At 55.9% G+C, this 113543-nt stretch overlaps 5 protein-coding genes across 5 annotated transcripts; 4 read left to right on the plus strand and 1 right to left on the minus strand.

The window, feature by feature from the left end:
• The first annotated feature begins 7796 nt into the window (after positions 1 to 7796).
• Positions 7797 to 36018, plus strand: DNAI2 (dynein axonemal intermediate chain 2). Its single transcript, XM_043585161.1, has 13 exons — positions 7797 to 7919; positions 13618 to 13811; positions 15800 to 15961; positions 16911 to 17032; positions 20030 to 20172; positions 21137 to 21250; positions 24687 to 24826; positions 25925 to 26047; positions 28069 to 28292; positions 31862 to 31997; positions 32515 to 32661; positions 33417 to 33641; positions 35304 to 36018. Exons 2-13 carry the CDS (start codon positions 13629 to 13631, stop codon positions 35388 to 35390), a joined length of 1806 nt encoding a protein of 601 aa, XP_043441096.1. The 5' UTR covers positions 7797 to 7919; positions 13618 to 13628; the 3' UTR covers positions 35391 to 36018.
• A 3079-nt stretch (positions 36019 to 39097) lies between these two features.
• On the plus strand, positions 39098 to 41728 carry LOC122484688 (translation initiation factor IF-2-like). Its single transcript, XM_043582647.1, has 2 exons — positions 39098 to 39131; positions 40917 to 41728. The coding sequence occupies exons 1-2, from the start codon at positions 39098 to 39100 to the stop codon at positions 41726 to 41728; spliced, it is 846 nt and encodes a 281-aa protein (XP_043438582.1).
• Positions 41636 to 67930, plus strand: KIF19 (kinesin family member 19). Its single transcript, XM_043585165.1, has 20 exons — positions 41636 to 41788; positions 43468 to 43548; positions 54585 to 54695; positions 55319 to 55406; positions 55681 to 55817; positions 57085 to 57210; positions 57557 to 57751; positions 58947 to 59093; positions 60297 to 60419; positions 62076 to 62241; positions 62962 to 63136; positions 63271 to 63469; positions 64097 to 64367; positions 64467 to 64588; positions 65064 to 65197; positions 65439 to 65544; positions 65735 to 65831; positions 66327 to 66721; positions 66906 to 67065; positions 67302 to 67930. Exons 1-20 carry the CDS (start codon positions 41750 to 41752, stop codon positions 67430 to 67432), a joined length of 3003 nt encoding a protein of 1000 aa, XP_043441100.1. The 5' UTR covers positions 41636 to 41749; the 3' UTR covers positions 67433 to 67930.
• A 555-nt stretch (positions 67931 to 68485) lies between these two features.
• On the minus strand, positions 68486 to 73038 carry BTBD17 (BTB domain containing 17). The gene is made up of 3 exons (XM_043585166.1): positions 72881 to 73038; positions 71167 to 71443; positions 68486 to 69812 (listed from the first exon to the last, which is right to left on the minus strand). The coding sequence occupies exons 1-3, from the start codon at positions 72963 to 72965 to the stop codon at positions 68738 to 68740; spliced, it is 1437 nt and encodes a 478-aa protein (XP_043441101.1). The 5' UTR covers positions 72966 to 73038; the 3' UTR covers positions 68486 to 68737.
• Positions 73039 to 73625: 587 nt separating this feature from the next.
• On the plus strand, positions 73626 to 82140 carry GPR142 (G protein-coupled receptor 142). Its single transcript, XM_043582648.1, is given in 4 exon segments — positions 73626 to 73680; positions 77855 to 78073; positions 78920 to 79078; positions 79997 to 82140. Coding segments are annotated over 4 exon segments (1305 nt in total). The 3' UTR covers positions 80869 to 82140.
• Positions 82141 to 113543: the final 31403 nt, after the last annotated feature.

The raw sequence follows: 113543 nt of genomic DNA on the forward strand, positions 1-113543 counted from the left end.
TGACCCTTGTGTTCGGCAGCTAGGCTCCCAGAAGTGACTGCCTTGCAAGGAACTTCCTGAAGGGAGTAGGTTATGCATCCTTTGGGAGCACTTGAGGTGTGATACAGAGGGCTGTGTACCACAGAACATGCCAGACTCAGAACTCTGCATCCCTCAAAGCTGAGCATCAGGACTAGGGCATTTCTCAAATAGTAATGTTTCCCCCACCCCGTGTAGAGTCACCTTTCTCCCTCATCTCAGGAAACCAAGAGCACTGGGGAAAAGGCTTGAAGCAGTGGAGAAACCAATCTGATTTCTTTTAAATGTTTCTTTAGTTTTGAGAGAGAGAGAAGCACACAAGAGCGAGCATGGGAGGGGCAGAGAAAGGGGGAGACAGGATCCCAAGTAGCCTCTGTGCTGCCCGCGCAGAGCCCAATGCAGGGCTCGATCCCACAGACCTTGAGATCCTGACCTGAGCTGAAATCAAAGAGTCAGACGCTCAACCGACTGAGCCACCCAGGCGCCCCCGCCCCCCATCTGATTCTTTCTTTAAAGGTAACTGCAGTTCAATGCTCAGATGAGATTCACTTTGGGGGCTTTCGTTGTCTCTGGGAGCTGCAGAGAGACCCGCGCTGCAGGCAGGCCCTGCATGAAGTGGGAACGAGGCCACGTGGGGATGCAGAGCTGAGGGTGGTTTGGGTCCCCACGTGTGTCACCCGCTAACCCCCGCATTCCTGCCTTGGCCTGCACCAATCTCTCACCAAGGGAAAGGGGTGGGGTGAGAGGGCCTCGGTGCCCAGCACGCCCGTGTTCTGCCTGCCTGGCCCACCGGCGCAGCCTTTAGCGTTTCTAAACACCTCTGAACAGCACTGACCCCAGACCCAGGAACCTGCTCCCCGAGAGGAAGTAATGAACATCCGGCCCTCTGTAAGGGGAGGCTCTGCCGGGAACAGGTGTGCGTTTGAGTCTGTCGTTCAGGGCCAACTCCCCCGTGTGGAGCGGCGACCGCGTGGTCCTTTCTCCAAAGCTGACTCCTCTCCAGGAGCCCTGAACTGTGCTGTGCCGTGCTTTCGCCCCCTCTAACGTTTCGGGGTCTCGTGTTTCAAAGAACCGGGGGCAATATCACTGCCTCTGGGCTCTACAGTGTTGGGGGAGCCGTCAGCATTCAAGAGGCCTCGGGTGCCCCCTGATGAATGTACCCAGGTCAGCAGAACTTACTTTCCTTTCTTTTCCCTTTCAAATTTCAATTTCCCTCCTTCAAAAATGCATTGATTGCTTATCACAGGAGCCAGCAAACTACCTCCCGTGAGCTTAGTCTGACCTGTTGCCATGTGTGGCCTCTGTGAGCGCAGTTTTTGTATTTTTTAATGGTTTTTTTTTTTTAAATCAAATACTTGCAACTGATTTTTGACAGTAGAGAATACTAATCCTGAGTCTCAGTGAAACAAGGTGTTGTCCCCCCTCCAGAGAATTTCGTTCTCATCAACAGTCCTGTCCTACAAAAAAAAAGTATACTCAGCATAATATTTTGAATTTCGCTAATCAACAATGGGGATGTTTTTCTCTTGTCGTATAAGTATCTACGAAATGTCTTTGATTTTTCTCCTTAACCTGCAGCCTAAAATATTTACTCTCTCTTAGTTTGCAGGTTGCTCGCCCCTGGCCTAAGCACATCACCTTCTCTAAATCCTGGGACTACAGACGTCTCTAAGGCAATCGTGGCCTTGACTTCATAGAGTTTACAAATAGACAAGGCTTCCTGACTCCTAGATGGTGCCTCTTCTCTGTTCTCACATGTAGAAAGGGCTAGGGAGTTCCGTGGGGTCTCTTTTATAAGGACAGGAATCCCATTTACGACAGTTCCACCTTCCTCATGACTAATCACTTCCCAAAGGCCTCACCTCTGAATACCATCACACTGAGCATTAGGATGTCAACATATAAATTCAGGGAGGACATAACCATTCCAACCATAGCAGGGGTGTATGGGAACTCTTTGTATCATCTTCACAACTTTTCTGTAAATCAAAACTGACAGTGGACAATCTGAAAAGGAAATTTAAAAAATAATTATGTTTACAATAGTATCCCCCCCAAAAGCCCTTAAGAATTAGCCAAAGAAATGAAAGTCTTGTATAATGAAATCTATAAAACATTGCTGAAAAAAATTAAAGGAATAAATAAATGGAAAGACATGCCATGTTCACAGATTGGAAAACTTAATATTGTTGAGACGTCAATACTACCCAAAGTGATCTACAGACTCAACAAAACCCCTATTGAAAAATGACATTTTTTTTTTGCAGAAATAGAAAAACCCATCCTAAAAATCCATATGGAATCTCCTCAAGCCCCAAATAGGCAAAAGATCTTGAAAAAGAAGAACACAGCTGAAGGACTCACACTTCTGATTTCAAAACTTACTGCAAAACCACAATAATTAAGAGAGTAATGCTAGCATGATGTCAGACATAGAGACCAACAGAGTAAAACAGAGTCCAGAAATTAACTCTCACATGTGTGGTCAAATGATTTTCAATAAGGTCAAGGTCAAGGTAATTCAATAGGGGAAAGGACAATCTTTTCAACAAAAGGTGCTGGAAAAACTGGATATCTGGGTCACCTGGGTCATTCAGTTGGTTGAGCAACCAACTCTTGATTTTGGCTCAGGTCATGATCTCACAGTTTACGAGATCAAGCCCCACATTGGGCTCTGTGCACTGAGGGCACACAGCCTATTTGGGATTCTCTCTCTCTCTCTCTCTCTCTCTCTCTGTCCCTTCCCCTGTTCTCTCTCTCTCTTTCAAAATAAATAAATAAACTTAAAAAGAAAAAACTGGATATCTACACGGAAAAGAATTAGGTTGGTCTCTTAACCAAAAAGCAAATACAGCAAAAATTAGCTAAAAATGGATCAAAGACCTCAAAATAAGACCTAAAGTTATAAAACTCTTAGAAGAAAGCATAAGGTAAAAACTTCACAACGTCAGATTTGGCAGTGATTTCTGGAGCATGACCCTAAAGGCACGGACAATGAAAGAAAAAATAGACAAGTTGGATTCATGAAAAAAATTTTTTAATTTTTTTTGTAATGTTTATTTTTGAGAGAGAGTGCAAGCAGGGGAGGGGCAGAGAGAAGAGGGAGACACAGAACCTGAAGCAGGCTCCAGGCTCTGAGCTGTCAGCACAGACCCGGATGGGGGGTTGAAGTCACAAACCGTAACATCATGACCTGAGCTGAAGTCAGACATTTAACCGACTGAGCCACCCAGGTGCCCCTAATTCATGAAAAAGTTTTAATTGGAGGCATCAGAAGACACTATCAACAGAGCAAAAAGACAACCCATAAAATGGGGGAAAATATTTGCAGATCGTGTACCTGATAAGGGATTAATATCCAGAATATATAAAGAGCTCCTACAATAACAAAACCTGATTCAAAACTGACAAAGGACTTGTGTAGACATTTCTCCAAAGAAGACACACAAACAGCCAAGAAGCACATGAAAACATGTTCCCCATCACTAATCGCTGGGGAAATGCAAAGCAAAGCTATGGTAAAGTCCTGCCTCCCATCCATTAGGATGGCGACTGTCAAGAAACAGGAAGGAGGGGCACCTGGGTGGCGCAGTCGGTTAAGCGTCCAACTTCAGCCAAGTCACGATCTCGTGGTCCGTGAGTTCGAGCCCCGCGTCGGGCTCTGGGCTGATGGCTCAGAGCCTGGAGCCTGTTTCCGATTCTGTTTCTCCCTCTCTCTCTGCCCCTCCTCCGTTCATGCTCTGTCTCTCTCTGTCCCAAAAATAAATAAACGTTGAAAAAAAAAATTAAAAAAAAAAAAAAAAGAAACAGGAAGGAAAAACTGTTGGAAAGGACGTGGAGAAACCGGAACCCTTGTGCTCTATCAATGGGAATGCAAAATGGCACAGCTGTTGTAGAAAACAGTATGGTGGCTCTTGGAAAAATTAATAAATTCTATTAAGCAGATAAAGTTGCCATAGAATCCAGCCATTCTCCTTCCCAAAGATTTGAAAGCACCGTTTCTTTTTAAGATTTTATTTTATTTTTTAATATTTATTTATCTTTTTTTTTTTATTTAAAAAAAATTTTTTTTTCAACGTTTATTTATTTTTGGGACAGAGAGAGACAGAGCATCAACGGGGGAGGGGCAGAGAGAGAGGGAGACACAGAATCAGAAACAGGCTCCAGGCTCTGAGCCATCAGCCCAGAGCCCGACACGGGGCTCGAACTCACGGACCGCGAGATCATGACCTGGCTGAAGTCGGACGCTTAACCGACTGCGCCACCCAGGCGCCCCTATTTATTTATCTTTGAGAGACAGAGAGAGAGAGACAGAGCACGAGCAGGGGAGGGGCATTAAGATTTTATTTTTAAGTAATCTCTACACCTCACGTGGGGCTCAAACTCACAACCCCGAGACCAAGAGTCACAAGCTCCACCGACTGAGCCAGTCAGACACCCCAAAGCACACTTTTGAAGAGAGGTTTGTGCATCCACGTTCACAACACCATTATTCAGAGTAATAAAAAGCGGAAGCAATCCTAGTGTCCATCTGTGGATATAAACAAAATGCAATGCATACATGCAATGGAATATTATTCAGTCTTTAAAAAGGAAGAAAATTCTTTTAAAAATTTTGTTTTAATGTTTATTTATTTTTGAGACAGAGAGAGACACAGCATGAATGGGGAAGGGTCAGAGAGAGGGAGACACAGAGTCTGAAACAGGCTCCAGGCTCTGAGCTGTCAGCACAGAGCCCGACGCGGGGCTCGAACTCCCGAACCTGAGATCATGACCTGAGTTGAAGTCGGACGCTTACAGACTGAGCCGCCCAGGCACCCTGAAAATTCTTTTTTTTTTTAAGTTTATGTATTTATTTTGAGAGAGAGCACGAGTGAGGGAGAGGCAGAGAGAAAGAGAGAATTCCAAGCAGGCTCTGCACTGTCAGCCCAATGCGGGGTTCGATCTCAAACTAAGATCATGACCTGAGCCAAAGTCAGATGCCTAACTGACTGAGCCACCCAGGCGCCCCAAAAGGAAGAGAATTCTGACACCAGCTACAAACTGGCTGAACCTTGAAGACATTATGCTGAATGAAATAAGCCAATCACAAAAAGACAACGTGTGATTCCACTTCTGAGGTGCTGAGAGTAGTCAAAATCATAGGGACGGAAGGTAGAACTGTTGGGTGGCAGGAGGTGGGGGAGGGGGAAATGGGGAGTTAGGGTTTCATGGCTACAGAGTTTCAGTTATGCAAGATGAAAAAGTTCTGGAGATGGTCGGTGGCCCAACGTTGTAAGTGCACTTAATGCTGCTGAACTGAACTCTTAAATATGGTTAAGGTGATACATTTTGTGTTCTGCGTATTTTACCATGATAGAAAAAAATTGGAAAAAGAACAGGTGGGGGAAGACGGCAGTGCAATGGATCGTGGACTGGCCTGGGGGGGGGGGACATGGGGGGGGCGCCTTCAGCCAAGGATTCCAGGAGTCCCTTGCCCTGTGATTGGGCAGAGATCAGAGAGAATTGAAAATTGTTTTTAACGGGATCCCTGTGCAAACTCCTAATGATACGACCTCATGCTGGCTTTCCCGGCCGGCGCGGCTGAGACAGACCTGCCAAGGGGTGACGGCTGTTCTGCCAGAGAACAGAGGTGCCCAAGGCTGTTGGAAGCACTGGAGGCCTTCTGAGTGCAGGGAAGGATGGGGGGAGGGAACCTGTAATAAATCACTGCGATCCCAAGAGAAAGGTGGCTGCAGGTACGCTGCTCCCACTTCCCCACCCAGGGAATAATGTGTGCACAAAGGGTCTCCTCTTTGCAGGGCTGGGGGTGGGGGAGGGGGAGGAGGATGCCTATGTTTCCAGCCCCAACCAGCCAGTGCTCCATTGTGGAGCCAATCTGTTTCCTCTGGACGTTTTGTCTGGGTCTGATTTGCCTCCGAGCACACAAAGCCAGTTCGGTGGGGCTTTTAGACACTCCTGCACCCAGCCGCCAGCAACACCCTCAGCGCCCACCCCGAGGAAACCCTTTGCTTAGAGACGCTGGTGGGAGCAAGGGCCGGGGGGAGGGGAGGGGGGGTTGGTGGCAGCCGTCACTGTGGGGCTTGTTAGTATGTTTGGGCAAAGTGCCATCGTGCTGGGAATTCTGTTGCACCTGCCCAGTTAAAGGCAGGTGACTAGTGGCGAAGACACACTATGGAGAAGTTGGGGAGCCAGAGTCGGGGACATTTGCTTTCTTCCTGTAATCTGACAGCTCCAAAAACCCACAGGGAGCTGTCCAGATGCCTCAGCCTTCCTCTCAGGACACCCCACAAACTGGCCCCAGCTGGCCTTTGCAAATTCTTCTCTCTGATTTTCTCCCCTACAGGGACTGTCAACTCCTGCCACAATGATGCGTCAACCTCCCCCAAGTGTCTTTCTTCCATCACAAATGCCCCTCCCTTGCATACACCATGCCCTCCCCCCAATCTGGAATGCTCTCCCCACGCCTTCCCCTGCGACTTATCACCATTTTGTCAAGACCAGTTCCAACCCCAAATCCCACTTTGGGGGCTGACACATCCCCTGTCTACCCCCGTCCGGATCTCCAGCACCCATCCCTACACTTGGTTAGCCTGAATCCCCGAGATGGGAAGTCCAGAGCTGACAGCCATGGGCACCCTGCTGTGTTGTCTTAGTTGTGTCTCCCAATTCTGTCACTGTCCACCCCACGTTGAGTCTCAGGGCGCCTGGGTGGCTCAGTTGGTTGAGTGTCCAACTTCATCTCAGGTCACAATCTCACAGTTCTTGAGTTTGACCCCCACACGGGCTGTCTGCTGTTATCTCCCCTGTCCCGCCCCCCCCGCCCCTCCCCCACTCGTGCACCCTCTCTCTCTCTCTTTCAAAAATAAACAAACATTAAAAAAAATTTTTTTTTTAATTTTTTTTTTTCTACGTTCATTTATTTTTGGGACAGAGAGAGACAGAGCATGAACGGGGGAGGGGCAGAGAGAGAGGGAGACACAGAATCTGAAACAGGCTCCAGGCTCTGAGCCATCAGCCAGAGCCTGACGCGGGGCTCGAACTCACGGACCGTGAGATCGTGACCTGGCTGAAGTCGGATGCTTAACCGACTGCGCCACCCAGGCGCCCCAAAAAAAAATTTTTTAAAGAAGGTTGAGTCTTAGAAAGTAACTCTCCCAAGGTCATACGATCAGTAAATGGCCCAGCTGGGATTCAAACCCAAGTGTGCTAGCCGCCCCCCCATCCATACCCCGCTCCCCGTTTACATGATCTTGCTTCATTGCCTTAACCCCAGGAGAAACTTCATCGTATTCATTCATGCATTCCGTGAACACTTACTGCCTGTTTACAACCAGCAGCTAAGCTGTGGAAACACCCCGCCCCACTTTCCGGGGCTTGGTTATTGCACGAGGTGCCCGGGATAAGGCAGCACAGGGGCGACTGGGGGATTTTAATTCCCAGTGAGTGGTTGAGGGACCCGACGGAAGGGACAGGAAGACAACCTGCCAGGCGACAGGGAAATAAGTAGCAGAGCCCGGCATCACCAACCAGGGCGCATGACTTCCGAGGCGCTGTCTACAATAGTTTGCATCGTCTCAGGATCTTGCCCGGTGCGTTTTTTGTAGACTTGGATAAGCACCTTCGCAGAGATGACACAAACGTCTACTCTTGCCTGTGTTTGATTGGCTTGGTTAATTTTTCTCCCGACTCTGGAGACTTCCACAAGAGGGAGTGCTTCCGATACAGCGGGATGGGCAGTCACGTGCTCTGGGGAGCCCTCCGCCCCCGCGTCCAGGCCCAGCCCGGGGGTTGCTAGGCAACGGGTAAACGCCGTACCTCGGAGCCGTTGGAGAAGCCCGGTGGCGGGGTCTCAAGTGCTTCCCCTGCGGCCAGGCGGCCACGCGAGCGAGCTGACGAGGGTAAGGGCGCGGGGCGGGAGGAGGCCGAGGCTGAGGAGGAGAGGAGAGTGAAGCAGGGAGCCCCTGAGGGTAATAATCAGCGACAGTGCCAGAGACTCTCCGTGGGGCAGCCTCCTGGGACAGCTCTGCCGGGAGGGTGGGGGGCCAGGTGTCCGCGCCCCATTCCTCCCGGCTGCCCTCAGTCCTCGCGACTCACCGGACCACGCAGGTTCTGGTCACCTTGCCTCCTACACCCCCTGCTCCCAGTCGGTCTGGCCCTGATCCCCCCGGGTCTCTTGGAGGGAGGGAGACCTCTAAAGGGTTCACAGCTGGCTGGCGGGAAAGTAGAGTCTGGGCTGAACTGGAGGGAGGTGGGCTTTCTCATAAGAAAGGAGGGAAGGGACTTCAAAATTACTGAGCACAGACTAGGCAGCAGGTCCCCTAAAATGCATGATTTTATTTACTCCCCAACCTGAGGGGGACATTTTTTTTTTAGTTTATTTTTATTTTGAGAGAGAGAAAACGAGCAGGGGAGGGGCAGAGAGAGAGAGGGAGACAGAATCCCAAGCAGGCCCCGTGCTGTCAGCACAGAGCTGGATGCAGGGTTCGAGTCCACAAACCGTGAGATCACGACCTGAGCCGAAATCAAGAGTCGGATGCTTTTAAAGGACTGGGCCACCCAGGCGCCCCTTATGCCCACTGGGATACCACGTTCAAGGTCACACGCTTAGTTTCACCTTCCTGCAACACGTTCAAAGTTGATCACACTCTTGAACCACAGAAGTGCATTCTCGGGCGTTCAGACCCTGTGATCCCCCCTCTCACCTCTAGCTCTGCTTTGTTTTTCCAATCAGAAAAGGAAGAGGAGGGGAGAGAAAGTTCTAGGAGAGAGCCCTGGGACCCTGCTGGCCCTCAGCATGCTCACAGTGGGAGTGTTGGGCTCCTTCTTACACCAGGCACTGGGGATGACGATGGATGAAAAGACCACAGTCTGCCCTCAAGGAGAAGGTGTTGTAGTGGGGAGAGCAGGTTACCACCAACACAGCACCCTTTGGTTCTGGGGACCTCCTCCCACCTCTGCCTGTCCTCCCCCTCCACCTGGAGCTCACCCCAGGTGGACCTCAGTGTGCCTAGCATTGCCCTGGTGGGATGCCCTGGTGAGGGAGGGCAGGATGGATTCCTAGCGAGGTCTGTCTCATTTGAAGGACCCCGTATTCCAGAGGGTGCACAAGGACATAAGAAAGAGGGAAGGAAGCTCTCCACCTGTGATCCTCTGCCCAGCCAGGGGCACATAGAGGCCACATAGAGGCCACATAGAGGCCATCAGTCCCAGGCACAAAGACTAAGGGCTGCCCCAGGGACCACAAGGAAGAGGAAAATGTTCTCGCGTCTATACCGCGTGGAGTCCAGCGCGGAGGGAAGGCCAGCCACCTTCCTCTTGCCTCTACACTAAGCTCCCAAACGGAGCCCCTCCGCCCCGCGGCTCCCTCAGCCCCACCCAAGCTTGGAAAACACACTTTCTCTTAAGTTGAGGGAAGTTCTTTCCAGGAATCACGGTGCGCCTTATCACTACGCGAGAGGAGTTTTTGTAACTGCTGGAGGTCCCAGTCTGACCGTCCTGGCACACTGGAGACGGTTGCAGTTTTGATGTTCACGCCAGCACGTCCCCAGCCAGACGTGTTCTTATGTTTAGGACTTGCTGCAGAGTCCCGCTTGCCCCTGGGTCTCTAGGTTCCCACGGGTGGGGGACCCCCCTCCCCAAACTCCCAAAGAGCAGCAGTACTGCCCCCGCCTCCCTTGGAAGCCCCCCCTGCCATCCCCCCCCACAGGCAGACAGCTCTGCAGCCGGCGGCCTCTGTCTCACCAGGGCGGGGAGAGACCTCCTGAGACCCCCGCTCTGACCTCGCTATTCATCTTCGGGCCCTGCCGGCTTGGGAGAAAGAGCTCACTCTGGGTCCCTGAATGAGCCGTCTTCCCGTCACCGGGCCAGCCTTTAAATGTCCCTTCTGTCTGCCACCAGATAGAAAACAATGCCTCCGTTCTCGCCCCTGGCTTGGCCTTGGGAGGCACCAAGGAGGAAAGCGAAGCTGTTTCACATATGATCTGGGCTAAAGAGGCTATTTTTGCACCTCACGTTCTTTTTTTTTTTTCTTTTTCTTTTTTTTTTTTAATTTATTTTTGGGACAGAGAGAGACAGAGCATGAACGGGCGAGGGGCAGAGAGAGAGGGAGACACAGAATCGGAAACAGGCTCCAGGCTCCGAGCCATCAGCCCAGAGCCCGACGCGGGGCTCGAACTCACAGACCGCGAGATCGTGACCTGGCCGAAGTCGGACGCTTAACCGACTGCGCCACCCAGGCGCCCCAGCGCCTCACGTTCTTAAGCCTCCTTGTGTCCCCAGAGAACTGGCTTTTGCAGCAAGTGTCTTTTACCAGAAGGAGAGACAGGCAGCCCGTCGTCACTGTGGGGGCCCAGGAGCAGCGCTGTGGCCCCTCCGCAGGGCACTGGTGAAGGCGAGAACTGACCATCTTCTTCACAAGGCCTTACCCTTGCCCATGTAGAATGGACACGCTGGGGCAACTTCTGCCACTTGTGTTTCTGTTCCCATCCTCTGCTGTCCGAGCCATGGCCTCTACCTTTCCCGGGTTACAAGAGAGTTTCCAGACCAGGAGAAAGAGCGGGAGATCTTGTTTCCTGTGAGTCTGACTCAGGTCAAGCAGTTCTGGGGCTGGAAGTGGGCTGGGATGACACTGCCTTCGAGGAACATCGTACGTGGATGCAAAGGGACCTAGGATAACCCTCACTCCCTCACTCCTACCCCAGCGGCTCCAAGGCCCAAGGCCACTCCAGGCAAGTGCTTCTGGGCTGTGACAATAGCTCTTGGCCTTGCATCTCAGGCGCCAGTGGCCAGGGCCCACTGGTCTGGCACCTTGTAGCCTTGGAGGTAAGAGGAGGCAGCTTACACACACGTCTGGTCATAATATTCACCCAGATTGTGAAAAGCACAAATTGCCAGGCCCCGCCCCAGACATAACAGTCCACATTTGCAAGAGGGGCCTGGGAACCTCCATAGTTTGAACAAACATCCCAGGTTTGGAGCATGCTGGCTGAGAAATTAAGAACCCTCACTTTAAATCAGTGCTCCTCAACCCTGGCTGTACGCTAGGATTCACCCGGGAGTTTAACTACTGCTGAGAGATTCTGATTTCGTTTGTCTGAGTTTAACCTGAGGGTTGTGATTTTGTAAAGCCCTCTGGGAGTTTCTGTGTAGCCAAGGCTAAGAATCACTCTGCCGTAGAGCCAGACGTGTCTGGGCCCCAGCTCTGCCTCAACTTAAGACACACCGCCTTTGACAAGGTGTTTGAACTCTCCGGGTATTGTTTCTTCATATGTAGAATGAGAATTGTGAGTTTGGGGGGAGGGGTTGTGGGGAGCATGCAGTGAGGGAACCTCTAAACCGAAGTCCACGGCGCCTGGGACCCCGCAAGTCTCTGTGTATCCTGGATGCAAGTCCTTTATCAGACCCAATATGCTGATATTTTCTCCAAGTCTGTGGCTTGTCTTTTCATTTTCTTGATATTATCTTTTGAGGTGCAGAGCTTTTAATTCAAAAGAAGTCCAATTTATCATTGTTTTTGCTTCTATGGACCATACTTCTGATGCCATGTCTAAAGAATCTGATGCCATGTCTAAAGAGTCAGCGTCACGGAGATTTCCCTCTACGTTTCTCTCCTTAGTTTTCGCTCTTATGCTGGTGCCTGAGATCCATTGTGCGTTAATTTGTGTGTGTGGCGTGAGGTAGGGGGTCCACGGTCATTCTTTCGCATGGGAACATCTAGTTGGCCCAGCACCATTTGTTGAAGAGACCGTCATTTCTCTGATAAGGTGCCTTAGTGCCTTTTTCAAAAGTCAGTTGGCCATAAGGATCAAAGTCTATTTCTAAACTCTCAGTGCCATTCAATCGATACATATGTCTATTCTGATGCCAGTACCACGCTTTCTTGATTATTCAGCTTTGAGTGACTGTTTGCCAAATGAGTAGGTGAAATAAGGGAAACTATGAGAACAAATGTAAAGCATGAAGTCTGGCATTCACAAAACCTATGCATTCCTAGAAAAGTCTATGTAATTTGGGGGGCCTGGGTGGCTCAGTCGGTGAAGCATCTGACTTTAGCTCAGGTCATGATCTCGCGGTTCGTGGGTTCGAGCCCCACGTCGGGCTCTGTGCTGACAGCTCAGAGCCTGGAGCCTGCTTCGGATTCAGTCTCCCTCTCTCTGCCCCTCCCCGGCTTTCACTCTGTCTCTGTCTCTCTCTCACACATACACACACACACACACACACACACACAAATAAACATCAAAAAAAAATTTTTTAAAGAGAAGTCTATGTAATTAGTTTTTTTAATTTATTTTGAGAGAGAGAGAGAGAGAGAGAGAGAGAGAGCACAAGCCAGAGAGGGGCAGAGAGAGTGGCCTAACCATGGTCAAGCAGCTGGCAAGTGGCAGGGCCAGCACTTGAAGTCAGTGCCCAGCCCAGCCTGCTTTCCAGTTCCACACTGTGCCCTGCCCAACCAGTCTTTCAAAGGCCCACTATTCTGTCTGTGGAGGAAGTGGTCTGGCAGTCTCTCCCCTTCTCAGGCAGACTCCCAGCCCCATCGCGGTCGGAGTGATGTAGAGGGGAGTCTCCGGAAGGGCCCCCTAGGAGCGGTGAAGGGTAGCGCCCAATAACCCTGAACTCTGGGAAGGGGTGGGTGGCGTTTTGGACAATCGGGTGGTTGGGTGGGAGAGTTTCCAGAGAGGCCTGGGGCTCTCCGATCTGTGCGCTGTAGGGTCAGATCCAGAGCGTGGCTGGAGATGTAGTTCAACATAATCACCATGAGTGTTTCTCCCTGCCTCCCAGTAAACATGTTAGCTCGGTAAAAACTGCATCATTTGGTGAGTAAGAGCTTTGGAGTCAGGCAGAGCAGCTGAACTGCTTACTAGCTACGTACGTGGTCCTGGGCAAGACACCCAGGGTATCGCTAAGTATGAGATTCCTGAAAGGTAGAATGGTGATTTTATTGTCTACCTCAAAGGGCAGTTGCAAGAACTGAACACGATAATGCACAGCAGGTACTCAGTACTCAATAAATGATCTTTTATTATTTAAGTTTATTTGTGTATTATGAGAGAGAGAGAGCACGAGCAAGGGCGGGTCAGAGAGGAGAGACAGGATCCCAAGCAGCCTCCATACCATCAGCACATGGCCCCATGCAGGGCTTGAACTCACGAACCGTGAGATCATGACCTGGGCAGAGATCAAGAGTCGGATGCTTAACCGACTGTGCCACCCAGGCGCCCTTCCGTAAATGATTTTTTAAGTTTATTTATTTATTTTGAGAGAGAGTGCACCCAATAGGGGCAGAGAGAAAAGGAGAGAGAGAAAATCCTAAGCAGTCTCCGCACTGTCGGCACGGAGCCCGATGCGGGGCTTGAACTCACAAAACTGTGAGATCATGACCAGCTCAAATCAAGAGTCGGACGCTCAACCGAATGAGCCACCCGAGCGCCCCAATAAATGATTTTTTAAAAGTGCAGACGCAGCTTCTGAACAAATCTCCTAGGACCCTTCCCCCCCAACCAGACTAGGAACCTGGAAGCCGCCCCCGGTGAGGCCCGGGGGGACAGGGAAGCAGCCAGGTGGGGCCCCTTCCCTCACACCCTCCCTCTGCCCCTGCAGCAGCCGGGACCATGGAGATCGTGTACGTGTATGTCAAGAAGCGAAGCGAGTTCGGGAAGCAATGCAACTTCTCCGACCGCCAGGCCGAGCTGAACATCAACATCCCGCCCAACCCTGAGCTGGCCGAGCAGTTCGTGGAGCGGAACCCCGTGGACACGGGCATCCAGTGCTCCGCCAGCATGTCAGAACATGAGGTGGGTCCCTGGCCCCGGGGCCTGGGCCAGCGAAGGTGGGGTCTGGCAGGGTGGCCAGCCAGGGTGGTCAGTGGGACTGGGTGGCTCCATCTGGGTGACTGGAAGCCAGTTAGAATGGCCCAGGGCGGATGCTGGAAGTATGGGGACAGAGACGCCCCCACGACCCACCACGGTGCCTGGGGCGGGAAAAGACCCAGCACCAGCCACTCCCTGGGCCAGGTGAATGGGAATCAAGATGTTCTCTCTCCCTTGGGCTCTGGTCTCACCTCTAAGTCGTCTTAGGCATGTGGTACAGCTGGGAGAGGTATCCTGAGGGGGCAAGGATTCAGATCGGCAGGCGCCTGCCCAGCTGGTGGAAAGGAAAGGGTGCCATGGAAAGTTCTGGTCAGAGGGGCTGATGATGTGATGAGAGAACCGGGCGTCACACTGCAGTTGGAGCTCCCTGCCTGTGTAGAGCCTGCGATCCGCCTTGGACTATGCCAGGCACTGCGGAGACAAAACTAGTTTGGAGGAGAGAAGAACCCGCTTTGTCATGTCCCAAATCATCCGGGTGAAAATCACACTTGATTCGGCCAAAACACGTTGTGGGAGGTTCCAATAACTCATGGTTCAAACACACTGAGTCTCTTGCTCTCCCAGGGCTAATTGCTGTCACGGGGACCGGGGCGATTTTGTCCACAGCGTGGCTGACTCAACAGGATGGCCACTGCAAAGGCCACATGTGCTGGGGTCTCCTGCCACATCTCCATCCTGGGACGACTTAGAGCTTTCGTGAGCGCTGGCTTAGAAAGGAAAAGAGGAGGGGGGCTCTTTTAATGGCTTTGGGGGCTCCACTTAGGGTGATGAAAAAGTTCTGGAACTAGACAGTGTTGGTGGTTGCTTATCAGTATGAATTGTCCTTCATGCCACAGAATCGTACATTTTTAAATGGTTAAAATGGGGGGGCGCCTGGGTGGCTCAGTCGGTTAAGCGTCTGACTTCGGCTCAGGTCATGATCTCACAGCTCGTGAGTTCAAGCCCCACGTCGGGCTCTGTGCTGACAGCTCAGAGCCTGGAGTCTGCTTGGGATTCTGTGTCTCCCTCTCTCTCTGCCCCTCCTCTGCTCATGCTCTGTCTCTCTTTGTCTCAAAAATAAATAAACATTAAAAAAAAATTTTAATGGTTAAAATGGGAGGTTTTATATTGTATGTCTTTTACCACAATCTTTTATTTTATTTTTAAAAATTTTTTTTAACGTTTATTTATTTTTGAGATAGAGCGAGAGACAGAGCATGAACAGGGGAGGAGCAGAAAGAGAGGGAGACACAGAATCCGAAGCAGGCTCCAGGCTCTGAGATGTCAGCACAGAGCCCGACGCGGGGCTCGAACTCACGGACCGCGAGGTCATGACCTGAGCCGAAGTCGGACGCTTAACCGACTGAGCCACCCAGGCGCCCCTACCACAATCTTTTAAATGGGGGAATAAATGGAAAGGAAGCAAAGTGGCAAGTTTAAGGGGTAAACGTCCATCTGCACATACTATCCTCCCTACTACTGAGAACGGGCAAACTAATCGCCAACTTTTAATCATTTCTGTGTTTCGAATCCTATGACATTGCAAATGGTAAGGCAGAGCAGGACTAGTCACTTCTTTTTCTTTGGGATCGCACAGAATGGACGGCAGGGGGTGGGGTGGGGGCTCCTCTGGTGCATTAGGGTTTCGATAAAGTCAGAACTGGATTTTCCACGGCCAGAGGCATCAGCTTCGAAGCTGCTAGCTCCATAGGGTGGCACTTCCGTGGCTACCCGGGACCCCCCCCCCCCCCCCCCGAGAACCACAAAGTTCCTTGCTGGAACCTGAAAGTGGCTTTGGCCAGGGGCACCTCGCTGATCCCTCCCTGTGTGCTCAGGGCCCATGAGCAGGCAGCCCCAGGATCCTTGTTTGCGGACATGGCCTAATGTTTACACCCGGGGCAGGCAGATATCTTCTCACCTGGGGCTTTGTGTAGGTCAACACAGAGCGGTTTGAGATGGAGTCCCGGGGGATTAACCACGTGGAGGGGGGCTGGCCCAAGGATGTGAACCCCCTGGAGCTGGAGCAGACGATCCGGTTCCGGAAGAAGGTGGAGAAGGATGAGAGCTACATCAACACCATCACGCAGCTTGGCTCGGTAAGGCTTCCATCACTGCGGTGCCCCACCTGCCTGGCCCCGGGCTCCGCTCCTGCCACTACGCGGACAAACATCGCTAGGTACCTTAAGGAACCTTCTGTCTGGGAGCAGGCAGACCAGTCCACAACAACAGACCAAAGGGGAAGATGGGAAGGTACCAGGGCTGAACAGGCTTGAGGAGGAGTCTGACAGGTGCTCCCCTTGAGCAAGAAGGACTCCAAAGCACCCCACCCAGGAGCTGCGTGCCGGCAGGGATCATTCATTCATTCGGCACATTTGGACTGAGCCTGTAGTCTCTGCCAGGCACAGGAGAGATGGCAAAAAATAAAATTCACATGCACCCTGCCCCAAAGAGTTTATCATAATCCATTGGCGGTCAGAGACAAATACAGAGATATCACTGTGTAATGTAGAAAGACATGCTATGAGGGATGACTCTTGCCATTTTGCTCCGTAAAGAGGGAGATTCAGTTTCCCACTGAAGGGATCAGGGAAGGCTTCCTGGAAGAGGAGACACCTGAGCTTGACGTTTTTCCTTGGTGGGCATTTGGAAAAATGGAGAGGGCCTTCTGGGTGGCGGAAGCAGAAGATTGGTGCTGTATATGGAGCGATTACCAGTTCTGCGCGACTGGAGGCGTGTTTCTTCACCTTTTTTTCATTGTTGTCCCCCAACGAGTCTTTTCATGTTTTTCCTAATTGCCTCCGCCATGAAATTTTAATCCCATTGGCATATTTCTTTATGTACTATGTGTATATCTGTGCTTTATGCATGAAAAGTAATATTTCACCCTCCAAGACCAATTTTCCCTTGGAAGCAATGCTGCCCCCACTGAAAATGCAACGGGCTGGAAGGTTGGGAAAGACCGTTAGATATTTCTTGCCATCTCAGCCTGGTCAGGCTGCAGGTACCTCTGTTTCCTGCTAAGAACTCCTGATGTTTTCTCCTCAGATCATGGAGCACTGCATCAAGCAGAATAATGCCATTGACATCTACCAGGAGTATTTTGATGACGAGGATGCGGTGGAGGTGACAGATGAGGCCCCTTCAGCTAAAACCATCAATGTTTTAAGGTACCTCCCTAGCTAGGCAGGTGTCGGGATGCTCTCTGCCACCCCTGTGGCTGTGTGCTTCCCAAGGTCACTCTTTGCCGATCACTCCATGCCGTGGGTGCAATGCCCTCTGTGCTCTGACCTTTGTAGGGAGCAGAGCAACAGAGCACCCAGCAACCAACTGGTCCCCACCCTGGGGGGAGGTCTGGTTGATGGAAAGAGAGGACAGAGTCCAGGGAAAGACTAAGCGAATTTGCAAAGCCGTGTGCAAGCCGGGTTGAGTCACGCAGGGCACAATGAGTCCAAAGTATGGACCATCAGTGACCCAGCAGCACTGTGGGCACACAGGACCCTCATCCCACACTCGTGGGAGTGTACCTGGTGATGACCTCCAAGGACAGAAGCTTGACAACAGGACTTGATCCCACAGATACATGTGTGTGAAGTCACCGTGTGTGTGGACGCTCACTGCAGCAGAAGGCACTCTAGCCAGAGGCTGGAACCAAGCTAAGCCCATCGGTAGGGGAGTGCTTCTAGCAATTCTGGCACGCCTACCCGGGGGATGGCACGCACATGTCAGGATGAAGGAGGCAGCATGCTGGGGAGTGTTTCCAAGATTTACTTTGTGAAGCAAAACAAGCAAGGTGCAGAACAGCGTGTAGCGTAGCACTATTTTTTTTGTTTGTTTGTTTAAAATACGTTTATATACCTGTGATTTTGGAGGGGACTAGTCTCAAATGCCAACTCTGGGGGGATTCCTTTTGCTACCATGGCTCACTGAGGGTCCTGGGAAGTACTTGACCCAGTCCCAGCACAACTAGGAAGGACCCTTTTGTGATCCAGGGCTGAGTTGTGGTGTGCAGAGTAGGAGCAAGCACTTCTGGGAGAGGGGCCAGGGGGGAGGGGGGAGGGCTGTCCTCCCTGCTGCCCCAGCCCTACTGGGGTCTGACCTCACATATGGATACCTTAGCAGGATGATGGATTAGAAATCATCTCACAGGGGTGCCTGGGTGGCTTGGTCGGTTAAGCGTCCGACTCTTGATTTCAGCTCAGGTCATGACCTCATGGTGGTGAGATGTGGCCCAACGTTGGGCTCTGTGCTGAGCTTGGAGCCTGCTTGGGATTCTCTCTCCCCCTCTCTCTGCCCCTCCCCTGCGTGTGTGCATGTTCTCTCTCAAAATAAATAAACACTTAAAAAAGAAAAAAGAAATTATCCCATTCAACCTGTATGTTTGACAGATGAGGGGACTGACTTCAGGGAGGGGCGGGTGCCCAGGGCACACGGGAGGGGGAAGGGGTGACCCAACCAGGGACGGAACTAAGGTCTCCTGGATCCCAGCCTTCTAACCGTGCTCCTGGGGAGGAGTGAAGTGGAGAAATCACAGGGCAAGAAGGTTATCTTGCTTTCCACTTTCCTTCATCCCTTCTGATTACTTCGTGGGCAAAGTCTCAGTTTGGGCCATTAAGTGCTTAATTCTTTTTTACTTCTTGCTCATTCTCCTTCTTCCCCTCTTTTTTTGAAGTAAGAGTTGATGTTTCAGAGCAGTTTTAGGCTCACAGCGAAACTGATCAGAAAGTACAAAGAGTTCCCACACGCCCCCTCTGCCCTGAGCCCACACAGCCTTCCTGACCATCAACACCCTGCCCCAGGGTGGGGCCTTTGTCACCGTCAGGAACCAGCATTCTGGTACTGTCTTAGTACCATAACTTGGGTAGTTTATAATCAACAGAAGCTTACTTCTCATAGTTCTGGAGGCTGGAAGTCCCAGATCAAGGTGGTTGGGTTCTGTGTCTGGTGAAGACCAACTTCCTGGTTTATAGGCGACCATTTTTTCACTGCCGGAACTCACATGGCGGAAGGGATGAGAGGGCTCTCTGGAGCCCCTTTATCGAGGACTAATCACTTCCCACAGCCACCCCCCTAACACCATCACATTGGACATTAGGTTTCAACATATGAATCTGGGGGACACAACAGTCAACCTGTGGCACCCCAAAGTCCATTGTTTCCATTAGGGCTCACTCTTTGTGTTGCATACTCTGTGGGGTGTTTTTTTTTTAATTTTCAATATTTGTTTATTTTTGAGACAGAGAGAGAAACAGAGCACAGCCGGGGAGGGACAGAGAGAGAGGGAGACATAGAATCTGAAGCAGGCTCCGTGCTGTCAACCCAGAGCCGACGCAGGGCTCGAACCCATGAACCGTGAGATCATGACCTGAGCCAAAGTCGAATGCTTAACCGACTGAGCCACTCAGGCGCCCCACTCAGTGGGTTTTGCATCATATAGAATAGTTTCACTGCCCTAAAATCCCACGTTCCTTTTAGTCATCCCTCCCTACCCCCAAGCCCTTGGCTAACGCTTGATCTTTTTACTGTCTCCATGGTTTTGCCTTTTCCAGAATGTCACATAGTTGGAATCATACAGTATATGGCCTTTTACCGACTGGTCGCCTTCACTTAGTGACATGCATTATGTTTCCACTGTGTCTTTTCATGGCTTGATAGCTCGTTTCTTTTTAATGCTGAATAATATTCCCCTGTCTGGATGGACCACAGCTTATCTATCCATCCACCTCCTGAAAGATGTCTTGGTTGGTTCCAAGTCTGGGCAGCTATCAACAAAGCTGCTGGAAACATTCACCTGCAATGTTTTGTTAGACAAAAGTTTTCAACTCTTTTGGGCAAATACCAAGGAGGAGGATTGCTGGATTCTCCTCTTCCCCTTTCGTTGTAATAGCAATGGGAAATCAGGCCTCAGGCTCAAAACTTTCAGCAAGTGGAAATATCGGACTGGAATTTGATATTTTGTTCCCACTGGTTTAGTTTTTATTATTACCTTCTATTTATGGCTGGTGAGATCCGGGTTTGGATTAAGGGCTCTTCTAAACTTTGTTCTTAAAAATAAACCCGAGTGAATGTGATTGCTTAAATACGTTTGAATTTTTTTAGACATATAGCTGAGTAAATAAGAGGTGTGGGGAGCCTTCCATGCCAGTGTTCTGCCCTCTCCTGTAAAGGGATCCCCAGGAAATCAAGCGGTCAGCCACGCACCTCTCTTGGCACCCTGATGGCAACAGAAAGTTGGCAGTGGCATATTCTTGCTTGAATTTTCAACGTGCGCCCGAGGGCATGAGCCATGAATCGTACATCTGGGACCTGGGTGAGAAGCGGAAGGGTCCGGGGGTCCAGGAAAACTGAGGGGGCAGGGGAGAGGCCAGCAAAGCACAAGAGTGGAAGGTAGAAGCCACAGGCAGGGGACTCTCACAAGGCCAGTCCCTTCTAGGGAGGGACCAGGGACCCCAGGAAGCTGCCCATCCCTTCCTTGTCTGGGTTCAGGAGCAGCCAAACCAGAGCCATATCAGAAGCAAGAAACTCCCTTCATTTCCAGATCCTTGATCAGGGCATTCAAGACCAAACCCCATGGAATCCCAATCCCAGACTCCACAGACTCACATAGAGTCCCCAGCGGACTGAGAAGGGGACTCACCTCTGTCCCACTTTCCTGGCATTGGTCCTTAATTCATGGCCAGTAGGGGCAATGCGCCCACTTGGGAGCAGGGACCGTTGTTGACAGAAGCACTCACTCTAAGGGCACGAGCCTTGTCAGGTGGCCAGCGATGGTGGACGATACGCTGTAGGACATCCCGTCACTGTGGCCATTGTGAAAATAAACGTTAGCCGTTATTAGTAGGTGTGAGTGCCAAGCTCAGAACTGAGCACATTATGCTTTTGAACAGCCCTAGGGGGCAAGGGGGGGGTGGACTCCTTCATTAGCCCCACTATACAGACAAAGAAACTGGTTTGGAGAAGTCAGGGAGAGTTGGATTTATGGAAAAACCTTGGGGTCAAAACCCGGTTTCCTACCGAATCTCCAAAACGGGTGCGCGTGCACACGCACACACACACACGCTGCTGATTACCAAAAATAAAACCACTAAAAGAGCCCCTAGGGCCAAGAGTGCCAGATTCTGGCCCCCAGGACCTAGAGGTTGCAGCCTGGGGAAGGACAGGAGGGACTTCCAGACATCCCCCTACCATCACCCATCTCAGGAAGGGTTAAACTGTTTGACCCTGTTCTTTTCTTTCCAGACTTGGTGGGATCAATTTGTTTGTTTGTTTCATAGAAAATCCCAACAAGCCTGAAATCGTCCTGAAGCCATCGTCACCTCTTGTCACCTTGGAGTACAACCCCAAAGATTCCCACGTGCTTCTGGGAGGCTGCTACAATGGGCAGCTGGGTAAGGAGGGACCCAGGTGCTTAACCGGGAGCAAGCCCAGCCCCCCGCTGCTGTCTGCCAGGGCCCAAGTACCTGGCCGGGCTTCCCAGGGAGCACAGAGTGAGGTGGGGACTTCCCACAGAGGATGAACTCCAGACATCCGGATAGTCAGGCTTTGCTGATAGCTCAGCAGTGTCTCCAATTGTAACAGTTCAAGTAAGTTTAAGACCAGTTCAGAATAACAAGTTTTAAGAAAACTACAGGTCAAGGGACGCCTGGGTGGCTCAGTCGGTTAAGGGTCTGACTTCAGCTCAGGTCATGATCTCGCAGTTTGTGATTTCAAGCCCCTCATCGGGCTCTGTGCTGACAGTTCGGAGCCTGGAGCCTGCTTCCGATTCTGTGTCTCCCTCTCTCTCTGCCCCTCCCCCACTCATGCTCTGTCTTTGTCTCTCTCAAAAATAAACATTAAAAAAATTAAAAAAAAAAATAAAGAGATCCTGATGTAATAAGAATTAAAAAAAACCACAATGATTTAAAGTCTTTGTCTAGTAAGTCCAACAGCAGGGCTCCCTTGGGGACAGTCTCTATTTATTGCCTTTTTTCCTGTGTATAGGCCACACTTTTTCATTTCGTTATATATCTTGTAACTTTTTTGTTGAAAATTTCCCTCTTTACACAATATAAAGTGACAGCTTTGGAAATCAGGTACTTGTACCACTGTAGGCTTTGTGTTCGTGGCTATTTGCTGCTGTTTGTTTCTTCAGTGAATTGTCTGATCTAATTCTGTGAAGTCTGCACTCTGTCATGTGTGCCCGCCATGCTCTCTGCTTGGTTAGCTTAGTGGCAGGACAGAGATTTCCTCAAGCACCTGTAGGCAACCAGTGTTTGCCGAGAGCCTCTGTGTGCTTGTTTGAGCATGGCCGCGACACTCCGCGGGGCAGCTGCCGGCCCCACCCGTGCCTCTGCACAAAGCCTCAGGGTCAGCAGAGGCGACAGCTTAGGGCCTCCTCAGTTCTTTCCTGAGCGAGTGCACAGCTCTGGGCATGCACACAGCCCTACCCGGGCATGTGGCCTTTCAGATCTCCAGGCAAATGGTGGAGCTTTTCAAAGCCCCAGTGGACATCCCAATGGACACCTTGTTCTCCAAGCCTGTCCTTTTTTTTTTTTTTTTAGTTTACTTATTTGTTTTGAAAGAGAGAGTGAGTACAGGGGAGGGGCAGAGAGAGAGGGAGAATCCCAAGCAGGCTCCACATTGCCAGTACGGAGCTTGACACAGGGCTCAAACCCACGAACCGTGAGATCATGACGTGAGCTGAAGCTAAGAGTCAGACGCTCAACCAACCAGCCACCCAGGTGCCCCTCCGGGCTTGCCTTTTAAGCCTTTTGGATAGTTTGCTGTTACCTACCACTTCAGGAAACTGCAAAGTTAACCAATTGCCTATAATTATCATTATTTTTAACAGTTGCCTCTTTTTTTCCCACGGAGCAAGCTCTAAGTCAGGTTAAATACAGATAACTTGCAGGGGGTGGGGAGGGACATGGTCATCCAGGGATCCACCGGACAGTTCATATAGTCACTGTTCTTTGGTTGGAAGACTGTGAATGAACTTCAGCCGGATTACCCCTCCTGCTGCTGTGAGGCAGCCGGTTTTCACCGGGAAGGCAGAATGTTATTTTTCAAGGTTACCATGGGACTCAGAGAGTGTGGGGTCTTAACTAGGGCAAGTTAAAAACGCTACAAAACTCAGTGTCCTTACCGACGTTCAGCTGGTTCTCCTGAACAAGCATCCTCTGGATGGCTGCAAGCCTTTGACTAAGTTGTCCTGAAAAAGTTGACTCACTTTGTTGCCCGTTTTCTCATTGCTTTTATGGAAAAGATTTTCAGAGGTCCTTGCTCAGCTGATTTTGCTGATGGAACACCTAGAAAACTGGGATTTGGATCCCCAGGGAGCTTGGAAGGAAACTGCCCCCATGGGCCCTGTCTGCCTGCCTGCCACATTGGCCCCCAAGCAGTGGACGCTCAGCCTGACTGCATCCCAGGCCTGACTTGACCTTGGGCATGAAAAGAGCCCCCTCCCGTCTTACCCTCACATTTTGGTTTATTTACCCTTCTTCCTCCCAGAGTAGGAGCTGGATGGCTGGGAAACTTCTTAGACACTCTTCTGAGGCCTCTGACCCCCCTCTCAGACCTGCCATCTCCTCCCTGGGAATAGATGTGGGCTCCCACACATCTCCCTGCCAAATTACCTGGGTGCCAGGGCTCTAGAAGACTGGAGCCGAGCCATTGTGCCATGATTTATTCAGAAGGCTTGCCTCGCTCATTATTCATAACCCCTTTCAGGGTTCTTCGTGCCAGCACAGAGCAGCCAGGGCTCCGGGGCTGTGCCACCTTTGAGAGGGGCTGCCAGGGGGCCCACCCCCAAGCGATGCTCTGTCCCTAGCCGAGCAAACTTGGCCAAGAAAGCTTATCTCTGGGCCAGTCCTGTCCAGGGGCAAAGGTCTCGGACTTGGAGTCCATAAATCAAAACTTATGGATTGAGTTATTTTGTTGCTCTCTTTCAAAACTAGCTTCTCCGGGGCGCCTGGGTGTCTCAGTTGGTTAAGCATCCAACTCTTGATTTTGGCTCAGGTCATGATCTCACAGTTGTGAGTTTGAGCCCTGCATCGGGCTCTGCACTGACAGTGCAGAGCCTGCTTGGGATTCTTTCTCCCCATCTCTGTCTGCTCCTCCCCTGCTCTCTCTCTCTCTCTCCCCACCCCCAAATAAAAAATCTGTCAGGACAAAAACGAGAGAAGCTTCAAGGTTTTCTTGGTAAAGCGGAAGAGGTGAAGTCCTTGTAACGGATCTGAATAAAGGGTCTGTGATCTGCATTCCCATCCAGGGCAGCCAAAGTGCAGAGGGTAAAAGGGAGTTTATGTAGCAGAAGAGATTTGCTGCAGTGTTTTTACCTTTTACTTTTTACTTTCAGGAACCTTTCTTTGGGGGTAGAGACACTCTTCTCTCTGGCCACCCCCCCCCCAACTGCCATCCCAGGCTTCTCCTCAGTCTGTGATCCTTCTCACTCCTTCCAAGAAGCTCTCCCTGACCACCCCCACGTGTTCCCCACCAGGAAAATCACAGCAGGTCCCCCTTCCTGCCTCTCAGGGACAGGGATGGTCTTATTTCCAGTGGCTTCCCGAGGTAGTGTGGTGCTCAACACATGGTAGGAACTCAATGGAATGAGTGAAGCTTGCACTCTGGGAGTCTTTCCATAGAGATTGTGTGGGAACTTCAGGGGTTGGGAGGAAACTCAGGCAGGTTAAGACCGAGCACTGCTTCTGAAAAAAAAAAGAAAACAAAAAAAAAACTACATACCTGCCAAACCAAGAGAAGCAGCATCCCTCCATCCCCTGCTTCCTGCGCGGAGGAAGAAGCCTGGGCTTCCGTTCACCTTGCCCTCACTCTCCTCCCTGCCAGCCTGTTGGGACACCCGGAAGGGCAGCCTGGTGGCAGAGCTGTCCACTATTGAGTTCAGCCATCGAGACCCCGTGTACGGCAGCATCTGGCTACAGTCGAAGACGGGCACTGAGTGCTTCTCAGCATCCACGGACGGGCAGGTAGCCAGCCGGCCACAGTGTGGGGAGCAGTGATACTTCCCCAGTTCCCCTCCAGAAGCCCCTGGGGGAGCGTTTCCTTTTGCATTTTATTTTTAAATTGAGGAGTAGGTAATACATGCACATGGAACAAAGTCCAGAAGGCAAAAAGGGCAGACGGGGAAATGCCTTCCTCCCACCTCTGCCCACAAACCTCCCAGCCCCCCTCCCTGTAGGCACCCACCTTCATCTGTTTCTCATGGCCGCCTTCAGGGACTGCCGCTGGAGACAGAAGCAAATACATCTGTCTTCCTCACTCTTTCTGCACACTTCGTGCATTGGTCTGCACTTGACGTTTTTCATTTAGTGTATCTTGAAGATGATGTCATATTTCACAAAGCACTGCCTCGTGCCTGTTAGGAACTGCATTAGGTATGCCAAAATTTATTTCGGTGGATTTTAATGTCATGATTGTGTAGCAGAGTGTGTTTGTATCTAAGTTTTTGCACACATGTGAAGATACATCTCCAATGTACAGTGGGACTTCTTGATCAAAACATATGGGCATTTATAATGTTTCTATATATTACCATATTGTGGGAGGCTTTAAGAATTCAGATTCCAGGGGGCACCTGGGTGGCTGTCTGTTAAGCATCTGACTCTTAATTTCGGCTCAGGTCACGATCTCACGGTTCATGGGGTCGAGCCCCTGCATCTGACTCCACTATGACAATGCGGAACCTGCTTGAGATTCTCTCTCTCCCTCTCTCTGTGCCCCTCCCCCACTCCCCCACTCTCTCCCTCTTTCAAAATAAGTAAATTTAAAAAAAAAAAAGATTTCAGATTCCAGAGCCCACGTCTGGCAATTTTGAGGCAGTAGGTCTGGGGTGAGGCCCCAGCATCTGGATTTTATGAAGCTTGCCCATGACCCTGATGAGCAGCCAGGTTTGGGATTGTGGGGCCAGAGCAGTGGTTCTCCAAGTGTGTTTGCCCTACGGATCGCTGGTCATCTCTAACACACACCCCTTTGGCCCCAGTGATTGGCCCCAGGAAGGTAGGGAAGGCAAAAGCTAGGAGAATCAAGGGACTTCCGGTCTCAAAGTTGCCCCGCCCTCCCACTAGGTCATGTGGTGGGATATCCGAAAGATGAGCGAGCCCACCGAGGTGGTGATCCTGGACATTGCCAGAAAGGAGCAGTTGGAGAATGCCTTGGGGGCTATCTCCCTGGAGTTCGAGTCTACTTTGGTGAGTGTCCCCGGCTCTCCCTTCCCCGACTTCCAATGCTGGGGCAGCCAGAGCCGGGTGGAGCCAGCGTCTACCACGTGCACCCAACAGCGGCATGGAGCGCCCGCCCTCCTGTGGTCGTCGGGCTTGTGTGTGGTCTTTCCAGGAACTTTCCAGCAGGGGGCAGCAGAGCTTCTCGAGGAAGGAAGCCAGTCCTCATTCACACAAAGTCACTGCTTGGATAGCAGCTGTGCTGAACAGAAGGCAAGCTTTCGCAGAGGACAGGATTCCAGAAGGGCCCCATTCTGTAGGAAGAGCCCCGCCCAGGACCAACATGGAGAGCCCAGGCCCTGCCCCTGCCTAGTGTGGGTCGCTTCACAGTCTGAGGGGAAGGAAGAGGTGTTGGAGAGGGAAATGAGGTCAGAGGAGGCTCCTTGGAAAACCAGAGCACAGGCACAATTAGAGCATCTAGCAATGGGAAGGAATGGTAAAGAAAGATCAAAGTTGAGCAGTAACATGAAAGTGTCAAAGGATGGAAGCTTCTAGAAGAAGCAAATGAGGATTCCCACCAAAGCAAGAAAACAACTTTCCCAGATGACTCTTGGCTTGGGCTTGTTCCTGGCTTATGTGTTACCGAAGCCCAGGTCTGGCTCCCCCTTGGGATCATCTCTTGTTTGTTTTCAGGTCATGTGACATCATTCCCAGGCTCTTGGGAGCTGGAGATGCTCTGGCCTCACCCCTGCCCTGGGAGCCCTCACCCAAGGCTGGGGAAGGAACGCTGGGGAAGTCAGGTGGAAGACAATTTAACTGACCCCCAACGCTGGGCATGAGAGTCAGTGTGGGGTGGATGCAGAAAAGCATTCTGTCCTGAAATCAGGGACTTCTAGAGCAAGTGCCTGATGTAATGACAATACCACCAGTAGTCCCCCAGCTCTCCCATGCCTGTCACTGAGCATACTCTGTGTGCTGGACACTTGTAACTCCCTCCAGTGATGAGCTTGCGTAATCGCCCACGACCATCTTGTACCATAATGTTATTGTCCCTCCTTTCCAGACAAACAAATGAGCCTTAGTGTGGTAAGTCATACGCTCTAGGACACGGTGCAACTGGGGCTCAACCCAGGGCTCTCACTCAAGGTCCAGGCTCACCATTCCAACCCCGCCAAGAAGTCCAAGGGTGGAGGCATGGCAGGCCATCTGGATCTGGGTACTTCTCTCCATCACTAGCTTGCAGGAGCCTTGCGTTTTACTTCATTACTCGCTTTTCTGGGCCTTTCGAGCTGTGTCTCTTCACATTCCATTTCTCCTCTCCTGGCCCCTCTACTTTCCATCTCTACTCTTCTGGTATTCATCCTTCCGTGACTGGTTTATTTCACTGAGCATCATGTCCTCAAGGTTCACCCACATTGTTGTGTGTGTCCGAATGTTCTTCCTTTTTAAAGCTGTGAATTTCCTTCCTTTTTATTCCACTGTAGGTATAGACCACATTTTGTCAATCCATCCATGTCACTTGGGTTGGGACACTCGAGTTGCTTTTTGCCTCTTAGCTGCTGTGAATAAAGGTGGGATGAATATGGGTATGCAGTATAGCTCAGTTTCTCAGGAAGTAACTGAAGGCTGGGGGAGGGGACTTTTTAGACTCCTGTTTTACATTATTCATTCAATCATTCACGTTTTCCATAAACAGACATTCGGGATCTTTATGGCAAAATGCCTAGTGGACACAATGATGCTACGTGAAGAGGTGTGTATCACGTAGCTGCTGATGAGTTTCTCCAAGGTCTAGAAGAGTCGAGAGGGCTTCATTAAACATGGCGCCCTTGAGCAGATTCTAACAGAGGATGGGGTCTGATGAAGCCAGGAAGGGCAAGGCCAGCTCCTTAGGAGGGGCTGGGCAACAGCCTGAGCATAAGCTTACACGAAGGTCCCTCCCAGCACCTTTAGACGCATCCAATCTGACTCCAGAAGGCTGCTAACCATGACAATAAACCCTGAGTTGACGTTTCATGGAACCTTTCACTCCTGTGTCACCCCTTCCACAGCCAACCAAGTTCATGGTGGGCACCGAGCAGGGCATTGTCATCTCCTGCAACCGCAAGGCCAAAACGTCAGCCGAGAAGATTGTGTGCACCTTCTCAGGCCACCATGGCCCCATCTATGCCCTCCAGAGAAATCCATTCTACCCTAAGAACTTCCTGACTGTGGGCGACTGGACCGCCCGCATCTGGTCAGAAGACAGCCGGGAGTCCTCCATCATGTGGACCAAGTAAGAGGGAGGTTGGGGCTGGAGGGGAATGTAGGAGGGTGGGAGGGACAGAGGGAGCCAGCCCAGGGTGCCCTGAGCCTCTACGTGTCCACCCAGAACACCCCTCCATGCACACCTGAGCCTAATCCAGCCACTTCATAAAGGAATGTGCTTCAAACAGCCTGTGTTAGTCATAATAACAGCCTTGGGTGTTTTCATGACCCTCAAGCCCACCCTACAAGTAGGTAGCATTACTCCTCTTGTCCCTCATTGTGTGTGTTAGGGGACAGAGCCATGGGGAGGCAAAGCCACTTGCTTCTGTTCTCCCAGTTGGTAAGGAGTTGAGGTGGGGTTTGAACCCAGGAAGCTTGGACTGAGAATCTCGGCACCTCATCAGGACAGCTTGGTGGGTCTCCCCTCATGCAAGGCTGGGCACATAGGAGCAGAGAGGGACACAGCTGTGAGCGCTGTAGTTGGATCAGAGAAGCTTGTGGGCTTTCCCAGTCTGCCCAGAGGAGAGGCCAAGGGGGGGCCATGAGATTGAGCCCCTCAGGGTGGTCTCACTGCCCCTGGGTGAGCCAGGGAGTGCCACATCCACAGAGATGCTGCAATGCAGGCAGAGCCAAGAGACCGGAGCAGAGGCATCAGGTGGGGGAACTGGTGCCCTCTCAGCCTTCCTGTGTGTCAATCTGGGGTTCCTTTCTAACTCACGCTGTCACAGACTCCTGCAGTGCTGGTGTCACTGTGGACCCTAATGAGCATGTTCTATTCTAGTGGCTCCCCAATCTGGTTGCATCAAGACCTCCTGGGAAGATTTATTAAAAAAAAAAAAAATATATATATATATATATATGCACACACATACATATTCAACTCTTTTGTTGAGGTGTCATTGACCCAGAAAAGTCTGTACATCCTTAATGCCTACAGCTCTGTGAGTTTGGGGTTAAGTTACACCTGTGAAACCATCACCACCATCAAAACCATAAACATGTCCATCACCTCTCTCCTACCTCCTTGATTGTAATTATTCTTGTGGTGGGGGGGTGGGGCAGGGGTCACTTCACTTGAGATCTACTCTCTTAGCAAATTTTACTATTTGGTCTAGTATCATTAGCTAGAGGCACTATGTTGCATGCTAGATCTCCAGAAGTGACCCGTGTTGCATAAACGAAAGTTTGTACCCTTCGACCATCACCTTCCCGTTTCCCCCCCTCGCCCCCACCCCAGCCCCTGGCAACCACTGTTCCAGTCTCTGCTGCTGTGAGTTTGACTTTTTTTTTAGATTCCGCATATACGTGAGATCACGCAGGCTTTCTGTGTCTGGCTTACTTCGCTTAGCAGAATGTCCTCCTGGTCCATCCACGTTGTTGCACATGAAAGGATTTCCTTTTTTAAGGCTGAATAATATTTCGTTGAATATATACCCCATTTGCTTTATTTGCTCATCTGCTGACGGACGTTTAGGTTGTTTCCATATCTTGGCTGTCGTCAATAATGCTGCAGTGCGCATGAGGGTGCAGATATCTCTTTGAGATTCTGGTTTTAGTTCCTCTGGATAAAGACCCAGAAATGCCATGACTGGACCAGATGGTAGCTCTAGTTTTAATTTTTTGAGGATCTTGCTTACTGTTTCCCACAGTGGCTGCACCAGCTTACAATCCCACCAACTGCACAATGGCTCGCTTTTCTCCACATCCTCGCCAACATTTATTATCTTTTGTCTTTTTAAGAATAGCCGCTCTAGGGGCACCTGGGTGGCTCAGTTGGTTGAGCCTCCTACTTTGGCTCGGGTCATGATCTCAATGGTTCGTGAGTTCGAGCCCCATGTCTGGCTCTCTGCTGTCAGAGCCTGCTTCAGATTCTCTGTCTCCTTCTGTCTTCTTTACCCCCACTTGCACTCTCTTTCTCTCTCTCAAAAATAAAATAAACATAAAAAAAAAAGAATAGCCCCTCTAACAGGTGTGAGGAGCTATCTCCTTGGGTTCTTGATTTGCGTTTCCCTGACGCTGAGTGATGTTGAACACTTTTTCATGTACCTGTTGGTCATTGGTAGGTTTTCTTTGGAGAAACACCTGTTTAAGTCCATTGCCCATTTTTTAAAAAAATTTTAATGCCTATTTATTTTTGAGAGAGTGACAGTGTGAACCAGGGAGGGTCAGAGGGAGAGAGAGGGAGACACAGAATCCAAAACAGGCTCCGGGCTCTGAACTGTCAGCACAGATTTTTAAAAAAAAAATTTTTTTTAATTTTTTTAAAATGTTTTTTATTTATTTTTGAGACAGAGAGAGACAGAGCATAAACAGGGGAGGGGCAGAGAGAGAGAGGGAGACACAGAATCCGAAGGAGGCTCCAGGCTCCGAGCCGTCAGCACAGAGCCCAACTCGGGGCTCGAACTCACGAACTGTGAGATCATGACCTGAGCGGAAGTCGGTCGCTTAACCGACTGAGCCACCCAGGCGCCACTTTAAAAATTTTTTAATCCTTCTTTACTTTTGAAAAAGAGACAGTGTGAGCCAGGGAGGGTAAGAGAAAGAGAGGGAGTCGATCACCCATTTTTTAATCGGGTTATTTGTTTTCTCACTATTGAGTTTTTTGGAATGAATTCCTTATATACTTTGTATATCTTGGATACTAACCCTTCATCACGCATATGATTTGCAAATATTTTCTCCCATCCCATGGGTTGCTTTTTCTTTTATCTTCTTTTTTTAATTTTTTTGCTTTTTCAGTTTTGACTTTGCTGTGCAGAAGCTTTTGATGTCAATGTACCCCGCTTGTTCATTTTTGCTTTTTCTCTTGTGTTTCTGGCATTATGTCTACAAAACGGCCACCAAAACCAAGGTCAGGGAACTTTTCCCATAAAATTTCCAGGAATTTTATGTTTCGGGTCTTATGTTTAAGTCTTTCATCCATTTCAGGTTGACTTTCATATATGGTATAAGGGTCCAATTTCATTCCTCACCACAGAAATCTTCGAAAATCTAGATCCCCCACTGAGTAGGAAGTATAACGTTCTTCTAATGTCGATATTAGGAACTTCTCTGGGCATATTCTTCCTCTGACTCCTTTTGGTGAGTCCCATTGCTGGGAGACTGAGCCCAGATCCAGCAACATGTGCCTGTCCCCTGGAGTTAGCTGTAGAGAAACTCTAGTGGCTCAGCCCCTGGGAAGGACCAGAGCCTTTAAAGTGCATATTATCAGGGCGCCTGGGTGGCTCAGTCGGTTGAGCATCCGACTTCAGCTCAGGTCATGACCTTGTGGTTCGTGAGTTTGAGCCCCGTGTCGGGCTGTGGGCTGACAGCCTGGAGCCTGCTTCCGATTCTGTGTCTCACTCCCCCTCCCCCTCTCTTACTCTCTTTCAAAAGTAAATTAACATTAAAAAAAATTTTTTTTAAATAAAGTCCATACTGCCCACGGCTGGTGGGCGAGGCTGGCATGGCTAGAAGTCAGACACAAGGAAGAACTTCCTGCCCAGCAACGAGACCCTAGAGCCCAGGGGGCCTGGATGAGCAGAGCGGTGGCTCAGCAGCCTCTCTGTGCCTCCCGACCACAGTGGGCCTTGACCACTGGCACCTGGCTCCCCACAGGTACCACATGGCTTACCTCACCGATGGCGCCTGGAGCCCAGTGAGGCCGGCGGTTTTCTTCACCACCAGAATGGACGGGACCCTGGACATCTGGGACTTCGTGTTCAAGCAGTGTGACCCTGCCCTCAGCCTCAAGGTCACGTGTATCCCACTCCCCATGCATCCAGGCCCTTGGGCCCTGGTGGCCCAGCAGAATTACCTGGGGGAAATTGAGAAAGAAAAGAAAAGTGGAAAGCCTGGCCTCTCCTCCCACCAGACCTATTCCTTCGGCAGCCCCGGCATGGGCTCCTGGCAGCTGACCCTTCCAGCCTACGCTCAGGTCACATCGGCATAGCTACACCCAAGCCCCGCTGGCGTGGGCCATGGAAGGGCGTGGCATTTGGGAAGCTGCAGGATGGACGTGGGCTGGACTGAAGGGGTGAGGCGTGGCGGGTGGGGTCAGGTGTGGTGGAAGGTGAGGCCGGAGGGGGGCAAAGGGTCTTGACGGCCCATCTCAGAACGTGAGCTTCTGAACTTCGTCTTGTGAGTCAGGGGAGTCCCCGAGGGTATTTGAACACGGAGCCGGGCCAAGCGCCCCTCTCCCCAGGGGCCGGGGACTCAAGACAAGCTGCTTGGCTCCTCTCTCAACCGCATCTGCCTGGCCCCTCCGACAGGTGTGCGACGAGGCCCTCTTCTGCCTCCGGGTGCAGGACAACGGATGCTTCATCGCCTGCGGCTCCCAGCTGGGGACGACCACGCTGCTGGAGGTCTCGAATGGGCTGTGCACCCTCCAGAAGAACGAGAAGAACACGGCTTCCTTGGTAAGTGCCCGGTGCTGACCCCAGCCCCGTGGCAGAGCAGGCCAGGCAGAGAGAGAGAAACGCATGGGCCTTTGGGGAGGTGGCGTGGGGTCCCGAGATGAGCGCATAAGTGGGGTCAGGAGTGTCTGACTCAGCCCTGGCTTCGCCACTCGGGAGCCAAGCCAGCCTGGGCAAGTCCTGTCACCTCCGCAGGCTTTGGCTTTCCCGCTGCCCAAGTGGTTTGACTAGGTCAGTTTGTTTGGTCCCAGAGGTCACATTTGTGGCAGATGAAGGCTTAGCAGATGCCAGAAGAGAAGATGGAGGGAAGGTGGCCACCCTGGGGCAGGAGGCTAAGGGGGCTGGGAGGCTGAGAGCCATCATGACATCCCACGCCCACCCCAGCACTGTGGGCACACTGTGGCACTGAATCCCCCGGTGCCGAGGCCCTGGGCGAGCCCCCCGGCTCTGCCCGAGGTTGTGGGCCCACCACCGAGCGGGTGCTCCCCTGGCCCAGGGCCCCACGGTGCACGGCTGTGTGGCTGTTCTGTTCCACGTCTTCTCCGTTCTGGGGACCTCTCAGGACTGGGTGACATGGTGGCTCTGCTCCTGCCTCCTGATCTCGATGTCCAGCCCTCCTTTCTTGCCGTTAGTGCTGAGAACAGACCCCTGCCTTGTGCTGTGAGTGAAGCAAGAGAGCTAAGCCCGGCCCCATGCTGGGAGCCGGCCGCCGGCTGCCACCCTCTCCCCACGGGCCTCCCTGTCCCCGTGTACCCCAGATATTTGAGCGGGAGACCCGGCGGGAGAAGATTCTGGAGGCGAGGCACCGGGAGATGCGGCTGAAGGAGAAAGGCAAAGCGGAGGGCAGGGATGACTCCCTGAGAGAGGAGGAGCCTACCTTCCACCTGGAGGAGCTGGTCACCAAGGCCGAGGATGAGTTCTTCAACATCATCTACTCGGAGCTGAAGAAGAAAGAGACGGAAGCCATGAAGAAGACAAAGCCTGTAGGGTCCCGAACGGGGGCTCGGGTGGCCCGGGTGGGAGCCCTGGCGCCTGGGTTCCGCCTGCTCGCTGCCCTCCTGGGTGACCTTGGGCAAGTGGCCTCAGCAGGTGGACCTTAACTTGTCCATCTGGCCAATGGGAGCAATTACTCCCTTCCTCCTGAGAAATCCTGAGTCTCCACGTGGACTGTAGGCTGCTTGAGGGCAGGGACCACGCTCCACGCTTCTTGTGGCCCTCCTCCCCGCCGACACGGCTGGCACTGGGACACACGCGTGGCCACTGCCACAAAGACCCGGGGCTGCGTGAGCTGGCAGCTCAGAGTGAGCCCCGAGGCCCTGGGAGGGGGCGGTGGGCTGGGAGGTCCGAGGCACAGAGGCCGGCTGCTGACCCCACCTGGTGTCGCGGGGGTATGATTTGTGCGGAGCTCACCCATCCGTGCTCTCTGGCTCTAGAGCACTTTCTAGGGGTATCGCCTGGGCCGGTCGGTCGCTTCCCTTCTTGGCTCCTTCATTTGCATCTGGAAAAGAAGGAGGTTGAGCTATAAAGGGGGTGCCCGGTCACCTTCCGGGCCCTCTTCTGTACCCAGGGATAGAGGAAGAAGAAGGCATTGTTGGCGTGGGTCATGGCCTTCAGGGGCCTCCAGATGAGAGGCCAAGGGTGGTGAAGAACACCACAGCGGGGGAGTGTGAGCCGGGACCTACCCCGGGAGCAAGGGCGTCAACACGATTCAAGGGCGTGGGCTGGGGCGGAATGAAAACGTAAGTGCAGGGCACCTGCCCACAAAGCCAGGCCCACTGGCCTCCTGGGTGCCAACCTCGCAGACAGGCTGGCGGAAGACGGGCGAGCACGCGGACGGGGTGACTGGTTCCATCCCAAGACCTCTTCCCCCTCTGCCTCCCCCCACTGGAGCCGGCCACAGGCTGTGACATTTGCCCCTCGTGTTGCATTTGGAAGCACCTGGATAGGAGGGGCCTTGTTCTCACACCATCGTCGGTGTGGCAAGGTGGGGCAGAGACCTCCCTCCGCTTACGGCAGAGACGGGACTGGAGTCCCAGCTTCCCAACCCTCCCCCCCCACCCTTGCCCTCCAGAAGGCAGTGCTGGTAGTGGCCACCTCCCACAGCGCAGTGCGCCTGACAGACACCCGGCCTGGGGCTGCAAGTCCCGAAAAGCACTCCTTCCCGCTGCTTGAACACTCCAGGCGGAGAAGCTCGGCCTCAGAAGGGAGTAAGGTGCACAGAACAACCCGCTTAGCCTTAGTTTTCTGCAGTTGGCCAGAACCTCTGGGGTCAGAGCTGAGAAAGCAGTGCTGAGCCCTTACACCTGTATCTCTAACCTGGGCCACAGCCCTGAGAGGAATCGTGTCCACTTCACGGGCGAGGGGACCAAGGAGACTCAGGAGGAGCGTTAGCCCGAGGTCACCCAGGCAGCAAAGCGACCGAAGCAGGACTTGGACCCCAGCCTGCGAGATGCCCGAGGCCGTGCCCGCCGTCCACGCTCGCTGGCTCGCTCTGAGCACCCACTAGGCCCTCAAGGCCACAGAGCCAGGAGCACAGTCTCCTGGGCCTCCACCAGTTGGCTGGTTTGGGCCTCAGGGGATCAACTTCCCAGGGTGCAGGGCGGGCCCGGCCCCACCAACGGTTCTGCACTGTCTTTCTTTGGCAGAAACAGCCGGGTCTGGAGGCAGATGAGGAGGTAGAAGGAGAGGACCTTGGTGAGGAAGAAGGCGACGGTGCCCAGGCTCCGACCTAGAAGGGGCAGGCCAGCCTTGCCCGCGGCCCCTCTCGCGCCGCACCTCCGTCTCCCATCCCCGGGCACCGCCCTGGCTTTGCACGTGGGCGCTGAGCTCAGGAGGGAGGGAGGGAGGGCTGGGGGAGCAGAGGGGTCCTGACCCGACCCGACGCCCCACCGAGTGCTGGCCCCCACTACTCACGGAGCCCAGTCCCAGGGGACCTCTTGGAGGGAGGGAAGGGGCAGGGCTCGTGCCCGAGCTGGGTACCCGTCCTCTCAGCCCCCCGAGCGCACCCCGACGGGCTCCACGCTGCCTTTCAGCCTGGCCCTGCCTCTTCCCGTGGGTTCTGCTTCCCCGGGGTTTTTCCCGGCAAATCATTTTCCCTCAAAGCTTGCAGAGCCTCCGACGGGCTGGCCTCAGCCTCAGAAAGACCTGTGGGCGGGGAGAGGGGCTTCTCCTCCCTTGCTGACCCTCCCCTCCACATACAGCTCAGAAAGGCGGTCTGTCCACTTCTAAAATGTCTCTGAGCACCGCCCCCCACCCCCAACTCTGAGGGCAGATGGACGAATGAGTTTGCTCCCTCCTGTACGCCTGTGAGCTTTCTACTGGCTTAATTCTTAGATTAAATTAATGATAATGGTGCTATAACAGTGCTTATTGGCTACCCTGTGCCGAGCGCTTTCCGTGTTAACCTCGTCCAATTCTTTTTATAAAATCCCTAGAAGGGTCTGCACTCTGATGACCCTTACTCTGCAGAGGAACAGTCTGATTCCGGGTCAAGCGTGGGGACTTGCCCGGGTCACAGAGCTAGCACAGGGCAGAGCAGGGACAGGAATCCGGACGGCTCAGTCCCCACCCTGCACAGCCATCGATGGTAAGCCAGGCACTTGCAGGACCCACTGGGGGCTCCAGGAAAGGCAGTGCTCTGGAACCTTTAGGGACCATTGCCGGAAACGTCTGTAGGCAGGAGGGCACCTGCGAAGTCCCTCGACTGTGCGTGTTGGATGGTCCTAACAGGGACCCAAAGTCCCCTTTTAAAAATTGCCTGTGTTAAGAATCTTATCAGGGCGGGGAGGGCACCTGGGTGGCTCAGTCGGTTAGGCGTCTGACTTCGGCTCAGGTCATGATCTCATGGTTTGTGGGTTCAAGCCCTACGTCAGGCTCTGTGCTGACAGCTCAGAGCCTGGAGCCTGCTTCGGTTCTGTGTCTCCCTCCCTCTCTCTCTCTCTCTCTCTCTCTCTCTCTGTCCTCCCCTGATTTGTGCTGTCTCTCTCTCTCAAAAAAAAAAAAAAAGAAAATTAAGGAAAAAGAAAGGAAAAGAATCTTATTGGGGAGGGGCCGGCTATCCTTTGTGACTAAAGGAAAAACATGAAGTTGCCACTGTGGCTAGACTGATAAAATAATCATCGAGGAACATATTTATTGGTGCTTGACCTGCACAAGAGCCCCAGAGGGAGTGCTGTCCCCATCCTCGATCCCCAAGTCACTGATGTGCCACATGAGACAGAGAGAGAGGGAGGAATGCCTGAGTCCCAGGAAGTGGGGTGAGCCGGCCATGTTTCTGCTCCTTGCCCAGCACTGACCTCTGAGCAGAGGGTGCCCACACATCACGTGCCTCGTTCTGCACAGTCCTGTGATAGGTGCCTCTCTGTGTGGGGACATGGGGAGCCCCGGAGCTGTCTGTAGAGCAGTGGTTTCAGCTGGGGGAGATTTTGCCCCCAATGAGACATTGGGCAATATCTGGGCACATTTTGGATTGACGTGAGTGGTTGGGGGTGCTCCTGGCATCCAGAGGGTAGACGCCAGGCATGCTTCCCAACATCCTACAGTGCACAGGACAGGCCTCACGACAAAGAGCGGTCTGGCCCAAATGTCAATAGTGCTGAGTTTGAGAAAAAAAAACCTATACAAATGAAATGCCCCAGGAGGAAGTCACAGCTCCCTGTTGCATCAACCCCCGGGCACACTGACGGACCTTTTGATGAGTGACTGGGACCATCAGCTCCGAGGGAGAACATTCTTTTGCTCTAGTAGGATTTGGGCCTTTGACGTGGGCTTGCAAAGGTCTGCTGGGACCTGCTGTGGGTACAGAGAGCACCCCCAGGCAGGGATGGGGAGTGGGCGTGGCAGAGGGGAGGAGGGCTCCCGACATCGCCGTGGGCAAAGGGCAGTGAGAGTCCCGTGGATGTGATGCCCAGCACTGCCCGGCCTTACAGCCATGACCTTCACCTCCTCATAAACCAGCCTCCTCTGTTGTTCAGTCTCTAACAAGTGGAGCAAAACAAAACCACGAAGCATCACTGGAAAACCAGAAGCTGCTGCAGAAACTGACCCCGCCGTGGGCGCGGAATGTGAAATGTGGATAGCGGGGCCTGGGTGCAGGAATACATCTGAGCAGGGTCCGAAAGTGGCGGAAGCAGCGGCTGGACCCCGGGGACCACAGGACAGGTCCCCCCTGTCAGCGCACACCTGTAGGAGAATGTCGTTCCCCCGGTTCTGTTCTGTCCAGCTGACTTGACTGATCGCTTCATCGGCCACTTGCTGATGAAACTTCAGCCTGTGGCTACAACAGCCCAGGGGGGGTCACTGTCCCACATTCTCTTCTGGCTACTGTGGGGTACTGTCGGCCCCCTGGCCCTTTGTTAGAGGCCCCAGGGCCAGACCACCACCCCTTTAGCTCTGGGAGCCAGAGACCCAGGAGCCAGCACCTCTGAGTGCTAAGGGCCTGCGGGATGGAAACGGAACGATGGACAGAGGCCGTGTTTTATGGCGCTTCCGGGAAGGCGGAGCGGGCTGGGCTCTGAAGTGTGCCCTCAGCTCAGCCCCGTGCCAGCCTCTGACCACGGAGCAGCGTGCAAGCCGGACACGGACTCTGCTGTCCTGGAGCTTGCACGCTAATGGGAGAGACAAGAGCTGACAAATGCACACAGAATGACAGTTGCACAAAGTGACATCTTACGGGAAGTACAGGGGGCTCAGAGAGGGGTCCTAGCGGGAAGGGCTTCTGAAGAGGAAAATCCTCCATGGATGTCCTGTTTCCTAGTGGCTCACTCATTTCTGCACCCCCCCCCCCAAGCTGTAAGTAGCCACATCCCCTCACAAGCAGGGGCGGACTTCGGTCCCGCGGGCCCTAGAGTGTCACAGGGCTTCAGAAAGCGCTCGGGGCCCATGGAAACCAGTGGCTTCCAACTGCAGATGGGTTTGGAGAGAGGTGGAGAATGTCACCTGTCTCTGATAGAAATTAGCATGGAAATCATGGAAACAATGGTCACTGATGACATCAACACTCAGGAGAGCAGCAGCGGCCTGTTTATTCTATTTATTTTTTAAATTTTTTAGTGTTTATTTTTGAGAGAGAGAGGGAGACACAGAATCCAAGGCAGGCTCCAGGCTCTGAGCTGTCAGCACAGAGCCCGACGCGGGGCTCGAACCCACGAACCGCGAGGTCATGACCTGAGCCGAAGTCGGACGCTTAACCAACTGAGCCAGCCAGGCGCCCCAGCAGCGGGGCTTTTTAAAAGGGAGCTTTTGCGCACTGGAAGCTCCAAGTATGTGAATGAAGATCTCAAGAGCTCAGAAAAGCCAGAAAAGGGGGAAAGGACACGTAAGATGAGTTTTGAATAAGCCATCTATCTGTGTGTGCTAGCCAGACAAGCGGAGGATAGACCTCCAGGACAGGCAGGCCGGAAAGAGGCCAGGGACAACCGAAGGGGGCGGCCCATCCGGAATGCTGCCCGTGGTGGAGCACGGCCAGAGCAGGGGTGAGATGAGGGGACGGGCCAAAGATGAGGCAGGGAAGGCTGGGACTCTGGGCTCAGGGGTGCGCTCTGTGTGGAAGACAGTGGGGAGCCATGGCAGGATCTCAAGTGGGGTAATGATGCTGACCTGGCTTTTCACGGCGGAGGTGGATTGGAAGGCAGAGAGGCCAGACAGCCTGCTGTGGCCATCCAGATGGGACATGGTGAGGTCCCAGCCTGTGGGCAGTGGGGAGGGCGGGAGGGTGTGATCAATTTCTGGGGTGGTACTAATGTGTGCAGGGTGTGAATTGAGCGCTCACCAGATGCCTGGTCCCTGCCCTCCTGGAGCTTACTCTGATGGGTCTTTAAGGGCACACGTCAGAGTTTATAGAGGAGAGGAGGGATCCGATACGCAGGAGGAAGGGAAATTTGGCCGAAGCTGGAAAGGGTGCAGCGGGCAGAGGGACCTGAGTGTGCCAAGGCCTGAGAGTAGGACCCAGCACCAGTGTGCCTTTGGGAGCAAACAAGCAGCCAGCGTGGGTAGGCACCCGAGTCCGTGTCGGGGACCTGGGAGATGAACCCGGGCAGGAGGCGGGAGGAGGTGTGGAGAGAGAGGAACCTGCATTTGTTTATGCGTTAGAGCTGCGCCCCCTGAAAGCGGGGGGGGGGGGGGGAACCGTGGGCAGCGGGCACAGCGAGAGGCCATGTGTCGCCCAGGTGAGAAGACGTAAAAGCTGGAGCCAGGCCTGCGGGCGAAGAGGGGAGACACTTGCAGAGGTCAAAGCCCCAGGGTTTGAACAGAGAGGATGAGGGGGAAGGGGGAGTGAATGATGGCTTAGCAGTGTCCTTGACAGGAACCCGGAAGGTGAGCAGAGGCCTCAGTTTGAGAACAGAGACGACTTTGGGATGAGTTTCTAAGTAAGATGAGCTGTGGCCTCCTGCTCAGAAGCTTCTCTTATCTTGAGCCCCATGGGCCATCCTGGGTGGGATTTATGCACGTGGAGGAACAGAAAAGAAAAAGAAAACCAGCTATAAGACAAATGACTGGGGGGGGGGGTCCCCTGTGGCTGATCCCAATAGATCAAATTCAGGGTCTGATATGCAAGCTCGGAGGGTGTTTTCTATGGGAAACTTAACACACCTTCAAACTTAACCTGATTCTCATTTGCAAACCAGCCAGCCTTGGTGCGCAAAAGCCTCGGGGAGGCAGCCTGGACGGGAGAACAGAACTAAACCTGGGGGCCCTCCCCACTGCCCCCCCGCAGGAGTGTTTGGTTTCCACGAGGCTTCACTCCGTTTTTCTCTGTAGTGAATCCAAGGCCATGGGTGGCTTCCTGCCGCTGTTTATTAATAACTACACCTGGCACAAGCCCCTCGGGGGCAGCCGGGGAAGCCAGTCCCAGGGCACAGGCTGGCATCATGCTCTGCCCCTGGATGTGCGCCAGGCTGTCTGGGACAGCCCCGGGGGGATGAGCGGCTCTTCCTCACCCAGCTCCTTCCATGGGAAGAGATCCCCAGTGTGCTTCCCTCACCCCTGTCCTTGCAGGGGGTGGGCCGCCCGCCTCTGCTTCACTAGGGGGAGGAGACAGGGAAGGAGACAGGGAAGATGGACCACCAGGACCTGGAGGCGGGCGCTCCACCATCACCATCAGGAGAGTAAGGCCCAGAGCCCGGAAGGGAAACACTGGCTCCAGGTGGTTCAGCAAGTGGGATGCAGACCTGCGACCGGAGCCCTGTTTGCCTAGGGCCTCCCGAGGCCAGGAGTCTATCGGCGGTGCTCCTCCCGGCGTGTAAATTGTTCACCAACAGTGGAGACAGTAGCGTCCCCCTTACGCTTTCTTGGCCAGGATTGCGGCTCTTTCCGCGGGCCGGGAGTCAGAGGGGCACACAGACGCGACTGTCTTGACCTGGATTCTGGTTTGCCCCCAAGGCCTTGGTTGCTAGTGGGGTACACGGAGGCGGGCTCTAATGTGAAACATCCCGAGTCGTATACAGGTGCTCCCCTGCACCACTGGGGCGGGCAGCCCGGGCGGAGACAACTCTGCACCCCCTCTGCCTTTGGACAGCGGGTGAGGACACGGCGCCAGAGACCCCAGCCGCAGCCACGATGCACGCTGTGCCTTTGGAAACACCAGGCAGCCAGCCGCCGCCCCGAGACGCCCAGACGGACAGACACCGGCGGCAGAGGCCGCCAAGGATGTGCGCGGCTGCCAGCGGGAGCCCGCCGGGCGCCCCCTGGAGGCAGCGGGAGAGGGGCCCTGGGCGCGAGCCGGGGGCCGCAGGAGGAGCCGAGGGGCTACCAAACGGACGCGGCGGCGCCGGGAGGACGCAGGGCCGCCCTGCAGGGGCTGGAGGGACGCACCGGCGGGCACTCGCCCGCGGAAAGCGGCGCAGGCTCGGGCGCCTCCCCGGCGGAGGCGGCCAGCTCTCGCCAGCAGCGCGGAAGGGGCGGGGGCGCAGAGGCCCTCCCCTTGCCCCGCCTCCCGGTCAGCGCCCTTGGCCGCGGGCGCGTTGTTGGTTTCGGGTTGTCAGGCAGCGGCAGCGGCAGCGGCGCAGGGAGCCTGCGAGGGACCCGGCGGCGGTGGGGGTGCGGCTCGGCCATGCCCGCTGTCGCGGCCTGAGCCCCTCCACCCGCCGCAAGCATGAAGGACAGCAGGGACTCCAAGGACCAGCAACTCATGGTGAGACCCCGACACCCTCCTCCTCCTCGCCCCCGACACCCAGACCCTGACTCGGCGTCACCACCTGTACCCTCACCACCACTAAGAGGACACTGAGGACAAGGGATGGGACTGTCCAGGGCAACTTTCCCCAAGTCCTGGACGGCAGAAGGAAGGCACCGTGGCCATCCCGCCGGGGCCTGAAAAGTCAGCCTGGCTTCAACCCCACCCTCCCTTTACACCGTCCCGCCAGGGGACCCACCCCATCCCCAAAGCTTGTGCCTATGTCTCTGGGGCAACACTGCTCTCTGATCTAGAAAAGTCAGGTCTTGAATCCACCTGCCCAGAGAAGGGAAAGTGGGGGTTTCCTCGGGAACCAGAGCTGTCCCCTGGCCTCGTGGGGTTGGGAGTTTAAAGGGATTGGGAGTCACAGGTAGACAAAGAGCCCCCACATACCTGAGGAGCTGGCATGGGGTTGAGAGTGGCTGGTCACTGGCTTGCCACACAGATACCGTCCAGTATTTCCTAGAAGTGCTGGAAGCAGCCAGCCCTCTTCCCTGAGCCCTGGGGTCTGGGGCAGATGAAGAGCAGGCGTCTGGGAGGCAGGTAGAGCCTGAAGACAGACCCCTGGTTATCAACGATGCCGTGTTGACATGATGAGGGGGAGGCTCAGTGACCCCAAGGCCACCACCCCTCCCACCTCTCTCCCCATCCCCTAACTTCTGAGGCCTGGGAAGGGAGGCTTTCGTCGCCAGCAGGTGGGTGGTTATGGAACCGGAGGATAATGTCACCCCCCGACACCCCGCCTCTGCAGAGTGAGCTTGTGGCTCCAAAGAGGAGCTGGACCCCAGCCCCAAGAAAGCCCCAGGCTCTGGAATATTCTCTCTGGCGGTTTAGAATGTGTCTCTTTGAAAATGGCTGCCTTGGCCAACACGGGTGACGTGCCCCCAGGGCAACAATGGAGAGCCTCCTGCTTCCCCCCTCCCCACAGAGGCTGAGGGGGCCGGTAGACATGATCTGGCAGACAGCAGAGGTCCCTCGGAGGGTCTTATTAGCAATATGTACGCATTCAGCGGGCATTTCCCCTTGGTCAGAAGAAATGCACCCCCTTGTACTTTGGGGGAGACCCATGCACAGGATGAAGACCCATTGTCTCTCCCTGGCTGTGCTCTCTCGGTGCCCTGTGCTCTCTCACTCTCACGGCGCTGTGATCAGTGGGAATGTGGCCGCGGTTGTCGGGATGTCACGGTGAAGTTCCCTGGGCCCAGCCCCAACCTGCCCACCAGCCAGCCCCGCGCCTTTAGCTGCGGTGCATCATTCACAGACGCACAGACAGGCTGCTCCAGTGCCGAGGCTCCAAGTTCAAAGCCTTGGGGAGCTGCAGGTGCCTAATTTGGGCGTGGGACTGATGCAGGCTGGAGAAGCAGACTGCTGTCTCCCCTGGGGCTCTCCCTGAGGCCCCGGGCTCCCCGGGGAAATTCGCAGACTCAGATGCAACCTACATGCTGTGGTCCTGCTCCCCTCCACGCAGGTGGTGGCCTTGAACCCCCGAGTTTCCCTTAAGACCAAGGAGGCCTGGGATGCCTGCAGAGAGGAGAACCCAGGGGGCTCGCCCAGGGGAGTCCTGGGGTCCTTTCATCTTCCTGTCGGTCCAGCCAGCTCCCTCCATCTAATCTCAGGGGTCTGGCCTTCCCTCCTAGGTGGCGCTCCGGGTCCGGCCCATCAGCGTGGCAGAGCTGGAGGAAGGAGCCACCCTCATCGCCCATAAAGTGGATGAGCAGGTACCCGGGGCTGTGGCCAGGAGCTACAGGGCAGGGCAGGGCAGGGGTCTGCTGATACCTGGCGGGATAGGTACCTGCTCACCGGAGGGGAGGCGGGGGAGGAAGGGTCCACGTGGCTTGAGGCATCATCCTTCCCCCATCCACCGAACTCTCAGTTGTTCATGGATGACATTGTCAAGCAAACCAGGGTTCTTCTTCCAAGAAGCCTTTTCAGATTGATCCAAACGCAGCTGAAAGCTTCCCTAGCCTGGATGGGCCCTGAGCTCCTCAGTCCGGCCATAAAATTTTCACACACTTTTCCATGTGCCCATGACATGACTTCCCCACTTCGACATGCCTGCTACCCACAGAGCACATATTTACATGGTCTAGGGCTAAAGCCTACCTCTGGTTCATGTTTTGCAAAGTCCTTGGATGCCTGCTTGTTCTCCTGGTCCTCATGTTATTGTGATGAGGTGAGCGGGGCAGGCCCCATGTCGTCTGCACAGGAGGCAGTAAATATTTATCATGTACCCACGACACATGGTGGGCAGTGCTCGGAGCTGGAAACCCTGCCCTCGCTCTGTTACTTTACAGTCCGGTACAGGGAGACAAAATCAAAGAATTAACCCCAACAGGGGCTTCAAGGAAACGCATAGTGCTGTGAGGGGGACTTGACCCAGCACAGGGGTCAGGGAGGGCTCCCGTAGGAGATGGTGCTTGAGGTGGAGAAGGGAACTTAGGTTGTGCATGAAGGGAGACATTTCAATCAGAGGGCCTTGCCTGTGCAAAGGCCCTGTGGTGGGAGGGATTGTGATGCCCTTGGGTAGCAGGAGAAGCCCGTGTGTCTCAAGCAGGAGAGAGAGAGAGGGCCGAGAGGTGTGAGGTGAGGCAGAGGATGTGGCAGGGGCCAGACCACAGTCTCTTAGACCATGGCCCAGGATGTCTGTTTGGGGAGGCAGGGGAGGGCTCGGGAAGCCCGAGGGCCATGAGAAGTGAGCTGGAGGCAGACCGTAGGGCCTCTGGGCTCCCCTGGGGACAGGCACCCGCTCCAGCCTCTTCCTTCAGCTCTGATGGGCACAGCAGGGGGTGACTGGAAGGACCCCATCCGTCTGGGGAGGCCCCGCGGGAGTAGGATGAGTACACCCAACAGTCAAGTAGGCTCTGCCATTTGCCGACTGTGTGGCCTTCGGGCGGGTTGCTTCTAGAAGCCTCAGTTGTCTCATCTGTAAGTGGGGGGCACAACCATGATGTCCTCTCTAGAGGGTCGTTGTGGGTTCAAGTACGCTCAGTGCTTCCCGGGTGCCTGGTAGGGGCACACAGTAGGGGCTTAATAGCTGTAAGCTAACATCATCGATCAGCGACTGACAATTCCCCAGAGCTGTTGGACCGGCCGAGTGAGAGGGGCCATCCTGATGAGCCAGAAGCCTCCTTCCAGGCAGGGGCCACTCCCTGTTTGTCCAACTTGTCCCCAAGAATATCAGGTCCTCGGGGCTGGGACAATGATGGCTCTCTTTCTCTGCGGCTCCTGGCTCCTGGCCGGAGTGGAGGCTGACAGATATTAACTGTTGCTGATGGAAAGGCTCTGGTCTAGGGAACAGCCCATTGTGTGCCCACACACGGCAAACACTGGCTCCTTTCTGTCCCTGCAAGTGGAGAGGGAGGGTCCGGCCCGATCTGGCCAAACCGTGTCTCTGAGAAGGTTCTGGGCCTGGGCCATCCTAACAGGGCTGCCCCTTTGTCAGCTTACAGATGCAGGGAGGGTCGTCTGAGTGGCGTGGGCTCGGGGCTGTCCACATAGACACTGGGTCCTGCAGGGAGAGCGCTGGGCCTCTGGCCTCGAGTTCCTTCTATCCGCACTGGGTTCAAAGGTGGCTCGCCTGGCCTGCGGTTTGGGTGTAGCCACAGCAATCGGCAGGCCGGGGACATCCTAAAACCCAGCCATCCCTCCGCTGACAGAGAAGGCCCTCGCAAGTAGGAGGTGAAGCCACGGGGTCCAAGAGACAAAACGGACAGCCCTCTTCCCTTGCCTCCTACTCTGACCTGTCTCCCATCTCCAGACCTTTGTCCCTGTCCAGTGACCCCCACGGTCTGTCTGCCAGGCCCCGAGGGAGGTTCGGGGACGCAGCTCCAACGGCTTCACTGATGGGCCAGCGGGTGGGTTTAGCGCTGTCCATTCCTCCTGAGTTCTGAAGCCTGGAGGGCCAGTGGGGTGACTTTGGGAGCGCCCCCAGGCCACCATGGCGGGGAGCAAAGATGCACGCGGGTCCAGGCGGCCTCCGAGTGTCCTGCCTCCTCGAAAGCAGATGTGTAGTTGGGATGCAGAGTCTCCCTGTACCCACTGCTTTCCGTCGCTCCCCTGCTCGTGGCCGTCATGACCTGTGTGGCCTGGCCCCACAGAAGGGCTCCCCAGCTCAGCTTCCTCTGGCCTGGGGTTCCGGGCTCTGCCTTTTCTCTGTGTCGGGTGGGCAGCTTTTCCCCTGCTGGTGCGGTCACAGGCTTGGGGGTGGGGAGCCCAGAGGTCACTGTTGAGGGCCCAGCCTCCTGAGCCTCAGCAGGGAGGCCGTGCGGCAGGGAGGTCCTGAGTTGGGAGAGGTGGTCCGAGAACTCCGTCACCCATGGGCTTGGGCCACTGTGAAGGGTCCGAGGACAGCCTCCCTTAGAGCTAGGCATTGTCCTCCTGGAGACGCGGGAAGTTATAGCAACGAGAATCTGCAAGGGGGACCCTCCCACAGGCAAAGTGTCCTTGGGGATCAGAGGCCCGTGTGCCCGGATTCTGGGGAAGCTAGGCTGAGGGTGTAGATTTGTAAAGGGGACGGTCTGGGTGCCCTGGCAGGCTTGTGGTCTTAAGGCCCCCCCCTTTTTTTTTCAACGTTTATTTATTTTTGGGGGGACAAAGAGAGACAGAGCATGAATGGGGGAGGGGCAGAGAGAGAGGGAGACACAGAATCGGAAACAGGCTCCAGGCTCCGAGCCATCAGCCCAGAGCCCGATGCGGGGCTCGAACTCACGGACCGCGAGATCGTGACCTGGCTGAAGTCGGACGCTTAACCGACTGCGCCACCCAGGCGCCCCTTAAGGCCCCCTTTTTAATCCAGGACCCAAATCGTAACACCTTCTTTGGAGGATTTTGTGGGCTGATGGACGCACGGCGCTTCCCCAGCGCCTGGCACACAGTAGGGGTTTAACACGTGTTAGTCTGTGTAGGGGCTGAAATGCAGGATGGTTTCCAGCCTAGAGGTGACACCTGGCCCACTTCCTGCGTCCCTGCCTCCGGTGCCAGACAGAGTCTCAGCCCAGGGGTCCCCAGATGGTCACCTCCCCACATATGTGTTCCTGGAAGGCTTTTTGGAGGAGCTTGGTCTCCTAGTAGCATGGGGGTGGGACTGGACCCTGACACCAGACCCCTCGGGGATGCTATGGATGAACACAGACGGAGAGCAGGTGCAGGCTGAGAGGCTGCGGGCGTGTGGGGGGGGGGAGGGGCGGAAGCTCCACCTCCTCCCTCCCACTCCCCACCCCCAACCAAGCCCACAGCCTGCTGACCCTCCTCCAAGCCTTCCAGGCTGTTTACCTACAGGGTTTAAGTCACCTGACAATATGTGTAATCCCATAATTAGCCTTTATCTGCTCCAAGCCGCATGTCACCCCTGCGCTCCTAGGGTCCTGTCTGAGGGGCCACGCCCGGGGCCCTCAGGTCCTGGCGGGGGGCCTCAGCCCTCATCAGAAGACAGGGAATTAAGAACCTGCCCCACCCCGCCTCAGAGCTGTTGAGATGCTTGTAGGAGATGGAGTAAGGGAGAGCCCCAGCCACACACACAGCTGCTGTGCAGGAGAAAGTCCAGGGTGACAGGTGCCAAGGGCCACCGAGTGCTGTGGGGGCAGCTGGCCTTCCGCCCACTTCCCTACACACACACCTTCCAGATGCTTCTCGGCCCCGTTGCCCCAAAGAGCTGAGCCTGGTGGGGGGTGACTGGGAGGGGGTCTGAGGGTTCCCCAACCCCTCCACCCTGCCCCGTGCCAAGCCATCTCCCCGCCCATCTTTCGACCCCCTCCCTGCCCCAGCCAACCACCAATCTCCTTTCCGTCTCTATGGATCCGCCCGTTCTGGACATTTTGTATACATGGAATCTTGTACTCTGTGGTCCTTCGTGTCTGGCTTCTGTCGCTGAGCACTGTGTTTTCAAGGGTGGTCCCCACGGCAGCAGGCGTCGGCACCTCCTTCGTTTCTGTGACCGAGTCCTCGTCCATGGGATAGATGCGGCACATTTTGTTGGCCCCTCATCAGTTGATGGGCGTTTGGGTTGTTTCCGACCTCTTGGCAAATGGGGACAAGGCTGCCCTCACGTAAGGGTGCCCACACTTAGCGGCTGTGTGGGTGCCAGGCAGGTGTGCTAGTTCAAAAGGCAGAGACGTGGGCCCCATCTCCCCAGAGATGCTGCTTCAGCGAACCGGGGGCATGCCTGGGAGTCCACCTCCCGCACGGCCCCTGAGGGACTCTGCTGAGGGTGTTTGCAGACCCGTGAGAGGTGCAGCCCTATCTGCGCCCTGTGGGTCATGGTTCCCTTCATCCTTGCCCTCAGGACCCCCAGAGGCCCGTAGGCAGGTGGCGGCCTGGCCTAAGCAGCCAGCTGAGCCTTGGTGGATTTCTGAGCTCCGCAGGCTCCTTTCTGGTCTTTTCTGTCTAGCCTGAAGGGGACACCCTTCTTGGGAGCAAAGTCTCCCTTCTTGAGCCCTCACAGGATGGTACATTTACCACTAGAAATATGACCAGCAACAAATCTTCCTTCTTAAAGGAAAAGCAAACACAAATCCAGAAACAGCCTGACAGGGGTGATACCCACCTGGCATCAGGCTTCTGTTTTGCTCTGCCTTGTTTGTGCCCCGAGAATGAAGGGGCTGCACGCCGAGATCTGGGGGCCTCCCCAGATTCTGCTTCCCTGCTGGGCCTTCCCGAAGAGGCTGGCAGTTATTGGTATGGTTTCCTCTTTCAAGGCGATGGCCCTGTTGGCCCTCCCTGACTTCCAACTAGGAGGAACTTGAGGCCCAGAGAGGTGATGCAGCTTCCTCAACGTCACACAGCAGGGTCGCCCCTAAACCCGATTTGTGGCACCCCTTCCCTTGGAGATCTTCATTGCCAGCCTTGGAGGCTTGAGAAGGAATGGTCTGGGTCAGAGGTTTTCAACTGGGGGCGATTTTGCCCTCCAGGGGACAATCTGGCAATGTCACAACCGGGAAAAGGTCATGTTACTGGCATCTAATGGCCAGTGATACTGCTAAGCAGCCTGCAGGGCGCAGGACAGGTCCTGTCATCGCGATCCAGCCGAGAGTGTCAATAGTGCCGAGACTGAGGAGCTCTGGTCTGGGGTGCACCATTTAAAGGCCAGAAAGGAGCCAGTTAAAACTGCAAAGCTGAGCGCCTGGGGGGCTCAGTCGGTTAAGCATCTCACTTCGGCTCAGGACATGATTTCAGGGTTCGTGAGTTCGAGTCCCGCATTAAGTAAACTTGAGCCCCACTTTGGGTAAGCCCCACTTTTCTCTCTCTCTCAAAAAAAAAAAATAATAGTAATAAAATAAAAAATAAAACTACAAAGCTGATCCGAGCAGCTTAGTGGTTTGTAGCAGGAGGAATTTCTGTTATGCTTTGTTCGAGGTATTTCTCACCTAGGAGATGCTGGGGAGGAGCCTGGTTCTTCATGGGACATAGTTTACAGATTAGACAACCCTCCGCCCAGCCTGAGGCCCCCTACGTCCCCATGGGTCTTGGGTTTCTGGGCTCATAGTCTGGGACAATGGAAAGGTCAAAATCTGCACTGAATTAAGAGTATATCTGGGAGGGAGGCAGTGGGGGTCTCTGATGAGTTAGTGGGGGAACTTCCCCCAGGCCACTTCCCCCACTCCTGGCCTGGCCTCCTGCCTCCCCCCAGCGTTAGGAGGCCCCCATGTGCACTGTATGATCAGTGTCCCCGTTGACGCCTCCCAGAGGCAGGTGCCCAGTGTGCCGTAGGTGTGAACATTTATGACCCGGGGATTATGAAGGGGAGTGCCCATGCTGAGCCCGCCACTTTGGGGCTGCGGGAGGGGTTGGCCGAGGTCCCAAGTGGGTTCCAGAAACCCACACCACCACCCACCCCCCGCCTGCACCAGGTGAGCCTGGTTGGCTGGTCTATGGTTCACAAGGCTGCTGTAACGAAGTTCCACAGACCGGGAGAATTTAACCACAGAAATGGATCTTTCCACGGCCCTGGAGGCCAGAAGTCCAAGGGGTTGACTCCTTCTGAGGCCCCGAGGGAGGGATCCGTCCAGGCCTCTCTCCCCGGCTTGCAGATGGCCGTCTTGTCCCTGTGTCTCTTCACGTCGTCTGTTTCCACGTGTGTCTGTGTCCAAACCTCCCCTTTTCAGGACACCAGTCCCCCTGGATGTAGGGCCCACCCTACTCCAGAGGGACCTCATCTGAACCAATGACATCTGCAATGAGCCTATTTCTAAATAAAGCCACAATCGGAGTCTCGGGGGAGTTAGGACTTCAGCATTTGAATTTGGGGAGGACACAGTTCAACCCGTACGAGGCGGGCATTCGCTCAGCCAGGCTGCTTCTGGCTGGCCCATTCCCCGGGAGGCAGCGCTAGGTGGCCTGGTGGTTGGGACCCTGGATTCTGGGACCCAGCAGCTCTCCGTCAAACTAGCCCTGTCCTTGTCAGGTGCAGCTTTGGCACCTTACCTATCTGATTCCTCGTTATGACAAAAGGATCACGGGAGTGTCTGAGAAAATGTGTGCAAGGCACTCGGCACTGAGCCTGGAACACACGGGGGTCCTCGGAAAGGCAGCTTTATTCAGCAAACATTCCTTGGGCGGATGCTGGGTGCCGGCCAGGATGACATTTAGGGGGCACGTTGGAGGCCGCACAGGGGCCTCTCACAGCCGGGGACAGACAGCGTGTGCTCACGGAGGGGGCCCAGATGGCTCGCCTTGTGGCCATCTCGGGCCTGTGCTCTGGAGATTCCAGGAGGTGAAGACAGGAGAGAAAATTCTTGAGCTCTCTTCCCAACCCTGCAGTTCTCACAAGAACCCCCCACCCCAAGGGCTTCTGAGCTGAGAACCACTACCCACAGCTTGCCTCTCACCCCACATAGCCTTGTTCACACTTTTCTCTAGAATGTTCCCCTCACCTCCCATCTCTCTGCCAACTCCTACTCGTCCCTTCTCTCTTTTTTTTAAGTTTATTGATTTATTTTGAGAGAGACAGAGAGAGTGAACGGGGGAGGGGCAGAGAGAGAGAATCCCAAGCAGGCTCCGCACTGTCAGCACAGAGCCCAACGTGGGGCTGGAACTCACAAACCAGGAAATCATGACCTGAGCTGAAACCGAGAGCCCGACGCTTAACAGACTGAGCCACTCAGGTGCCCCGCCTGCTCGTCCTTTAAAACTCGATTCCGGCACCACCTCTTCTAGGAAGCCTTCCGGTAGTGGCAAGGCTGGATCAGTGCCCCTCCTTGTGCTCCGACTGCCTCCTGTAAAGTCAGACATGGGGAAACCACATGTCACTTTCTCTCTCCCCAGTTTACTGCCTGGTACATAGAAGCTTCCCTTGACCTGCACACCCCGTGCTGCTCTCTGGGGCGGCAGCCATGAGGGCCTGTCCCCAGCCCTCCCCATGGCTCAGCTCACCTGGCCGAGGGGCACAAGGGCTCCATTGTGTGCCAGAGCGGAGAGGGATAGGGGGCGATGCTCGGGAGCATGGGGCGTGGGCCGGGGCCCGGGCAGATGGAGACCCAGACAAAGGCCTCTTTAAGAGGGGTCACGGCAGCTGTGCTGACAATGTACTGATTCAGGAGCCTGGATATCAAAGGAACCAAATGTCCAGGGTGCCGTGAACTTGTGGTGCCCGGAGATTGTTTGAAGGTGATCGGTGGGCGATGAGCCTCGGTGCGTGCGCCCCGCTGCAGGGTGGGGGGGAACGCCCCTCAGGCAGCCGGCCCTGCCCGCATCAGCAGGAGGGCTGGCGCCCGAGGGGGGAGACCTCCTTCAGGTTCCTGTCGCATCCCCCTGGGACCCGTGCCAGGGGACTCAGAGGCAGCTTTATCTTCATTTGGATCTGCAACTTGATCAGGGCTCATGCTGCTGGCTTTAGGGCCTCACACAGGAACTGGATCCTGGAGGAGGCTGATAGGGCATTCGGGCCAAAGCCCCGAGGGGGTGGCTGGGGACAGGTGGGCACCCCAGTAACAGCACAGGCCCAGGCACCCCGCACTCAGCTTGCTGTGCCCACCTCGGCTTTGGCAAGCTATGAGGGGGCCAAGTCAGTGACCCCATTCCTACCCGGCATACAGCCCCTACCCCCAGCCTGTCTGGAGCTGTTCCAGCCTCCGTCCCCGCCCCCCCACCCCCCACTGGCTTACCTGAAATTACCTGGTTGGATGAGACTCCCGGGTGAGACTCCTGCAGCCCGGCCTCCTCCGGGGGACCTGCGCTATCTTCCCTGTTCTCTCTCTTCCGTGAGACTCCCAGGAGAGGGCCCTGCTGGGGCAGTGAGCACGGGTGTGTACCTACCGCAGGGGTCCAGGCGGTGAAGCATCATACACCTAAGTGATGACAGGAGTGTGGCAGGAGTCCCAGGCTGTGGCCTTCCCAGGACTGGGCCTCCTAAATCCTAGTGTTCAAAGGGGGTGCACCCAGAGGGACCCACTGTGGATCTCCCAAATCCACGGAGCTGGGCTGGGCTCCGGGGCGTGCTCCTGCTGCCTTGCCCTCAGCTCCCTCTGTCCCTCAGAGTGACTGCCCTCCCCCCTCCCCGCCGCCGCCCCCCCCCTGCCTTGTCTGTTCTCCAGCCCTTTTCAGGGCTGGAGGCGGCCCTGGCTCTCCCGCTGACCCAGGAAGGGAACGCAGTCACTGTACAACCTGGGATGGTCCTAGGACAGCCCGTCCTCCTCAGTGCCTTGTCCTGTGTTAGGCCTCAGTTCACCTCCTCGGTGAGCATCTCATCTCCAGAGTCTGGTTAGGTAGGGCTGATGAGTGCAGTGGGGGTGCTAGGGCCTCACTAGTGGGGAGAAGCCCTCCCACTGCCACACCCCACCCGGCACGGCCCCCGAACGAGCAGGTGGCGTGTGTCAGAGCAGGTTTACAAAGGTGCCCAGGAGCACAGACCACCAGGGCTCCAGTCCTGGCCCCACCGTTCCTTAGCTACGCGACTTTGGGCCTCGATGTCCCCATCTGGGAGCAATAATTATGAATTCATGGGAAAGGGCTCAGTGGAGATGAGCCGATGTTACTACGTACCGGGAGGAGGGGCTGGGTGTAAAGGCACCCACGCCGTCCCTCATTACCACCTGCCCTCCCCCTGCAAGTAAAAGTTGCCGTGGGACCGTCATGCTGGCTATAACCACAGTCCGGCCCTGGAGGGCAGCTGAGACTCGTTTTCCCCTGGATGTCCCTCCCAAGCCGAGGCGCTCCCCGACACAGAGTCGCCTCGCAGGGGGCACCTCGATGGAGCGGCCGGGGCGGGGGACAGGGACCTGACCTGGAGGCTCCGCTCCTGGGGGGACTCAGGCAGGCGCAGAGTCGGTGGCACCCTGGTGGCCCCCTCCACGGTGAGGGTGGGGTGGCCCATTACCTGCGTCACCCACGCTGTCCCTTGAGCACTTAGTCTATGTCTGGTGCGGTGCCCATACCCGCCACACACATTATCGCCTGGGCTCTTCACAGTCCTGCAGGCGGGTGATATACCTGTCCCATCTGGTGGAGGAGGTGACCGAGGCCCAGGCGGGTTAAAGTGTTCACACAAGGCCATGCTGCTAACAAGACGTAGGATGGGCATCCAGACCTTGCCCTGCCTCGTCCTAAACCTACCCCCGACTCCAGCCCTCCCACGCATCTTTGAACGTCTGCTGGCATTTCCGTGAGTCTGGGAACTGTCTCTTCCCGCTCCTACCCTAGGCCAAAGGCCTCTGGCCAGGACCCAGTTTTCTTCCTCTGCGCCTGTCCTCAGAGTCCGGGACCAGGCTTAGCACACCCAGGACACTTGGGCCGAGGGAGGGGCAGAGTGGAGCTGGGTGTGGAGTGGGCTTGGAGATTGTTCTGGAAAATGGGCCCCTTGATCACCCTTGGAGCAGAGGAAGAACCTGGTGAGGTCCCTTGTGTATCCCCCAGCCACCCCACCTTCCCCCACACACAGAGCACAGATGCCCCTACCCTGCAGGGAGGGAGCCCGGAATGGCCAACCTGTACCCTCATCCTCGCCTCCAACCCTGGGTCGCTCCATCCACCCCCAGCTCAGGGTCAAGGCTGCAGGCACCATTGATAAGTCACCCCAAACCCCCCTCTCTGACACAAGTGGGCAGTCCCCAAGCCTAGCCCACTTCCCTCACCTCTGTCACCCAGCAGCCAGCGGCCCTGTGCTCCACCCCTGGGTCTCCCCACTGGCTGGGGGCAGGGCGCAGAGGGGTGAGGCAGGCAGGGTCTCAGGTACCACGCAGAGGCAGTGAAGGGGCTGCAGGCTTTGAACCCAGATCCCAGGTTTGAGTCCAGGGATCCCCCTCCTGCTTCTGGTAGCTGAGCTTGGACAAGTTACTCCTCTGGGCCTCGGTTTCCTCATCTGTAGAGTGGGAATAATTATGGGCCTTACCGCCTGGCCTTGGAGTGGGGGGTTAAGCAAGTCCCTGCACCTGAAGGGTATAAAGTAGGTCCTGACCCAGAATAAATGTACAGCAAATGTACCGGTTGTTACTGGTCCTGCTTCTCTGGTAGAGGGGCCTGGGGCACCCAGGTCTGGGGCCTGGCTGGCTTGGGGCACCATGACGCCATCAGCTCGTTTGACACATTGTCAGTTGTTAGGGAGGCTTCCCCTTGGGGCATCCAGAGCCCAGCGCCCAGATCGGACGCCCGAGGGGCTGAGCCTGGGGCTCAGGAGCCTGGGGCTGCGCAGCTCCAGGACCTCCAGCAGGACCCCTCCCACTGCTCAGCCCGTGTGCTGGGCCAGGAGAGCTGAGGTCAGTGTTGCCATTGGTGTGGGCCTGGGGCTCCCGGGTGACTGCCAGAGCCCCCTCGGGGACCTTTGCAGATGGTGGTTCTCATGGACCCAATGGAGGACCCCGATGATATCCTTCGAGCACACCGTTCCCGGGAGAAGTCCTACCTGTTTGACGTGGCCTTTGACTTCACCGCCACCCAGGTGAGGGAGGGCCTGGGCCTAGGGACATGCAGGAGCCCCTCTCCAACCTTTGCCCCACCCGGGAGGGAGCCCTCAGGCGACCCGGCCGTGGACCCTCAGCCCTCCCTCCACCACTTGCTCCCTGGCCTCCATGGGACCACGTCCCCATGTGTGCAAATGTGTGTGCGCCTTCGTGGCTTGTGCCCAGCCTCAACGCATAGACAGACCTGAGTCAGTGCACGGACGCCACCCTCCGCAGGCACCCACACGGCACACCCCCAGGCTGGCCCCGCCCCCAGGAGCTGGAGGAAGGTGCTTGGAGCCCATCTGGCCCTGGGAGGAGAGTCTCGGGGAAGCCGACACCCTCCCAGATACCCCTCTTCTTGTCCATCTGGGGGATGCTCCCAGGAGCAGATGTAATGCGTCCTTGGGGCGGGGGGCCAGGAGCCAGCAGTGGGGGCAGGTGTCTCAGGTGTCCCGAGCTCTGTTTCAGGCTGGTGAAAGCAGAGACACCCACCCCCCACTCCCCGCCCCTACTTCTCGGGCTGAGAGCCCCAGAAACAGAACCTGCTCCTGCCCCGGGCCAGGACATGCCTCTGTCCTGCTTGTACACCAGGCCCCTGACAATCTCCTCTTCCCCGCAGGAGATGGTGTATCAGGCCACCACCAAGAGCCTCATCGAAGGCGTCATCTCAGGCTACAACGCCACTGTCTTTGCTTACGGCCCCACAGGTGAGGCGAGACCCTGGGACCGGACCGTATGCCCCTTCTGACCCCCTGGCCTCAGCTGAAGCAGGAGTCAAGGATGTGGCTTGATCCGAATGCCCGCAGGGCCCTTTGGCCGCAGAGGCCCCATCCCCAGCCGAGAATGCTATCCTCCTCGCCCCCCCTACCTCCCTGGCCATTTGCGGGGTCCGGCCTTGGGGACAGACTCAGGTGTGGCAGGGAGAGCCCTGGTCCGGCTGAGCCGTGCTTCCGGCTTAACCACCACCTTGTTCTGCCCCAGGCTGTGGGAAAACCTACACTATGCTGGGCACGGACCGTGAGCCTGGCATCTACGTTCGGACCCTCAATGACCTCTTCCGTGCCATTGAGGAGACCAGCAATGACATGGAATATGAGGTGTCCATGTCCTACCTGGAGGTGAGCCCTCCCCTGGCCCCAGCTTCAGCAAGAGGCCCGTAGGGCAGCCACACGCATTCCGTTGGCCCCATTTTGCCAAAACCCCGAGGTTCAGAGAGGTTACACAACCAGGCCAACATCACACAGTAAGTGAGGGAGCAGGGAGCCAAACTCAGGGTCCTAGAGCTTTAAAGCCAAGCCCTGCCCCTTTTGCCACAATCCAAAGTAGCCTTGTCCCTGAGCAAAGACCTCAGCCACCCTCCCAGACGACACCACACCTCAGCACTTCGCCGTCATCAAGGGCCCCTGCCTTAAAGCGGTATCTGCCCTGCCAGGCCACCTCCAGGAACCCTGTGTGCGTGGGTACAGGTAAGACCCGAGTACCTGGACAGGCTTGAGCCCACTGGCCTGGGTTACCCGGCCACAGCCCCTCCCGTGCCCACCCCGCGGGAGTGCGACTGCCAGGCACCGATGGGACAGCAGTGGTGGGAGCGTGCAGAGGCCAGAAGAGCCAGTGGGCTGCACTCCACCTGGCTCCGGGCCACCCTGGCTCCCTCCAGGAGCTGATAATCTCCTGGGTGACAGCTCAGGAAGGGCAGTGATTGCTCCCAGCCACTGCTCCAGGGGCATGGTGTTGACTCAGCCAGCAAGATGCACTTGGGGGGGAAGGGAGGTTGCAGGGAGAAGTAGCATAAGGGTTGCCTAGCAACAGGCAGGGCTGGCCATCGGTCAGGTCCCCATCTTCTGCCCGGTGCCCAGCCCACCTGCACAGGGGATCCCACTTGTTTCTGAGGGTTTCTCTATCCGAGGTTCTGGCAGCCGGATGTTTCCCTGTGGACGCTGAAGTTGCCTTATCCTCACCCCATAGAAAGGAAGGGGTCTTTCTCCTTTTTTAAAAAAATATTTATTTTGAGAGAGAGTGAGCATAAGCAGAGGAGGGGCAGAGAGGGAGAGAGAGAGAGAGAGAGAGAGAGAAAGAGAGAGAGAGAGAGAGAATCCCAAGCAGGCTCCCCACTCAGTGCAGAGCCTGACGTGGGGCTCCAACTCAGAGCAGGGAGATCATGATCTGAGCCAAAATCAGGAGTCAGATGCTCAACTGACTGAGCCACCCAGGCGCCTCAGGGGTCTTTCTCCTTAACCAGTTTCCCTGAAAGGAGCCTGGGGCTCCCAGGCTGGGGCTAAGAATGTGTGAGCTCCTGTCCCCTTCTTGCTCAGGAGGGATGGGGAACCTGGTCCTTGCCTGGACCACCTGCTGTTAGTCTCCATTAACACCCCCCCCACACATCAGATCTACAATGAGATGATCCGGGACCTGCTGAACCCCGCCCTGGGGTACCTAGAGCTGAGGGAGGACTCCAAAGGGGTGATCCAGGTGGCTGGAATCACTGAGGTCTCCACCATCAATGCCAAAGAGGCGAGTCTCGTGCAACCCTTGGGGCAGTGGAGAGGGACATTCACCCGTGTGGGCAGGAGGGGACGGGGGACTGCAGCCAGGGAGCCACTGGGGGCTCAGCTGGGGCCGGGGTCAGGACAGATGCAGAGAATCCTGTATGACTGCGCAAGCAGGGGGCGCTTGCCCCTGACTTCATGCCCTTCCTGGCTGCGCTGCCCCTGGGAACTAACCAGATAAGCAGCCTCCCAGCCCACCCACCCGCCCTGGGCCCCTTCGCATCCCCACCCTGGGCCCCTTTGCAACCTCTAAGAGGAAGGACGTCCTTCCCAGATCCCCAGGATGGCGTCCTTCCCACCTCTCCACGCAGATCATGCAGCTGCTGATGAAGGGGAACCGGCAGAGGACCCAGGAGCCCACGGCGGCCAACCAGACGTCCTCCCGCTCCCACGCCGTGCTCCAGGTGGCCGTGCGCCAGCGCAGCCGGGTCAAAAACGTCCTGCAGGAAGTGCGGCAGGGCCGCCTGTTCATGGTTGACCTGGCTGGCTCTGAGCGTGCCTCCCAGGTGAGGTCAGCTCCCCCAGGACTGGGGAGAATGTTTTGGGGGGACCTGGGGGGAGGGCAGGGATGCTGAGCTCCTGGCTTCCCAGGAGATCAGGTTGGGGAAGCCATCTAGGGAGGGTAGGCATGAGGGCTCCCCCTCGGTAAGGGACTGAGGAATGTCACAGAGGTACACGAGGGGAAGGGGTGGGGGTGGGGTATCCTGGCTATTTGTGGGAAAGATCCTGGGATGAGGAGGGTTTCCCCAGGCAAGGAGACCAGCTGCCCAGGAGGAGGGGCGCTGGGAATGAGCGAGTCCACATAAGGAACTGGGGCAGGGGAGACACACATCCCCAGACTCAGGGGGCCCTGCCAACCACGCTGGGGAAAGAGGAGGGTCCATTACCCTTTCTCAGAACACCTATCCTCACCCTGCCAGCCTGGCACTGCGGCCTCGGCCCGACAGCACCCAGTACCCAGTAGGTAGGCCAGGCCCCCCTCCTTCAGGCAAACTGGGAGGTTTCACAGTCACCCAAGTGATGAGGCCAGGTGATGTCACTGCCAGCAGATGCAAGGGACAGGATATCGGGCCGGGGAGAATTCAGAGGGTTTCATGTTTGAACTTGTGGAATTGGGTTGAAACAGAAGGGGCGGTTCAAGAAACACACCCCTCTCTGCCAGGAAGGCCTGAGGGCTTCCTGGAGGGACCCAGGGGAGGGGAGCAGCCAGGGAGAGGAGGTGCGCCAGCTTTGGGGGGCCGGGCAGCTTTGAGCAGGGCTTCTTCAGCATTGACAGTGTCCCTGCAGGCCCAGGGACAGGAGGGGGACCCCCCCCACACACACACCTCCTCCTACGCCCACCCCCACCCCACCCCCGAAGCCCGGGGTGCCCTCTAGAGCCACGTGCCTGTGGTCTTGCCAGCTGTCAGCCTCCCTCCACGTCTTCCTTGGTGACATGGGGCCAGTCTTTGGGGGGGACAAAGAGCCAGGCTCTCGGCCCTCCCCTGAAGCCTCCAGTCTCTCACTCTCCCCTGAGGCCTTCCTGTTCTCTCACCTTCTTGAACCCTGAAGAGACCAGGCCCTGGGGCACCTCCACATTCCAGGCCCCTGTTGGGGGGGGGGGAGGGGCTTGTGGCCCAAGACCACCCAGGGCGCAGGTGAAGCCCCTCCCCCTGCCCCACAAGGGCCCCGGTTCTGCCCACTTGCTCACCCCCACCCCAGACACAGAACCGTGGGCAGCGCATGAAGGAGGGGGCCCACATCAACCGCTCCCTGCTGGCCCTGGGCAACTGCATCAACGCGCTGAGCGACAAGAGCAGCAACAAGTACATCAATTACCGCGACAGCAAGCTCACGCGGCTCCTGAAGGTACCAGCTGCGGCCCCGCCTGGGCACTGGGCCCCCAGAGCAGGGCTGCCCGATTCAGCAACTAAAAATACAAGACGCCCAGCGACATTGGAATTTCAGACAAACGACGAAATTTGTGTGAGTGGAAGTACATCCCATGCAGCGTTTGGGATATACTTGTACTAAAAAAAAAAAAAAAAAAATCGTTCATCGTTTATCTGAAATTCCGATTTAACCAGGTGTCGTGTATTTTCCCTGGTGACCCTAACCAAAGAGCGGGCAACGGGGAGGGAAAGGCCATGCACTGGACACCCCCCTTCCCCCGCACCGGGCTGCAGGCCTGAGGGAGCGAAGAGCTGCCTGGGTTGGGGGGTTCAGGCGTCTGCTATTTGGGGGCCCGCCCCAGGCTGGGCCGTGTTCGGTGCTTCATTCCACTGGCTTCTTTCTTCCTGAAGCAACCTCGTCATTGGGGAAATACTATTTCCATTTGCAGATGAGGAAACTGAGGCACAGAGGGGTTAAGTAACCTTCCCAAGGGCCCAGGATAATACAGGCTGGAAGGAGGATCCAGACAGAGTCTGTGGCCTAATATCACAACTGCGGCGTTAGCCAAGCCCCGTGTCAGCCCGCCCCCATTACTGTGCCCACAGGCCACCGGGAGGTGGGGATGGTGACACAATTGAGCCTCGGCTTTCTCCCCACTCCCCCCGCCCCTCCCCAGGGCTGTTCACACGGAGCAAGGGAGGGGGTGGCCACAGGCCACATTCAGCCTTCATACAGGGGTCCCCATCCCCCGTCTCGCACTCCAGCTGAAACAACAGTGCCATCAGCAGTCAGAAATGGGGGGCCGGGGGGCCCCTTGAAAGGCCAGAGGTGATGGGAAGGGGGGGCACTTCTTGCTGCCTTTCCTCATGAGGGGAGGGAAAGGGAAAGCCGGGAGGCCCTGACCTGGATCAGATACTTGAAATCTGCAAATGGGAATGTGGAGAAGAATCTGGAAGTGGGGAGGAGAGACAGCAGGGGGGCGGGAAACATCTGGACCCAGGGGAGACCATGTGAGGCCCAACCCCAGCACCTGTGGGTGAGTGCGAGCATCTGTGAGTGTGCGTGCGACAGAGCGAAGGAGAGCACACCTCGTGGAGGGCATCGTGGACAGCCCGGCAGGAGCAGGGTCCCAGGGAGGTGCTCCCTGGCTGACAGCAGCCCGCCCTCCCTGCCATCCAGGATTCCCTGGGCGGGAACAGCCGCACCGTGATGATCGCCCACATCAGTCCCGCGAGCAGCGCCTTTGAGGAGTCCCGGAACACCCTGACCTACGCTGGCCGGGCCAAGAACATCAAGACCAGGGTGAGGGCCCTGCCTGGAGGGATTCCTGCCACCCCACCCCATTCTCTGGCACAAGCCACCGTGGCACTGGCCTCCTTCCCTAAGTCCAATGTCACCCCACGCCCTTCCCCACACCCTCAACACCTGCGTGCCTGCCGGGAAGCGCACCGCTCCCGAGGGCCCCCTTCTCCTTGTTCAAGGTCATGTGCCCCCTGCCCCTATCCCCTTCCAGCTCCATTTTCGTCTTCAGATACCCGTTCAGACGTTTACATTTTCAAAGCCCGTAACCTAACAGGCCAGCGGAGGCAGCCGATCTGAGCGCTTTCACACGTCACCTCATTTGTTGCTCAAGTGAGCCCAGATTTACTATGCTCCCATCTCGTGGTTTAGGGAAATGAGGCTGAAGGAAGTTAAGTGACTCCCCAGCTGGGCACTGAGACTAGAAGTGGCCCTGCCTGGTTTCGGAGTCACCCTCAGGCAAATGCATTAGAATCCCCACCACCTGCTATAGGAAGTGTCTTTTTTTAACATGTATAAAGTTTACTTATTTTTGAGAGAGCGCGAGTGGGAGGAGGGGCAGAGAGCGAGGGAAAGAGAACCCGAGACTCTGAGCTATCTGTGCAGAGCCTGATTCAGGGCTCGAACTCATGAACCACGAGATCATGACCTGAGCCGAAATCAAGAGTCGGACGCTCAACCGACTGAGCCCCCCGCCAGGCGTCCTGGAAGTCTCTCTCTACCCGCGTGGGTGGAAGGGTGGGAATGTTCGCCGCCTGAGAGCTAGAACTTAGCGAACGCTCCCCCGACCCCGCACTTTGTCAGCTACTGTCCAGGGGCTTTCGTTTTATTCCAATCCTCGAGGAACTTAATGGGAGGAGGAGGCATGTCCTTGAAAAAGCTCACTGATAATTCAGAATGTTACTAAGACAACAGTACCTGCTGAGGCCGCTAGGGAACAGGGAGGTGGGGGTGAGCTGGCAGAACTCGGTGGGGCACTTTGGGGACTGAGAGTGGGACTCTGAAGGATGAGGAGGACAGTCCAGAAGGGCCAGCAGCAGTAAGAGGAGAGGTGTCAAGGGCAGGAAGGAAACGGTGTCTGTGGTAGTGGTGGGGACAGTAGGACGGTTCCTCAACCAGAGCAGAACATTCGTGGAAGAGTGCTTTAAAAAAAAAAAAAAATCGATGGGGCGCCTGGGTGCGCAGTCGGTTAAGCGGCTGACTTCAGCCAGGTCACGATCTCGCGGTCCGTGAGTTCGAGCCCCGCGTCAGGCTCTGGGCTGATGGCTCGGAGCCTGGAGCCTGTTTCAGATTCTGTGTCTCCCTCTCTCTGCCCCTCCCCCGTTCATGCTCTGTCTCTCTCTGTCCCAAAAATAAATAAACGTTGAAAGATCCATTTAAAAAAAAAAAATCGAGATAGCGGAGGGCCCCAGTGAAGGAACCAGAGCATTTCTCCAGAGCAGTAGGGAGCCAGTGAAGGTTGATGAGCAGAAGCAGCATTTTAGGAGCACGGGTCTGGCAGAGGCAGGGGGTAGGATAGGTTGGGGGGCTGGAAGCAAGGGTGGGGCCATTATCATCATCCAGGAAGACTAGGGAAAGAAGAGAAAGGAAGGCCCTGCAGGCAGGCCCCAGTGTCTGGGGTGACTGTACCCGCCCTGCCCTGTTCCGTGCTCTCTGCAGGTGAAACAGAATCTGCTCAACGTCTCCTACCACATCGCCCAGTACACCAGCATCATCGCGGACCTGCGGGGCGAGATCCAGAGGCTCAAGTGCAAGATCGATGAGCAGGGTGGGCGGGGCCAGGCCCGGGGCCGGCCGGAGCGGGGTGACATCCGCCACATCCAAGGTGTGTGCTGGGAGCCCAGCTCAGGCGGCCATCGGGGAGGGGGAGGGGGGGGATCAGGCGGTGCTGGGTCTCAAATTCCTCCGGGAGGGGAAGGAGGGGGGGGGGGTCAGGCGGTGCTGGGTTCAGATCCAGACTCGGGCGTTTTCTGGCTGGGCGCCTTGGGCTACTCACTCAACTGCTCTGAGCCTTCCATCCTGCAACTGTCAGGTGGAATCCTCATCTCCGTTTCAGAGACTTGACAGTAATTAAGACTGGGTGAGATCACACAAGTGACAGATGTGTGAGCATTTAGCTGCGGGGGGCACCACTGTGGGGCTACAGCGTAGGGCTGTGAGGCCGCGCCCAGCATCACTGGACGGAGTACCATCCTCTGGTAGATTTGTGGGTTGGTTCTGATGGCTGTCCAACAGATGGCAGTAAAGTGTCTACGGGGCACCTTTTTATAGCTGACATGAAGGTTCTGGAAGGACGAGCGGAAGCCCGGTTCACACAGAGGAGCTGAGAATCACCTTTGGGTCACAGCCTGAAGCCTCGATGTGGGGGTGGGGTGAGGGAGGAGGCAGCAATCTAGGAGGTCTTTTGGGAGGAGGTGGTGGGACAGGAAATGGTTTGGGAAGAAAGGGATGAAGTGGGGGGCGACCCAGGCCCAGACTTCCCCACCTGACCGTCCCTCCTCCACTCACTTCCTCTGCCCCCCCCCCCATCCCATCCTCTGGGCAGCCGAGGTCCAGCTTCACAGTGAGCAGGGCGAGCAGGCCGAGATGGGACAGCTGCGGGAGCAGCTCATCAGTGCCTTCCAGGAGCAGATGGACGTTCGGAGGCAGCTGCTGGAGCTGGAGAACCACGCCATGGAGGTCCAGATCGACACCTCCCGCCACCTGCTCACCATTGCCGGGTGAGCACCGCCTGCCCGGGCGCCGTCCAGGTCCCAGCCGGGGCCTGGGACAGAGGGGGCTGCGGCTGCGGGCTGTCCCCCCACCCGCTCCCGTGGTCTGACTCCCCCGTTTCCGGGGGTGGCGGCTGCGGCAGCTGGGAGCACGAGAAGTCACGCAGGGCGCTCAAATGGCGGGAGGAGCAGCGGAAGGAATCCTACACCAAGGACGACAGCGAGAAGGACTCAGACACGGGCGATGACCAGCCAGACACCCTGGAGCCCCCGGAAGTGGCCTCGGCCCGGGAGAGCATTGCTGCCCTGGTGGGCGAGCAGAAGAAGCTGCGGAAGCAGAAGGTGTCTGGGGCTGGGGGCGGGGCAGGAAGAGTCCAGAAGGGGCTGGGGGGGGGGGGGGGGAGAAGAGGGAGACGGGGGAGCTCGGGCCTTTGCCCGTCTGTGACCTCGCTGAATTCTTTCTTTGTGCCTCACTTACTCCTCTGTAAAACGGGAGTAGTCACGCTGCGGTCTTAGTGGGGTTGTTGGAAAGACGAAATCAATGCCTTTCGCATACCCAAGACTCAAGAAGTGGTCGTCCCATTTTAATTAGGGTTTTCCAGATAACAGATCTTTTCCTTCTGTTCTGGCGCACACCCTAACCAGGGGCTTCACGGTGCCATGAGCCCCGAGGGCATCGGACGGGCCGGGGTTGGGGCAGATATCCATGGGGCTGGCCCCAGGCGCAGGCCGCGGTCAGGGTGGCAAGGAGGTGGGCGCGGAGGGGCCGTTTAGGACCAGCCCCTGGTCGCCAGGCCCAAGACGCGGCTTCGAGGGTTGGCCTCAGAATGGAGCTTCGGCCCAGGGGGGAGCTCGGGGGTTTGGAGGGGCGCCGACGGGCTCAGCGTGGGGGCAGCGGCGGCTCGCGGGCCCGGCCGCCTGTCACCGACCCCCACTCCCACCCCCACCCCCACCCCCGGCCGCCCCTAGCTGGCGCTGGAGCAGCGCTGCCGCGAGCTGCGGACACGGGGCCGGCGCCTGGAGGAGACGCTGCCGCGGCGCATCGGCTCCGAGGAGCAGCGCGAGGTGCTCAGCCTGCTGTGCCGCGTGCACGAGCTGGAGGTGGAGAACACGGAGATGCAGTCGCACGCGCTGCTTCGGGACGGCGCGCTCCGCCACCGCCGCGAGGCCGTGCGCCGCCTGGAGCAGCACCGCAGCCTCTGCGACGAGATCATCCAAGGCCAGCGGCAGATCATCGACGGTAGGCTCCGCGCGCCCGAGCCACCCAGGTCCCACGCCCCGGACGCGCGGAGGGCCCGAGGGCACGCGCTGAGCCCCGCTCCTCCCCCCCCCCGGGCAGACTACAACCTGGCCGTCCCGCAACGCCTGGAGGACCTATATGAAGTGTACCTGCGGGAGCTGGAGGAGGGCAGCCTGGAGCGGGCCACCATCATGGACCGGGTGGCCTCTAGGGCCCTGCAGGTGGGCGCGTGGGCAGGCCTGCGCATGCGCGCCAGCACATGTGCTGGCGGAGGGGCTCGTGCCCAAGGCAGTGCCCGCAGGTAGCTGGGGTGCCAATGGGACCAGGCTGGCGGGGACCCCAGGGAGTTCACTCCCCTTCCTTCTTACCCCAACCCCATCCTTGCCCAGCCTGAGTCAGGTCCCCGTCCCGGGGCATTCTTCTCTAGCACTTGTCCCTACCCAGGGTGTGAGGGTCAGGGCTGGCTATCTGAGGTATCACAAGTGGCCCCAGACGCCCTCCCAAGAGACCAGGCCATCAGGCAGTGCCCCCGGAAGTGACCAGAAGACCACCGTTTATCCCTTGTGAGCCAGAACACGAACCCACTGCTCTCCCAAACTCTTGGTCACCTTGTGTGCCCTTGTCACCCTGTGCTGTCACCTGGTCCAGGACCAAGTCTTCCGACTGCCCTCCCCCGCCTCCACCTTCCCTCCCCAGGACAGCTCCTTGCCCAGAATTGCCCCAGCAGGAACCGCGCTGACTCCGGAGTCTGACCCGGAGAGTGTGAAGACGCTGAGCTCTGAGGTCCAGCGCCTGCAGAACAGCATCCTCCCGCCCCTCAGCACGGAGAGGTGAGGCCAGAGACCACGTCCAGACCGTCCTGCCAGCCTGAGCCACCACCTGCTGAGCCGTAGCCCGGGAATGCCAACCCAGACTAGAGCTAATTGGGGGAGAAGGAGCAGGAACGAAAGGGAGGGGGAGGCACACGTCTGGAGCCCGAACTCCTGGGTTCTCTCTCCCCTCGGGGTGGGGGTGGGACCTCAATGGGACCAGCCTGGCCAAGAGCCACTCGTCCGCCTCTGCCAACCTCAGTGAAGCCAACCGCGTGTTCAAAGCCAGTCCCCGGGCCTGGCACGTGAAGAGCTCCTCTGTGCCCACCCCACCCCCCATCCAGATCGGCGGCCTGGTGACCCAGGAGGTGAGCACTGAGCACCACTGGCCCCGGGATCCTCTGCTGGGGGCGGGAGCACAGGGTAGACCGCCAGTGGTTCGGATGGAGCCTTTCCAAAATGGCCATCACTGCTCCCCCTGCCCCCCACCGAGGCCGCACTGTCTCTGCTGAGTGGGGCGTCTTAATGCCTTTCTCTTCTCAATCACTTCACCTGCAGGTGCCCCCTGAGGATGGCCCGGTCAGCCTGAGCAGCCGGATCAACTCTTCCCCCGACAGCAGTGAGAACCTATCAGAGATCCCCTTGTCCTACAAAGGTGTGCCCCTTGCCAGCCTGAGCCTGGCACCATTGAAACTTTGGTGCTACCCATTCTGTAAAGAGAGGCACCAATGCCCAGAGAGGATTATCCACCGGCTCAAGGACACACAGAGAGCTGACAGCACAATCAGAAGTTAGAACAGGGAGTACATGGCACTTAGGATCATGTTCCCCCCCCCCCCGCCCCCTCCCCCGATAATAACTATAACAGCAAATATAGATGGAATCCCTACCCTCTGACTGCAGGCTAAGCCCCTCTTCTCAGTTAATCCTCACACTGACCCTGTGGGGTTAATGTCACCATCCCCACTTTACAGATGAAAGTAAGGCTTGGAAACTTGCCCTCCGGTTTCTTAAACAGCAAGCAAGTGGGAGAGCTGGCCTTCCGGCTCTACTCATTTCCTGTCTCGGCAGAGGAGGGGCGTTGGAGGTGAGGGAGGGGGAGGAATATGTGATCCTGACCCCAGGTTGGGTGCTCCTTTCCCCGCTGCAGAGAAGAAGGAGATCCTGACGGGCACCAAGTGCATCTCAGTGAAGGCGGCCAGGCGGCGCTCGCGGGCTTTGGGCGCCGAGGGGCGCCACCTGCTGGCACCTGCGATGGAGTGCAGCAGCCTGTCTCTGCCCTCACTGAGTGAGGGCGATTCGCAGCCCCCGGGCCCTCTGGCCTGCAAGCGGCCACCCAGCCCCACGCTGCAGCACGCTGCCAGTGAGGACAACCTGTCTAGCAGCACAGGCGAGGCCCCATCCCAGGCAGTCGGGCCTGTCGGCGACGGCCCCGGGCCCTGGATGCGTGGCCAGAAGAAAAGCCCGGGCAAGAGACGGGAGGAGTCCCTGGAGGCCAAGAAGAGGAAACGGAGGTCCCGGTCCTTTGAGGTCACGGGGCAAGGGGTGAGGCAAAAGACAGGGCATGGGGTGTCTGCGCCCCTTCATTGTAGATGAGAGCCTGGACTCCTCCAGAGGCCCCAGGGCACCTCCAGCCCTGCGCCACCCTCCATGCCTCTGTCCCCCGGGCTGGCATGGGGGCATACACCATATGGCTCCGACTCACCCCACTGTTCTCCAACCACCGCAGCTCTCCCGCCCCAAGACACACCTCCTGGGGCCCCGTCCCACAGAGAGCATCTCGGACCACAGGGTGCCCGTGTGTGGACACCCAGCACCTGGTATCCGGCATCTGGGAAAGGTCACGCTGCCTTTGGCCAAGGTCAAACTCCCTCCAAGCCAGAGCACGGGTCAGTACCAGCGAGGGACGGAATGGGGAAGGGGAGCCCTTGGCCAGCCCAGGAAGGAGGCGTGTTGATTTCCCTGTACCTATGGCTGCCCACGGTTGGAAACCGGGCTCTCACAGAACGTCTATGGGACTGGCCTCTTGGGCTTGTGCCCCTGAGGAGTTCAAGGCCACTGGATGACCAGAGAGGGAGTGGGAAGAATTCCTAACCCCCTGCTCCCGGCCCTTTCTCTGTTGCAGGCCCTGGGGACTCCTCACCCCTCGCTGTTCCCTCCAACCCAGCTGGTATTTCCCGACGGGCTGCCCGTGGGCCCCGCCTGCCTCATGGCGCAAGCACCCATGGCAAAGACGGACGCTTCCGGCATACCTGAGGGGACTGGAACCTGCCCTCCTGCCCCCAAAGCTGGATGGGGTGTAGCAGAAAATAGGAGGTGGAGGCTGGGCGGATGGGGGTGACCTGCGAACAGGAGCTCAGGATCTCAGAAGGCTGGGGCTCCTGAGGCCCAGGAATCATGAGGGTGCCCGCCCAACACCTCCATGCTTTCGGTGCCACTGGGGAAGGGAGGTGAGCCCAGGAAGCATGGCCAGGATGACAGGACTTCCTGGCCTCCCTGCCCTGAATAGAACCCCATTGCCAAAACCCTGTAGAGACGTGCGGCCAGACTCGGCCTTGGACGTGGAAGGGTGGTGAGGTGAAGGGAGCTGTTAGTGGGACAGGGACCCTGGACCCGAGTCTGGGGCAAGGCCATCCTGGATGGTTGGGGAGGTCACTTCAGTCACTTCACATACTATGGTTGGGGCAGAGGAGGATATCTGGTTTTGTTACTTGGCAGTATAATAATAAAATCCCATTTGGGTCTTGATGGTTATTTTGGAATCTAGACCTTGTCTGGAATGTGGGGTGCTCGTGACTGATAAAGAGGCAATCCGACTCCCTTCCTCCCTCCCTCCCCAACACCCCATCTCCACCTGGCCCGTTCCACTGCATCAACCTACAAATACCTGGGAGAAAGGAGTTTTTCTCTAGACCCTCCCCGGGAAGGGTGGGGCTAGCAAGGTCCATTCATGCCCCCTCCCACCAGCCTTCACACCAGCTCAGGGTGGGTCCCATGAAAGATCAGAGTCTTTTGGTGGACAGGACCATACAAAGCCTAATTAGCCAAATTGAGGGGAGGGGCGCACCCTCTGGAAGTCAGGGCTCAGAAATTGCCCAGCTAAGCCTCTTGAAAAAAAGTCCAGCAAGGGGTCCTGGAGGCCCCCAGATTTCCCAGGCTGGCCCATTTGGTTGCCCTTACCTGCCCTGTTCCATGTGGGGGTGGGGACCTTCGAGAAAACCTAATGAAAGGTGGGGGAACCCCGCACCTCTGGGACCATCCTTGGGCTGTTTTTACCCGGGAGCTGGGTAGTTCAATCATCCCCTCGGCTCGCTGAGCATCGGTTTATTCAACCAAGAGCACTGCCTTCGAGGCAGCTGTGAAATCAGCTCCTGAAACCAAGCATCTGGTCTACCACCCCTCCCCTGGACGCCACCCCAGCTCCAAGGCCACCGCACCTGGCCGCCCAGGGGACCAATGGAGGCACCTCCATTCGTGGCACGCCTCCCACATGCCGAAGGCCATCAATGCCAGGCCTCTATTTCCCACTCCAGAGGCGCCCCCCGCCCCCGGCCCACTTGGCTACTTGGGGGTCCGGATGAGGGTGTGGTAGACCGGCTTGACGATGAGGTGCAGGTGCAGAGCGTTCTCCACCAGGTACTCGGAGTTGCGCCGCTGCAGGTCTGCGTGCGCCAAGAAGTCACCGGCCTCCTCGCTGCTCTGGTGGAAACTGTAGGCGTGGCGCACCAGCAGGCGGCCGTGCTGGCGCGCCCCCACCAGCACGGTCTTCTGGAAGCTCACACCCGCCGCGTCACCGCCGCTGCTGGCCGGCGTGACCACCAGGCGCGGCCGGCCGTCCTCTGGACGCGCGGCCGGCAGCGCGGTGCCCGCGGCGTCCGCGTAGACGGGCCGCAGGCTGACGGGCAGCCAGCGCGGCGAGAAGAGCACGTTCCACGTGACCCGGCGGCCGGCGTCGTGGCCGCTCGGGCCCAGCTGCGTCTGGAAGCTGGTGCTGCGGTCGTCGCGGGCCGGGTTGTTGATGACCCACGGGGCGCCCCAGGCGGGCGCGAGGTAGTTGCGGGGCAGGAAGGCGCTGCCGTTGACGTCGAAGAACTTAGCGAAGTGTAGCGGCGAGGCGGCGTGGAACTGGTAGGCCTGCAGCAGGAGGTCGGCCACCGCGTCGCCGTGGCGCGCCAGGGCGGCCGAGCGCGCCTGCAGCTGGAACAGTTGCGCGGGCGGGATCATGGGGTAGCGGATGGCCCGCAGCGCGCGCTCGGCCACGGCGGGGGGCGGCCGGGCGCGGCCCAGCCACGTCTCCAGCGCGTGGAACAGCTCCAGCTCGTCCTGCAGCACCAGGTCCGAGCGCGGCAGGAGCTGCCCCAGCAGCTCGGGGCTCACGGCGCCCCACTCTGCGCTCCCCGCCACGGCCGACAGGTTCCAGGCCAGGAACTGCAGGCAGCTCTGGCGCAGGGCCTCGTCCCCGGTGCTCACCGCGTAGTGGTACCAGCCCACCGCCGGGCCCGCGCCGCCCGCCAGGTGCGCGCGCATGTAGTCGGCCACGCCGCGCTGCAGGGACGCCACGCCGTACTTGGTGGCCAGCCTGTGCAGGGGGATGGCCTGGGCCAGCAGCACGGTCAGCTCGCCGCAGTAGAGGTACCTGCGGGAGAGGCGTAGAGATGCGGCACGGGCAGGGCAGGGCCGGCTCTGCCCCACGCGCGCAGGGGACCCGGCCTTGGGTGTGGGCAAGGTGCAAGCGGAGCAGTGGACCCTGAGGCTTCCTGTCTTCCTCTCAAGGACCCTCCTCGCCCATCCTGCTTCACCCCTCTTCTTTACGCTTCTCTGGGGACATGGAAACAGCATGTCGTTACTGAGCATCTATCAGGTGCCCTGCTCTAGGCCGCAAGAGAGACGAGGCTCCCGCCATGGTGGGGTTTACAAGCCGGGTGCAGATCCATATCCTACTAACAAGCGGGCAAATCATTCAACTTCCCTGAACCTTATGCTGATCAGCTGGGAAAGCGGGTAACAGGGCCGCTGTGACAGCTGTGGGGAGAAGGAACGAGGCGCGGGGGGTAGGGGGGCACTGGTTGCAGGGAAGGCCGTCAACAAGGGTTAATTCCCTCTACCCTCCCCCTTTGCTTGCAAGCTCTTCTTTCTCACTGCATCTTTCCTGTCTTCCGGCTGGCTCACTCACTCCCTGTCCCTGTCTGCTCCCATCCCCCTGGCCACCGTTCCTGCCAGGTCCCCACTGGCACGCGCTCTGCCCGGCTGTGGTGACAACTGCCCACAGCTGTCTCTTCTTTCCGCTGCATTTTAGTCTCACATGTTTGCCTCTGGGAATAAAAGATGGTTTCTCAGCCTCCCTTCCAGCAGGCGTGGCCATGTGACTGAATTCTAGCCAATCAGAGGTCCGCAGAGGCGCTGTGTGGGATTGGGGGCGGGTGGGGGGGGGCCTTTTGCCCTTCTGTGTTACCCCTCTTCCTATTGCCTGGAATTCTGCCGCCGTCTTGTCTAAACTATTAAAACGGGGTTACTTTCTCTGACTCTAGTGTGAATGGCGCCCTTGTGCAGCACACCGGAAGGGAGCAGGAGATAGGAGAGAGAGCTGGCTTACTCTCCCTGGCCCTGAACTTCAAACCCTGACCAGACGCAAAAACCACATGGAGGCTCTAAAACAAACAAACAAAAATGATAGCTGGGCCCAACCCCAGACCTGAAGCCCGTGATCCAGAGCCGGGTCCGGGAATCTGCAGTTTTTAAAAGCTCCCAAGGCCAGGTTTGGAAACAGCTCTGCCAGCATTGGTAATTGACATCAAAACGCACAGAGCTTGCAGCCAAGAGCGGGGGGGTCACGCTGCATTTTGCAAGAGGGCAGAGGGAGAAGGGATGCATGGGGGGCTGCACTGTCATCCCCATGACCTCCGGGGGACGGGTGGACATCGTGTCCGCTAAGGGGCCGAGACGCCAGGGCCTTGGAAAGGGGTGAAGTCTCCCCCCTAACCCTTCCGCACCTGATGAACTTGTCAAAGACCGCAGCACAGTCCCGGGGCTCCTGAAGCACCGCCTCACTCTGGTTACTCAGCAGCTCCCGGAACAGCTCACTGTGCAAGCCCAGCAGCAAGCGGTGGGCGTGGAAGACCCGGACCTCGTCGGTGCCCGCAGCCTGCACCCGCAGGACCACATCGCTGGCATTGCCCTGCCGCAGAAGCTCTTGCAGGCGTTGGAGCAGCAGCTGGGAGTGGTTGATGGAGGTGCCCGTGGATTCCCCGCCAACATCGGCTCTCTGAGCTGCAGTGGGAAGGAACACGGCGCGGCTGAGAAGGCACCTGGGCCCCGGGGTGTGATCTAGGGGCGCAGAGGGACCAGCTGGAGACGCGTGTGCTTGGGTGTGGGCAGAGGGCAGGCAGGCCTGGGGAGGCCGTGCGCCTACCCGTTTGTGCCCACGGAGCTTGTGGACGCGTGTATGCACACACAGGCGCATCCTAGGTGAGGAAGATTGTGAACCTGACCCTGAGCAGACCCTGAGATGATGCTCTTGCAAGGGGCGTTGTTGATTCCCGGCGAGGAGAGATCATGGACCAGTGGGGGACAAAAATGCTCAGAACTGATCTCCAGGATGCCAGACCCCCAGGCAAGGGTTGAGGAACCACTGGGTCCCCACCCCTCTCACCTCCTGATAAAAGCACAAACCAGCTGATTAGACAGGCATTCCGTACCCAAATAAGCACTGTAGTCTGGGACTCTTGATACATGAGGGAAGTGACAGGAGTCAGGGTAAGGCTACTTGAGGTGCAGAAATCAGGGATGGCTCCCTGAGGAAGTGACAAGAAGGAGCCAGCCTTGCAAAGGCCCTTGAGAAGGATGGGCTCGGGGTGCCTCGAGGGAGGGTTGGGTGGGGGGGGGGGGTGTGGGCAGAGCACTGAGCGGGAGGGGCAGCATGAGAGGAGGCTGTGGGCAGGAGGAGAAGCTCTTTCCAGGCCCAGCTGCCCTCTTGGGTGCTGACCTCTGAGACTGAAGTCCACTTGCAGGAGGTGGCTTGTGGGGGACCAGAGAAAATACAGAGGTCGGGCTGCAGCTGGAAAGGGACTCTCACGGTCCCATCCGGCCCTTCTGCCATGTTTCTGGGGATGCCGTGAGGGTCAGATGGGGACATGCACTCAGTTACAGAAAACCCAGTGATAGAAAATGCGGCCAGCGGCTTCCCCAAGCAGAGAACAGTGTGAGGAGACTCAGAGGGAGACAAGGTGGGTGCCTGAGAGCAGCAGATGAGCACCTGCCCCAACACACACACACACACACACACACACACACAGGTCCATGGCCCATGTGGACTATGGCAGAGAAGGCTCACACGACAGCAGAGCATCTGTGTGTCAGAGAAAGGGGAACAGAGGGAGGAGGGGAGGGTGAGAGGTGGGTGGGCTGTTAATTTCCCAACCCCACCTCCCCAAGCTGTCACTATGAAGGCCCCGAATGCTGATGGCATTACACTCAGCCCCTGCCGGGCCCACTTGTCTGGGGGAAAAGGTCTTCTTGCCATTAAGACCCCTGCCTGCCCGCCCTGCCCTTTTTCCCTCTGAGGCCGGCCTCCTCCACGGAGTCTGCGGTGATCAAATCGCCCTGGCCTGCTGGACACCGCCCCCTCCCGGCCTCGTGGCGCTAGGGCCCAGCAGTCCTGCCTCTCTTCCCTGCCCTCCACCCTCACCCCACCCACTGCCCACTCACCTGCTCGAGTGGCCAGACCCACCAAGGTCAGGATGGCCCAGAAGCTGGCCCAGGACCGGGGCTTGGCATAGCCCAGCCGAAGCATCTTTGTGCCCCGCCCCTAAGCTCGCAGGAGGGACCTCGAAGCCCAGACCACTGTGCTCACATCCCTCCTCCTTATATAGGATTCAGCACAAGGGGATGGCACCCCCCTTCCGGGCCAGCTTCCCTCCCCCCACCCAGCCTCTGCTTCGGATTGGTGGAAACTGGCCCCAGCTGTTGCCCAGGCAACCACTTAAGCCAGAGAGCTGCGGCCTGGGGCTATTGTGCTGCCCGCGGGCCCCCGAGGGGGACAGATCCGGCACCCTCCCCCACATCTTCTACCACCCACCGGAGCTGGTCCTTTCTCTCCTGGGAGGTTTTAGGCTCTCCAAAGGGCAGGCAAGGGGCTCCAGGACCTCTGGCAGCTGCTGGCCCAGAGGGTCCCAGTCCCCTCCCCCAATCCCCAGGCACAGTCTCCGTCCTGGCCCAGAATACGCTTGGCAGCATCTTGGCTAAAGTGCCATGGTGAGCAGGCTGCAAAGAAGGCCCCGGAAGAGAAGAGGGAAGAGCTGCTTGGGCCCCCATCCCTCCCCCTCTTCCATTCTGGGGTGGGCTAGGTCTTCAGAGAGGAGAGCAAGGGTCTCGAATAGGGGCCCGTGGGGTAACTCGCATCACTTTCGTGTTCCTTGTCGAAGCCTGTTCCCTGCATGCTCTGGGAAGGGTGATGGGTCTTTCGAGAGGCCCCCTGGAGACTGGGACCATCATCCTCCAGGATCAAGGTGAGCTAAGGTGGCAGGGCTGGGCACAGCAGAAGCACCCTGGGCTGGGCACCACTGCACGGGAGGCCCTCCGTCCAGAGCAGGGCTGGCCCTCGGCAGACAGCCCACCCCCGGCCCAACTGGCACAAAGCTGAGCATCGGGACTGGAGATGCTGAGGTGGCCACCTGTCTGCCCTGTCACTTCCTTTAATTCACCTTCCCTGAGTGCCTCGGTCTCTAGGCTCATCTCTTGGAAGGCTTCTTTTACCAGCTTCTGTCTAACTTCCAAATGTAATTTTTCCCTTCCCAGAGTTCCAAGGAGACACACGGCAGACCCGTGTGTAGGAGAAACTGAGGCAGAGAGCTGGGTGGGTTGGTGCACAGGAGTGCTCTTCTAAATCCAAAGGAACAGGGAGCTGAGGGTGGGGCCTAGAACTCAAGGGCAGTGGGTGTGTCCGTGTGTCCTGTGGAGGCCTCACCTTTCCGGGAACCGGGTGGGGCCCGGCCCAGCTCTTCCGGGGAGGGACTCCTTCAAGGTTGATGAACTGAAGTGGGGGGGCTCCAGATAGATCCAGCTCAGTTTCCCCCAAGGCTGAGTCCTTGACTGGGGGTGGAGCCTGCCCTCGCTCGTGGTCTGGATCCCAGGCACCAGCTCTGTGCATTGATTTCTGCTCCCGGCTGGCACAGCACAGAGACTCCTACAGCCCCACCCCCTCTCCAGCGCCGCAGAGAGAGCAAGAATTGGGTCTGGCACCTGCCTCGTCCGGGTTGGCAGAGATGGAACCATCCAGCCCAGCGGAAACCCCTCCCGGCTGCCCTGACCTTCACGCCTGGCTCCCCTCATCCAGATCCACCAACCCTTGGCTGCCTGCCTGCCCTTCCCATGGACTGTACCACCTCCCCAGCCCGGCCCAGCAAGACAGATCCTCAGTGCGATGGGGTTCTGGACCTCTGAGAGCATCCCTGCTTCCACGGGCAATGCTTTTCGGCAGGAATGTTATTGGTGATAAGGAGATGAGGGTAAGAGAACCCACTACTCAGAAAACCAGCTTTCCATAAACACGTTTCTTAACTCCAGACTCACCGAGGCTGCATCTGTCTTTCTGGAAGCATAGCCCACGTTCGTGGGAATCTCCCATGCTCTACTTAGAAGCCAGGACACCTGTATTTTCTAACCATGCTGGGTAATTGTCACGCACACCCCCAAGCTAAGATTTATCTCCCAGAGTTAGACGGATGCCATTTCAAGGGTACAGGGATCGCGAGGCCCCAGATTACCAAGAACACTCAGAACACTCAGAAAAGTCACCTCCGACCCGCCCCCGACCTCTGAGAGGCCCCACCTCCTACAATTACTGACTTCATTGCCCCTAAACCTCCTTGAATGATTTAGAAACTGGCTTTCCAGGGGCACCTGGGTGGCTCAGTCAATTAAGGGTCTGAGTTCAGCTCAGGTCATGATCGCACAGTTCATGGGTTCAAGCCCCAACTCAGGTTCTGTGCTGACAGCTCGGAGCCTGGAGCCTGGAGCCTGCTTGGGATTCTGTGTCTCCCTCTCTCTCTGCCCCTCCCCCCAGCTCACACTCTGTCTCTGTCTCTGTCTCTGTCTCTCTCAGAAAATAAATAAACATTTAAAAATTTTTAAAGGAAGGAAGGAAGAAGGAAAGAAAGAAAGAAAGAAAGAAAGGAAACTGACTTTCCAGAAACAGCCATTCTCTGCCCTCAGTTTCTTAGTCTGACACTTGCTGGGCCGTGTGCATGCGTGTGTATGTGTGGTGTGTGTGCATACACATGCATGCATGTGCGTAGCGTGTGAGATCTGGGAGCAGGAGAGAGAAAGGAGGGCATTTGCCCTGCACAGCCATCGAGATAGAGGATCTGAGATACTCCACTTTCTTTCCACGGGGTTTCTGTGAATCTGGAAACTCCTTAATGTCTTGAGAGCAAGTCTGATGAGCTCACGGGCTACAATTCCCAGACAAGTGCTACTTCCTGCCCGAGACAAAAAGTGTTTATAACCTAAGTGACTTGTCTGAGATCTCACGGTCAGCCAGGATGCCAATGCCACTCTTCTGCTTGATTTTTCCTCCCATGACCCTATGATGTCTTTTCTGGGAAGCTCTTTCAGACAGAAATGATACCTGTTGGGTAAGGAATCTCTAGGGCTGTAAAAGCAACTGAAAATTCTTGCAAGCTTGGGGCAGGATGATTTTTCTGAATCTGCAAAGTGGGTGATCAGACACTGGATGGGGGTAATACCCAACCCCGGAGCGATGAGCCCCCAGACCCAACTCTACCTACAGTGCAGACTCCTTTCCATCTATAACATCTCCCTTCCGGAGCCAGGATGCCTTTAAACACTTAGACTAGGGAGCAGGGGATCATGAGTATAGGTTCCAGAACCCCCCCCCCCCCCGGGTGTACTCAGAGGGGCACACTAATAATAAACAAGAAGGAATCTTTCCCTAAAGCTACTGAAAGCTTCCCGGAAGCCAGGCGCTCCCGTCATGGTGGCAGATTGTTTTCCTGCCCCCAGCACGTGCTACCTCGCCGTTCCCCTGAACTGCAATGCCCTTCCCTGTCTGAGTGCTCTGTCTGAACCACATCCCCCTCTCCACAAAGTCTGAGCTCACAGTGGCCTCTTGCTGCCCCAGCGCCATTTCTTCTCGGTGAGGGAGTGACAGGTGAACAGCTCTGGGGGAGGAACAAACCTGAGTTCAAATTCCACCGGCCACCTTGTGGCTCTGTGGTCCTAGCCTAGTTGCCTAACGTCTCTGAGCCTCGGGCCCCTCTTGTGTCAAACGGAAGTCACCAGAGTTAACCTGTGGGGCTGCCATGAGGGTGAAAAGTGTAGGAACAAGAGTAAGGGCTCAGGGGCGCCCGGGGGTGCTCAGTCAGTTGAGCGGCTGACTTCAGCTCGGTCATGGTCTCGCGGTTCGTGAGTTCGAACCCCGCTTCAGGCTCCGTGCTGACAGCTCAGAGCCTGGAGCCTGCTCTGGGTTCTGTATCTCCCTCTCTCTCTCTCTGCTCCTCCCCTACTTGCGCTCTGTCTCTTTCTCAAAAATAAGCAAACATTAAAAAAAAAATAAATGAAAGACCCTCACACATGTTGGTCTTTGCTCTTTTCAACTTGACTGTAAGCAGCTCCTTGTTCACCCATAGCCTCGTGGGGCAGGGAGGTGGTGGCTTGGGGAACTATCTGTGCTTCTGGCATTCTCTGGAGCTAGGGGCTGGGACACGGCCTCGGGACCTGAGTGGGCAGCACATGCTCTGGTCCTGCTTTGCCCCCCAGAGATCCTGGCGGAAGCCAGTGGACTCTCTGAGGCCTGCAGGGTCAGGACACGGCCACCAGGGGGCAGCAAGTCCCCTGTGATAGCCCAGGGTGGATGTGAAGGTAGAAGTGGGGACAAGGGTCCAGGTGGCCTCTCAGCCCCAGATGTGGGAGCTAACTTAGGGAGCCCAGAAGCCAGCACCGCTGCATTCCCGGAGGCGGGCAGGGGAAGTGATTCCAGGCTGGGCCTCAGCTCTCCTCTCTGTCAATGCACACGTTTGTCCCTGGTGCCCACCCGGGGCTGCACTGGTCACTACCCGAAGGGGGTGGCGGGGGGGAGCCCGTGGGCACAGATTCCAGCCTCTCCAGAGCGCTCGCTGCACCTGCTGGTGTTTGTTTGCCAGTGACTGATATTCCTGGGGTGGGGGTGGGGCGGGATGATCTGTTTCACCGAGGCTGGAAAAACAACAGCTTGTGGGGGCCACTGGGTCTGGGTTTCCCTGAGTGGCCACTGTCATCACTGCACACGGCTTCCTGCCATCCTTCCAGGCCAGCGGCCCCCAGACAGCCTCTTCCTCGTCCCACTGCCTGCTGTCGCTGCTGGACTGACCCCTTCAAACGGGGCCCATAAGGCCCCTCTCTAGATCTGGGCCCTGCCCATGGTGGCCTCACCCCTTCCTGCCCTGTAGCAGTCCCCCCAACCCTGAAGATGGAATCCTTCCTTCTGCCCTGAAATCCTTACCGCCCCCCTCCCCCGGCCCCAGAGTGCCATGGACCATGAGGCAGCCTATCTAGAGCCCCAATCCGGCCCCCTCCTCAAGGCCTCCCTCCCAGCCTGACCCCTTCCCTGCCTGCACCCTGGGGGTTCCCAGTTTGCTCTCAGAGGCATCCACTGTATAGACTCATTCCCTCCCCCGCCCCCAGAGCCTCAGCCCCACCCTTTCCTTCCTCCTCCTCCCTCCTCCCACCACCGACCTCTCTGTATTGACCAGCTAGGTCTCAGTGCCGCAGGAAGAATCGTGGGACAAACCACCCCTTGGAGAGCTGGCGATGCCGGAAGCTGCGGGGATCCCCCCGCCAAAATCCACGAGGTGACATAGGACTCAGGACCCAGGAGCATGACGCTTGAAGGGCGAGAGGCAGGTAAAGTATCCAGAACAGGCCGGGAAGGGAGAGGACAGTGGCCGGCAGGTGAAGAACAGGTGAGGAATCTAGAAGCTTGAAGCTGATCCCGAAAGAGCTGAGTGCGGTAGGCGGGGAAACTATTTTTAGCTGCAGGGGAGGGGTAATGGGAGGAGAGGCGGGGGTTGTGGGGGGGGATCCACTGGAGGGGTGCCTCCATAGGAAATCAAAAGCTGGACCGTGAAACCTAAAGACCTACAGTGTGGGCTGAGGGGAGCAAGGACCAGACTATGTGGTCACCTTACTCCTCTGGACTCAGTTTCCCCATCTGGAAACTAGGGCCGCCCCAGCTCCAATAGTGCCAGCCTATGATGGGGGCTGCTCCCTCCAGTAATGTCACTCCTTGGTGGTGGGAGGGGTGTGGCTGTTGAGTCACCGTCAATGAGAATCACCCAGAGTGCTCACTAGAATTACAGCTGCCTGAGCCCCACTCCCGACCCCCTGGCTCAGACCCCCAGCAGCGAGGCCCTGGAGCGTGTATTTTCAAAAGGTGCCCCACCGCCACCCTTCTGTGCCGCACAGCCTGTTCCTGGGCCCTGCCTTCCAGGCAGAAAATGCACCTTGAGACATGCAATCGAGAAACAGCATCCATGGGAGCAAGAAACGCCATGGAGGAATTCTTCCCTCTAATGGGGGAGCCAGGCCACCAAGGGGTGGGGTGGGATGGGCCTGGCAATTGGGATTGCCATTTGGCTGGGTCTAGCTGGGGGCGTCTGCACAGAGTAGGGGTGAATAAAGATCTCAGGATCGGGGTCAGGCTTCAGAGAGAAATCTAAGGCTCTAACTTCACCCTTCCACCCTCCCTAGCTGGCCAGCCTCAAGCCACCCTGGGGCCCCCGGCCAATGGCAGTGGGCCAAGCCAGGAGTTGGAAGGCCATTGGCCAGAAATCCCGGAGAGGTCCCCATGTGTGGCTGGTGTCATCCCTGTCATCTACTACAGCATCCTGCTGGGCCTGGGGCTGCCTGGTGAGTGGGAAGCTGGGGTCTGGAAGTTGGGGGTGGGCAGAAATGGGGGTCCTCCTTCGATGAGTACCTATCCTCTGTGCTGACCCCTGAGACCCAGGATCATAGACTCTCAGGATACCCTTTGACTTTATATGGTGATCTGGCTCATTGGGGAGCAAAGCACAGTGGGGACTAAAAAAATGAAGGGCCAGGATTTGGGGTGCTTAATGGCTAAAGCCAAGGTTTCACCAGAAGGGACAGTCTTTTCTCTACCCAGGAGTGGGCACTGCTGTAGGATGACTAAGTTCATGTAGGACTGCCCTCAACTCAGTCAAAAGCTTCCCGTGCCTTCCACAGCTTCTGAGAGCAGCAAAGCGGGGGGGGGGGAGGGGGTGTGCAGGTAGGGAAGTGGATGTAAGAAAGAACAGGAGGTCTCCACCTTGGGGAATTACCCACCCCCGCCCTTGTGGAAGGCAGAGGCCTTGCCCTGGGGTGAAGTCAATGGCCCGGGGTGTATGGATGGATAGGGCAGGACTGATCTGGTTAGCCTCTCTGATAAAGTGAGGTTTTACTTTGTTTTGTTTTTAGTTTATGTATTTTGAGAGAGACCTAGAGCACAAGCACAGGAGGGACAGAAAGAGAGAGGGAGAGAGAGAGAGAATCCCAGGCAGACTCTGCTGTCAGTACACAGCCCGATGTGGGGCTCGAACTCATGAACCATGAGATCATGACCCAAGCCAAGATCAAGAGTCGGACACTTAACCGACTGAGCCACCCAGGTGCCCTAAAGTGAGTTTTAAGAAGGACCCGGAAAGAGGAAAAAGGAAGTCTGGGCAAGCAGGCAGGTGGAGAGGGAGATAATAACACCTTGGAAACATGGTCTGAGTAGCCCTTCTAACACCTCTGTCCTCTGCCCCCTGTGACCTCTGTCGCCATCAGTCAACCTCCTGACCACAGTGGCCTTGGCCCGGCTGGCCGCCAGGACCAGGAAGCCCTCCTACTACTACCTTCTGGCGCTCACAGTCTCGGATATCGTCACCCAGGTGGTCATCGTGTTCGTGGGTTTCCTCCTGCAGGGCGCCGTGCTGGCCCGGGAGGTTCCCCGGGCTGTGGTGCGCACGGCCAACATCCTGGAGTTTGCTGCCAACCATGCCTCCGTCTGGATTGCTGTCCTGCTCACGGTCGACCGGTACAGCGCCCTGTGCCATCCCCTGCACCACCGGGCCGCCTCATCCCCAGGCCGGACCCGCCGAGCCATCGTCGCTGTCCTCGGTGCTGCCCTCCTGACCGGAATCCCCTTCTACTGGTGGCTGGATGTGTGGAGGGACGCGGACCCCCCCAGCATGATGGATGAGGCCCTCAAGTGGGCTCACTGTCTCATCGTCTACTTCATCCCTTGTGGTGTTTTCCTGGTCACCAACTCGGCCATCATCTGCCGGCTGCGGAGGAGGAGCCAGAGTGGGCTGCGGCCCCGGGTGGGCAAGGGTACAGCTATCCTCCTGGGTGTCACCACGCTCTTCACCGTCCTTTGGGCACCCCGGATCTTTGTCATGCTCTACCACCTGTATGTGGCCCCTGTCCACCGGGACTGGAGGGTCCACCTGGCCTTGGACGTGGCCAACATGGCGGCCATGCTCAACACAGCAGTCAACTTCAGCCTCTACTGCTTTGTCAGCAAGACTTTCCGGGCCACCATCCGAGAGGTCATCCATGATGCCCACCTGCCCTGCATCCTGGGGTCACAGCCAGAGGGCATGGTGGTGGAACCTGTGCTAAAGCCCCCAGGAATTCCCAAAGGGGCAGAATTGTAGAGGAGGGGCCCAGCCAGGGTGCTCGGGTGTGGCTCAGGGCCAGATATACTGCTGCCTTTGTGGTGTGCCCACAAAACTGTGACACCCTACTTTGCAACTAGGGGTCGGGGAAAGGCTCCTTCCTGTGGGGGCGGCTCCCCGGGTGCAGGGGGGTACAATTTTTCCAGCTCTCCCATTAGCTTCACCAGCAACTCCCACTTCTTGGGACAAGGAGAGGGCTCTGCCAGGCACAGGCTGATAGTGTCAGCTGCCTTGGCATTCCTTTGTAAGGGACATTTCACCTGGCACGTTATGAAGGCTAGATTGACATTGATTGGATGAGTGAATGAAAGGCAAGATGGATGGATAGATGGATGGATGGATGGATGGATGGATGGACAGGTATGAATGGTTTCCAGCCACCACCACCCCCACCCCTCTCCCCCAGAGCCTATCTCCCTCCCCGAGTCAATCACTTCTCTGGCTTCCAGTGGCCATGGTGGAAGGAAGTTATCTGCAGGATTCCAGCATATCCTGGCTGGGGGAACCAAACGTTTTGCTTGGGAAAGGGGATGATCTTAAAGCAGATTAGATGTCCCAGCCCTGGGGCGACAGAACCCCTTGAGTCTCAAGCATCCAGGTTGGATTCCACTTAACTCCCTGCCCTGGAGCCAGAATAGGTTCAGGGGCCCAGAATAGCCTAGGGTTTTCATTGTTGCTGATGAGAAAGGAAGTGCCCTCTCAGCCCAGGGGCAGGGGGATGGGAAGGGAGGACCTAACCCATTCCACTTGGAGGACGGCCTCTTTCTCCATTATGGGGAGGGAGGAGATGGCCCAGCGGATTGGGTCCCTGGGGCTCTGCCCGCCCCTCCCAGCCTCTCCTGGGCTCTGGGAAAGGCAGCTGGGAGAGATTAGCAGATGCACCTCCCACCTGCTCCAGGCTTTGGGTAAACACATTAGCAGCTGCTTTCTGCTTTCTAGTCTGGCGGAGCTGACCTTTCCCCTGAATGGGAGGTCCAGGCTGGGCCCCGCCAGCACTCAACCCCTTAGTGGCGTGGCCGAGGCGAAAGAGCCAGAAATGCATGCCATCAGTGCAGAATAAATGCTCAACTTTCCCTCTTTCCTCTTCTCCCCAGAACAAGTGTCCAGGAGGGGACTCAGCCACACCCAAAGGGGAAAAATGTAGGCTCTTCAGCTCTTATCCCTAATTCTAAACTTTATCCGTAATTCTATTTTTTTAAGTTTATTTACTTTTGAGAGAGAGAGAGAGAGAGAGCACACGCGGGGCAGGGGCAGAGGGAGAGGGAGACACAGAACCTGAAGCAGGCTCCGGGCTCTGAGCTGTCAACACAGAACCCGACGTGGGGCTCGAACTCATGAACCGCGAGTTCATGACCTGAGCCGAAGTTGGACGTTCCACCAGCCAAGCCCCCCCAGGCGCCCCAGACACATTTGGTGGCAAAACCTGACCTGACCTGACCTGACGCAGGGTGATGGGATGTTGATGCCGGGGTTCCCTGCAGACTCTATGGGGGTGTGGTTACACCCAACACAGAGGACAGGCCACGCATGATCTTTCTCTGTTCTGAAAAGTTCTGAATTCTGGTCCCTCTGGTCCCTCTGAATTCTGACACCTCTGGTCCCACGAGAGATGAGTGGTCCTTCAGAGAGATGAGTGGGGACCCACAAGCTCCACCACTGCTGGCACAGCACGGTCCGGGCTGCCCCTGGGGGCGCGTGGGGCACCGAGGGCTCCCCCGCAAGCGCACAGACTGGGGCCTCCTGTCTTGCTTAAGGAGGGGGGTACAAGTGCAGGTACCTCAGGGAAGAGCCGGCTCTGAAGGACGAGACAATCCCTCCCCAGCCCACTGGAGAGGCCACGTCTGCCCTACAGAACGAGGCACTGGGGGAAAAAGTGGCTTTTTGATGCAGATGGGGAGGCTCTGTGCAGGCAGGTGGAGCTTTGCACAGGTGGGGACTTGGAGCCACTGGAACCGGGGTGTTAATATATTGTTTTTAATGTTCATTTATTTTTTTTGAGAGAGAGAGAGAGAGAGCATGAGCAAGGGAGGGGCCAAGAGAGAGAGACACAGAATCCGAAGCAGGCTCCAGGCTCCGAGCTGTCAGCACAGAGCCCGATGCGGGGCTCGAACCCACGGACTGTGAGATTATGACCTGAGCCGAAGTCGGACGCTGAACCGACTGAGCCACCCAGGCGCCCCACCAGGGTGTTAATATTCACACGACCCCAGGTGGACCCACGGGGAGGGGGGCAACATCAGTTTTTCCAAATGGCTCCTGAGTGGTAACCATCTTACAGACTGAGGAAGCGGGAGCACGGGGAGGTTAAAGGATGCGGCTCAGGGCCCTCGGCTGGTGACGAGAGCGGCTGTGGGTTCCTGGTCCTGTTCCTGCTCCTCCCGGGTGCAGCCGATTAGGAGAAGGGCAGCGTCGGGGATGCTTTGCATCACATAACTTCTTGGTCCTGGACTTACCAGGTTTGGGACCCACTGTCATATTTTCCGAATAAGATGTATTAGACGACAGTCCCTTTTAACCATGTTTGTAACCTTTAACAAAACCAAGAGCCCTTCGCCGAAATGTAAATGGAAGTATTATTACGCAGCTTCCTTTGTGCATCTTTATTATCAACTCTCACCGGCTCCTGGCAGGAGAACAAGACGGCAGTGGCGTGGTGCCCCCCCTTCTCTTCTTCACCAACCCGTCCGCGGCAATACCTTCGTCTCCCGGAGTCGGCTGTAGATCGTTTCAATTCCACACTTTTTTTTAATGTTTATTTATTTTTGAGAGAAAGAGACACAGCGTGAGCAGGGGAGGGGCAGAGAGAGAGGGAGACCCAGAATCCGAAGCAGGCTCCAGGTTCCGAGCTGTCAGCCCAGAGCCCGACGCGGGGCTTGAACCCACAAACCGTGAGACCATGACCTGAGCCAAAGTCGGCCGCCCAACCGACTGAGCCACCCAGGCGCCCCTGAGAGTACCTTTTAGTTCAGAAAAGCTCTCCTTAGATTCCTATTCTTGATTGAGATGCTGTCCCCCACCCTTTTCCCTTGTTCTCAGGCAGGAGAGCACATGTGCTGTGGCCCAGGTTTCCTGGGTCCCCTTTGTCGCTTCTGTGGCCAACAGAGCTTTCCTGTCCTGTCTCCAAGGGCTCAGATGCTTGCACAGCTTTCCAGCATAGCCCGCCATTCCCTGCTACCTGCACTCGCTCGCCGGGTTCTCCCACGTGGATGTCAGCACCCCAGACTCCCCGGGCATGCTCGCTAGCCCAGCCCCTGAGCTGCCTCTGCGGTTTCATTTCCGGCACCCTGGAGCTTTCCCCTTGAGGGGTTCGACTGCCCTTTCCCCTTTTTCCTTTCATCCAAAAAAGGAGACCCGCTGGTTGGGTAGATGGGGAGCACAGCTGTCTCCGTCCTCCCGGGGTGGGTATTGGGAGCAAGGAGAGTGGCTTCTTGGAGGACCTGCTGTTTTCGGCAACCAGGCTGGGGAGGGGCCCCCCCAGAAAGCAAGACTTACTGAATTAAGCCTTGAGACCTTTGGTCGGCCAGGTTGTAGACGTGCCAGCAGGAACAAGGGATGGTCTGGGACAGGGGAGTCTTGGGGGTGGGAGCTTTCCCCATGCCTGCCTCCTTTGTCAATGGTGAAGCTAGAGTTCCCGGGAAGAACATTTGCCTGTCGTTACGGATTTAGACAGCAGGGGGCGCTGCAGGACCGGCTGGATGGCAACCCTCAGGCAGGGCTTGAAGTCAGATTTATAGGAAGAGCCAAGATACTGCAAGGAAAGCGCGCCTGCCTTGGGGCCCAGAGCCAGCAAGGAGTGGTGGGGTGGGAGGGACCAGCTGTTCCCCTTGTCACTCTCCTCCACCCTGAAGCCACGCCAGCTGCCACGCTGGGCTTGGTTAGCCCAGGCAGCCCACGGGTCACTGTAGTTTTCTCAGATCATTCTGGAGGCTGGGATGGCTTCCTGTGCGTGGCACAGTGTGAAGGGCCCTTTCATTGGCCTCCTCCCTCCACCCTCCATGGCAGGGTCCAGCCAGCCCCTCCCGCTGGCCTCAAATTCAGCAGAACTGCCTTCTCCGCTGGGGGCAGGGGGGTGGGGCAGGGAAAGCTTGCCTGAGTTCAGAGCCCCAGGGCCTTGATCAGTGCCTCTGGGGTCGCACCCACCCCACCCTAGTCCAGTTCCACCTGGACCCACCCCCTGGCCAGTGGGTCCTGGCTGGTGGCAGCCACTTGGGCATCCAAGGGAGTTTGAGCCTTGGCAGTGGCCCCACATGACAAGGATGGAGGGAAAGGGGCCGGGGAGGTGAGGAGGGAGGGAGACTGCCAAACCCCCGCCATGAGTCATGAGCAGAGGTGGGACCCGGGGTGGTTCCATCCATGGCTGGAACCTTCCCTAGAGCTGCTCCAGAGCTCCTCCTCTGGCCACAAAGCAGGAGGGAGAGTCTATGGCCGGCCCACCTTAGTCCCCACCCCACTGAGCTCGCCAGCCTGCAGCCCCCCATTCCTAGCTAGGACGGCCTGGTGAGGCTCGGGGGCAGGTGGAAAGACAGACCTAGGCCGAGGGTGCCATGCTGGGGTGTTTGCCCACCATTTAGGGAAGAAGGGAAGGTGGAGGCTGATCCGGGGCCAGCCTTCCACGGGACTCCCACTGCCTCCTGTCTGGAGCCACCCCCAGGCCTTCACACCTCTCTGTTCAAGTAGCCTGGAAGGGGGACCCCCTAGCCCCCGTGCCGGGGAGAAGGTGGGCTTCCTGCCATGCACTCCCTCATCTTCTCTGTAAAAGGGGAGCTGAGTGGGTTAGGACCTGACTTAGCCCCAAGCCACCACGAGATTTGAGCAAAGGAGCCCCCCATCCCTGCCCGCCTTTGTCGCCTTCTGGGCAGGAGCGTGAGGGGGAGGTGAAGGCACAGGTGGTCTCCTTCCTATAGGTCCCCCTGGAGCCTGGCTCTAAGATCCCATCCCTCTGGCTGCTGTGAGGGGACGTTCTCCTGCCCTCCAGCTAAGCTGGGCAGAGGCTTCTTGGGCACCACCCCATCTCTGCCCTCTCGTGGCTGCTGGAGGTGAAAGAGTTAACTGGTCTGTGGTGTTTCCTTCCGGGACTTGCCTAGATGTATATTTAGCAGGCAGGGCTAGGAATGCCGAGATGCCCCGGGGGAACTGCAGCCCCTGATTCCCTCAGCACCTCTCGGAGGCTGGGGGTAGGCGGGTGGGTGCTGTGGGGATGGGAGGGTGGAAGGGGAGAGGGTCCTCTAGTTGAAGGGGGCAGGGATGTGTGAGTTGGTTTGGAATGGGAGGCTGTGGTCTCATGGAGGGTGTTCGAGGCCCCGGTGGGGAGGGTGTTGCTCTTTTTTTGTGGGAGGACAGAGTGACCCAGTCTCCCAGGGACGTGGGAGGATTGTTGGGGAACAAGGCTGGGATCGATGGGGCAGGGCTGCTGGGAGGGCTCCTTCGACCACCTGCTGAAGTGGCCCTGGGGCCTGGGGATGCACACTGTGTATCTGTGCCAAGGTGTCCCTGCTGGTCTGAGCGCCCACCCGGCTGACTGCAGGTGGCGAGATGACCATGAGCATCGTGCTGGCGCTTCATTCGGCAGACCCGCAGACCTCATGAGGCCGGGGCTGGGGCAGAAGAGTGCCTCCGAGGGCTCCCCACCCAGAGGGAGAGTGAAGTCAAGGAGGAAATACGGCGGGGGGGGGGGGTGGCGCGGGGGTAGGGATGCTGATTCCCGAGTATCCAGACTCCACGTGTGCACCAAGGGGATCCGGTCTTCCAAATCTCTGGACCTCTGGGATGATTGGTCATGGGGACCATGTTTTGTTGGTTCATTTGTTAGTTTCCCAGTGGGGTGTCTGCACCATCCTGGGACCCATGGGGAATTTGGCAGATCTCAGGGTCCCAGCCCCAGGATCATCATGTCACGGAACAGGACAGAGGGTAACCCTGTCATCTTCCCCCATGAATGGAGCCACTCAGCCAGATCCCAGAGGGCCCCCAACTTGTCCTAGAACTGACCACTGACGCTCGCCTGGGGCACTTGCACCTGCCGGCTGGCCCTTCCCCACCCGGCAGAGGGATGGGCTCTCAATTCGCCAGAGCGAGCGACAGGCCCTTCCAGAAAGATCCAGGGATTGCCTGCCACCAAGACATGCCAGTCGTTACTGGTTTTTGTCTGTCTTGGTTCTCCTGACCAGGGGGCACCACCTTTCTAGAATTTTCGGTGCCACAAACTCACATGGAGACAACTAACCCAAATTCCTTCCCCAGAGTGCCCTCTCTACAAACAATGAAGACAGCTGGCCCTTCTCTGACACCAGTGCCCTGCATGACCTTGGGAAAGTCATTTCCAACCTCAGGGTATTACTTGCAGCACCTTCTACAACATGTAGCATCTTCTGAGCATTTCCCACATTCCAGGCTCCAGGCTTAGTGTTTCATAGGCACCGTCTTGTAGAATGCTCATGGTAACACTACGAGGCAGGAATTATGATGTCCATTTTATAGATGGGCATACTGAGGGTCAAAGAGGTCAAGCAGTTTGCCCAAAGAACACACAACTAGTCAGTGGGGGAGGCAGAGCTCGGATCTGGCCTGTTTATCACTGGGTTCTGTACCTCGAACCACTGGGCAAGGCTTTGGGAGATGCTGGAGGGGGCCCCGAGCCCAGATCCAGAAGGCAGGTGTGAGGGGGAGTCTACATATCCACGCACACATGAGGCACATGCTCCTTCGTCTAGCTCCCGGAGTCAGGTGAAAACAGTGAGTAGTTGGGTGTAAAGTTGGAAAGGCCTCTCTGTATGGCCGGCTGAGCTTCTGAAGGGGCTTGTTAGGACTGTGCTGTAGGAAGATCCGTCTGGTGGTGAAGATCCCCCCCCCCCCCCCCCCCCGCAGACGGATCTTCCTACAGCACGGAGAGTGGATTGACTTCCTTCCTACAGGCTACGGAGAGTGGATTGACTCAGGAAGCTGGAGACCCTTTAGGCCAGTGACATAGTCTAGACGAGAGAGGGTGAGAGGCCAGGATGGAGGGGAAGAGAGAGATGCTCTTGCGGGGCCTGCTGAGTTTGGAGGAGACCTGGGGACAGAGGGAGGGAACGCTCACCCGCTCTGTGGCCCCTGGAGCACTGCTGGGGAGAGAGAAAGTTGTGGAAAGAGCTGTACACAGAGAGAGAAAAGGACCCGTTCCTCCTGTGTTATGACGTAACCCCCTGTCATAATCCCTGACGTAATCCCTCCATCACAGGCGCGTGTCCACCACCGCATGAACTGGGGTCTTCAGCTCTCCCTGCCCTACTGATCATGCTGTGCCTGTGGGGGCTTAGCCTGGGTGCAGGCACTCAGACGCTGAAACGTCCCCAGAGGTCATCTGAAGGGAAGGGATAGCTGGGGGATGGGCGCAGAAAGCCACGTACCCTGGTGGCCCTTGGTAGCCGGGCCTCACCCCTCTTATTTCTTGCTTCCTCTTTTTGCACTGGGGACCATCCTTATGGCGCTTACGTGGCTGCACGTGAGGAGAACAGGCCTAGAGGAGGCTGCCCCAGATACTGCCCACCTCAGAGCTCAGATCAATGGCCTGGAGCAGGTTCAGATGGCTGAGGTCAAGAGGCTCGCGCCATTACCCTTCTCCGAATACCTCCTCTGGTCCTAGCCGGAAACCTTTCTACCTGGAATCTTTCCACCTTACATTTCTAGAGTTCTGGGCAATTAACCAACTCCCATATCCCCTAACTTCTTCTTCTTCTTCTTCTTCAGTGTTTATTTTAGGAGAGGTGGGGGGAGAGAGAGAAAATCCCATGCAGGTACAGAGCCCAACACAGGGTTCGAACTCAGGAACCGTGAGATCATGCCCTGTCAGATGGATGCTTAACCGACTGAGCCACCCAGGCTCCCCTCCCCTAACTTCTTTGACCCCAGTATGGGAGTAAATGAAAGCCACCCCACAGGAGAACAAGCAAAGGCTATCGCTTCAGAGCTTGCTACAAGAAGTCAGCCACCATCGCCCATGTTTGACAGGGACTCAAGGGGGACAGGAGGTGGGAAAGCTCATAGTGGAATAAATAGAAGACCCCAGATGTGCCTTGATGGGAGGTCAGCGTCCAGGGAACCTGCAGGGGCTTCACTAGGTACAGGGCATCCTGTGTGGTTGAGGGATTAGGTGCAGATTTGGTTTGCTCCAGTTGGTCCTAGGCAGGGACAAGAATTCGGGAAGCTGTCACCCATCCATCACACCCAGGCCATTTGGGGGCGATTGATACGGGGTTATTGTTTGGCTTCTGGGAGCAGTCCCTGGAGATAGTGGTCTGATTTCCTGCACGCCTGACTCACGGCTAACAGGCTGGTTTCCTGGGCCGGTTCTTGCAAGTCACGATTGGATTCTGGAGCTGCCTGCTGCAGATTGTGGGTCACACAGTTCTATTTTTATGGATGGTCTGGCCATTGTCCATCTGTATAGTCAGTCTGTCACCAACAACCTGTGAGTGCCATCCCAGTTTTTCAGGCAAGCAAACCAGAAATCGGAAAGGTTAGGTGACGGCTTAGTCACAGATACAGTAGGTCTCAGAAGTTGGACAAGAACCCGCAGATTTTGTGCACAACCTCTTCCTTCTGGTCTTCTTGTTTTTATTAAAAAAAAATTTTTTTTTTAATGTTTATTCATTTTTGAGAGACAGAGAAAGACAGAGCATGAACAGGGAAGGGGCAGAGAGAAGGAGACATGGATGCTCTCTATCTCTTAAAAATAAAATAAACATTGGGGCGCCTGGGTGGCGCAGTCGGTTAAGCGTCCGACTTCAGCCAGGTCATGATCTCGCGGTCCGTGAGTTCGAGCCCCGCGTCGGGCTCTGGGCTGATGGCTCAGAGCCTGGAGCCTGTTTCCGATTCTGTGTCTCCCTCTCTCTCTGCCCCTCCCCCGTTCATGCTCTGTCTCTCTCTGTCCCAAAAATAAATAAACATTGAAAAAAAAATTAAAAAAATAAAATAAAATAAACATTGAAAAAAAGAAAGAAATTCAAAAAGACAGTGGCATGTCCTGGCTGGGAGGCACCTACACTAAGAACAGGCTGGTTCCGGGCTGTCTCCCCTCTGGCGTCCTGCAGGCCTCTGCGAACTCCTGGGGTGAGAGCTGAAACCACAGCCTGAAACTCCTGGATTCGTGCCAGTTGCCCCCGGGAGGCGAGAGTGGGCTGCCTGCGGCTCTGTCCACCGCCCCCCTCCCCGCCCCCGCTCTGCCACTGTTCTAATCAATGTACTAGGGGATTCTGGAACATCTCATGGATTGACAGGGGCGGCCGATGGTGGAGGAGGGCTACTTCCTCCCAGGAGCTGGCCTGGTGGTGAGACCAGGTGGGGGCGGATGGGAGCCTCAGGCCCTGCGGATGGCAGCATTCTAAGGTGACCCCTTGATCCCCGTCCCTGTCCTCAAGAGTGACTCCTTGACTATTGCAGAGGCCAGTTTTAGGCTCGAGCATTGAAAACTTAAGCGAGGTAAAAGGGTTCACATCCACCACGGAGCTGATGTTAACAGGCTAGTTCAGTCATTGGCCCTAACCGACCGATGGGCTGACAGCCAGTCACAGTTCCTAAGGTTACCAAAAAAGGGAAGATTCCACGTGTCCCCATCCTCCCTCCCTCCGCCCCATAACTGTAGCCCCTCACTACTGCCTTGTGGCAGACAGTCTCTCCTCTGTCCTGCCCGCCGCTCCCTTGCAGCGTATTCGATAAACTTCTTTGTCTTTTGTTCTGCCTTGGGGGGGATCCTTTCAGGGCCCATGCCCCGCCCCCAATTGGGACGCCCCACAATTATTTTATGTTACACACTAGAAGGGATTTTCCATGTAGGGAGAACCTCACTGCAGGGGAAGGGCTGCAGCCTGAGAGGTCAGGTGACCTGGAGAGTGGGGGTCAGACATCCTGGGAGGCCAGGCGACCTAGGGGTCAGGGGACCTGGCTGCCAGTGTGTATCCTGTTCTGGCCCCAGAGCCCTGGGGCCTCTGCAAACCCCAGTTTCTACATCTGTGAAGTGAGTTGCCTGCCCAAGTAATCTAACCCTACCTATTGTGATCTCCAGATTCTTTTGAGCCTGAGAGAGGCCAGGATTAAGGCCGACTCCCCTGGGCTGTGCTGGTCAAGTGGGTCTAGGTGGCTCCGTGGTTCTGTGGAAAGAGGCAGAATAAATCATTCCTGAACGCGGACTTCCTGCCGGTCGTGGCCCCACCCCCTCCGGCCTCAGGTCCCCTCTGACCTCAAGGTGGGATGGGCCACGCCTATGAAGGAGAGATTCTGGGTGAACAACAGGTGTGGCTGTTGATTTTTCCAAGGGTTTGGTTCTGCTTCCTGATGTCTGCGCGCGCACACACACACACACACACACACACGGGAGGGGTATGCTCACAACTTGACAGTGACTTCTGAGTCCCAGAGCCTGGGGACCATGGAGTCAGTCCACCTGTTCATGTCACACAAGATTTGCGTGGGGAGGCCGAGCCCGGGGGAAAGGGGAGGGGACTGGCCCCTTGCTGCCACCAGCCACGGTCCTCCTGACTCTGGAGGGGTTCACTGCAGGAGAGGGCAGTGGGCAGGGACGCTCCATGTGGCCGGTGGACATTCCAGGGGCTCTGCATCTAGATTTTGCCGCCTCTCTCCTTTCTTCCAGAAGGCCGTCTGGTGCAGGGTTTGGTCCCTGAAAAGCTGAGGGAAGAGGCAAACGTCAGGTGGGCTGGGCAGAAGGAGGAGAGGCAGGAAACAAGCAGGGTTTTGAGGATGCAGAGGGGATGGTGTCCTGGAGAAAAGGGAGCAGCATCCGGTGCAGAAGCCACAGGGGACCCGAGGCGACCAGAGGAGAAAAATGCGGAGACGGGGCTTGAAGACAAAAGTCTCCTTTGGCAGAGCTGCTTGGTGCCAGATCAGATTTGACATCGTTTTCGTGGCGGACTCAGTCGTAGATTGTTGGTGCTTTTGGAGAGGAGGCACTTGGCCCAAGGCGGGTCCCCTGACCTGCATCCTTGTCCCCTCCTTCCCCATAGGCGGACCCCTCCCTCTCTATGCAGTCCCGACCCTGTCCCTGTGCAAAGCTCTCCGGTGGCTTCCCAGTGCCCCACGATGACGTCCTGACCCCTCAACCAGCCAGCCCTCCGGGTCTTGACTTTCAGCCTCGCACCCATCTTCTCCCCGCCCCGCCCCCCGCCCCAGCCAAGCGGTTGGTCCGGTCAGGTTGACTGCGGGACTCCCAGCAGCTCCTCAGCAACGTGGACGGACAGTACTCTCCATGCTTCCGGGAATGCACACTGGCTGCAGGAATGATAACCATCTGGCCGAGCGGATACTTTTCGTACAGCTTTGAAGTTCCGAGCAGGGCAGACATCACATCCCCGCACACCACTCGGCACCCTTGCGGAGCGGATCTGTCCAGCGGGCTGCACACTCTGCTCGGCCCCGTGGAATCGAGAGGGCTCCCAGGGCCCTTTACCCCCCACACCCCTTGTTGCCTGCAGAGAACCCTGCCAGGCCTCCTGCTGCCTTACATGGGGTTCCAGGGAAAGGGAAAGGCTGCAAGTCCCGGCAGATGGTTTTCCATGGAACTTTGGGCTAAGGTGACCAAAAGAGACGCCTTCTTCAAGTCCTCCAGGCCCCAGAACTTGCCAACAAGAAGGGAGACCAGGGTCTAGTCGGGTGGGGTGGAGACTCCAGTTCCTGGCGGGAAGCAGGGGGCCACACAAAGGGCTCTTCTGCTCCACGGCCACAGGAGACGGGCCTTCAGCTAAGAAAACATTTTCAGTGGTTTCTGCTGCAGGTGCCTCCATTCCTGAATAGCTGGAAGGCAGCAGGCCCCAGGTTGGGGTGGGGAGAGGAGGCTCCCCACCTGTCTTTGCTCCCAGGAAAAGGCATCGGAAGGATGTAGACACGTGTTACAGAAAGTGCTGGGAGCGTGTTAAGGGCAGACCCTTGGGGAAGCTGGGAGCCATCAGAGGGGCCAGAGGCGGGGCTGGGAAGTGAGGGGGTGGGGCTGGGTTGAGAGGCAGCAGCAAGAGGCCCAGGGGGCAGGACCTCCCCACTCCTCTCACTCCTGCCCTCCCTCATGGCAGACCATCTGTGGGGAACAAACCGGGAGCTGCCTCTCCAGGCTGGGCACCATCTGGGTGGCCAGGAAGTGGGCCAGGAAATGCCAGGGGAGCTGCCAAGTCCTGAAGTCACTGTGCCCAGGCCTGCCCTTCTCTGAGAGGGGGTGTGAGGAAGGCTGGAGAACTGTGGGGCTCTCTTCAGGGCGTGAGACCTGAGTGCGGGGGGCGGGGGGGGGAGGGCGGAGGGGCAGGGGTGTTGGGGAGGCAAGTCAGGGCCATTAGCAAGCACCCTGATGGCGGCCCCAGCTTCCTTTCTCTTGGGTGCGGAGTGCTCTGTGTAGTGTTGAGCTGCTCCTTAGGGGCAGCCCAGTCTCTGTAAAGCTTTGAGAAAAAGGAACTTACAGGGGCGGCAGAGGGGGGCATTCCTCTCTGTTCTTAGACCTGCACCTGTAAGTCAACCTGCCACCTGCCGAGGCTGGGTGGACCAAGCGGGGCAGCTTTCTGACCAGAAAACAAAAGTCTCTTTAGCTCCAAAGGACCCCGCTCTAAGTCTCAGATGCAAAGCCTCAGGTCCCATGGAGGTCAGAATTCTAAGATGTCCCCACGACCTCCTTCCCTGGGTTTCACCCCTGTGGTTATATTACATTATGTGGCAAAAGGGATTCGCAGCGGAATGAAGGTGACTCACCAGCTGACCCTCAAATAGGACAGGTATGTGGGTGGGCCTGACTTCATCACATGAGACCTTTAAAAGCAGATTTTCTCTGGTGGCAAAAGGAAAGTCAGACTTCCGAGCATGGGAAGGATTTGATGCGCCATCACCGGCTTTGAAGATGGGAGCTGTGCATGGAAAAGACTGGAGAGCAGCCTCTAGGAACTGAGAAAGACCCCCAGCCAACAGCCAGCAAGAAAGTGGGGATCTTGGTGCTGCAACCCCAGGGAACTGGTTCCGCCCACAAACTAAAGGACCCCGGGAGCAGATTATTCCCCAGTAACAGCTCAGCCTGGCCAACACCTGATTTTGGCTTTGAGACCCTAAGCGGAGACCCAGTCAAGCCCACCCCAGACTTCCGACCTACAAAATTATGAGCTAGGGGCGCCTGGGTGGCGCAGTCGGTTGAGCGTCCGACTTCAGCCAGGTCACGATCTCGCGGTCCGTGAGTTCGAGCCCCGCGTCGGGCTCTGAGCTGATGGCTCGGAGCCTGGAGCCTGTTTCCGATTCTGTGTCTCCCTCTCTCTCTGCCCCTCCCCCGTTCATGCTCTGTCTCTCTCTGTCCCAAAAATAAATAAAAACGTTGAAGAAAAAAAAAATTAAAAAAACAAATTCTGAGCTAATAAGTGGATGTTGCTCTGCCTGTAAGTTTTGTGGTCATTTGTTACTGTGCAATGGAGAACAGCTGTCTGCACAGGTTGTATATGTTGAGCCCAGGTGAGAAGGAAAAGGCAGCATTCAGATTTTTTCCCAAAACCCCATCCTGCACTCTGGCTGTGCACCTCCTCCACACCGAGGCCCCCAAATCTTTGTCCGCATAGCCTCTGCCAGAGGCCCCAGCTCCACTCTGCGGGCCGGAAAGTTTGGACACAAACTGTTTATAGATAGACCCACTGCAGGTGAAAAGCACACACCCCGTCTGAGGCCTAATTAGCCAGGTCTCTTAGAAGTTCGCTTCTCTGCTAACTCTCTCCTATATTTCCGCCCAGTTCTGATGCTGCTGGATCTTGCGGTCCTTGGCAACAGTGAGGTGAAGTCCCTTCTGGCAAATTATCTAAGCCAGACTCCCTAGTTTCAGACCCAGATTATCCTTCCAGATAGTTCCTTCAAACTCAGAATGAACTGCTCTCTCCCCAGTCACATGACCTAACTGCCTTGATTTCATCCTGTGGCAGATAGATGGTCAGTGAGCCATCATCAAAATCCCTGCTCTGCTTTCATAGCTGTTGTCATTAAGGAGCAGAAACTACATTTCCCAGCTGCCCTGGCAACCAGGTATGGTCATGTGACTCACCCCCACCAATGGAATGTGAGCAGAAGAGAAGTCAGCGGCTTCTAAGCCAAGGCCAGAAGAAGCAGGTGTGCCCACCCCCCCCCCCCCATACTCCCCTCCCTCCTCTGCCAGCTGGATGTAGACCCTGGGGAATGGCAGGGTACCCAGATGGAAAGAGCTTGGGTCCCTGAATCACCATGTGGAGGAAAGCCATTGGCCCATCAAGAATACCTGCCTTGGGGTGTTACATGACTAAGAAATATATTTCCAAGGTATTTGAGTCATTATGCCATTATGTATAATTTGAACCATTATATAAAACGTGAATGATTGCTATATAGTTGGGGGGTCCGTTACAGCTTTCCAGCCCACACTTTACAAAGCACATACATCCCTCCGCTTGGCCCTTCACCCGAATCAAGTTGCACAAGGTGCTGACTAACCTGGGGTGAGAGCTTCCAACTATCTCTCTGTATTTTGCTTTCCTTGGCTGGCTCCCGTTCCTGCCTTGATACTCACTGTCTGCTTACGCCGAAGTCTGGCTGACTCAGCTGGCCTGGGCTGCCATCCGTCTGCTGCCAGTGAGGGCCTGGCTCCCAGAAAAAATGCACATCTATTCCCCAAAACATAGGCTTCTTATTTTTCAGCAAAGGTGGTGCAGCAATATATTTGGAGAAGCGAGCTGCTTGCTATTTGGCGCACGGCTGCTGGTTACTTTGGGACGCGGCCAGGGAGCACACAGCCCTAATTCTCTAAGCAAGAGCCTCTGGTGATTGGGGAAGAGCGGGGACCTGGAGAGGGGAGGAAACCAGAAGGAGGTGACAATTCTCTCAGAAAGCAATTAAGCATTTCTTGGTGCCTTAGGGGACAGCCTCAACTTTTGTACGTTTCCCCCAGGGAGGCTGGGGAGGGGCCGGGGGAGGGGAGGAGAGTATCTGTAACAATAGTTCTTGAAAACTCTGCTTTGTGATGCGGCCACAACTGAGAAGCTCGCTGCAGGAAGGCAGCCTCCTCTTGCCCACTGCCCAGTGATGTTCCCTCCGGCACAGAGCAGCATCTTGGGGTGGGGGTGGGGTGGTGGTGGCTGGAATGGACCAGCAATGAGGTCCAAGATACAAGGGGGCCCCTCCCTGGGTCCATCGCTGAAAAACGCTCCAGCAGAGAAGACAGGCCGGACTGTGGGTGGTGGTGCAGCCTAGGACAGACCCCGGGCTCTACTCTAGGTCACAGATGCCACGGCCCAGCTCTCCTGTGGGGTCAGATGCCCCGGAGGTCATAAACTTACACAGCAGCCCTGTGCTTCGAAGGGCTCCAGAATGATTCTGCCTCAGCAATCTCCAGTGCAAATTTGCATTTTGTTTGAGTCTGGAAATCACGGCGGCAGACTCCCCAGGGCCCAGGAATCTAGCCACTGGCTCCTCTTGGCATCTTCTGTCCGGGAGCAAGGAATGCATACCAGATGCATAGGGCGGCAGTGAGGTTAAATTACAGTGATGTGACCTGGGCTGCCTCTCAGAGCTGAGCCACCTCTCAGAGAGGGCCGTCGAGGGTACCCGGCCTCCCCGCGCCCCTCGCTGGTCGTCTGAACCCTCCACGTGCAACAAAGGGTACCTCTACTTCCAACTCCAGGCCGGGATTAGCACCAGCCCCAAACTGGTGAACAGAGCAGCCCGGGGTGGGTGCATCTCATGCAAGATGCCTTTGGAGGTCTCTGCTGAGAATCTTTCCCCAACTTTCCCAACTCCTCACCGCACACCCTGCCCAGAGAGCCTTTCCCAACAACGAAATCCTCCCTCCCCTATGCCTGACCGGGCCCCTCTCACTCTGTCACTTGCAGCTTAGGACTTTGCTCATGTGTTCCTTCCAAATGTCCCCTCTCCAAATCTAGCTGAGATCTTTCCATGCCTAGTTTGTAAACTTGTCTGCCCTGACCCCCACCTGTGCAGCCCATCTCTCCCAGGAGGACCAGGGAGCCCGGATTTGACAGGTGCAATGATCCGGTGTGCATGGGTGCCAGATGCCCACAGAGAATGCCAGAGACCAAGGTCTTCCCAGGACTGGCAGCTCGGATGGCTCCCGGAGCAGAAATAACCCGAGACTGCTGCCCTTTCCTTCTTGAGTGACTCAGCAAGAAGCTGGGGTACAGAAACACAAACCTGGTCCTGGATCTTGCAGAGGGGCTAGCGGGCAAGGCCGTGGCCTACGGCTGTGTGCAGAAAGGACCTAGTCCATGGCTGGGCACTAAAAAGATGCTCAACCTCACTTAGAATGCAAGAGTCAAATGAAAGTGACACTCAGGCCCCATTTTCCACTGAGCAGATAGTCAAAGATCAAAGGTTTGACAATGGCCCGAGCTGGCAAAGGTGGAGAAGGATGTTCTCGTGCTTTGCCAGCAATATCATAAACCCACACAACCTCCATGGAGGGCGATTTGGCAATACCTGCCGAATGCACAGATTCTGCGACCCAGCAATTCCATTTCTAGAAAAGTAACGCCCAGTTGTGCACGTGCATTTGTGAAATGACCTAGAGGCGTGGTTTACGGGAATGACAAGGGATCCGGGGTGCTGTCCTCAGGGGACGGACTCCACACTTACGGTATGCCCAGGTGACAGGATGCGGCAGCCAGAACAAAGAATTAGAACCACTGATGTCCGGATCTGGAGACACGTCCCAGTTACCGTGTAAAGTGGGAAAACTAAAGAAAAGAAAGGCAGGAGCAGAAGAGACTACAGATGGCTGGTTTCAATGATCAATTACGAATGAATGAATGAATGAATGAATGAATGAACGAATGACTCGGCATGCTACCATTTGGTAAAAAGCGTAAAAGAAAAACAGTGCAGGGGCGCCTGGGTGGCTCAGTGGGTTGAGCATCGACTCTTGGTTTTGGCTCAGGTCATGATCTCATGGTTCGTGAGTTCAAGCCCCGCACTGGGCTCTGTGCTGATCTTGCAGAGCCTGCTTGGGATTCTCTCTCCCTCTCTCTCTGCCCCTCCATGCACATCCTCCTATCTCTCTCAGAATAAATAAGCAAACTAAAAAAAAAAAAAAGGATAGAAAAACAATGCATATGCTTGTCCGGTTGTGGGTGCTAAAGAACATCTCTGGATGGGTACCTAAGAAATTGCTTTCATCAGTTACATGGGAGTGAACATTTTCATCATCTACCTTTTTGTAAGTTTAAATGTTTGAACTGTGACTATATTACCTATTGGAAAAGAAAATACAGTTGCCACTCTGTGGGCCCCACTCTGGAATGGAATGGAATGGAATGGAATGGAATGCTCCCAGAACTCGGGAGGCCAGCAAGTTCCAGAACAGAGGGAAGAGGTGGACAAGAGCTATCATCCCATCTTATGGTCATGTGGAGGGTTACTTTTTACAGACAGCTTCATTCATGCTGCGCACTCAGTCCTCAGGACAGCCCCTTTCTTTCTGATGAAGAAATGGAGGCCCAGAGAGGTGAAGTGATTTCTCAGAAGTCACACAGCAAGTGGTTGAGCCCGGACTTGCATCCAGGTTTTCTGCCTCCCCCTCATAAGCCTTTTCCTACCTCACCCTGTGGCCAGAGAGTACTGGGGTCTCAGGTCACTGCTGTGATATTCTTTTAAATGTTTATTTTTGAAAGAGAGGCAGAGAGAGAGGGAGACTGAGGATCCAGGCTCTGTACTGACAGCACAGAGGTGGGGCTCAACTCACGAACCCCAAGACCGTGACCTGAGCTGAAGTCGGATGCTTAACCGACTGAGCCACCCAGGCGCCCCTACCTAGAACATCTCCACCTAGAATATGAGCCAGGCCGCCGTGCTTACTGGTTCAGGCTCCAGCTGTGATGTCAGAGGCCAGACTCGAATTCTGGGTCCGCCGCATCCCGCCTGGGTGACTTAGGGGAAGTTGCTTATTGGGCCGACACTCGGTCACTTTATCTGTGAAGCAGGAACAAGAATGCCATCCACTTCAGAGGGTTGTCGTGAGGATTAAATGGGCTGAGTGCCAAGAGAACAGTAGCCTGGAAGTAGGAACAGGCCAGGCTTCCCGCGGCCAGGAGTTGCCCTCTGAGATGGCCCCGCTGGGAGCCGTCTACTTCTCAGGAATCTTGCACAAATCAAAAGGAAAAGCATTTTGCATTCACTGTAGTGCTGGTCCTGCCCTGTGGGCCTGCAGGCCCTCCTTCTGGTGTTCTGTTCTCTCTCCCTCCTTCTGTCCCCACCCTGTCCTGCCCTCCTTGCTTCTGCCCAGCTCTCAGCAGCCCCGAGGGATGCACGGAGACCCGGGACAGGATGCACGGAGACCCGGGGCTGTCTGCCCCTTCTCCCCTCCGCCCTCCACTCCCACTTAAACATCCCAGACCTGTCTTCTTTGGAAATTATAATCAACCATAAAAAGGTGAATAGGAAGGAAGAAGGCAACTAAAGGCCAATTTTTCCTCTCCCTTTCTCCACTAAACAGGTTTGACCCACAGCCTTTAGCTAGATAGCACCTCCATACCACGATCTTTAAAAAAATTTTTTTAAATATTTATTTATTTTTGAGAGAGAGAGAGAGAGAGAGAGACAGACAGAGCATGAGTGGGGGGGGGGGGGGGAGAGAGAGAAGGAGACACAGGATCCAAAGCAGGCTCCAGGCTCCGAGCTGTCAGCACAGAGCCCGACGCGGGGCTCGAACCCACACACCATAAGATCATGACCTGAACTGCAGTCGGATGCTTAACTGACTAAGCCACCCGGGAGCCCCACCGCCACCATTTTTTAATTTTAATTTTAATTTTTTTAATTTTTTTTTCAACGTTTATTTATTTTTGGGGGGACAGAGAGAGACAGAGCATGAACGGGGGAGGGGCAGAGACAGAGGGAGACACAGAATCGGAAACAGGCTCCAGGCTCTGAGCCATCAGCCCAGAGCCCGACGCGGGGCTCGAACTCACGGACCGCGAGATTGTGACCTGGCTGAAGTCGGACGCTTAACCGACTGCGCCACCCAGGCGCCCCAACCACCATTTTTTAAAAACAAAACAAAAGTTTCTCTCTCTCATCTAATGGTCTGGAGGGGGTAGTCTCGTCTGTCAGTACCTCTCTACTCCACAGAGCCCTTCCGGGAACCAGGCACTTTCCACCTTGCGCCTCGGCTGTTCACTAAGCCACCGGCATCTGGGTGTTGAAACCGACCGACAGCCCCCCGGGTCTCTGGGCCTTTCGGCCAAGTTCGCAGTTTCGCAGCCTGAAGTGCCGTTTTTGCGACGTTAAAGGGGGTCCAAGCAAGTGCAAGTATACATCCCATGGAAGGTAGCTCTGCACACAAAAAGGGGTGCCCTCTCCAGACAGACGCGGAGGCAGCAGCCCCGTGGAAGGCGGGGTAGGGGAAAATGGATTTGGGGTGAAGGAAAACCGGCCCTTTCTTCTGGGCGGACAGAACCCTGGAGTGAGGACTTCACCACAATGTCTGGATTCCAGCCGTTCTGGGGGCCGGGACGTCCATGAGCCAGGCACCCAGCACGGGGCTGTGGTGGTGAAGCCTTCCCCTTGGCCCACAGCAGGTGCGGGTGCCTCTGGGGGTGTCCTCACGTGGGTAGAAGACTGATACCGTCCTTCAAAGGAAGAAAACATTGACAAGAAGAACCATTTCCCCCTTAATTCAGTCTCCCTTTCCCTGCTCCTACTTTATTTTTTAAATTAACCTAGAATAGGGGCTCCTGGGTGGCTCAGTCAGTTGAAAGTCCGACTTCAGCTCAGGTCACAATCTCGCAGTTCGTGCCCCGCATCCAGGCTCACTGCTGTCCCTGCAGAACCCGCTACGGAGCCTCTGTCCCCCTCTCTCTCTGCCGCTCCCCTGCTTGTGCTCTCTCAAAAATAAAGAAAATATTTTTAAAAAGAAATTATTTAACCTAGAATAAAGCCGACTTTTATCTGTTTTTGGTTTTGTGGCATTTAGATTTGTGTAGCTGCCCACCGCCATCCGGGCAGGACAGTCCCCCCGTCCCGACAACCCCCCCCCCCACACACACCCTTTCCAGCTTCCCCTTGGGGAGTGGGACCCTCTCCCCACTCCTGGCTCCTGCCTGGCAACCACCGACGTGTTCCTGGAGGTTGTCTTTTTGAATTTTCCGGCGCGACTTCCCCATTCTGCATTCCCACCGACAATGCATGAGAGTTTCAGGTACCTCACATCTCCACCCATGCGTGGTATATCAATTTTTAAAATGTCAGCCAATATACTAGACGTCTAGAGGCATCTCGTTATGCTTTTAATTTACACTGCCCTAACGGCTAATGACGCGGAACATCTTTTCATGTGCTTATTCACCATCTGTATGTCCTCTGAAGTGAAGTGTCTGTTCAAGCCTTTTGCACTATCCTCCTGGCACTAGCCCAGAGGCTCATCAGATCTTGTTTTCAAGAGTTTTTGTAGAACTCGGTCTTCAGCCGCCATCGCCATTGGTGGAAGGGGCCAGAAGCTGTAACCCGCTAATGACTCACATCCAGCCCCACCCAGAGGCTATGTAGGGACCCCACAGTAAGTCCCCTCTTTCACTCGAACTCAGGCGTGATCCAAAGCCCCTCTTCTCACCTGAGAAACTGCAAGGGTACATTAGGAGCGCTGTGCCTGGAACAGAGGACAAAGACCAAATGTATTTCTTATTACACCCTGGTACAGACTTTTGATGATGTCCCAACTTCCTTTGTCCTAGCTACGACTTTCACCCTCAGACCAGACTTTGTGTCACTTCTAAGGGAGGAAGAAATGCTGATTTTATAGGAAAGTCAAAAACAGCCATTCATTTGCTTCCTGGGAGAACAGATTGTATTTTGCCTGAGGAATATGACAAACTCAAATTTGCTTTCTTTTACTCACTATGGAGTTGGTAAGGGTTTGTAAAAAGATTCACAGGCAAATGAATGCTCTCCACTAGCTCCCAAGGCCAACTCGTGTTCACTCTGACAGCAAAACGGTCTGACTTAGCCTGCAAGATATTACTTATCCGTTTGAAGCCTGTTTTTTTAAAGGGTCAGAGAACTTGCCAGAACGCGCACACACATCATTTCTTCTCAAGTGGAGTGGGAATTCATCTTGTCTCGTTCTGTGATTGTTGGGTCTGGATACACTCCCTGCCTCCCAAATCTCTGGATTCTAGAACGGGCGAGGTGACTCAATACCATACTAAGAGCAACGAAGAAGGTGGAAGGGGGGTCCCTGGTTGCACGGATCTGACCAGCGCCAGGAGTTGGAACGCCTTCTCCCCACTGGCCTCCCTCCTGGGACTGGAGACCTCACTGTCCTTCTGCCCCTCCGCTCCCAGGGTCTCTAGCCTTGCAGCTAGACCCTCAGCCGAGAATTTGACTTCCTCCCGCCCCACTTTGCCGCCTGTTAACTGGCAACTTCGCTATCTGACCTGCCCATCTCGTGGAATGATTTCCAGACACAAATGAGCAAGCACAGAAAATATCTGGAAAGCTACTGCCCAAACTGGCTCCTCTAGGGAATGGAATGGGGTTAAGTGGAGAAGGGGGGGCGGGCATCAGGGTGTCTTTCGTGTTCAAACAACTCTGGTCTTGTTTCAAAAATTTTGAAAGTATGAATTCCTGTTGTGATAAAAAGAAAAGTTTGTGGATGTTCACAGTGATTAAATGCACTAACATAATAATGCATCTCTCCGTCTGGGGGTGTCCTTGAGATCAGACAGGATGGGGATCTGGGTTCCAGGGCAGGTGGCAGAGAGAGAGGGCGTGGCTCCACGGTGGCTGTGAGTCGGCCCCTCCCTCCTTCCTCTGAACCCCAGATACAAGACATATGTTCCTCCCTGGGTATCTGGCCAGACCAGGCTGCAGGCAAGAGCCGTGGTGCCAGAGAGCAGGATGCTGCAGGACAGAATGGAGTCAGCACAGAGCACATTAAAAGAAAATCAATCGCTGGGGCAGCAGCCCACCCGAATGGGGGGCCGGGTGCCGCCACTGTCTTCCTAAAGAGCCAGCTTGTGGAGCTGGGGTTCTGGGCATGCTGGTGGCTCAGCAGGCAGAGGCCGGCCTGGGCCAACTGTATTCGGTGGCCAAGGGCACAGCCAGGGCCTGGCACACCTTCACCGGACAGCGAGGAGGAATGGGGCCGTGTGCATTTGTGCTTGTTTATTTATGTTTGGAGCTCCTCGCCCGTGGGTGTGGGTGCTGACTTCCCCGTGTGCTTAGAACCCACCCAGGAGAAGCCCTCCCTGGCTCACAGCCCCTCCCAGGTCTGGGAAGGTGGCTGGGGGTGGGGGTGGGGGGCATAATCCACGGGGAACCTAGGATATTCAGGGAAAAGGGACCACATAACGAGACCGCCACTGTGGTGGGAGGGGAAGAGAGGAAGGAATGGCCCGGAGCCCAAGTCGCTCCAGCTAGCTGCATAAACCAGGTCACTTTAACAGCTGAGCTCAAGTTACAGAGGCGCTCAGCCCCCTCTGCCTGGGACACGAGGGACCAATGGTTCTCTGCTTGAGGCTGTAGCTGCTCAGTGGCCAATGGTGGACTCAGGGTGGGGGTGAGGAACGACCTAGGCCCTGAGTCAGCCCTACCTCAGACCCCAGCCCCGCTCTTGTCGTGAACAAGCCCCACCTGTCAAATTGGGAGAGACACCGATACATCCCCTCCAATGGGCTGTCTCTTACTCAGAAGAAGAATCTCTTCTCTCCTCCAAGAGCCCAAATAGAAGCCCAGACAGAAACCACCTCATACAGAGAGCGGCCCGAGGACCTCCCTCATTCAGGGCCTGGCAGTCTTCTGTAAAAGGCCAGATGGCCACGTCTTCTACTTCGTGGCCAGGGTCTCCATCACAACCACTCAGCTCCGCCAGGGTAGGTTGAAAGCAGACCACAAATATGTCACCAAATGGGCGTGACTTGTGCTTCAATAAAACTTTATTCATAAAAACAGACAGCGGGCCAGATCTGGCCTGTGGAGTGTTTGCCATTTGTCGACCCCAGCTGTAATTCACCAGACCCTTACTAGGGCAGGTCTGAGCAGCCTTTAGGGTTAGCTGTCTTTCCTAAACTCTCTAAACCTGCAGTGGGGTAGCCAAGGTTCCTGGAGCCTGGCTGTCACCACTGAAAAGAACAGGAGGAATTTGGCGGAGGTGGGGGGGGGCAAGTGGGGGGAAGCAGATGTTTGCTGATCGGACTTCCATCCCCATCCCCTGTAAATGACTTCACCTTTGCCCAATTTTTTTTAATTACATTTATTTATTTTTGAGAGAGGAGCGAGACAGAGTGTGAGCTGGGGAGGGGCAGAGAGAGAGGGAGGGAGACACAGAATCCGAAGCAGGCTCCAGGCTCTGAACTGTCAGCACAGAGCCCGATGCGGGGCTCTGGGCTCTGATCCACAAACCATGAGATCATGACCTGAGCTGAAGTCAGACATTCAACCGACTGAGCCCCCCCACCCCGGGCGCCCCACCTTTGCCCAATTTTTAAGTTAAACATGAACAGATATCTCCCCAGTGAGCACAGTTGTGGCTCCATAAATCACCGAGAAAGGTATGATGCAGAGAGGAACAAGGAGTGATGTGTTTCCAGGGGTATGTGAGTCTAGAGAACTTGCTGGAAGCCTAGGGAGGGGCGGCTGTGGGGGGAGGAGGGAAGGGGGAGGGAGCAGGGCCCAGGAGCCAGATATGTCCACCTCGCCCGGGGCTCAGGGTCAGGCTACAGTGGGAAAAAACAGGGTTCCGGCTCAGAGCTGCTGCCACTTACTCACGAATGACCTTGGGCAAGTTACTTAATCTCTCTAAACTTTAGTTTCCTTGTTTTATAAAATGGAGATAAAAATAGTACCTGGTTCCTGGAGCCCCTGAGGTTTAGCTCAGATAACACGCGGAAAGCACTGAACACAACACTTAACGTGTAAGGGCAGGGCCGGACCTGCTGCTTCGGCTGCTGGCGGACTCACTGGCACCTTCCACGGGTCAGGCCTGTGCTAGGAACCGCTAAGTGAAACCTTACTTAATACTCAAGACGACCCTTTGAGGAGGCTCCTATTACCCTGTTAGAGGAGAGGCAACTGAAACCCAGAGGAGCAATGCCTTGCCCAAGGCGCACAGATTTAGCCACAGCCACAAGGAAAACGTGAAAGCACACATCCAAGAAGACAAGGGTGGAAGTGGGCCAAGAAACTCGGGAATCTCCTCGGATTCGGTTGGGATAATCGCCATTTTCACTTTCTAGAGGAAGTGGGGGGGGGGGCTGTGGCCCCTGCGTCACCATCTCAGCGGGAGGCCTGTCTCTCCTGCATCTGCCCTCCTTGCCCAGCGGAACCAAGTGTCCTGGTGGGAAGGTTCTTTGGGGGTTGCTGGGTGAACGTGCCATGTGGCCGTGTCCCGACTTAGCTGGTATCTCTCCAAAACTCACGTTCGCCTCAACCTCCGAACGTGATCTTATTTGGAAATAGGGTCTTTACAGATATAATTAAGGTCAGGATTGAGATGAGATCATACTGCATGGAATCGAATGACAGAGTCCTTATAAGGACTGAAAAAGGAGACGTGGGGACTTCGGTGGGAGGCCTCTTGAAGACAAAGGCAGAGATAGGAGTGATGCTTCCTCAAGCCAAGAGTTGCCCGCAGCCAGCAGAGGCTGGGACAGGCATGGAACGGGTTCTCCCTCAGAAGAACTCAACCCTGCCGACACCTCGATCTTGGACTTCTGGCCTCCTGAGCTGGGAGAGAATCAGTTTCTGTTCTTTGAAGCCCCCGAGTGCGTGGTGATCGGTGGCCGCAGTCTTGGGAAATTAACACGCCACAGGCGAACTTTTGCGGATGGCTCCCAGTCACACTGGTGCCACCCCGAGTCCCCAGGGACGCTAGTAGGATGGGAGAAGGGGCAGGGAGAGGATGCGGGAAGGGGGAAGCTGGAGGGTGGCACTTGGTTTGGAAAGCCAGGGAGTGTGCTGGCTTTAAGGGGGAGTTTTAGAGGAGCGGCTGCCCGAGCCAGGGAGAGGGGCGAGGTCAGAGAATAAGCAAGAGAGGCGAGGCTGGCGGAGGGCAAGGCTCCATGTCCTCGGTGCCTGAGACAGCGCTGGTGACAAGGTCTCTGTTAAAGAGCTAGAGCCGAGGCAATGAGAGGACCCTCTGGTCGGCTCCCTGTACCACTTCCAGTGGCCCTCCCGCCCCCACGTCGAAGCCTGGGCCCGCCCAGCTGTCCACCGGACCATCCGAAACCTCCCCGCTGAAGCCATCCGCCTGCTTGGTCAGAGCTGTGTCAGGATGTGGGAGGGAGGCCAGGCTGGATGCTGGCCACGTGTAGGCCTCTATATCACAGCCCTGACCTTGGTGCCCAGGGCCTGGTCCACATTCCTGTTGCCCAGAGCAAACCAGCAGCACCTGGGTGACCGGGGGAGGGGACGAAGGCCGCCTAGTGGCTTTTCAGTGGAGGGGCTTTTCCTGTCCCTGCACTCCAGTCAAAGCTGGGCCCTCTGTGCTGTCACAACCACAGCCCATCTAAACTGGGCAGCTCAGGAGCTGCCGTGCCCCCCTCCCCCCCCTCCCTCGTTTCTGGGCTGCTTTGCCACGCTCTTGACCGTCAGAATATGGCAGAAGACACGCTGAGCCAGACCTCACCCAGCCCTTGACAGGCCTGGCATTGCCACCAGCCCTTGGGATCACGAATTGCCACTTGAGAAGCCGGGCCCCTACGGCTGGCGAGAGAGGCCCCACAGGGGAGCCCTGCCGAGCTGCCATCTGGGACTGTCAGCCGAGTGGGACCTTCACACAACCACAGCACCAGCTGCTGCCTGAGAGACTAGTAGAGACTTAGAGACGACCTCCACCACCAGCAGGGAACCGGCCAGTTGAACCCTGTTGACCCACAAAACCATGAGAGATAAAAATAAATTGTTTTAAGCCACTAAATTTAGAGGTGGCTCATTGACAGAGCCCTTAATGATAGGTGTACTCGGAAAGATTCATCCCCTCATCCCCGTCCCCAGGCTTATTCGTGGGTGACCTTTGGCACTAGCACCTCCCCACTCCCAAGCCCACAGTCCCTCCTTGATGATTTGACCCCACGGTCTCCGTGCTCCTCGGTGGTGCTGCTCTTGCTAGGCTTGGGAGGAAAATTTTACATCAAAATCAACGAATATGGGGCACCTGGGTGGCTCAGTCAGTTGAGCGTCCAACTTGGGCTCAGGTCACGATCTCGTGGTCTGTGAGTTCGAGCCCTGCGTCGGGCTCTTGGGATTATCTTAGCAAGCAGTCCAGCACGTTGAGCCTCATTTCACCCATGAAAGTAGCAGGGAGGCCTTATTCCTTTTGTTCTAGAACACGAAGCTACATAAGATCACACAAATATGAGTGACAGAGCCAGGGCTCTGCATCTGTAAAGGGAGAGCTGGTGTGAACCTAGGGGGGGCTTTTGTGACTGCCTCCAGGGACAAGCGCGCAGTGGATGTGACCCTTGGTGATGTTGGAAGCTGAATCACAAAACGTGAGCTCTCTGCCTCAGTCTCCACGAAGCAGTCAGACCTCCCCACGGCTGCCATGCTGTGAGGAAGCCAAAACCAGCCCACATAAGGAGGCCACACGGGGAGGCCTTGAGGCCACAGCAAGAAAGATGCCTGCTGGCCCCCCCACCCCACCCCCATTGGCTGCCTCAGCTCCACACTGTTCCAGCACCGTCGCTATTCAAGCCAGAACAGCGCAGCCAAGCCCTTCCCGAATTCCTGACCCAAAGAAACCAAGACAGAAGAAAATGGTGGTTGCTGTTTGAAGTCACTAAATGTCAGGGTTATTTGTCAGACGGCAATAGCAGAGTTGGTTGGGGGGCTGGTCTCCCCTCTTTGTCCTAAAAAACCCTCAGAATATGACCCTATTTGGAATAAGGGCTTGTGGGTATAATGAAGATAAGGATCTTGAGATGGGACCATCTTGGATTAAGGTGAGCCCTACATCCAATGGTGAGCGTCCTTATAAGAGATGGGAAAGAAGTCAGAGCAGAGGCTCGAGTGATGCGGCCACAAGCCAAGGGATGCTGGAGCCACCAGAAGCTGGAAAGGTTAGGAAAGGATCGTCCCCCTTGAGGCTTCAGAGGGAGTGTGGCCCTGCTGACATGTTGATTTGGGACTTCTAGGATCCTGAGCTGTGAGTGTTCATTCCTGTCATCTGTAGACATCTGCAGGGTTAGGCAGCCCTAGGGGACTGATGGGAGCATAGATGCTGTGCAGAATGTGCTGCTCTCCTGACCTTGTTTTTGATGGCTCCTGAATCAGGTGCAGAACTGATGACAGAAGTGTTCCCTGGGGCGGGGGGAGGGGGACAAGAAGAACAGGAATTTTCTGATCAGGACTCCTCAGATGATGCACTGTGCCCACCCGTGGGCCCCAGCTTGGGGGAGGCCCAGAGCAGATGGCAGGAGGGTGGAGGCAGGAAGTGAAGGAGCCCCCGGCCGTCAGGCATGCTGTCTCTCCACCCCAGCTCTTTACAGAAAAGTCTGCCTTTTTGTAGGACAGAGGCATCTGGATACTCAGCTGGTTAAGTGTCCGACTTCAGCTCAGCTCAGGTCATGATCTCACGATTCGTGACTTCGAGCCCCGCCTCAGGGTCTGTGCTGACAGCTCAGAGTCTGGAGCCTGATTCAGACTCTGTGTTTCCCTCTCTCTCTCTGCCCCTCCCCTGCTTGTGCTCTGTCTCTCTGTCTCTTAAAGATAAATAAACATGGAAAAAATTGTAAATAAATAAACACTGAAAGGAAGAAAGAAAGAAAGAAAGAAAGAAAGAAAGAAAGAAAGAAAAGGCAGGCTCCCATAAGACAAACCGAAGCAGGAATGTCTTGTTGGGGGTCTCAAGTTTTTGATCCTAGAGTTCAGGTTACCTCCCTACAATCCTCAGATTTCAACTTTTGGCAGTGTGTGCCCACAAAGCTTTCCCTCAAAATCTTGTGTGGCTTTGGGACTAAATCACCAGTTGGCATGCGATGCTTTACAAAGGCAGGGACACCGCAGCGGCCTCGGGTCTTGTAAAAGAGACTACAAACTTCAGGGCTGGCAAGGGTCAGGCAGGCAGCATCAGCGAGGGAAGGAGGCTGAGTGTGCAGAGCAAGAGGGACTGGTGGGGAGTGGGGCAAACCGAGTGCTCTTGCTGATGATCGCTGTGGAGGAACGTGGACCCTGAGCTGCCTCATCTTCCAGTTTTCTTTTTTTCCTTCTAATATTTATGTATTTATTGAGAGACAGAGACAGAGCGTGAGTGGGGGGAAGGGCAGAGAGAGAGGGAGTCACAGATTCAGAAGCAGGCTCCAGGCTCCCAGCTGTCAGCACAGAGCCCGATGCGAGGCTTGAACTCAGCAACCATGAGATCATGACCTGAGCCGAAGCAGGAGGCTTAACTGACTGAGCCACCCAGGCGCCCCCGTCTTCCAGTCTTCTAAGAGAAGCTGGAAATCCAGATTTTCATATAAAATCTGATTGAAAAAAATTTTTTTTAAGTTTATTTATTTTATGTTGGGGGATGGAGGGGAAGAGAGAGGGAGAGAAAGAGAGAGAATCCCAAGCAGGCTATGCACTGTCAGCACAGAGCCTGATGCAGGACTTGAACTCACAAACTGTGGAAATCGTGACCTGAACCAAAGTCAGACACTTAACCGACTGAGCCACAGGGGCGCCCCTAAAATCTGATTTTTAAATTGTAGTAATCCATTCAAATTTAAAGCATCCGGTGGCTAAAACAACATTTCTGTGGGTCAAACTGGGCGTGAGAGCTGCTGTTGTGACTTCTGCCTTTGTGACCATCCAGCTCAGCCAGGCACTGAGCTTAAATCCTATCTCTGCTCCTTCTCTCCTGGATGCCCTCCCACCCTGGTTCCTGGCTGGCATGGAGTCCTTCCTCCCTTGTCTTTGTTCCCATGGCACCTCGTGCACTTCTGTAACTCCTATCAAGCTGTATCTCAGTGACTGGTTGGCATTATTCTTGCTGATTCAATTATAAATGCTTGGGGACAGGGACCGTGATTCAGTTGCCTTTGTACCCCGTGCCTGGCACGCTGGGAATATCCAGTAAGGATTCACTGGAATGCACCTGGCAAATTCAGAGGCTGTGGTGGGAAGAGGAGGAGAGACTTGCTGGAGGTCACCTAGCTCACGGGAGGCAGAGCTGGGACTCGAAACCACTTCCTAGCTCCATTTTCCTGACACACATCGCCGGGTGCCTGGCTTGGCCAAGGAGCCAGTGGGTGCCAGGAACAAGGGGGCTGAATGGTGTTTCTTGGCAGGGTCCCAGGACTCCACCAAGAAACAACCGTTAGAGCAACAGTGGCTTCAGGAACAGGGAGGGAGACGTGGGCCGCAGAGATGTTTGGGGCAGTCAGGTGAAAAAGGTGTGGGACAGAATCAGCCTCGGGGGCATGGCGTGTGCAAGAGAGAATCTGTTAGAGACAAATACGGTGGCTAGAATCCAGAATCCACTGGGAAGTATGAGGAAGTTCCAGTGAGAGACAGCAGCCTGGGCTTGGGAAAGTGGCCAGGACACCAGGACTTTCAAAGTGAACTAAAGGCTGCCATCACGATGACAATGGCCTCCAGCAGGAGAGCCAGTCGAACATCAGCTTCCATTATCACCATTTCGGCTGCGATTGAAGACAATATGGACTGACGGTACGACACGTGGCACAGGGCATGTTGTGTGATGGATCGCACCCCCTCACCTGCCTGAAGAGGTGTTGATGTCCCAATTCCCATACCTGCGAATGTGACCTTCTTTGGAATTAGGGTCTTTGCAGATGTAATCAAGTTAAGATAAGGTCCTACTGGAGTAGGGTGGGCCCTAAATCCAATGTGACTACTCTCCTTATAAGGAGGCCATGTAAAGACACACACTGGGAGGGCGCCTGGGTGGCTCAGTCAGTTAAGCATCCAACTTCGCTCAAGTCATGGTCTCACAGTTTGTGAGTTCGAGCCCCGCATCAGGCTCTTTGCCATCAGCACAGAGCCTGCTTCAGATCCTCTGTCCCCCTCTCTCCCTGCCCCTGCCCAGCCCACGCACATGCTCTCTCTCAAAGAAAGAAAGGAAAAAGACACACTGGGAGAGACTGTGTGACAACAAAGCAGCGATTGGAGTGAGGAAACTCTAAGCCCAAGATTGCCACCGAGAGCTGGAAGAGACAAAGAAAGATTCTTCCCTGGAGTCTTCAAAGGGAATGTGGCCCAGCAGATATCTTGATTTGGGGCCCCTGGCCTCCAGACTGGTGAGAGGATATATTTCTCTTGTTTAAAGACACCCAGTCTGTGGTACAATAGCCTTAGCAAACTCCTACAGCATGCTTACATCTATTCTCTGACTTGATTCTCCTGACCACCCTGTTAGCTGCTCTCTGTCACTATCTGTGATAGCCAACTTCCAAGATGGCTCCACTGGCCCCACCAACTTGGTATCTATTTCTTTGTGTATTTCTCTTCCACGCGGAAGAGGGCAGACCTGTGTAACCAATAGGATACTGTGGAAACGACCGTGTGTGCCTTCCATGGCTAAGTTCAGTTTCTGCTTTGCCTTCTTTTAGAGTAACCGCACTGGGCAAAGCCTACAACCGTGTCCTGAAGCCACTCAAACAGCCTGTGGAGAGAGGTCTACATGGAGAGGAACTGAGACGTCCAGCCAACAACCAGTAATGTGTGAGGGCGCCATCATGGAAGTGGATCCTCCAGCCCGGTCCAGCCTCCTGATGAGTGCAGCCCCGGTCAACCCTTTGGTGGCAGCCTCATGAGAGACTCTGAGCGAGACACCGCCATCGGCTTCTTGATTCCTGCGTGGGAATTTGTTACACAGCACTGGATAGCCGATACATTTTTTCCTATCCCAACGGCGGCAGTATGCGTCGGAATTAAGAGGCCACGTTCTGGAGTCAACTATCGTTTACTAGCTCTTGGCCTTGAACAGACTACATCAGTCTCTCTGAGCTTCCTCATTTACAAGCAGGTAGCATCACTGTAATCTGTATTAGAGACTGTTGGAGGCTCTAAAGACTTAATACATAACTTATAACAGTCCCTGGCACATAGTAAACATTGTTGTTATCATATGGGTGAGAAGCAGCCCAAGACAGGTGGACAGATGTCTCCACCTGGTACCCAGAAGTTAGGTTGAGTCTGAACCCAGTCTCTTGACTCCTCGTACAGCACTCATGGTTTAATTGGGTGACCGAATGTGTACCCTGGGTGAGTCTGTAAGCTCTCCAACCCCCTCCCCTGCAGCAGATCATTGCCGCCATGAAGCACTGTCCCCAGCTGGCCACACATGTTGTGCTGGGGGTGGAGGGCAGCCAGTCAGGTCAGACTGTGGGTCTGGCGTTGGCCCTGGGAGAACCCCTCAATCCCTGCAGGAGGGGTGCTGGAAGGGCATGAGAGACCAGGTAGCGGCAGGCGGGCACCCTCTGAGGGACCTTTTCTGGACCACTCTTCATTGCCAGAGCAGGTCCCAGGACAGCGAATGAGCCACTGCTTTCAGCCCGGGTTGGGACATGGCCGAGAGGGCAGGACAACTCTTTTTGAAATGCAATAGGGTATTAGAGAGACAAAGCTGTCGGGGAATCAATGTCCACCACGCGGGCTGCTTTCATTCGAGCTGATCGAAGTGACCTTGGACAGCGAAGGCTCAGGAGCCACCAGCTTCCATAGAACAAGTACTCACTCCTCTTTTTTCTCTATGTCTGTGGCTCCCACCCCACATATGACAGCAGGACACCATGAATGGCAAATGAGGCGACGGGGAGAAGGGGCAGAAATATGAAAAAGCCAGCGGCACTTGAAATGTACCTTTGAATGGGCAAGTTCACCTATGGAAACTGGATGCAAAGAACCTCCAGGTGTGCATGTGGCTAATGACCGGCCAGGTGTGTAGCTCTTTGGAAAACATCAGAGAAGCTTACTGGGTGTGGTTCTTCCCAAACTGTCACTGAAGAGTGGCAGAGTGGGCTGCCTCAAAATACGCCCCTATGGCATAAGGATTATGTTGAGCTGATAATTTTGAGAAACAGCAGACGCCTGGAGAAGCTCTGGAAACTGTCAGAGTCACCCTTTTGTAAGGGAAAATTTACATTTATAAAGGAAATCTCCATCTGTAAGGGTGTCGCCCTCTCTGTACCGGGAAGAGAAAGACTAGACTCTAAATTCCCCAGAATCTTATCTCGGGAGAGACACCTGCACAATCTGCATAACAAACCTTAACTCCTATTTACTTGACTTTTCCTGGTCACCTCCCCACCACTGGCCTCCCCCCACGCCTTTCTTTCTTTGGCCTTTAGCTGAAGATAGTATTTAAGGCCTGAATTCTAGGCCACCTTTTGGAGTTACTCATTTCCCATGTATACATGTTTGTTTTCCTCTTATTAATGTGTCTTTTGTCACAGAGTTCCTGGCAGAGGACCTAGAAGGATAGAGGGAAAATCGTTCTTCCCTCCCCTACTTCATCGTGACCCCAAATGCCCCATGGGAGCAGCCAAAGGCTCTTCAGCTGATTTGCTTTTTCTCTGGAGCCTTACCATTTCTAGAAAGAGAAGGTTGGGTGAGAAGGGCAAGGCCAGACACCAACAGAAAATGACTCAATGATCGCTGCCATTGACCTCCAGGAAGAGGAAACCTACAAGGGGTCAGCTCCAGAAACTGGGTTTTTGAGGGCTGGTTGTGGGGGCTGGCTC

The sequence above is a fragment of the Prionailurus bengalensis genome, chromosome E1, assembly GCF_016509475.1.
Source record: "Prionailurus bengalensis isolate Pbe53 chromosome E1, Fcat_Pben_1.1_paternal_pri, whole genome shotgun sequence".
In the NCBI taxonomy this organism is placed as follows: Eukaryota; Metazoa; Chordata; class Mammalia; order Carnivora; family Felidae; genus Prionailurus; species Prionailurus bengalensis.

Bases quoted from the DNA above. Each gene is read 5' to 3' on its own strand.
- DNAI2 (XM_043585161.1), top strand. From the start codon at position 13,629: ATGGAGATCGTGTACGTGTATGTCAAGAAGCGAAGCGAGTTCGGGAAG. The intron at 13,812-15,799 runs GTGGGTCCCTGG...GGCTTTGTGTAG, and splicing joins CCAGCATGTCAGAACATGAG to GTCAACACAGAGCGGTTTGA. The intron at 17,033-20,029 runs GTACCTCCCTAG...TCTCCTGTAAAG, and splicing joins AAAACCATCAATGTTTTAAG to GGATCCCCAGGAAATCAAGC.
- LOC122484688 (XM_043582647.1), top strand. From the start codon at position 39,098: ATGCTGCCCGTGGTGGAGCACGGCCAGAGCAGGG. The intron at 39,132-40,916 runs GTGAGATGAGGG...GTTCACCAACAG, and splicing joins GGAGCACGGCCAGAGCAGGG to TGGAGACAGTAGCGTCCCCC.
- KIF19 (XM_043585165.1), top strand. From the start codon at position 41,750: ATGAAGGACAGCAGGGACTCCAAGGACCAGCAACTCATG. The intron at 55,818-57,084 runs GTGAGCCCTCCC...CCCACACATCAG, and splicing joins TGTCCATGTCCTACCTGGAG to ATCTACAATGAGATGATCCG. The intron at 57,211-57,556 runs GCGAGTCTCGTG...CTCTCCACGCAG, and splicing joins CCACCATCAATGCCAAAGAG to ATCATGCAGCTGCTGATGAA.
- BTBD17 (XM_043585166.1), bottom strand. From the start codon at position 72,965: ATGCTTCGGCTGGGCTATGCCAAGCCCCGGTCCTGGGCCAGCTTCTGG. The intron at 71,444-72,880 runs GTGAGTGGGCAG...TTCCCACTGCAG, and splicing joins GGGTCTGGCCACTCGAGCAG to CTCAGAGAGCCGATGTTGGC. The intron at 69,813-71,166 runs GTGCGGAAGGGT...CCTCTCCCGCAG, and splicing joins GTCTTTGACAAGTTCATCAG to GTACCTCTACTGCGGCGAGC.